A 134,577-nucleotide genomic window follows, 5' to 3' on the forward strand; every position below is an offset into this window, starting at 1 on the left:
GGGGAGGCTTCCTCTGCTTCAGAAGTGTGCTGTGTAACGGGTCAGTAAATGCAGCAACTCTAAGGCCCTTTTGGGAGCAGGAGCAGATGCCCTTGTTCCAGGAGAGAGCCTCAAGCACTAACTGGAGGACTATGCTTCCTCTTCCTGGCACTGTGGGTGTCATCTTCGCATCTCTTCCCTGTGAAATGAGGAGAACCTCTCCGGCCTTTCTTGGCATAGCTTGTGCCCCAGTAGACCAGCCAGGACAGATTGTATCACGTCGATTCTGGCTTGGGACATGGGAAGGGATAATTGCCTCTCTCAACAACTTGTTTTGCATATGCCTGTGTGGGCTCGACTCCTTCAGTTGAAGAAGGGGAGCGAAGCTGAGTCTCCTGGTCCCTCGGCAAACCCGCAGAGTACAACACCTTTCTGCAAAAGAAGGCAGCATTCCTTCTTCCTCAAGCCTTTTTCTTTTACTAAATAGGTCCAGCAAGGTCCTTCAAAAACAGACCTGCTGAGAGCTGAGAATCACAACGATCTCTGTCCTCAGCTATCTCATCAGCAAATAACAACCAAGCTTTCCTTCCCATCTGGGGCAAGATCCCACCTGCAGTGTGGGTTGCCCAGATGCCAGAGAGCTCCAAGAGGGAGCAAGTGAGGTTGCCCCTCCTCCAGTGACCGCCATGTGCCTGGACTATTGATGTAGGGACATACAACTTTTAGTTGTTTGCATCATTTGGAAGGAAAGGCCCTGGGCATTTGGCATTTGGCTGCCTCCTTGTGTCTTGAGTATCCTTGGAAAACTTATTTCAGTAGGGCAGTGGGTGAAGTGCCTGGGACACACCTGCTCCAGGAGATAGGTGATACTTTGGAGACCAGGGAGCAGCTTGGAGAGAAGAGTGTCAACAGCCTAAGTTACTCCTTTCTTCTTCCTTGTGGCTGAGTCTGCTCTTCACATAGTCACAGAACTTAAAGTCCCAGCAGGTCTTGACTGGCCAACATGTCAGGCAGAAGGGCACCCTTGTATCAGGCATACTGTCCCCCTTGGGGATGCTGCAGTGCCCTGCAGTCAGCATCCATTGCACCTCTGAGGAGCCATGCTCCCACCACTGCTGGAAGCAAACAGCCAGAAGCTGCTATTCTGCTGTGTTTTTCACAGCGCTCTGTGTTTTGCTGGTGCTTCCCATGTTTTGTGCAAAATGTCCCAGTATTGCTCAAGGTAGTAATGCATTTCTTTGCCCAGTACCTTTGCATTTCTTTGCATTTCTTAGCCGCAGAAATGACACCTAAACTGTGTGTTAGCCTATGTAAAGCTGTTCTTCCCATTCCAAAGCATTTCAGCTGTTATGTTCAGTATGACGCAAGTTCAACTCTGTTCCGGATTCTCTCTCCCCCTGCTGCATGTATGTATGGATACTGCCTGAGTGCCACCTTTCCTTACTCACAGATCCCAAATATCAAGTCAAGTCTCAATATCAAGTGAGAGTGGAAGGCAAAACAACTTAAGAAACTGCTTCTTTTCTGAGTTACACCTCTGTAAATCCAGAGCAATTCCAGGGGAATCAACCTGAACTGGCATCAGCAAATTTGCTCTTAGTTTGCACACAGAATGTTTGTCATAGTTGTTATTATTAAAGGCTGTCTTTATATTCCAGGTCTATTTTTAAAACAAAGGCAATGAAGTTTGGGCATCCAGTTCTATATATGGACACTCCAAATGGCATTGAAATGCCTCATGCATGTGTTTGGCTGAGTGTTGATTTGAGTGTCCAAATATGGACCTCAGAATGGGATATCTCACTTGGATAAGCATCCTTGCAAATCTGGCTCGCAGCACTTATTTGAACAAAGCAAATTTATTTCTATCATTTAGCACAGAAAAAGCATGAATTGTTTTCATTTTGAGGGACATCCTTATTCACGGAATTGGGCCACTCAAAAAACTGTCATGTGTGGTAGTTCTGAAAAAAATAAAGCTCTCAAAATCATCTAAGACAACAGGGGAGGAAATTAATGCAGAGTGCTTGCAGTAGGCAGACCCCCTTTTATCACAAGGGCAAAATTCTCGCTGACAGCAAGAATTCAGTGCTAGCAGAAGGACCCATGCAGCCGGATCACAGCAAACTCCCCCTCTGCCCTGGCACTGTGAAGAGATGCACGCATGGCCAGCTGCTCTAAGACCCGAGGCAAAACTGCCTCTCTCTGCTGATGGAGACAATGTCTGCATCCCAAAACCACATATGAGCAAGAGCTGGAGCCATGGCTGTTGCACACAGGAACCTTCCCCTGTATCTCCCAGTGCACAGGATTTTCTTTGTCTCGCTCTTTGATGGCGAGTTCTCCAGGAAAGAGCTTGGCTTGGCTATTAGGTCTTAAGTGCTTAATAAATAATGTCAGCAGCAAGCGAGCACCGTTCTGCAAGTGTTTGCTGGGTTCCTGCTAATTGCAAAGGACCTTTACATCCTTTGTGTAATTCCATTCATTTTGTTGGCATCATTCAAGGGATGGATTTGGCCTCAGAAATAAAGCAGGTTTCTCTTGAATAATGTATTGTACCATTTGGTCTGCATTTTCCTCAAGGTTTATGTATACTTGGATATTTCTCCCCATACATGCAGCTGGAGATATTTTTTCAATGGCAAACAATGAACTGATTCAGCTGTCCAAAGCAGTTGTTCACATTCTGAATTTTGGGGTAAGATGTTAAGAAAATACAAGGTGAGCAAATTCTAAGGAAAGCTAAGGTAAATTTGTGATCACTGGAAACATGTGAAGCCAGCTCTAGCCTAGATCACTTTCTCTACCTCTGCTGTACTGATGATTTTTGACAAGCTGATTCCATTTCTAGAAAAGAAAACCAGTTCACCAGGGAGAAAGATTTCTCTAAAGAGTCTGTTGTTTTTCAGAAGAGTGAAAATGTGTGCTAACAATTCTGGACCACTGACAAAAGCAAAATCAATACACACGGCCTTCGTTTTACAGCCAAGTTCAGATGAATAAATAGAGATGTAGCAAGCTGTTTACCAGGGAGACAAGCTTTACTCTACGTGCCCTTCCAAGCAGGCATGCTTAGGCTGTTGTTGTTTGCCTTACATGGCTGGTTAATGAAATCAGTCAAATGGTTCCAGAGCTCACCGGACATTTCCAAGCCCTCCATCAGCAGCGCTGGCTGTGCTGGCCAAGAGCTGGAAAGCAAACACTATTGTGTGAGATAGCCGTGGCAGAGGTCTGAGGGCACTTGGGAGGAGTTTGGTCCTTTGAAAACCTCTGATTCCAGGGGGAGTTAATGCACAGAAAAGCCCCATCCTCACAAAAGGCAGGCAGAATACTCTCTGTACACTGCCCCAGAGGCAGCATGAGAAAACTGCGTGCACAGATCCTCTTGAAATCAATGAAACGGCAGCCACTGCATCTATCCAGGGATCTTCTCCAAGATCAGGACCTAACTCTGCACTGTGCTAAGTGCAGGGTTTTTTCTCCCCATGCCTTAAACACTGCAGAAACTGAGAAGTATCATGGGAGGCACGAAGATGGAAGGGACATAGATACAGCTTTCAAGAACAACTTACACGTATTTTTCCGTGGCTTCAGACTCAGGGGTCTTTTTGTCTGTGACCAGGCAGGTAAAGGAATGAATAACTGCATGCACAAAGAGGGAACAAAAATAAAAAAAAAAAACAACAGCACGTTTAAGTGCATTTTTTTTTCTTGGAGATTTATTTTGTTTTAATAAATCTGACACCAGTCAGGGAGAGAGAAAAGCGTTGCAAGACCAAAAGGAAAGCAGAGCACGCTGAGGGTGCTTCAGATTCTTGCTCTGTTGAAGATGTTTCATCAAAATGTCTTTGAGCTCTCTCCCTAGACTCAGGAGTTGTTGGAATCCCCCCACCCACCCCTTTTTTTTTTTTTGTTGGTTTTTTTTTTGTTTGTTTCTTTGTTTTTTTTTAAAAAGCGAGCTTACTCGCCCGGTGTGATTTCCAAGCTTTCACAGCTCTAATAAATAAGGAGCACCTGTAAAACAGTAGCTTGACTTAAGTGAATCTGTACAAAGGAAAATATAGAAATACAGTATATACATAGTGCTCATAGTGCACCATCACTACAAGGCTCTGGTTCAACTGACTCTGCTGCCCTGCTCCCATCACTGCTGACACAAAGACTATGATCCTGCAAACTGCTCCTCTCTTCCCCTCAGCAGCCTTATAGAAAAGGTGTACTCTGAACACTCAAGAGTGAACAATTGCTTTATTTGAGTTAGTAAACAGTTACACTGAATCACAAGGTGATCTGAATTTTTTTTTAAGTTTTTTTCTTTCTTTTTGATTTTTTGTGGGGTTTTTACTGGTTTTTGTATTTTTTTTTCTTTTCTTTTTTTTTTTTTTATTTGTCAGAATGGGATACTCCACAACTCTCTTACCAATTCAGTGCCAGTATAACATGCTCTAGTGTACTTTTGGACTCTTGGCTACAACTGTACAAGTGCACACAAGTAAATTCTACCCTGTTATCCTCCACCCACTGATTGAGGATCAAATTGCACATTTCTCTTAACCATGACAGGAGAAAGCAAACAGTGAAACAGAATCATGGGGGATCTTTCTCACTTTACCCTTGTTTTCATTGGTTTGTCCATACCATTCTAATTATCATGAAAGGGCTATGCATATGGAGAGATTGTCTCACTGCCTTCCTGGATCACTGAAAACCATCAGGGTTGAAATTTCATCCAAGTCTTTCGTGACGCCCAGCAAATATTCCCCTCAGATTATTTTACACCTTGAGGGAATTTTGGTCTTTAGTTCAACACTCTTGCTCTGTTCCCAAATGGGGCGCTATTTAGGGGAATTTAAAGAGAAAGCTGAGAAGAATAAACATTTACTGAGTTCTCTTGGCATTCAGTCTCTGAAAAACCACAGTATAAACTATTCATGCTGCTTCTTACATCTGTCAAATCAAAAATTAAAAGCCATAAAAGTGTAACACTGAAAATATGGCATTAGAAAGGATAAAGGTGGCCTTTGTAAAAATAACAAGGAAAGTATATTAGCCAATAAAATATTCTAACTCTTCATTTAAAAGTGCATCATGGGTAGGACAGAGATGACTCTGAAGTGTTGCTACTCCAGTATTACCCCTTTCCCCCATCAAAACTTGAATAGGTCCAAAACCATACAATGCAAATCACGATTCTTAGTGTAGCAGCAAAACCACAGCAGTTTTTCAAAGGAAAAAAAAAAATTAAAAAAAAAATCCGTATCATTGTCCAGTCTCAAATATCTGAACTTCGAAGTCAGTGAGGGTAAAGTACCTATGTTGGTCCGTGTGGTTTTTGAAACCCGGGTGAAAAATCCCCCCTAGCAAGAAACCAAGAGGAAAAAGCGTTCCGAGAGAAGAGGGGTGGTCGCAGGAATGCTGAGCACACTGTGTGGATCGATGATGTGCTGTCTTCTGGGTCAAAGGCACCCGTGGGACCAAGACTTCCTTGGAGGGGCTTCATGACAGGAAGCTGCTTTCTCTGCTGGACTTTCAGCCAGAGGGGTGGTGAGCGGACCAGCTGGTGTCATTCGGTGGAGTGACGTGGCTTGCTCTGCTCCCTTTCTCCATGCAAGGTACCCTGTCAGCGAGCGCTCCTGCAAAGCAGACAAGCAGAGGGGGTCAGGGTGAGCAGCAGGAGGCTCATTGCAGGCAGGCTGGGCACTGCCTGAGCTCACGTCCCACCCAGCCTCACGCTGGGCAGGCAGCCAGGCCGAGGCACAAGCCCACTGCTCCGGCCTCGCCTGCCCCTCATGTCTCAAGGGCCTTTGGGACACACAGCCTCCAAGGTTGCTGGAGAGGAAGATGGAGGAATTCCTGTGATAAAAAGCTGGAAACTGATATAATTATAGTTCATTCTCAACAACACCCTGGCAGTCATAAGCTCCTGAGTCTTAGTGTTTCTAGGTGCTACTGGGAGATACACCATTGCCTCGTGTGCTTCTACTTCCCTTGTCTGCTGGCCATGTAAGCTACCCAGCAGGGATTGTCCCTTCTGTCACCCTACACAGGGAGCTTCAGACTTCATCTCTTTGGATGGGATCTGCTGTCCCCCGCAGATCTGGACTGAAACTCTGTAGTACTTATCAGCCTTAGTTTTGGTTCTGGGGCACATTTTCCTTCTCAGTCTGCTCTATGATCTCCCCTTCACATTGGCTCCTCTGCAATCCCTCTCAACAATGTGCCTGTATCCCCTTGCCAAACTTCCACTCTTCTTAAAGCAGAGACTGGAAGGCACATGGAATATGTCGACCAGCATAAACTTTCATGGCATGGAGACCATGATATCTAGGTTAAGGAGTAATGTTTGTGCTTTCAGGCAATGTGCCCAGTGAGATGAGCCTCTTTGTGTGTACAGAGAGCTGTGAACAAGAACTAGACTGAGAATTGGGATGTATCCACCCACTAAGGTGAAGTACACGACTGCTTTCCGTCACATTTTTTGGCTTGGAGCCTTGGTGTAAAAAGGGAAGCAGAGAAAATTAAACCTGTAATGTCTGTATGAAGCCTCATGCTGCTCTCCCCATACATCAACGGAAATGGATTTCCATCCCGAACCAGTTTCATGGTACATGGTACAGCACAGACCAATGAGGGATTTGTGAGGGAAGGCATAAAGAAGCTCAGTGGCTCTTGATGCTTTCTGCATGGAGCAGTCATTTAGCTGTGTAAGTTCTGTCTATTTTCCCCTGGTGCAGATGGACTCAGTGTAACAGGGTGTGCAGAACAGGGAGAAGGACCTTCCCTGTTGACTGGCTCATACGGCAGTAATCACGTTTGATGAATGCATCTTTGTAGCAATCAAGTTACAAAATAAAAATCCCTATCAGGCATAGCATGCAAAGTTCTATAAAGAAATGAGAACACACTAGTCATCACTATTTCAGAGTTCAATGCTATGCACCTCGTGCCAGCACTACCGTGCATGACCAGCACAATAAAGTCAGCTATTTATATCTACCCCAAAAAAACCCAAATTACTTTTAAGGAGAGCAACATATGCTCTTCACCCTAGCTGAACCTGACTTCAACACACATCAAATATTGCTGATCAGATAGAAATATTGCATCAACCACAAAAGAATTTTCATCAGGGTAAAGCCATGGAGTTGAGCTTATGTGAGTTGTGCTGAGGTAAGCACACTGGGTTTTGCTTGCTTTCCAAAGTCAAGTAGGGCTGGACTGATCCTGGGTTGGAAGACCACCTAGAAGTTAGAGGCAGGCTGTAGTTCAAACCCAGGAAGCAGCATGGAAAAGTTGAGGGAAAGAGAACAAGTAAAAAGGCTCATTTCTGTCCTACTGTTAACGTAGGGGGGAAGGAGAATAACTCAACTGGATGATGACCCAGCTCAAGCAGGTGGCTTGGAGGTTCATCTGTGTGGGCTCAGATAGTGATGCAGTGCTTCCATGCAACAGGTGAGGGCTGCACTGGTGCCCTGCATGGCTCTTAGTCAAAACCTGAGCTACCGGCAACTGCGGCACAGGCTGCACCCACCCACACAGAGCTTCTTCTTTGGCTGAAGCCTGATGTGAGGATTTAAATCCTCGCTCAGAGAAGCATAGAATTAGAGCATGGCAGGTCAATTTGGCAGTTCAGGAAAAGCCTTCCCACTCTTTGCTCCCTCTCTGCAGTTACCCAGCTCTTTCCAGGGGCTGTTGCAGAGCTACAGCCCTTTGTCCTGTGATGGGAAGCTTGGTCCAGCTTGGTAGAGGCAAATGCTGGAAGTGTTCCTCACTTCCCTGCCCCTCCATGCTGAGGAGCTGGGGGGCTCAGACGTGGGGACATGTCCTTCTTCTGCTCCCCCACACCCAGGCACTGATCCCTGTGTATCTGCTCCCAGCACTACCCCAGCAGCCAAGCATGGCAGCATGCTCCTGATGGCCACCAGAAATAGCTGCTTTTACACAGTGTCCTCCCCAGTCATGTCCTGCTCCCTCAGAGGGGCCGTGTCATTGACATGGCTTTGGACTCATACACACATCCAGACACACACAGAGTTTTTTCTATGGTTGCTTCTCTGTCATTCCATGCCCCATTGAACATTTCTGTCTCCAGATTCACATCTTATTGTTCAGGAAAAATTAGACACTGGGTGGGGAAGGCTGAAACAACTGTTGATGTGGACTGGCATGGCAGAGTTTCCATAATTTCGCACAGCACTTAATTCACCCAAACAATGAACGCTGATGTGCTAAAAGAGGCCTGGTTCATCTGGGACATGCATGGCCCTAGAGTAAAGGCACTGAAATTATTTTCTCAGGGAAACTGCTCTGAAGATAAACCACAAGAGTGCAGCTAAAGTCAGCATGGAAGCAAGCTCAGCCCTGGAAACACTCAAGAATCATCTGTTACTTGTAATAGTTCTGTAATTTTCTATTTTTTTTTTTAACAATTCTTAAAGCAGTTCAAGCTTCTTCATTAAAACCTTCCCCTTTGAATACTCTACGATTTATCTTTCCATGAGCTAATGGAAGGGATGCCACATCGCAAAAGACTGAGAGGACTTTAAGCACAAATGGGAAAACAAGCTGAGTCCTTAAGCACCAACTCTGGATTTCAAAGATAGTGATTTCCTTCTGCTCTGACCTTGTAAGCTGAAGATCCTCCTCAGCTTTGGGTCACCTGTGGAACTCAGGCTCCCCCTTCTACTGAAACATGAGCTGCAATCTGAGCAAACATTGTGACTTTAGGGAATGCACTGGGGAAGAGCCCTGGGATTTGCCTTTTATGCCTAGGCAGAAGAAGTGGTAAGGATACCTCCAACGCTATGAATTGTTGCGCCATTTTCTCCAGGCTGTTACTGACAGGGGGGTCCCTGGTTTATATTTTCTGAGGTATGTAGGTGGATCATGCAAAGAGGAAAATGCCATCACAGTTCTAGACTTCTAATCTCTACATTGGAAGTGTATGGCAGACCACAGAGCCTGCCAGGGCCAGTCCTGATTTATACTGCGGTAATTTGGTATATCTCCACAATAACAAGGCAGCCCAGTCTCCGCGGTTAGTGCAGCACCAGTGTGTTTGCCAGCCTTGTAAGTATTGTGCTTTGCCCCACCAGTGGGCAGATGTGGCAGAAGATATGATTTTCCTCTGAAAAAAAACCAGCCAAATTTTCAGTGAATTGCCCCGTTCTAAGATGGGATTAAGGTGAAATTTTGCAAGGTATTTTTAAAAAAATAACAAAAAAGCAACACCCCTCCTTCCCCCACCAAAGACCAAACCAAAAAACCAAACCGAACCAAACAAAAAACCACTGCAAACTGAAAAACTGAAATAGAAGGGAAACCAAAATCCAGACAGTTTCTACTCTCCTATCCTGAAAACAGGCAACCACTGTGATGTGATAACCCTTCTTTAAACCTCCAATTCTGACTGAATCAGATTAGTAACTCCAACTTGTGTTTCAGCAGTCTCCTGTGGGCCTAAACCACTATTCCAAGGTGCTTCTCAATTTTCTTATTCAACCTGATCTCTCCAGTAAAACCAGTTAATTAGCCAGAGAAAGGCAGTTTAACTGTTGATAGTGTATGGAGGATGGGTGTCTAGCTGAGCCACAGCCTGTACCTCCCTGGGAAAGTCCTCCTCACCTGGGCTACACCTGGGCCTGGCTTTTCAACCTGAAATGCTATTGTGGGCCACAAATACATAAATAATTGCTACAAAAATTGTAACAATTACAATAACAAAACTTTCTGAAGCAGCAATCAACCTTCTTAGTGAAAAGTTTCAGCATCCTGTATCAGGAAGCAATCAATATTTTCCCATTTTCCCATGAACAACTCCACTGTCCATAACCATCCAGAGCTGCATGCCTGGCAGTGTCCCCACAGGGTTTCTCCCTGGTTTTCATAGCTCTTGTTCTGGTTCTTTTCAGGCCTAAGCAAGAGCAGATGCAGACTCATCCAAAAGCAAGGGGGCATGCCCAGGTGGCAAAAAATGTCATGTGGATTATCTTGTGGGAGAAAGAAGAGGAAAAACTCATCCAGAACACAAAAGGAGCAAGTGGGTGAGACCTGGCATAGACCTCAGTGCAGTGCCAGGCACCTTAGGCCATCTTCCTTATCCTCAACACTGAACTGGGCACTGAAAAATCTGCATGGGGCAATAGATTTTCTCTATTTCTCACCCCAAGAAGACAGGAACAATGTATTTACCACCAAGATAACCATTTCAGCAATAATTGGTAAACTGCTTCAAATAAAACTGAACTGGATTTTTAACTGATCTTTGAAATTTAGGGTCAGAATTTTCAGTGACTTCATCATGTATCTTTTCTACTTGTGTTCAAGATTCCCTCAACTGGAGAATTCCTGTGGGAAAAGGCTTTTTTTTTTCTCTCCTCTTTTTGGATAAAGAACTTAGAAGAGGCAGCACAAGTGGTTCATGAAACCTTATAAATATCTGGAGCATAAGCAGGCGACACGAAGTTTTACATTTAACCACGTGGGCTCCAAATAAGAGGCTGAAAATTGCTTTAACCATAGGTTTCAATATCAATCACCTGATGATGGGATGCAGATCTTTCCAGAGAGGTCAGAACTCCATAGTTATTTCACTCAACACTACCCAATCCCAAAACCCCCTATTTCTTAATTTTTTTTTTTTTTAATATCTGCTTTTATAGAGGATGATTAAATCACACAGCATGAAAGTCCAAAACTGGGACTGGAAGATGGAGCACAGCAGGGAGTATGGGTGTCCTCTCAGCAAACACAGTTCAGCCTCTTTGCCTTCAGATAATTTGTTATTGAAGGTTGGCTTGAATTTAAGGCAGCAATGTTTCAGAAACACTTGGAAAAGCAAGCCAGCTGCAGGGCGGATATCATTACAAATTGAGACACATGTTGTACAGGAATACCATTCTTTTCAAATACCAAAGTTGTGTCTGGGGAAGTAAAGCCATGCAAAGGAGTCGGAGGCAGATCTGTAACGTGCCGAGGGCCTTCAGCTTGCATTAGAGGCACCAAGAGCTGAGAGCATACAGTACTGAGCAGGATCAAGCCCAGATATTAAATCAGCTGTAATTTTCATGGTAGAAGCAAACATTAAATAGTTGAGGGTTCTGCAGAATGTTAGAGGTTACTTTGATTCACGGCTCTCACGAGATGATCACACACGTTTCCAAAGACAACTTTCAGTCCTGCAAGTGCACTGCAGCTCATCAAAATAATGTAAATAAGGTCATGATTAGTAGGTCTCAGCTGAGAGGCTTTGACTGGTGGAGGCACACAGAAACATGCTTACATTTATGGGACTCAGCAGGTAATCTGGAAACAAAAATTACTTCAGAAAGTCTGGCTTGTCACTGTCTGATTTCCTCCTGACTTCTCTTCAAAGAGTTTTGTTTCTAGTTTGCTTCAATCTTCCACTGTGTTCTTAAACAATAATTTAATTTTATTTTACAATATATGGCTCACTGCTTGAGTATGTCCAACTTTTTCACAACCACAGTCCTCAAAAGTGTTTTGCTCCTTTCTCTCCCACTTTCAGGTATTGCTCATAGTACTGTTAAATAGTTTATAAGCTCCTCACAGTTGTTCAGAGCTCACTGCTCCGCACTCAAGTTGGCCACAGCGTTTCAGGGTCAAGCTTCACAAAGGCTGTGAGGTGCTTAGCTCCTCATCAGATTACAGTGGCAATCAGACACATACCATCCAGCATCTTGGCCCCTGCATGTCAAGGCAATCGATGTCTTGATGATGTTTTTACAAGTGTTTTTACAAGAGTCTGTTTTACTATGGTCTTTGTTGTTAGGGACTCTGTATTTAATTATGAGTTGTGCTTTCCTCCCCACCCCCATAAAATTTCCCTGCACTACTGACTTCAGTAGCTCAACAGCACAAGGACAGGCTGATGAAGAGCTCGAGTCTCCCCATAGGGCTGTTTCACACTTAACACTTTCAGTGCAGCCAAACCTGCTTTGAACCAACTTAAATAAGGAGAACATTTTAGACCTTATATGTATAAAAGTACCTGATCAGTCTCTAAAGCCTGGCAAAGAATTATGAGCAACTCATTGTTTCAATATGAATGTTGGTTGTACCAACTTAGGGAATGGCATGGTGCTTATTTCAGTTCAAATGATATTAATTTCATACGACAATTAAAATTATCAACAGCAAGTAAGCACCAAAATTCTCTCTGAAATCAGTGGTCTGAGGACCTGGGAGCTGTCAGGTAGACTACAGTCTGTAGGTGTCATAGGCTCTTCAGATTTCTGTTGGTCTGTCAACTGAGCTATGCTTTTCTTTGCTGTCAAATTCTGGCCACGTGTTTTGTTTGCCAACAGCCCTAGATGCTTATTACCTTTACAAATCAGACCAGGTGTAGTTGTTTTCTAAATGGAGTTCAAGAATCAGATTTCATATTTGAAACATGTGCCCTAGGAGGTTTTATAGAAAAGCAGGAGGAGCCCATCAGAAATCAGCACTTGCTCCTTTGATTCAAAGAGTGTGCAGTGATCTATGGCAGTGTACCACGAGCCTGCTATTTACTGCCACTGAGACGGAAGTTAGCACTCCCACACCCCGGCAGCAAGATGTGGGAGCTGAAAGCTACCCTGGAAGTATGTCATTTTATACTTCACTATTTTGAGAACCTTTTTTTTTTTCTTTCTTTTTTTTTTTCTTTTTTTTTTTTTCCCCTGGGAAATCCTTTTTCTGATTTTATATACCTGAGAAGGTATACATGCAATTTTGAAACATAAGATCACACTGCTAGAGTCAGGCAGCTCTCAAGGGTAAAGCTTCAGTTCCCAGCAAATGTGTTTAAGGCTTTGTGTGTTAAAAGTCTCTCCTCTCCCCCTTTGGACAAATGGAAAATTTCTGTAGGCTCATAAGAAGCCAGGTGAAGGAAAACTTCTGAAGCAGAAGAGTAGGTGTTAAATGTATGAGTCCAATTACTCTGCTGATTTAAATTAGTTTGGCATCAGTGGAACTATATTCAGTTAAATTAGCTAAGGCTCTGGCCCGTACTACCGTGTCAACAAAGATGGCTAGCATAGAAATGTGTTCAAATATAGAAAAACTGTTTTCAAGTATATCTTTGAGGTCAAATTTTTCCCTCATCATAGCAAGCTGGGCAGAGTTAAGAAAGTCGTTGGTAGACAGACACCACAGTGACAAGGGAGAGATAAAACCTCTTAGGCTAAAAAAAAGGAGGAGGTTAATAGCTACGCCCCTTGCCCCAGGAATCCAGACCAGAGCAGGAAATTTTGTGCTGGACCATTATGGGCAGAGGAGCTCAAAGCAGGATATATATTACTTCTGCTCCGAACTGAGTGTTCTGCATGCCATATATTTTTAAAAGTACAATGCATGGACTAGACAGCTGAAGGTTTGGGCCTTTCATAGAGCAGAGGCTGACCCTGGGACATCCAGGTTGGCTCTGTAGGTAGCCATACACCTACTATTTCCATTACTTCTGGAAGAAATTCTGCTGTCACAAGCAGAAAAACTCCTTCCTTTCCTGACCCCTCTGTCCCCAGCACAGGATTCTCTACACATACACACATATGCACCCACAGAAGCTAGTTGTGAGTTTAGCATGTGCCACTTCATTTTCTCATTTAGTTTAACATAACTATCATGTTAAGTCCAAGCAGAACTCAGTGTTTTCATTTCTTTGCTTTAGGAAACATTGACATCAAAGCTAGTGGGTTAAAACTGATCCCGCCAGGGCATAAAGCATGTAAGCAGGCAACACTAACACTGCTAATTTTAGAAACTCACATTGCTCAAACTCGAAAATATAACGCTCAACAGAATATTCTTCCCAGCTTCATTCCTTTATCATAGCAGGACTTTGGCACTGAGACATCTTTTGATAGTCTTTCAAATTGCATCAAGCTAGAACAGCTTGACAGTCCACATCCTGATGGAGAAACTAAACTTTAACATCAAGGATTATGCTGCTGATTAGCACTTCCAATAATCAAGTAATTGGTACATTAAATAATCCAGAGACTGGCAACTTGCCTGAAAAGGTCACGCTTGCACTGATTCCTTTTTAGAGAATCCGTGTTGCTGCTACATGAATTCAATCTGTCTGTCCAGAACTCTAGCGTAAAAATATTTGGCTAATTTCCTTCTTGACACACAATTTGATGGGAAATAAAATCCAGGAAAAGTTGCACATTAGGGCAATATGTTCAGATTTTCCAATTCGGGTAGGTGAGAAGCAAGAGAGAAAAAGACAACTGGCTGGACTTATTTTCTCCCAGTTAAGTGTGGCCAGGGCTATCAATACAAACCTCCAAAGGACCAAATCAATATATTTGTTAGTGCAGCTTCTATCCTCTTTGTAATTTACTAGAATTTCTATGAGGCTGGAGTCTATCTTAAGGTATCCCCCCCACAGCTGGATTGCAGAAGGAGAAGGGTTTTATCTCCCTGTTTCCTGAGGCTGGGCAGGAGAAAGTAACCCATGGGCATGGCAGAGGTCAGGGCTGCGGTGCAAGAGGCTACACTGACGCTCTCCTCCCACTGTTGCCCCCTCTGCATAGACAGACAGACTCTGAGCCCTGCTCAGTCCCCACAGGCAGGGAGGGAAGAAATCTAAGGCAGAGCCCTTTTGTTCCCCCCAGAGTGGCTATGACCAGCAATGCTGAAATAGCGAAAGAAGGGCTCTGCATGAAACCACAAAGTCCTCACCTCAAATCAATCATCAGAACCGCACAAATCACTTGTGCGTGCCTTGAGACGCTCAAAACCCACCCGCGTTTCATTGAGGTACCCACTGGAATGAGATGGTTACCATGCTGTTTACGTCTGCAGAGTATTTGGAGTATCCTCTTTCCCTTGGAGCACATAAGGACCCTGGTCTCCCAGATCTTCTACTTTTCTTTTTCCAGAGGAACGAGGGGATGAACACAGACAAATAGCCCCCACCATGCCGTGCTATGCCACTGCACAAGCCCCATAGTTATGGCAGACACCTAGGCTAGGCTTCCTAACTTAGAGCATCTATGTGGACATCTATGTCTGTGACAGCCACCCTAAGTTTCCCTCACTGCAGGCAGAAATAGGCACTCCTAGGGCACAATTCATCTGAGCTGTCTTAGTTGTTGACTCTGAGATGAGCTCAGCTGTCTCTTTCAAGTGCCTGCTTCTCTAGGTTGATTTTAAAGAGAGTTTAGACAATTATCTCAGCTTCATCTTTTTTACAGATGTCTATATTGGGTCAGATTAATCTTGCCTGGCAACCTGAAAACTTTCCTGTAAGACAACCCTTACACTGAGGCAAAGAAATACATAAAACTCAGGATGAAAGGGAAAATGGTTATTCCTGAGGATAATCACAGTGGCAATTATTGACATTTAGAGAACACAAAGGGCTGAGGACAGTAACTGAATGATAACGAATCCTTGTCTTTCCAATGCAGATTGTTCCATTTGCCCACTTTCTCTCTCAAATGCTACCCATGAAGTCATGTCATGAATAATCACGTCAACAGGCAAAAATACACAACTCGGTGAAGCCAGAACTTTCTGAGGGTTTAAGCTCTGGCTTTGAACGATACTAAACTCCTCTTGGGACTGGGACCTTGAAGAGGTTGCATTGCTGCAGCCCAGATGGTCCAGGCAAGCAGAAATGGATGCAAAGAACCAGCCTGTCTTTGACTACAGAGTAAGCACATAAATGTGCAAGTCTTCTAGCATTGTTTTGAAATAAGCAGCTATGAGGAGCTTCAACGAGGTGGGAAAGGAAGGGTGAAAAACCATGGCTTTCCTAAAATTTAATAAAAAGGATACATCCAAATAGTGGCCTTCTCGCTAGATCAAATCACTACCCCTAGGTAGAAGCATGCAAACATTTATGAAGGGAATCTTTCAAGCTCCAAAGGTAACACCGGGGTTTGCAACAAAGATATTGCTGCTGAGGGACATACATTCCATACCTCAGGGGTGAGTTGGGGCATCCCCACTAATAGGACCTACGACTGTGTAAAGATCTTTATTTTTCATTTGACTTCCGAGTTACTGCATATGCTGATTACTAGTATAAGAATGTGATAGTTGTCCTCTCTTCTTATTAGTGTATCTTTTAAATGTGTAAACACACCGCTGAGAGCAAAGAATAATGGTTGTGTTCCACCGAAGAAAGTAAATAAATGCTGTTGGTGATCAAGAGAAGTAATGTTTCCAGCCCTGCAACCAGCACAGGGAATGAAGTGTTTACAGCTGAGGAGGGAGTCCTGACTATACTATATATCTTTGATGGTGCAATTAGCCACACTGATAGAGCAGGGAGATACTGCAATGGCCCAGATTACACAGCCTGCTGCTGCTGCTGCTATCTGTGGCTGTAGGTGCCAAACACCACTGCAGTCACTACTTGTGCTACCAGGGACAGGGATTTACTGGAGGCTACAGAATTTTCCACGGATTGTAATGAAATCTGGCATGTCACCAAGCCACATCCGGCAAACCATCAGTATTTTACTGCTGAACAGATTTCTTGCAACACCCACCATTTCCCCTTTTCCTGAAAGAACTTCTCCGTGCTTGTGCATCTAAATAAATTCCATTACATTAGTTTTGTTAAGGAATATATTCAGTGCAGGTAGCTCAGTGTGCAGCTGCAGTGCCAGCTGCAGGTTGAGCTCTGGGGGGGCAGGGAGGGCAAGCCTGAGCACCAGGGAAGAGGATAGGAATGGGCACTGATTCTTTCCATAATAAAGGACACAGGGTGACCAGACACTCACTCCCAACAACCACCAGACTTTCCTGTGCTTAGACTGTGAGGGTATAAAAGGTAAAAAAGCCCAGGGGTTCCTTTGTTCTGGATCCCTACTCAAAGGCATGAGCTAGAGCTGTTGTTTTGTTATTTATTTATTGCACCACGATGAAATTATTTTAAGGATTAGTATTTCTGAGAACTCTGCTATGGAAAACCAGGGGTTGAGCCAGTGAGGAAATCTGGTCTGATTGTGTGGGTGTGAGGTGTGTAGCTCTGGAGGGGCTTCTGTCCCAGTCAGGTGTGACCAGAGTGACTGCCAGGGCTGTTCTTGGATGGTCAGACAGGGAAGATTTGTTAGACAGTTTCTCACTCACAGGTTTGAAGCATCAGACACACACTAAACTAAGAGTTTTACAAAGATGCTATGCTATCAGAGGGATTCAGTAGGCTGGAAATTGGAAATGAAGGATGAGAGGTTTCTGCATCTGGAGCACTGTCCCTGGGCAAGGCATGAAGATTGGTGGAGTTACCCATATCTCTGCCTTGCTTTACAGCACTGCCAGGAGCCACAAACATTTACCAAGCACAGGACTGGGACAAATCCCAGCTGCTTTTCTGAGATGGGAGACTTGCACCAAAGGCAGTTACCTCAGGTAAGGCAGTAAAGCCCCACGACAGAGGTTTTGCTGCAACAAGCTAAAATGGGCAGGTCCCAAACAGCAGGCAGTCCCCAAGCACCAATACATGGGAAAGGAAAGCTCATGGAGAGGAGTTCAGTCTCTAGAGAACAGCTCAGTGGAAAGCCAGGGTGTGGTCTGGAGGCAGACCAAAGTAAGGTGGTTGGAGGCAACCATTTGCTAAGTCCATTGGCTCTGAGCTAGCAGGAAGCTGCTAGGTCATCTGGCTCCATGCGATGCTGCAGGGCAATTTCAGTCATCGTGAAGGCTTGAGTTGCTGTGTAACTCAGCTGGAATAAGTAAGCACATTAATGGCCCAGACCTGTACCATATTCTAGGCAGAAAACCACTGACTTTGACATACACAGCACAACAACTTCACAGCCAGAACCATCACGATATGTTCTGTGAGCAAAAGTATAATGAGGCTGCTGATGAATGGAGCACTGACAAGTACATACGCAATACAACAACAAAAAACAATGCTAAAACACAAATACCAATAGTTTTCTGAAAGTGCTCATAAATTGGAATTCATATCTTTCTGTTTCATACAGGCCACATCCACATGAGTTTGACCTCATACCTGAAAATACTGAATTCTATTCACACAGAAGGCAGTAGTGATTACACAAACCTTTACTTATTCTGATTTCGAATTCGGAGACACCTCCTTTTCAATGGTGGCTCCAGATCCTCTGGCCCTGTGCTGAGTATTGGCGTTGAGATAATGCACGGCGCAATAGCAGTCTTTTCTGCTGGTTTTGGCACAGGCTGGATCACGCAACCTGTCTTGGGCAGCATCCTCAAAGCATATGCGTGGTCCTCGTCTGCTGGATTGTTAAGGTTGGGGTCCTGTTTGTCTCCCCCAGCCAGGGGCTCTTCCCCAGTCTTCTTGCCAGCCTCTCCCTCAAGGTGGCAGTTTGACGCACAGTTGTTCTCCTTCACGGACTCCAGCTCGCTCACTGCCAGCTCCTCTGGGGGCTGGGGCTTTTTCGGCTCCTGGGGCGGCTCTGGGTTCTTGGAACCCTCTGTGCTCTTTGTGCCATTCACAATGACGTTGCACACCGCTGCGCCAGCTTCCAGTCCTGGCGTGCCAGAGGCCAAGGAGACGGGACAGCAGTGAGCTCCGTCACTGCACGGTAATGTTTTTGAGTCAACTGGGCTGCAGTTGTCCCTGCAGTCACTGCAGTTCCTTTTGTCTGAGCTACCAAAAGCCAAATTTACAACACTGTTAGGTTCACGTTCCACTTTCACTTGGGCATGTAGGGCCCTGTGGATGACATTGTGCAGCCTAGACCGGTGGCCTACTGTTAGGTCTATCACACCATCCTGTGGACCCTGCAGCACACTGGGGAAACCAAATTTACTGTTCACTGGACTACTAGGTCTGACAGTCAAATCAACAACTTCATTTTTACTGTGCTCCTGAAGCACTTTAGCTTGATTAAGGGACTGGCCTGAGCAGCTCGGTGATGAGTCAGAGGATTTGGATGATCCTTGCTTTGACTCTCGAGGGGATGAAGAGCTATTGGTTGGCTTTGCCCCAGGCGTCTCGCTGGAGGTACTCGGAATGAAGCTTTCGCCGTTGCTGGAGAAGCCATTGGGGGGTTTGGAGTCGTTGATGTGAGGGATGGGGATGGGAATGGGGATGGGAACGGGCAACGGGACAATGACAGGATATGGCACTAGTAGAGTTGGGGGTGGCACCAGTGGGGCAAGGGATGGCAATCCAAAGTTCATCATCTGTGGCATAGGCATAGGGCCATTTGGCATCATGCTGACAGGGGGGAAGGGGAGACTGGGCAAAGGAGCTCCGGGAGGGGGAGGCGGCAACAAGCCCGGAGGATTCCCAGGCATGGTAGGAGTTGTGGGGGGATGGATATGGGGGGAAAGCATTGGCCTGTGCATGGGGCTAGACGTGGGACCCATATTTCTGGGACCACCTGGTGGAGGACCGATTCCAGGAATCATTGGATTTGACAGAGGGCTGTTAGGATTTGAGGCATGGTGAGGTGGCCCACGAATAAATGGCGGACGGATTTGCTGCATAATTTGCTGTTCCATGAATATGGGCAGAGGAACTGGCCCACGGTTTGTCATCACCATGGGAGGACTGCGAGGTGGGACACCAATTGGAGGCACAATGCTAGCAGGTGGCTGGACAGAAACCGGTGGAATATTTGGATTCTCACTGATGGGAATAGGTTTGGGAACTGGCGTGGGGATTTTAGTGACAGAGCAGTTGGCAGTGTCAGACGGAGAGGCAGTGGTAGACGCTGATGGTCCAGGGCCTTGAATTTGGCCAGCTGCAGACGCTGGGGATGGGGCTTTTCTCCGAGCATCTGCTAGCGGTATATTCCAAGAATCTGGAGTCAGCAGCTGCACCCCAGTGCCTTCTGCTTTATTTTCGACTGGAGGATGTAATGTACTGCACAGTCCAGCTGGAAGATTGGCCTGTGTCTCTTTGTAGAAAATGTCCATTTTGTACTGATTGAGACATTTTGCACTGCAGAACTGAAGCCTTCTTTCCCCGTCCCCAAAATCCAGATACTCTTTTGTGTGTCTTATGTGCTTACACCAGTCACATACCTACAACACAGTAATAAAATCAAATCAGGTAAGAAAATCAATCTTCTCTTCATAGTGTTATTTTAAAAGTAATTTTTCAGTTGCTAAATACATTATCTTTCTAACAGGAAAAAAAGAAGTTACATTTGAGAAAGTGGCACCTTTTTTTTTTCCTCCAACATATTAATGAATTGATGCCACTCCCTTTTTAGGCTCCTATGATCTCAGTTCTACCTTGTACGATACATTATACATCTTAAACCCATAGCACAGAGAAGAATCCTCAGCTGTCATAAACTGTTGTAACACACATATGTAAGTATGCAAAGTCATATGAGTATGGCTGTGATTACTCCTTGGTGGTAATCTAAGCACGCCTGTGCTATCTGAGATACCATACTACACAAGGAGTGTGAGAACCGGAAAAAGACTCAGAGAATTGCTGGAAATGAATGCAAACCATTTTCTGCTAAACTGCAGCACACAGTAACATTTAGTATTCTACTAAGGGTATCAAATAATAAGTTGGAAAGAGTGTGATATTTCAAAATGGCATCACAAAGCAAAAAGCATCATTGATTCTTTGCCCTTCATTCCAAGGAGAAACTTGGAAAAAGTCAGGATATTTGTGTAAGGCTCAAATAGTCCCAATTTGTGATGTTTCAGCAAGCTGGAATTATTTTCTGAGCTGTTTGCCCGCTTTTGTGTACAAGTCACTTTGAGTAAAACTTCTTGGCAAGCAAGGACCTGTTTAGCAACTTCTCAAATACTACAGCAAAAAGTTTGCATTGCAGGCTCAATTTTGTTTTGTTTCTCTGCTTTCCATTTAATCCTTTTTTATGTTGCTATTGGTGTGGTGAAGGCACAGCCAATTTTTTTAAAAAAATAAGGCTGCAGAACTAATTAAGCTGTGAAAGGTTTTCCCAGTTGTAAACCACTAGAAACCAAAGTTCAAAAAATAGTCATTCTAGGCTTCAGAATGCATTACTTCAGAGAAATTATTGTGATTTCATTAACACATTAATTTTGCAACACCAACAGCTCTCACAGATGGTGAAGACATGATCTACAATTCAAATATGACTCTTGTTTGCACAAATGCCTTTCCTTCATATGGCATTTTAAACAAGAATTAATATGAGTAATCTTGCCATAGCTATAAACAGATAAACAGATGTCAGATTTTTCAGTGCCTCACTTTTCTGACAGAATTTTACACACACAAACCCCCCCCCCCCCCCCTTTTTGGTCATTTACATTAGTTCTCAAAATACTCCACTGACAGTGATTTTTGGGGCTTTCTATCAGCATCTTGAGTCTATGACCATGTCATAGTATATCCCGGTATTGCTTGTTCTGCCTTTTCCAAATGGCCTGTATTAGCTTGTTTTGAAATTACTCTATCTTTTGTACAAAGGAAGAAAATACACTAAAAACCCCAAAGACTATGATTGTGAAAAGACTGCATTAAAAGGATAATTAATTTTAATAACTATTGGCCATATAAACAATTCAAAACAACATATGCTGGGCATCTGATTACCCATCTCATTTAACTCTCAGCTTTCCTTTAATATAAACAGTGGCGACATTCTTGAGTTTTCAGTAATATATCTTTAATGTATAGAGACACACACACACACAGACAGTATGGTATGGCTATTAGCCCATTTAACTCCTCGACCTTTTGGCTATCCTGTCAGGTTGCTGTTTGTTTCCCTCTTGCTCCCCTCCCCATTCACACACAAATGCACACACTCCCTCTCTTTTATCCCAATATTTAAATCAAGCTAAATAATTAATTGACAAGTAGCAACTCCTAAGTCAACCCTGAAGTTTGGGAATGCAGGACCCAGATTTTTTAGCTTGGGCACACAGACACTGTGCCCCATGAGATAAAGCAGAGGGGGTGCTGGTGCTGCTCGGTGCATGCAGCATCAGCCAGGGTGTATTTCCAGCATGGTGCTCCATTGCAAGAAAGGAAATTTCCCGGTGCAAGCAAGTCCAGCCCTGCATTGAACACACAGTGACAATGTCACACCCTAAAACATGTGGACAAAAAGGCTGTCAAACGCACAGAACTGTTGAGATAAATGCCTGCACTGCCATGGTGTATGCATCCCCCCAAAAGTGGGGCAGATGGGAAAGCAGGAGTGTAGCAAGCAGGGCAGAGGGGACAATCCCACTTCCAACAGCTCCTGGATTTTATCAGGTATCAGCTCTCCGTCTGTTCCCCACAGGAAGGCGCAGTGGCCATCACAGACAGCCCTGGAGCTTGTGCTGCAAATAGTGCAAACACACAGCAGTGGGCACTGAACCATCCCACATATTTGGCATGGGTATGGGTTTTGCCACCCACCTGGCAAGTCAGCACACATGATGGAACCATCCTCTAATCAGTCTCCTGGAATTTTCTGGCTTGCCACTGTTTTCAAAGCAGACAAAAGGGGAATTTATGAGCCTACACCAGGAGGTAATAGGACACTACTTAACTCAGTGGAGCTGCTGAATTTACCTTAAAGTCATTTCTGAGCAAGAGCTCACTGCTGTAGCCACAAAATGCTATCTATTTTGCATGTATGGAATCAGCATGTACTCAACCACACTCCTCCTGCTGCTTGCAGAGTATGCTCTTGCCCCAAGGGCTGGCACAGATGCAGAGGGTCTCCACATGTACCCCAGGAGCTGTACAAAGAGGCACTAGGAGCCCCCAAACAACTCCTGAGGCAGGCTGGGTCAGGATAAAGCCCACCCTGGCCCATCACCATCTATTTGCAGTGGAAAGACAAGGAGGAGAGTGGCCTCAGAGGTGACTGCAGTAAAAAATGGAGCAGGACTTCAGGTGCAGCTGCAGTGAAGACTTGCCTTTCCTTTGGGACAAAGAAGTAAACCACCTTGTAAGACCGCTGCCAAAGAAGTGCCTGAGAAATATGAGAGAGTAAACCCAGTCTCCTTATCTTTCTAGGAAGAGCCTCATCTATGACCTTAATTAAAGGGACTGAAAGAGAAATACTGCCCCACAAAAAATTGTGGCATCTTTTCTAATAATTTAATTTTATTAGTTAGCATTTGAAAAATTCACTGAAACACTTCACTGTATTATTGCTGTATTGATTTGTTTATCTCCAGTGGGCTCCTGTGTCTCTCCTGGCTAAACAAATATTTTCTCTTCCTTGGTAAAATATTTAGAAATCCTGCTTACAAATTCTCTACTGATTTCTCCAGTTTTCAATAACTCACTAAGGAACAAGAAACTCTGAAACATGCTTGCCTCACTCACATATTGATCACAGACCCTTCTGTATATTTTATCACTAGATAAAATTAATTAAAGCCAGAGAAATTAAAGGCAGCAAATCTGTTTCTCTGAATACCATGCATAGACCAAATATTCAATAAATATCTCATTGATTTCATGCAATATCTCAAGGTGCTGAAGCTACAACATCAATGAAAAATGTCCATCTGCTACGTTCACGTATTTCATAATTTTCTTTTGGGTTTTTTTTCTCTCATTCTTTTTTTTTTATTTACATAAGCAATCAGTCTGTGCTGCTTAGTTAAGATAAAAGGTATAAAAATGTGGGACTCATATGCAGGTAATATGACACCTCACAATACCATACTAAAAGGCAGAAAAAGTCTCTACAACAACGAGGAAATTATTGGAGGAGAAAAAAATGTCACTTAAGAATTAATGAATCAAGTCTGTCTTAGAGAATTGATCATTTAAGATGAGGTCAATGAATTTATGATACAAATGGCTATATCACTGGAGGTAATAAAATGGAGCAATATCATTCATTTTACATTTAACTAATGACATTCTCAGAGTAATTACAGATTTCTTCTAAAAGCCTACTCTGATTAGTTCAGATGTGATAGGTGAAACATATATATCTCTCCATTCAATAAAATAACATTTTCTTATCTGTAGAACATACAACCGATGTCTTATTTTTATAAGTGCTTGCATTCTGTACAGAACATCACTGTTCTTCACAACCAGCTCAGAATTTCTCTGCTCGTGTATTCCCTTTCCTTCCCTTTTTCTGCCTCATCCCTTCCCCTTCATTGCACAACCAAGAGAAGAGCTAAACTGTTGCAGAGTGCTTGTTAACATTGCACACTGGATTTGGTAGCGCTTACGTGTGAGTATCGCCCTGGGCTTCAGTGGGATTAGTCACAAGCATTAATGCTGTAGGACCACATTTGGAGGGCCTGACCCAGCACTAGTGAAAAACAATGAAGAGACTCCTCTTTAATGCAATCCATTGGCTTTGGGTCTGTTGCTTAACACTGGACCCTGCTCACCCAGGAGTCATCAAGAGCTTTATTCCCAACCTCAACAACAGTAGAGGCACAGGCAGGGATTTTGGAAGGAACTGCAGAAGAAATATCTGGGAAGAAAATAAATGCTGTGAGACTGAGTTGCAGACATTTCCTAACAAACATAGGGAAAGCCACCATTTTGTACATTTCTACCAACAGGACGTTGGACCAGTAGTGGTGACACTGACAATGAGCATGAACATTTCCAAGACAGAGGGTCAAAACTTGCAAGGTGCTAACAGATCCCCGATGCACCTTCATATTCCTTGGAAAACACTTCTAGGACTGCTCTGGGGCAAGCACAACTCACACCATGAATGCCAGAACATGAATCCTGAATGACAGAAAGATCAGTAATAAGATAATGGCCTATCTCGTTCAGCTGGAACACAACAACCCTCAAGAAGATTAAATTTACCTAACTGGGGCATATCCAAGGCTAAACAACAGAATGAACATTCCTTCAGTACATTTAATGTATTTATATTTTGGTGGCGGGTTGCCAGTGTGCTACTTATAAGCTCAATGACTTGGTATCATTTATCCGCTTTCCTGTGAAACACACAGCAATCTACACCAGGAGACAACTCAGAAGACACTGCATCAGCAGAAACACAACTCGTGCCCGATACGGGAACACCGAGGAAGCCAGGACTGAGGGATCTTGTAACGCTCATGTGTCTCTAACACAAAGAGCGGGAATAAAGCCATTCCTGTTGGCATCCATATCTTTATTTTGATAGAAACATCCAAAGTGGAGTCCAGACGTGGCTACGAGGCTGCCTCGCAGGCACAACACAGGATCCTGCTGTGCCCAAAAGGGCTGCACTTGGACTTTAGGTACCAGGTAATTAATACTTAAATCAACTGGCTGTCAAATGCAGGCACAAAGTTCACACATCAGTGCAGTCCACCACTACCCTTTGAAGAATAATCTAGTATCAGACACTACTTCATTAAGAAATACACTTGGCAAAACCTGTTTGCAGAGGTATTTGCATCAGCCCTAGAGAAACCAGGAATAAGTAGCAATGGAAAAAACCCTGCTGTGATGAAAGAGACCCTGTGCCTCTTACACAATGCTTTGGACGACTTTCAGCTCCATGATAAAGCTTAGCGAGAGGACAGAAAGTGGTCACTAGGGCAAAGACATGCCATTTTCAGCTTCTCCAGAACCAGAGGGTGACTGACTAAGCTCCTCTCCTTGCTCAGGACAACGTCACTGGGCTACATCTTGCACTAGGGGGGGCTGAATCACATCTGAGGACCAGGCTTTTATCAAAGATGCTGAACAGATGCTGAAGACTATCAGAGACTCACTTCTTGGCATAAAATCCATGTATTCGACTTTGCTGAGTAGTTCCTGCTTCCTTTTCTCACTGTGGTATCCAAGTGCTGTCTCTTTATATACGTTCAGGCATATGTTCTGACTTCACAAACACCACTGCACATTTCCTATATCCTGTTCTGGCCCTGGTTGCCTTTCCTTTTAGCCCAGACTGGTCCTGGAAGGGTCTGGGAAGTTCCCTGAAGTTTCCAGTACTGCAACCCAGCCAGGATGTGCGATGTACGGAGGTAGAGGCCCCCACCCAATCCCAAAAGCCACAAGGTGAGGATACAATGCCTCTCCCCTGCACATCCTCCTGCTTTTCAGCCCAGTGAGAACCCAACACACCAGCCATATGTTTTTCAGCAAGGGTTCAAGTTTTTTGAAGTCTGCAAAACACTGGACACAGCAAAAATCTAGAAATTAGGAAGTGGCTAGAAACACACATACAGAGGTTTCCAGTATACAGCCAAATGAGTCACAACTAGTGTTCTAACACACAGTTCAGTCACACCCTTTGCTGAACACCCAGCAGCCTCTGCAGCATGGACACCAAGGCACCTTGAGGCACAGGCCCCCTTGCAAGGCTGTGAGCACTCCCAGCAGGACACTAGGGGAAAATTCAGACAATCAGAAGGAAAGAAACCTAGATGTGTGTGTCCTACAGGACTATGTACCTAACTGTCCCTAAAGGAGTGTGAAACCTCTCCTCTGCTGTCTTCAACAGCTCCCCAAACTTATTGGGCAATGTGGCCATCTGCACCCTCCCTTCTTTTCTCCATTTATCCATCAACAAGGCTTCTCTTCAGAGCAGGTCACCTAAAAGGTAATCCCCCTCACAGATCCCACCTGCAATGCTAATCCTGCACACAGCCCCATTTCCGCGGACTGTTGCCTGATTAAGAACAGAGCTGTTCTTGTGTTCTTGTTCTTGTGACAAGAGCTGTACCTCAAGCATCAATATATCCAACACTTGTAAGCACAGGGAAGCTGTGGCCACAGTGGAGCTCTGGGTCACACTGAGACCTCCTGCAAACTTCAGTTTGGGTCTGTATCAATCTTCACCTCCTCTCCTGCTCACCTTCTGAGGGTAACCCGCCGCGGAACAGCCCCTCGGGAGCCAAGCCCCCACCCAGCTCTGAGGGCACAGCTCAGTTCTTAGCACACACACCGATTGTTTGACACAAAGATTGTTCCAAGGCATTAAAGTCCTCTTTTAGCATTTCCTGACTCAGAAAAAGACAAATATGAAGAAGAGCAAGGTAGGCACACTGCCATGCCACTTGAGAAGGTGGGCAGGTGAAGGTCTACAGAAGGACATGGCCATGCTCAGAAGAATGGGGTCAGAGTGAGGAAGAGGGGAGTAATGTGTTCTGCCCAGAGATGATGGAAAATGACAAATCCTTTGAGAGGTAAGCAATAATCAGCATAATATCCTAATGCTGTTGTGCTTTTTTCACAGCTAATTGAGTTATCACAAAAGGTATTCAGCTGCCAGCACCCAGCGCCAAGAGATAGAGTGGGTGCAGCCTTGCCAGAAGCTGCTGTCGCTCACTAGCGTGTCCCACATTTCTCTACTTGATCCTCCTCCAAAACGCCCACGTTCAGGTTTCCTCCTGAGATGGACTGGGCAGCCTGGGGCACAGCCAGTGCCTGAGCAGGGTGTGCAGGGTCCACCATGTCCAGCACTGCAGCCACTGTGTGCTGGCCCATGGGGCTGAGCCCTCTGTCTCGGGGTCCCCCGCAGGCATGCAGGCTCTCCCTGAAGGGGGAGGGCAGTTCACAGTGTCTGCTTTGAAGACAACTATGACTAAGTCTTTGCCTCAGCTGTCATGACTGGGAATTGATGCTCTTTAGCTACCAAATGTCAAACAATACTGTAACAGGCATAATCCTAAGTGTGGCTCTAAGCAGTTATCCAGGCTCGATCACCATTTTTGATGTCTTATTGTAAAACATTCAGCATGTTTATTGTGGCAAGATTTTTCTATCCAAGATGGCTTGTGATAATTTTTTTATACTGATTGTTCCATTTGAATGGAGTGATTATTATAAAAAACAAAAAGAATCATTCCAGCTGAAACCTGCTGCGAAGGAACCCTGAGGCAGGCTCCAACACACTGTGAATGTGGTTACAATATAGCTCATAGCGATGCTAGGTGTGAAGGAAAACAGATTTTTACAATGTTTGGAGCTTTGTGTAAAAACAGTTGACAAAACAGAACACTGCAGTTGCCTACAACTTAAAACTGTCCTGTGACAAGTTTCTCTCTGTTAAAAAGATACCAAAGCTTGCCTGCCTGATTGTTTTTTCTTTCCCTGATGTTCCCCTCCTAAACATGTTGTCCTTTCAAAAATCTTTACCAGTTTTCTGAGTGAATACTGACTTTATGTCATTTAAATGCAAGACTCACTCTATCTCCATTTTTCATCCTAATTATGCAAAAGTCTAAGCTACATGAAGCATAAGGAGAAAATAGAGTTATTTTGTTAATATGGTTAATGGCTAATGATAAATTGATTCCATTTTTTGAATCATTGCAGTTGTCATCTGTGGTATTTAAAACATAGGGCTTTTCAGAGCCCTTGGGTTCCTTTGTGTTGGGGGCTTTTTAATGTTCCCAAACAAAAAGAATGAATGTGAGTTATGCTAATGCCCGGTGGAAATCCAGGTGGGTCTCGTTTCATCAGAGTGGCTACATATTTGATTTTATATATAAACAGCTGAGCTCTGTGTTTTCACCTTCAGTCTGAGGCTTTGAAACCACGGAAGGAACTTGGGATCTAAAACCACTGGTGAAACCCAAAATACGGTGGGTGAAACTTTCAGGGAAAATGAATGTAGTGTGAGGTGGGGTTTGCCAAGTGGGAAGTTCTTCTCCCCAGAAATGTTCCTGGCTAAAATAACACAGAATGGGACAATAACTGCATTTAAATCTAAAATCTTTAATGTAAGGCTACAGGGGTACTATACAGGAGCTGGTTAAAGGGCATGTCTGAATGGCTGTTTCAGTACTGGCTAAGTCCACCACTGCAGCAGTGACAGAAGTTCTAAATAAAATTAATGTGATGCATAAGATAAATGGAGAGCAGGAGAGCTGGGGGTTAAATGCCCTCAGTAGGTCAGACAGTCTGTCTCACCAAGACTCATATTTCAGAAACATCTAAAGAACACCTCAGTCTGAATGCCCTTTCCAAAAGGGCATGCCATGGGTTTCCCATGCCTGGGAAACCTCATCCCACACCAAGTGCATTGGCCTTTGAGCAAGCAAGAGTCTGTGGGGCAGAGCAAACCACAGCTCAAGCCATCAAGTCCTGCACTCAGATCCTGAACTCTCATCAAGCCTCATCACACAGAAAGGCCAAGAAAGAGTTCTTCTTCCAGACTTTACCTAGTCTTACCATTCAACTGTACCTGTAGCCATCTTCCTTGTGAACATAATTTGAGGGATTTGTGGAATCAACTTAGTGTCTCCACCATGCTCCTCATGGCCCTTAGCTCATGGGTGGCAGCATGAGAAGCCAGCTTGGCAGAGCAGTGCTGCAAACATCTGCTGCTCAGTCAAGCAGTCTTATTTGGATTATGTAGGCATTGGTCTCCTTGATGTTCAAGACTTGATTTCCAGGCCAGCACTTCTCATGATGTGCATTCCCAAATACCCGTGCTCCTGAGATGATGGTGGGAAACAACTCAGCAGTCAGAAACAAGAACAACATCGAGTAGGTGAAGCTGGGAGTCTTGGTGAACTACAACCTGTGCCTTTCCACAAAAGGAGCTTTTGTTTTCAGATCCTTAAGCTGTTAGGGCCCCAGGAGGAGCTTCACTTCTTCCTAAACATGACACAAATGAACTTCATCAAACTGCTGTCGCCAAAGTTGTGCCAAGTAGCAGCAGTGGGGAAGCATTGCAAACACCTTGAGAACAGGACAAGAAATGTTGGCTTTAAATATTCAGGACGTCACAAGAAAGAAATCATCTGCAAAAACATTTTTAGATCTTAGAAACACTTCCTCACAATGTCCAGGCCCTGTTGTCTCTTTGGGGTAGCAGAGGAAGGTCGCACTAGGAAATACCCTCCTTCCTCTTCCTCAGAGAGTGGAAATGCATTTCTTTCTACAGGAGAACATTCACCTCCATGTCCCTGGAGAACTTTCTTTATAATCTACATTCCCACATGTTCAGCTACAGGAGGCAGGAGAGCAGCTTCTCCATCCTTGGGATGGCCAAGCTGCAGAGTCCCACCAGGCTGACAACAGGGCCAGCACTTCTGTCATGCCAGGAGCTCCTCACTCCTACACAGGGGCTGCTCCCTTCGAACATTGGACTAGACATCCATCCCAGAAGGTTTCTTTTGCAGTGCAGCTGCCAACAAGTGCAGTGAGAAAGAGAGCCTGTATGCACTAGGTGTTGCAGCATTCCCTGCATCCAGCCCCAGCAATTGGGAAAAGAAAGGGAGCAACTGACACTGCAAATTCTTCTATCATACTTTTTTGAGAAATATAGATGCTGTTAAGCAAAGAAAAGCTAAAGAGTAAAAATGAAAGGGGCACTTTACTAGGCTCAATCAGTATCTCACTGATTGACCAAAATCCTTCCAAAAGAGAAATATGCACCCATAGGAATCCCATGTGACCAAATCTACAGATGACTTCAGAAGCCAGATGAAAATTTACATTGTCTATTTAATTCACTTTTTTATTCAGTATCTGAATAAACATGTCCACTCCTCTTGTTTTCTGATCAAAACTTTATTCTGATAATATGGCAGACATTGTGAGGTGGAAAATTATCCATCTGGCTAGAATTTATATCTAGTAGTATCTTATACATATTTTTTCCCAGTGTATTTTCTTTTTAATATTCAAGAGAATATAAAAATAACAATAAACCCCCTCTGTTACTACTCCAGTTGCTCATAGATTGGTTGACAGAACTATAAGTGTAATAATGAGGAGGTTTGAGGGGCAGGGTAATGTTTTTTGCTAACATATGATGCTTTTAGCCTAAGGCATTGCTGGAGGTCTATACTACTTCACCTGAAACCAAAATCACCACTGAACAGTCATTAAATCACTCAGAGTTAAATATAATATTACTGGTCTAGAGAATAGTACTGTAATCCAGATTTGAAATTTCATTAGTCCACAGAATGGGAAGCAGGAATGCAATCTGAAACCTTGGGAAATCTTTATTTATCTGTAATGAAGGGTTCTAAGTGCAATTTCTCCCTCACACCTATTGCCATTTTACAGTGGCATAACTCTCTCTGACTGGTGCTCTGTTTCTTCTGATATATGTCTGTACAAGCAAGAAGCTTATAGAATTCAAGTCTCTGGGTACTTTGAAATATTTATATATATTTATATATATATATATGTGTGTGTGTGTGTGTGTGTGTGTGTGTGTGCTTGTTTTCCCCCTATCTATATAGCTCAGGGATCTTCAATTTTTATTATTACATGGTAATCTTTATCATGCAATAATTTTTGCAGGCCAGGACCCACTATACAAGGTGCTGTAGCATATACATAACCATAGCACGGGCTGCAGCAAAACTGGCTGGGTCTCATAGTCTACCTGACACAGATTGACTGCAAGTTTCCCCACCTTCCCCAATCATATAAAAATCCTGGAGGGACTGCATCAGCCGCTGACTTGAAAAAATAACGTTAGGGAAAGATTGACTTGATTAGGGAAAGATTGACTTGACCATTAGTAAAAATGGATGAAAAAACCCCACAAAACTTCCCAAGAGAGGCATTGCTGGGTTTTAGGCTACAGAACTCTGAAGGGAGTCAAAGCTGTTTGAGATTTGAATGCGTGTGATTCACACTTTGAGAACTGCTGGTTTCACTGCTGGTAATGGTACACACCACCCTGCATCCCAGAGTATGTTCAGTTTAAAAAGCAGCTCTCTCTCTGGAAACCACATCTGATTAGAACAGCCCTGGGCCAGATCCAAAATCTGCCTGGATCAGGGAAACATGTGTCACATCAGTTTCAGCACAGGACTGAGACATGTCACATCTCTTGCAGATTGGGCACGGAGAGTGGAATTCATTTTCCTATTTCCTCTGGAGTTGGGGGCTGGAGAAGATGAAGCCAAGTAAGGGAAATTGCTCTGCCGCACACAGAGGAAACATTCTGAGTCCTCTACTTTCTCTTGCTGCAAGGCACTGATCCTGGCTGAAACCCAGAGCCCATTGGTACAGACCCAGCTCCCCTTCCCCCTCCTAATTAGCACGAAATCACCAGTGGAGAGAGGCTTATTCTGAGCAACCGTTAGAATTACTCTTGGTCACTCCCATATGGAGCAAGGAAGACTGAAATAATAGCCAGGGAATAGAAGAGGCAGGGACTGTAACAGTCTGCACATCCTTCAAACAGAGAGGAGAGAGGAGAGAGGAATAAAAATATTACTCTGTTTCTGGTAGGTAGGATTTACTATGAATATTATGGTCCCTAGCTATCTGAAACCATGGTTTTTCAGGATTTTAACCTTGAAAATAATAAATGAGGAGTTACAAAGGTCTAAAACTGCAGCCTAGAGCCAAACATATGGTGAACTAATGTGTGTGAAAACTTCCTTGTCGTCTTCTTCTGCTAATGCCTCTCTTGTTTTGCTAAGAACATTCCTGCAGAGAAGCCAGGCTTCCTTTGACAGGAGCCAATGTCTGTTAGGGTGATGGGCAGCAACCAATTTTACTTATATGCAACACCTGAGGGAGGGAGGGCCAGGCCTTTACACACCCTACTTGCCCACTGTGATGCTTTTCTCAGGCCCAAAACATTTCTTGGTTCTCAAGAAATGAAAAATGTGTCTTCTTCCTTGCTGATTGATACCTCTTTCTTTCTTTATAACTAAGGCATTCCTATTCAGATGAAAAGGTCTTACTTATCCCTCTGTTTAGAAAGTGTTTAGCACTAGAACATACCTGACACTAAGGTATTTACATAATCAAATCTATTCTTAGTAATCCTGGGATCAATCTGGGATAACTCCACTGAAGCCAGTGTTGTTTTTTTCAATTTGAATCATGTAACTGAGAGTTGAATTTGGCACAAAGGATTAATTTCTCACCATGGAGGGTACATTACAGCAGAAGGCATCAGACTCACTGTTCAGTAAAGAACATAATCACAGAGGACCCTTTAGCAATGCATTGTGTTACTGTAGATGGCACTCCTTCCTTGCTTGGGTGCACGATGCACACTGCGACTGCACAGATTCTATTATGTAAATGCATCATGCCAAAGCCTTTCATACTTACAAGACCATGCAGATGATTTTCTCCTTGCATGACATGCACGACAAAGCAGCCCATGTGGAAGCAGCACACCAGGACAAAAGAAATCAATTTATTTAAACCATCACCCACAAAGCTCTCAAGAATGCTTTGCCCCTTAGATTCCTCCTCAAAGAGAACCAACTCTGTCTTGCTTTCTCCAGCCTTTTTCCTCCCCCAGGTCTTTCCACAAAACTACTTCTCACAACAATCTCACAGGGTAGAGCACCACTCAAAATATTCTTCATCAGACCAGCTGAGATCTGGCTGGCAAATGAAAACCTGCAGCCATCACATACAAAGACTCCTAACTGTGCATTTGTTCAATGCAACCAAAGTGTTTGTTTTTCTTTGAAGAGCTTTCCTTCGCATTTATTTTAACACACATCCTGGGTCAAGTGCTCCTCATCCAGTGACTTAGAGCAGTAGGAGAAGGAAGGTTGCATAGCTACGGCACTGAGATAGGACTTGCCAGGTTGGCATTAGTCATTCTCTGCAAAGACAGAACTGCTGAGTAACTTTGGACAAGGAGAAGGGCAGGCAGTGAGATGATCCAAAGAGCACCAAATGATCAAATTTTAGATATTAACTTTGATTGCCCAGCCCAGGTCTGTGAATAGAGGCAGGCATCTCAGAAGGGTGGATGACAGCAGGAACCCAACTAAGGCTTTGAACTGGTTCCAGCAGAACTCTCTGTCCATCCATTGTCAGAGGAATGAAGCGAGTCTCTAAAGCTGGGAAGCTTCTAGGTTCTTTATTTCCAGTATGTATCTCAGATCCTTCTCTTACAACTGTGAGAAGGCTTTCCCAGATCTGACTAACCTACTTGGAGCATGAGGGTTTTGAAATGGGAATCAGGTCCTCTCACACGTATATGTGATGTCCAGTACAGTCACTCACAAAGAGCCAGTGCCTTGATCCACCACCATCAAACAACCAAAGTGCAGGATCCCTGTGGGGCTCTTTCTACCCTCTGGGATCAGAAATCCAGCGGGCCTTTGCTCACACTCAGACTTTAGGATTTGGTTCTCTGTGGCTTGGTACAATTGCACACTCGTACACATCCTGTTATATGGAATGGCTTACCGCAGGATGCAACACAGTAGCAGGGAAAGGAAGATGGAGTTAAGGATAGTGTATTTACTATTAGACATGACTGAGAATATTGCCTGTTCTTCACACATACCAGGCCCATTTATCACCTTGTGCCATAGGAGGGGATGTGACTAAGAGGTGGGGACATGCCAGTTAACCTCAGGCACTTGTCCAAGCACAGCAAGAGATCTGAGGTATGCACGAGGGTTGAAATTCCATTACAGGTTTTAAATAATTAAACACTACATGTTTGGAAGCTCATTCATTCCTATTACTTTTTAAATAATTAATCTGTATTTACATCTAGTGAACTTCACGGAACTGTACACATAACAAATTTGAGTCAAGTTGCAGAAGAGAGATTGTTCCTGTCTGACAGCATTACAAATGTTTTTGTTGTATACAGTAACTTCAGCTATTAGGGATCAGTCAAAAACCAAATCCAACCTACATGCTGTACACCACTGGGGTTCTTTATCAAATTATTCACAAGTAATCAAAACACTAAGAGAAACTGTAAATCCCCAGAGGAAAAAACATGCTTCTTACATCTTAGAATAGTAAAAATGGATTCAAGCTGGAAGACAGTGAAATGGAAAACTGCATATATTTTTCCTATTGAACATAATCATTATGTTCAAGATAATGCTGTCAGTTCCATGTAACCTGTCGTACAGTCTGATTAAAAAATACTAATCTCAAAGCCTAGAATAACACATGTAACAGAGTGACAGACTCTAGAACAGAAAGAAAAAATCTTTATCTAGAGTCCTTGTCTTCCTCAATACATTATTTCCTTCTATTTGCTTCTAGTTCAAGCTGAACAAGACATTAAATACCCAGCAGGTTTCACCTAACTGGAACTACATGTGATGCACCAAAATGCATAACCAACACTGTTGAAACCTTCAAAACAATAAAACACTGAAATAGGTGCTTGAAACCATAGCTCTGCTGTGGGAAATGAATTTGTAGCGATGGCATTAGGATTACATGTTCATTATACGTGTGATTTCCAGCTCCAGTTAGCCTCTATTTGCAAGTAAGCAGATATATATGAATTCACTCATGCAATTCCAGCTGCTATTCCTAGAAATTCAGCCCAAAACTAAGTTATTTCCTTTTCAAATAGAATTACTACTAATAGAAATGCTGCTGGCCAAACAGTTCCTTCAATTAGAATAAGTGGAACAAAGCTGCCTTCAAACTGAGATCTCTGTTACACCTGCACAGTTATTCTGGAAGTTAATTAGATTGCACAGGGGTAAATATGGACTTAATGTGCTCTTCAGAGGCCTCATAATGGCAGAAGACATATTAGGGAGAGAAGAAAGAAACCAACTTGACTTTCAAATCCCAGGCTGGCTTTGCAATGAAGGGAGCAAAAACATCTGTACTGTAGGTGAAGCAGCCATGCATTAGAGAACACGGAAAGCCAGTGTCACCTTGGAGAGGAAAGGTTTGCTTAAAAATACCTTGCCACATTCTTATTTAGTAATTGTTATTAAAAAATAAAAAAACCAATGCAAGGACACCTAAATCAAGGGCAGGCATTGGATCCAATAATGACAAGTCTCTTGTTTGCTCCTTTGACCTGTGCAGCTCTAATTCAGAGTCCTGAGGACAGAAGCTGCACATTTCTGAATGGCAGAAGACAAACAGGGCTGCAGAAGAAGGGACCACGAGGTCAGGTTTCAGTGAAAGCCAGGCTTGCATGCCAGGCACGGAGATCAAGGAGCAACTAACTCAAAGCACAGGAAGAATCAGTGCTTCAGATGTCAGCTGTTTCAAGGATTACAAGTCCCCCTGTTTCTAGTGTCAAGGTAATAATCAGAGCAGCGGATGCGCAAGGCTCCTCACAGCGAGAGCTGAATGTGCAGCCCTCGATCTGGATTCAGTTTGGGGGATTTTGCTTCATTTTTAGACAAAGCCAACAGCGCCAAGTATTCATATTTCAAGGCTGTTTTAAGGATCAAAACCCATCTTACTTAATAAAAAGATGAGCAAGATTCAAAGCTGAAAATTATATGGGAGCTTCACATACAGTAGGTGGAGAAGCAGGATTCTGCAACTTTCTGTCAGGGGTATTCATTTAAAGATTGGTGCTAACAACAGCTTCTTAAAAATGTTGTTGTGTGTGTCCCTTCCTGTCCCCCCCCCCACCATATTCATGTTTTCACATAAATCCTGATTTTGGCATATTACTTTATTGTGGAGACATGTTCTGTGTACTGGATGGCTTATGCAAATTAGCCAAATGTCCTATAAATTAGTCTTGAAATGCCTGGGATAATGAGCTGCTTGCATGGTGAGCAGAGCACAGTATTCAAAGAAGGACTTTACAGGTTGGGAGAGTAGGAAAACATGATGAATATGTCCAGACTGCACAGCAAGGCGGGATGCCTCCCTGGCACTGTGCTGTTCACCTCAAAATGCAAGGCTGAATGACTGGAACTGAAAAATGTAATACTAGGAGGTAACCAAAAATTGAAACACACCCACATCCCCCCCCCCCCCCCCCCCAAGTTATTATCTGGTAGGCAGGTGTGACCCCAGCTACTGAAGCCCATGCTTGCAGATCTTCTTAGTTGACTTGGCCAACATATTTAAACTGTTTGCAGGCTAGGTTTTCTTCCCTGCCTAGTTTGGATTCTCACTGAAGGCCTTTCAACACGTTATGTGTGTGAACTGTATTGTACGCGTGCTTTCTTCTGGAGATATGTATCTGTCTACCAAAAGTCATACCTCCCTTGTGTTCCTTGCCTGAGATGGAGAGAGTGCTTCAAAACTACACTCCCAGCTGTATTTTAAAAACAGATGTTTTATGTCACTTGCTGCTATCTTGTGAAGTGTAGATTTAAGAGAAAGCTTTGCGCACAAAAGGCTGGTTCTCTGCTCCTGACTCAGGTGGTGCTCTCTGAGGCATGTGAGGTAAATGGCAATAAATCAGATGACAAATCCAAAATACGCCACTTGCTTTTGGTGTGTGTTTAATTGGCATTACATATTGAATTTGTTTGTGGGCACTTTCATTTGCAACATCACAATAATTAAATGATATTAGCATTCAGAGGGAGGTGTATGAGAGAAAGTGTTGTTAGGATTACTTGGTAACAATTAGAGCCTTAAGGATGCCTTTAGCTTGCATTCCTTTATTTTATTATTGTCACAGAGCGAAACGGGGGATGGTAAAGGGAAAGAGGCTAGACAACAGGAAGGAAAACCAGAGATGCGTTTTACAAATGGAGTGCTCACCTTGCCTCCCTCCCTCTCCTTCTGGTTCTCCTAAGGCCCCATGTTTTCTGCTAAGGATCCAGTGGAGCAAACCCTCAAAGGGAGCTATTTTATCCCTTTGTCCTGCAACAACCACTGGGCAGTCCCGAGCACCCGGCTTTGGAAACATCTCTTTTCACTATTTGGAGAGAGCACAGGAAGCTCCTCAAAGCACACAAGACTGCAGTAACAAATCTGGCTCTCTGCTGTCAGTGCTGTTGGGATATGGCGAGAGGCCGGGCCAGCTGCTTGGTGCTTTGTGCTAACTGTGGCTAACCCTGATTCGGTGGCGCTTTATCCCCTCTGACAATTGTGCAGACAAAAGGGATGAGGTAAAGGCAAAGCAAGCAGGAGGAATTCATCGTCGCAATTCCACATGAGCTTCAGAAGTGCAATTATGTCCATTTTATGAATGGAAGCAGAGACAAAGAGAGATAAAGTGACTTGGCCAGGGTCACAGGGAATAGCTGGAACAGAGCCGAGGAAAGAACAGGCATCTCATTAAGGACTGATCTAATACCATGCACTGGGGCAATCTTCCTTGCAAAAAACTCAGGGTTTGCATTCAGAGACCCACCTAGTTTGGCCATACTGAGAAATCACGCTGTGAGCTGTGGCAGGTAACTGACAGGGTTTTAGATGGCAAAGCTCACATTTAGAAACATCTGGACCTTACAGTATTTAGGGAAGGGGACTTTCCACAGCTAACAGCACTTACAAGCCAAAGACTACAGGAACAAGTGGGGGCTTAAAAAAAGTTACATGATTTATCATGGAACTGAGGAAGAAGATAGTTAAATTGAGAGAAACAAAATAAAATAATGGAGAAAAAGAGATATGCAGAAGAGGAAGGGAGCATAAGAAAAAATTGCAAGTAGCCAGAAACCAAAAAGAGAGGTCAAAAATAATCTTAAATGGAAAAATAGCAGGTATACTTAGGCGAAAACAGCTCAGCTGACATGGACAATCACTGCCTCACTGCACTTTCAATAAAAATGTACCAGCTTGCATGAACCTTGGGCAGAGGAGCTGCTTGTGCTGGAGACAGTCACAGGAGGAGGAGCTGCCCAGGAGACGGAGTCCCAGTGCAAGGGTCCCAAGGTGGGTGAGGGGCAGCAGCCATGCCCACCAATGAGCTCCACCTGCTCCCTGCTCAGCATCTGCAGCGAGTGTAACATCAGCACTAGCTGTTTCAATAATGTTTTAAACCTTCCTGCCCTCCTTTTCATAGCTCCAACATGTAGATTCAAATCCCTGGACATTCACAAGCAATTATTTTCTAACAATGCTAGAAGAAAAGCTTCCACCTCTACAGCTTCAAAAACCCCTGCCCAGACACGCTCTGTGGTTGACCTTTTGCAAGACCTAAATATATACGAGATACCTAAATAAGATAATTGGCCAAGTATAATGCTGGTGTGAGCTGGAGGTCTTATACCAGAGGTGACAGAGGCCCCCTCTAAGCAGCAGAGAAACTGCAGGAACTCCATCCTTGCAGGTTTGCCCCCTGCATTCAAAAGCTTCTCTGATGCTTATTCCTCTCCTGATTTTGTGCGATTTTATTCATGTGCATCCTGGTGTTAGGTTTCACAGTGGATGTACTTAGCTGTACAAAGTGTGCCAAGCGAGCTTACCAGAATGGCAGTGTTGTGCAGGAGATGGTACTTTTGCAAGGGCAGCCCCAAATTTCTATTTCCCACTTCTGCATGAGAACAGCCTATCATGCCATAAAAGATATAAATGTTTTGTGGCCTTGCAGATAAGCTAGACAGATGATCCATCATCATGGCTCTGCATCACCACCATGGGGAAGGGATAAGGAATGAAAGCTGATGGCTTCTGCACAACAAACAAACAAGCCCAGAGACAGTGTTTGCTCATTTCAATGTGCAAAGCTGACTTGTTTAAATATGAATATGTTGCTTATAGACAAATTTTAGTGACAGCAGCCCCGTGGCATCTATCACTGTTTGCACTTCTGCTAAAAATAGTTGCGCTGTCTTTGGATTTGTTTAGAAGCCACATCTGCAGGTAGTTCTCACTCCTTCCACCACATCTCTACCTGTTACCATTTCCTCCACCCTCCAGGGTATATCGCGCTTAGGAAGGGGCTAACCACACAAGGTTCACGTGGTGTCACAAACACCTGAAATCACCTCTGTGCCCTCACCAAAAGGCTGTGCCCTTTTCTCTCTCTTCTCTCAGTTGTTCTCTTTCTCTGTCATGCTTACAGGCAAGGGGCACCAGGCACAGCTTCAAAATGCCCCCAGTGCCTTCACTAAAGAGTGAGGTTGTCTAAAAGGTAGCACAAACTATGGAGACAGCAGACTGGTTTCTCCCAGACCAGATCACGATAATCATTGCTTCCGCATTTACAGAAAAGTGAGTGATTTTTCTCTTCCCCCTGTGTCAGCCTACAGCACAATACAGATGCACTTTAGAATCAAAGCACCTTCTGGAGGAAGTAACAGAACCTTTCCATTTCTAGGTTTTTCACTGTATATATATTCAGATGAAGCACACTGTGTATATATATTCAGATGAAGCACCTGTCTCAAATTCAGGGTGATCTGCCTTAAGTCAGGCTCCTCCTAGAACTCATTTGGGTACTGTGTTTACACCTATGAAAAGGAGCAAGTCCCACCCAGGAAACAAAGAGCAGTGAGAGAACATAAAACACGAAGTCTAAACACTACTCGTTTCCTCCAAGAGCCATAATCCAAGCACTCTCCAAACCCCTCTGTTAAGACAGAGCTACATGGAGTTACTGAAGGTTCAGCAAGGTCTGGGCTATTTTTGACTTGCCCTCTTTGCAGTTTTCAATCCCTGAGAGCACTGGGAGGCCCCCATGCCCACAGCAACCCATCCCTCTGCCATGAGTATCTGCCTTCATCCAGATGGATTTTGGTGCAGGACCAGGGCTTTGCACATCAGGGATGTGGTACCTCCTCGTGTGTCAGTGCACCATGATATCCATGTGCCGTCACTCGGCCACTCAGAAAGGCACTCTGAAATTAAAAAGTGTGCTCCCCACACCACACACAATTTTGCCAGCTGGGTACCTAGGAACTTACAAAACAGCCAGCAAGGACCATGAATTGTAGCTTCTATTACTCCACAAACCTTCAAAAAGGCATTTCACCTTCTGCACACAACTTACCTGCACTAGTGGCAATCCTCAGCATTTTACAGCTGAACTATTTTCTCTGCTGTGTTAATCAGATTTATTTCCAGCAGGTTTTTCTAATAGCACAGGGAGGAAATTGGGCCAAACTCCTCTACACAGGGGCTTCTCCCAAAACTCACAGTGACACAGTTGAACTGGAGGCAAAGAGTGGTGGGATTATAGTAAATTCCATGGAGACAAGCACAGCCTGCTTTCCAAATACATGAGCACGGTACTGCAGCTCTCCCAAGCAGGCTGCCGTGGTCATCTCAGTTTGCACCAGCAGTTCAGAGATACCAGAGGAACGCATCTCACCAGGGGGGCATCAGAGAGAAACGCCATCACACAGAGGTCACTGCAGCTGTCTGGTGACTTAGGGCAACTGAGATTTCAGCAAGATCCCAACAGGAAGATTTTGATAACCAATATGGACCAATATCTCCATTTCTGCAAGGAGTACAAGCTTTTCCTTTCACAGACCACAGTGATCTTGAACTAATCTCATCTGAACTTTGGACAGCTTGCACTCGTCTAGTCCTTGGCCGTGCCTTTCTGCTGAGGAGAGTTTCAGCCCTTGTTTGTGCTGGAGGAAAAAGGGAACTAAAGCTGAACTGCTGGACTACGCAAGCACATGAGCTATAACCCCTCATTAAATGTGCATGATGCGGTGACAAAGAAGGAACACAGTGCAGAGGCAATTGCCAGAGCCCTGTGGCAATCCAGCAAGTATGCCCACAGGGGAGAGCAGTGCTTGCTCAACAAAGTCCCCTGCAATCTCTTGGAAAGGAAGAAATAGGATATGCATAAGATAAAACTGAACACATTTTCCTGGTCCTGTGCAACCCTTGTGTCTGTAAGGGTACGCCTGTCCCTGCTGAGGACCCCATTCCTCCCTGGGCACATGCTCTGGGAAAAGCCCTTCAGGTGCAAGCACACCTGAGAATCTCACCTGCTTGCTTTGCTCGTGGCACCAGATGCTTCCAGTTTAAGGAAGAGGCTGGATCCTGAAGGATCTAGTGATTTTCCATGAAATACCATCCCAGAGATTTATTAATACAAAGTGCAAAATAACTGATAAGAGAAGCATTTACCATTTCTATTTATGGAGTTAATCTCTTAGCTCTTTAATATTTCAGTTTCCAGCATCCTTTGACCCTTACGGCTTGGTAAAACAATATACCAGCACAATGCCCCTATAGCTATCTTCCAGCATTACACAGTCCTATGTTTGGGACAGATTCTCATCTACTTTGAGACTCCTTTACACCACTCTGGCAGCTGAAAAGGGCCACCTAAGTACATTTCATGTGCACCGACTTTTGAGGCTTCTTTCTATTGTCAGACTGATGAAAAGGCATCCCTAGCTTGGGCTAGAACCTGGTCCTTTGCTTAATGTTTTGAACAAATGAAGCTGCTGCTTGATTGCCAAAGACAGAGAGAGAGAGAGAGAGAGAGAGAGGGGCAGTAGCCAGGTGAACACCAAATGCTTCTACCCTTGGCAGTCAGGAATCTGTGTTGTTATGAAGCAGAAATGTATTTGTTACTGATGTGTTACTGATGTGTTACATTTGTTAATGATGTGTTACCTTCCCAACCACTAAAAAACTCTCAGAAAATGACTGCTTCGCATCATGACTGAGGAGGCATTAATTTCAGTGTCATGTGCAGCAATGTTCATTTGGGACAGGCCACAGGTGGTCAATTATTTCTCTGCCTGTCTAGAAGAAGTACGTTCATTCCTCATAATAAAATGTATTAGTACAATATAGAGTTTATAGCTCAATTAGGAAAGTGACACACAAAGAGTTACAGCTTCTTTTGGACAATACAGCTAAAAACAAATTTTTAAAACTGAGTGAAATACTACCCCACTCCCCACCAGACACACAGAAAATACACAGCTGCACAGCTGGAGAGGCAACTGACAGGTATTTTAAGTTCAATATTTAAGCGGCCTGTACAATTGAATATTGTACTGTACATTAAAGCTCTAGACTATAACTGTGTTCCTTTCTCTGTTTAAAACATTTTTAGCTGATTATTCAGGCACTGGTTAAAAAAAAAAAAAAAGGCACAAATTTGGTCCCAAGCATAAAAAAAGCTGTGCATTTAGCAGAATTGTGCACATGCACACTTTGATCATTTTGTGGGACCCACTCACAGCTCTCCTAACTTCAGTTCCTATGTCTGGGCAGTCAAATTGTTTTTAAATACCTGTAAGTAAATCTTGGAGCCTGTTTTCTCCTGCATCAGATAATAATTTATAATAAATGAAATTTGCAAATACCAAGGATGCGGTTGTTCACTACTTGGAATATAACACAACATCAAACAAGAGATAACATTTTGCACTTATAACATTTTAAACTCAATTTGCATGCAAAGGCAATTAAATAACAGCATCCCCATTTCAAAGCTGAGACTTGACATCTAAACCTAAAGTTAGCAGATACCTAACTTCAAGCATACAAGCAGTACCTCTGAATGGCTCTGCCTGCAAGCTTGACCTTAGACACATGCAGGAATATGCAGTTCAGCCAATGACTGTGGTATCTAAAATGCAGATGTCATATGGAAGGTATTTATCTAGTTAATGAGCAGATAACAGGCACATCTAAACATTGGTTTAACCAATCCTAAATCAACACCTAAATATTTTGAGTAAATCCCACTCTACAAGTGCTTGCCTTCCTCTCTTAACCACAGGACCTAGAGAGAGAGTCCAGCCTGGATGCCAAATACTGAGATGCCACAGCCAGCCATGTGAATGGAACCATGTCCTAATCCAAACGGTGCTGTGGAACTGGGAAGAAACTGGTGAAAACCAGAGTGAAATGTAGATCCAGCTGAAGCTGAGACTGAAACATCCACCACCTTAACTGTGAATGCAACTAAGAACAACATCTGATCACCTGAATCCCACAGGATTATCCTGTTATCCTGAAAGACATCAAGCACAAGGAGATGTGCATGGTTTTCAAACAGGGAGGCAACCTTGGGTGAGATGAAGATTTCACAGAAATTGTTAGGGCTATACTGGTGAAAGGTGTACAGCATAGGAATATTTCAGAGTACTCCACGCAAAAAGCTGTGCTCAAACTACTGATGTGCTTTTATCTGCATGTACACCTACCTGAAAGACCCCAGTCTGCAAATGAAAGCAAGAACAAGCAAACTTCTTGTAGGGAAACAGACACCTCTTCCCAGGGTGAGAGACAACAGCACATCAAAATTACATTGTGCAAGACAACATTTATAAAAATGCTGATAGATATCATCTCCCGTTTGACTTATGGAGCCATCAAAAGCTTACTTCCACGGAGCATTTCTGGACCCTTTAGTAGACTGAATCACCAATTTAGAATCTGTCAGACTCCATTATGCAGATTAAGAGTCTCTCCTTGGTTTCATTTGTTATGCATTAATAAGAGAGCACTGGTGCCTGTATCCTCTCGCACAACCAAAGCCTTTCTGCCATTACATAGTAAATTTTGTTCTTTCTCGCATTCGGGAAAAAACCCAACACAACAGCAACACGGCTTAGTTGCTATGCAAAGACTTAAGAGCCACTGCATAGGGATCAGTTCCAGAGTTTGGTTTGATTTGAACCAAGACAGGCAAATTATGCCTGGATGTGATCTGAGGAGACCTTCCTGCTTGCCTGTTTCTCTTGTCGACAGGTGTAGCATTGCCCAGAATGAGCCTGGGATCCCCACAACCCTTTACAACCCTAATGCACATTTACTGCCTTCCAGCCTGGTGCCTGGTACAGTTAAAATTCTGAGTACCAACAGACAGATTTATTATGAATGCTGGTAGGGATCTTTTTTCTCTCTCATTGACTAGATGTGACTCAAAAAGTTAATGGTAATTGCTCTCATCTTCATTTAGCAACCAGAGAGAGAGAGAGAAATGGGAGCAATTTGCAGATATGAGAACAGGTCATTACAGGTGTGTTATATTAGTGTATTCATGAGCCCCCTGGGACAGCCATGCTGTGATATCCAATAACTTTTTTAATGTGTAATTACACACCATTGGACTATAATTGATTAATTGAAAAGAGAATGTAGGCAGATGCTAGGCCAAGGCTGCTGCTGCTTGTTAAATGAATATGTCCTTGCTTCTTTATAATAAGTTAAGTGAACTACTCAGAAGCAATTAAGTGAGAACTGAAATTCATTAGATTTTATGTAATTGTTGGTATTAACTTCTATAATAAAATGCAGGATTTATATTTTGGGTTTTTCTTCCCATCCCAAAAGCAATATAATGTATGTCACTGCTGAGATGTAAAAAGAGTGACTGCCACAGACAGTGAGCTGTGAGATATGTGCTCCTAGCATTCAGATCTTCTTCAGATAACTGTGTGGCACTAATCTTGCTTCTTGGGATGGCATTCCTGGAAGCTCTGGCACAGTCCCAGGGATTCCCAATGAGATGGAGTCAGACACTTAATATCCCAGAGCACCCCCAAATCTCCCGGCAGTCTACTTGAATGGTGGCCAAGCTCTTCTCAACCCTCCTTCCCATTGGCTGGATCTTAACTCTGAGAAATAAAGAGTACAGTTTCCTGATTTTCAAAACCCTACTCTCTTACTGCAGTATGTTGGCTCTCCAAGGGATCAAAGCCTTCAAACACTTTTCAATGGGGAAGACAACACATGCAGCAGGATGAGACATTAAGCCAACTGCACTGTCACAAAAAGTTAGTTGTTAATGTAGGCACCTGCTCAGACCTGATAAAACCCATTCTAATTAACACCTTGCATGACAGAGAACCGGGGTCAGAGGTGAAAAATACCTGAGCCCCTGGTCATCAAAGCCAGTTTTATGGCCTGACCCTGTGCTGCAAGTATGGTGGTGGTGAGATGTGTTACAAGGGATGGCTCCCCCCAGCAGCTACTATGGTATTCCACAGGCCCTACTGAGTGATCTGCATCTCCTGCAGAGACCCCAAGAAGAAAATACTTACAGCTTTGGGTGATGACTTGGGAAATTTTATTTCCAATTTATATGGAAGGAATCCCAGTGAAATTTAATTTATCACACTTCGCTTCCTTTGGAACAAGATATATCTTTATTCTTTAACATTCTATAAAAACTATCTGAATTTTATTTCACAGAATCACAGAAGAAGATGATTTGGAAGAGCCCCACAAGGAACACCAAGTCCAACTCAGGTCCTGCACAGGACCATTCCAGAAAACACAGAGAGTGCTGTCCAAATGGTTCTCGAACTCTGTCATCTGTCAGGCTTGGTGCTGTGACAACTTCCCTGGAGAACCTGTTCCAGTGCCAAACCACTCTCTAGGTGAAGAACCTTCCTGATATCCAACCTAAACCTCTCCTGGCACAACTTCAGGCCATTCCCTCAGGTCCTGTCGCTGGGCACCACCGAGAAGAGATCAGTGCCTGCCCCTCCTTTTCCCCCCACAAAGATGTTGCAGACTGCAATAAGGTCTCCCCTCAGTCTCCTCCAGGCTGAACAAACCAAATGACCTCAGCTGCTCCTCACACAGCTTCCTCTCAAGACACTTCACCATCTTTGTTGTTCTCCTTTGGACACTCTCCAATAGCTTAATATCTTTCTTATATTGTGATGTCCAAAACTGCCCCCAGGACTCGAGGTGAGGCTGCACCAAAGCAGAGCAGAGGGGGACAATCCCCTCCTTTGCCTGGCTGGCCATGCTGTGCCTGACACAGGTTATGAATGCCAGTTTCCTAAAGCTAAGCCACAATTCTCAACTGGCTTTCTTTCCAAGACACATGAATCTCCTTTTTTTTTCTTTTATTTTTTTACAGATTTATAGAGATTTGGGTGGGAGAACGGCTGACAATTTTTTCCAGGCTTTTTTACTTTGAAATTTATTGAAATCATTAAGAAGTAGTCTGCTAATAAACTAATGCATTTTCATCTAGTAGTTTCTTAACTTTTTACATGTTTAAATTTATGGTAAATAAAAAAGATTGTGGGTTATTTTTTAACATTAAAGAAAAATCAATTTTTCAGTGACAACATGTTTAATATGAAAATTATAACTTCAGTAAACATATCAAATAAGGAAAGTAAAGAGTAAAACTAGAGTAATACAACACAGTATTGCAGTAAGGAGAAATTAAGGTTAGAGAAATTATTCAGAGGTCATCAGTAAGTGCAGATTTATTAATGAAAATTTTAATGCTTGTCCTGGGAAGGAAGATGACAGATTTGCAGCTGTAATGGGATTTTAATTGTTTTCCTTTTTTTCTTCTCTTTCAAAATAATAATAACAGCGATGTTAAAAATTTAAAAACATGCCTCCTTTTGAGGAAAGGCAGGGTTGTGCTCAGAAAGTGTCAAATGCCACATCCTAAAATAATGTTCCTGCACTGGGATGAAGGAAAATGCTAAATTAGAGGCAAAGTTGATTCCTATATGTAACTGGGTGCAGTGGGAAAGGGGATGTGACTCACTCTTGGCTCCAGGAGGCGAAGCACTCACTGCCTGTAGCCATGGTCTTTCCCAAATCTGTCCCATTCCCACTGCCTCTCTTCCCATGCTGCCCACCCCTCTCACTGTCACACCTTTTAGTCCATCTCTTTAGGGCCCTGAATCATCCTTCTTAATTCGAATCATCCTCCTTAATTCGAATCATCCTCCTTAACTCAGTTCACTGGATTATGTAGAGTTCCTGATGGTACCAGCCTGCTTGGAGAGGAAGCCGCATCCCTGGCCATGGGGGAGATTTTTTCCCTTTGTTCCCTTCCTTCCCTTCCTTCTTCCCTTTCCTCATGCTCCTGTGAATCTTATACCTTGTATTTTATGTGTTGCTGGGAACTGGCAGAGCCTTGCCCTCCTTGACACTCTCAAGGTGACTGGTGCTCCCCTGTCCACCCCTGCGGGAGGTGAGGGGATCCCTCACCCTCCTTAGTGCTGTAGGTTGTGGTCACTCCCTCACCCTAGGTGTAAAAGGAGTGAGGTTTGGATCTTATTTCCAGCAGAAAGTCTGCCACCTCAGACTTGCCAAGACAGGGCTTTGTTTTCTATTAGCTCCTACAACAGGCCTCTGATGCCAGCCTTCAGCTTAGATATTATTAATAATGATTGTGTTTTCTACACTTCAAATTAGCTGTTAGCTGGCCTATTGTAGTTTTTGGTCAGACAGGAGGAAGATGTCTCAAAGCAGTCATTCATCTTTTTTTGTTTACAGAACATAAGGTGTCATTCAGAACCCACCTCAAATGAACAGGAGGGATCCTATTGATTTCACTGGGCTTTGGATCAGAGGTTGTGGGGTCTTAAGCATGGTTTGAGTTAAGAAATAAAAGTTTAATACTTTAGTAGCATTGTAGTGCAGGATAGCAGAAAGGGAGCAGAAGGCCTGAAAGACCAAGACTTCCATTCAAGACCCCCTAGAAGGTCTCCTGCAGCCCAGGAAACCCCCGAGGTCCAGTCCATGCTGTCATAATGTGAGGATGGCTTCAATTCCATTGTGGGATAGAAAAACGTATCATTAAAAGGCAGGGTCAAGAAGGACACAGCCTATGTGCTGGGCAAGACAGTGGCTGCATTTGTTCTAAACCAGTAAATAGATCTGTGCAGGCAGGCACAGAGATTATCATTTCCTGGGGACAGCGTGTCGCAGGGTGGCTGGCAGGCTGCAGCTCTATGTTTGGTCCTGTGCTATCCCCACGAGATGCCAATCGCGGCACAGATGCCGAGGCACCCAGTGCTCCGTGGTGCCTACCTGTGCTGGCAGGCAGCAGGCAGGGAGGGCCAGCTGGAGCTGGGCGTCAGGGCTGTCTCTCCCCAGGGCTGCAAATAGGACCGTGCTCTGAGTGCTGCCTTTTTTCAGTGCATTTACACAGCGCTCATGGACTTCAACGGGAACATGCATATAACTCGAGCACCACTTAGCCCTTCATTCAGTCTGGCAGCAATCCAGGACAAAAAAACCATCCAGAATAATTTTTCCTGGTTTGTTGCCCTTACTTGAAAAGAAGCAGAGTGCAAGGTTTTCAGTGGGGTTTTGGGGAGTTTCGTTTCAAAATATTCTGCCATTGCTCATGGACAATTTAGTTTTTGAAAATGAAACACTACAGGCGATTAATCTACCATATGACCTAAGAGTCACTGTTACTTCAGTCACAAGAAAGGTTGAATTTCATGTGGCCAAGATTACTGAGGTTTTAAGAGCATCAGTATCAACTGACTGCTACAATTGCTTTTCTCCATATTTTTGTTCCAGGGCCATAACCACCACTCGGACAGCTCTTTGTGCTTGATCCAAAATCCCTGAAACCAACAGTGGGCTCTCCAATGGCTGTTATGGGGTTTTGCAGAGTCATCTGCTTGAATCACTGCGTATGCCACAGTGCAACTGATGCAGTAGTACCAGCTGCCCTCAGACTGTGATGGCAAACTGAGCAAGCAACGGACAAAATCCATCAGAAAACCACCAAAAAAGTGCACCAGCAGTGAGACAAACATCGATTGATGCTGAAACAGCATTTAAACACGGCTGTGGAAGTTTTAAACTTTCATCAGGCTCAGTAGCTCTACCATCTGGAACTCCACAAAGTGTCACAGATCTCTTTCTCCTCTCCTCTCCTGCTTCTCCAAGGGGGCAGAATCGCCTCCTGACCACAGGATTATACCTGACAGGCTAGGTGTGGCCCTGCACCCCTCAGAGCTGCTGGGCAGTGCTCCTGCTCCAGCTTGCAGGCTGAAAGCTCTGCACATCCCCAGTCTGCGGCCAGAATGAAGGAAGTGCTCTCCCTCTCCCTCTGCTGCTTTGCACCCGAGAGGGTGAAGGAAAAGCCTGGAAAAGCACAAGGGGAAGTGCACTTCCTCTCTCTCCACTTTGCTAGGAATAAGGAGACAGCAGGTGAGACAAAAAGGGTGGAAAGGCAAGAGACAGAAGGAGAAAAGCTATTTCTCCCTAATTCAGTCCTTTTTTGAAAGCACTGTTATTTTAAATGGATTGAGAGGTACTTTCTTCTATTGCTGAGGCACTAACAGGGAGCAGTTTTGCTTGACACTAGGGCAGAGTGAGCAGGTCAGGCACCTTAAAAAAATTTAAGCCTCACTTTCTGAAGCCAAAACTCTCATGGCCTTCAAAGGATACCAATATGCATATTTACATTTAACTCATCTACAACAGCAAAACCTATTGGCCTCATCTGATCACAAATACTCTCAGTACTTTTTCATGTCAGTCTAGTAGGAATAAAATCTTTCCCACATTTCAGTGCCATAATTCTGAAGTCAACCTGCCTGCATCCCCGCTGCCCTGTCTGGGTGCCCCACATGTGCCATTTGTCCTGACTCTGCCTCTAGTGCAGGAACAGCAGAGCATGACTTCAAGCAAAGCATTAGCTGTAGCTCTGGCTCACCACAGCTTTGCCGTGGCCTCCCCAGTAGCCTTTTGCTCATAAGAGAGCATTTTGCATTTCATGTTTCCATTGTAGATGCGTTTTCAGAGTTTTCTCTTGCCTCTTTTTGTCAGTGATTAAAGATAACTGGCCATAGGTGAGTTCGCATTAAATCCAATAGCAAGCATGTTTTATTTTGCATCTTTTACATAATAGCTTCCAAGCACCAGGACTCATAATTCATCTCGTACTGAATTCACAAATTTATCCTCTCAGAGCAGAACTACTAGGAACAGACTTTTTGATTTCAAAGATGAAAAGATCCTGATTTTACTGCAGGAAAAGCATGGATTCAACTGGGTGTAGGACTAGAATTTTTTTTTTTTTTCAGGATATTTATGTTTTGTTTGGTTATTTGTTTGCTTTACATATAATCCCATAGCAGTGGGTGGTACTCACATCATCTCCATAAACAAATGATCTGGAAAGCAACCTGATGTTTAATTTCCTTAACCCATCAAACCCTCCTTACCCCATACAGCAGCATGCCAGTCTGAAACCTTGACTCAATATTCTGAGTAAATGGGGGGAGGAAGGACAAACGGCTGGTTTTTCTTTCCCACTTTTGTTAAAAGGCAACCAAGCATGACTCTTCCTACCCTGACTAACCTGGGTAGGTGCCAGATGGATTTTTCCTTTCTCTAGGCAATGGCTCAGGAATTTCATTCGGCTAGAGCTGGGGCTGTGGGCTTCTTGCTGGCCTTTTCACTCCAGCCACCCCTTTCTCGGCAGTTAATCCCATCTTTCTCCCCACATCCACTATTAGCTGGACTGTACTGTTTCTTGACAATCAGCTTACAGCAGGGACTAAATTCTGCCTTTTCCTTCTGGAAACAAAGAGATGTGCCTGAAAGAAAAGCTTCCAGCCACTCATGGAATAAGAAATTAAAATCCTGAGGCACTGCCTATGGGAGAAGAATGGATGGCTGGCCAAGACAGCATGCTGACCTGGCTCTTTAAAAATAGATTTCTTTCATGTAGCTCCCAATATTTATCAAGGATAGCTAAATTTTAGACAACACGATTCTCAAAAACATTGTAAAGTCCACAAGGAAAATCTTATGTGCTCATTGATTAGAGTATCTTAACCACTTTGGTTTTTGTGCCCCACACAAATCTCAGGACACAACACATATGGATTTAGCTTGGAAAATGAGTACCCTGTTCCAATCCCATAACTGTAAAATGGCTTTCTATACTAACCAAAATATTTAATTGCCACTGCTCTTCTTAATAAGCAGAACTACTGAACACACTTCAGGGGTTTCCTCTGCCTAAATTATACCTTTCTTCCTTCTATTTCCTATCAAACTTGCCCACATTCAAAAAAAGACGAAAAACAAAGAGAAAAGCTGAGTTGCACCTCATTAAATTATCTCCTCTTGTGGCATGTAAGCAATGAAGAAAGCATACAATTTGTAATACTCCATGTTACTTTTGTAATACTCTATGTTACCATGCTTTAAAATCTCTCCAGGTATTGAAGAGTTAAAGCTTGCTGTTTGTGCCTGTGACCTGGGATGTTAAGATTCAGCCAGTGTAGCCTGGCTCCGGTGGGAGAGCCCCGAGCCCCGGCATGCAGACCCAGCAGCAGCAACCCAGCCCTGGATTCTGGCTGGCAGCACTCTCCCAGCATGAGCATTTCCCAAACAGAGGAGCCTGTCCTTGCCGAAACGAACCTCACTGGAAAATGGCAGCTAAACCCTAAAGCAAAGAAAGCATTTTTGAGCTGAAGCCTTCAATTTCACCTGACAGACTATTACTCTATTTACTGTGAATTGCCCTCAGAAAACTCCAAGGATTCCCTCATTCTCAGAAGCATAAACAAGTTTCAGTTTCTCTTTTATTTAAAAAAAAAAAATCTCATCTTTTCACTCAGCAGGCATCTGACTTGTGCTGTTAGATTCTGAGTAAGTTTTCACCATTCTGAAAACACTTTTTTAGAGGATTAGCGGTCCCCACTCCTTTCTTTCATTTTTTTTTTTTTTGGTTGGGTTTTTTTTTTGTTTGTTTGTTGGGTTTTTGTGGGGGTTTGTTTGTTTGTTTTTGTTTTTTTTTTCTCTCCTCTCTCAAGGAATACTGACTAGCCTTTAGGAGAAAGAAGGTTTCTTGATGGCCAGTTCTGGTGAAATTAGCTTTTGAAATTTGAGCACATTTTAATATAGCATTGTTTCCATAAAGTAAAATGCAGAAGGAATAACACTACCCCTCTGTGAAATACATAGAATCTTAAACAAATAACACTAGTTCCCCCACCACCCACACCTAGGCTCAACATCATATTTTCACTGAAAGTTCCTAAAATACATCTTTAAAGATAGCAGAGGTACACATTCATTATTTGCCTGCTATTTTTTCCACATACAAATTGAGTACAGATTACAACCCTGCCAATTTTGTTTCCAATAGCATAGGAAAAATAAAACTATAACAAATTGCTTTTATTACTTCCTTAAACAAGAATTGAAACTTGTCCAAAAACGCACATGAAAGACTAACTTTGATGACTTGAGCTTTTGCCAGACACAGTGGTGATACAATAAAGCAAAAAACTTAAATGCATATTAATAGAGGAATAAGCAACTGGGCATTAAAAGAAGCTCGGTTTTAATAGCACGAAGTGGGTTAATTGGTTAATTGATGGCTTGAACTAAATATAAAGCAGATTTTCAATGGAAACATTACATGACTTATATCATGTTGTCTCTATTACTAAGTTTCTCCAGCACCAAGAAGCCCTACTGACTTTGGGAGCATCTTGGTGTGCTGGGATGGCTCGTCAGGCCTGATTAGCAGCACAGTAATTAAGCATGGCCTTGAAGAAAGAGCTTCATTTATTTGGCACAGGAATTATGAGTACACCAGGGAACCGCTTTTTGTGTTTGTCTAGTTTCCTCTCCTTAGGATGTAACACTGCTATCCCTGAAACCACCAGGAACTTTGCAAAGGCTTTAAGAGGAACCAAGACCAGATCTCACGGGTCACTTTGCTTTAGGCTGGGGAGAATTATACCGGTAACAAACAGAGAGCCTTCTAAGTGACACCTGTGGCTGTAAAAAGCATTTTCTTTACCCAACCAAGGGTTGGCTCAGCACAGGGGACACTTGTGGGGTAGGAGAGTGCCGGCCCACTAGTGCAGGTGTGGCCAAGATGCTCTGTGCTCTGGCCAGTGTGGGAAGCAGGGACTGGCCACCAGCCCTGGCCCTGCTGCTTCCTGCTGTGGGCTTCTCTGGCCAGCTGACTGAACCTGGAGGCCAACTTTGGCACTGAGTTATCGGCTCATCAGCTCGACTTTCACTGCCTGTTGCACCTGGGGCACCAAGAGCAGCCCTTGGCCTTGCATCCTGGGAGAGCAGGCATGGGCTTTATTTATGGGCAGATAAAACACAGCTTGCTCCTCCACTGCCACCCGCCTCTTCTCTGGTTACAAGAAGAAAAAAAAGAAATGTTGTTTCAAAGTAAAACCCGTGTACTGACTCTCCATAAACACATTTAGCCAAATGATTTCACTTAAGTGCAGATGAGAAGAAAGGCGAATGCAAGGGAGAGACCTGCCGACGTACCTAAACCTCCCTTTTCAAAAGCCATGCATGAATATCTTTTAAATGTATGACAATTCATCCTCTGTTTACTTTATGCAAACAGAAAAACTCATGGTGGAGCACTCATTTTCGCAAGCTAATCAAGAACATTAGGTCCCAACAGATTCATTTAATAGAAATATAATAGGCATTCCTGCTTGCTTTTAATCTCGTCTAGCTGCAAATGCTAAAATGAACAGCGAATTAACCCTGCCTTGGAACAGAGATTCTTTCACAGCTGATATCATCTCTCTTATGGCTTGTAAACACTCCAGGCTCCCTGTATGTGCTTTCCTGGCTTTCGCTCTTTCCCCACAGCAGAGGAGAGGAATGGAGAGGACAGGAGCGGAGAGGAAAGGATGTTTTGGATTGCATGCAGCTATGAAGGGGGGGAATAGGCAAGCTCTGATGGGAGGACTGCCTGTTAGCAGAACAAAATGCAGCACCGCCACCCAAAAACAAGGCACAGCTCAAAGGTGGATGGGAGAGTGAGTTTTGGGGTGCTTTGGGGGAAAAGGGGGGGGCGGGGGGGGGATTTCCGTGCATCACCAGCCACTCCCTGCATGGCTTTCCCTGATTTACCAGTGCAAGACAAGGTAGTAAGACAAGGCCATTCACGTGCTGACATTAAATATATGATATTTTTCAAGCAATTTGAGATCTTAAACTGTTCACGGATAGCAGAACTAGCATTAGAACGCTAAAACAGTAAAAAAAAAAAACTATCATATTTCATAATGTATGTCATAATGAACAAAAGCCTTTAAAAAAAACGGTTTTCACTGTGCTAAAGTAACAATCTAGACTTGTTGTAAGTATGTTATTCTTACAAGTAGTTCGCAGTTATTCTTGAAGGCAAGTCTTGGAGTTTCCTTAGCATAGTGCTGCTGGGGAAAATTTTCAGCATGTCCATCTTCATCTCTAGCCTGAAGGGAAATATAATGGCCTATTTAGGGACTTACAAATAATGGAAGGAAAAAAATAGCTAAAAGAATAACAGCTCAGATCATTAAAACAGACGGGAATCCCAAAATACAACATTATTTAAAAGTTTCTTTAAATAGTCAGTACACCTTTTAGATATGAGAACTTGGGATGCTGTTTTCTTACATAGCTTAGATTGAACATGCAAATTCAATGTGGAGTAATAATTAGAACAACAAAAGACAAAACCAAAATGAAATATTTGAGCTGGAAACTGAGTAACTCAGGGTTTCAATTTACTCCATCGCATTTTTCAGGATTACATTACATATGTACTCATTTAAACTTTTTGACATGCTTAAGCGATCCCTTGATAATGTACTTGTATTTTCAGTTTAACAGTAAGGCCAAAATAAAAAAAAAAAAAAGTTTTCATACTCATAATTTACATGTAATACTACAACAAATGAATGGATTTCCCCTCCATGCTTAAGTGAAGCTTTGAAAGGAGCAATCATCTAGCGAGAACAATGATTCTTCAGTCAAATGCGGTCAAAATATTTAATGACAAAGATGCATTAAAAGTTACTGGTTATTTTTCGTAACTGCACTGTTAATTAAGAAAGCTGAAGTTTAAATGGAGACATTACCAGAGCCCATTAGCAATCCTGCTTGCATATAGTATTTTTCCCTTCTCATCTCAAGCATTTTCTGCTTTTGAGTTAAAGCAAAAGGGAGAAGCAGGTGAAAGGAGGAGTGTCAGCAATACGCTCATTACACTGTTCATTTGAGTGACACTTGCACTCCGTTCCGCTCCATCTCATCTGATTCCTGACTGTTCGCTCTCTCCCTCTCACAGCCTCCCAAAATTCACAGCTGAGCTGTCTCCCTCACATATGGCTTGCATATAATTATGCACATTCCATTTTACACTGCATTAAAATGATGAGCTCCTGGCTCCCTGCCAACCTATTTAAATCAGCCCCAGCCCAAAGAAGCTGCGGAGAGGCGGAGGGCAAGAAGCAGGGTGACCAGATCGGGGGCGAGGGGCGCGGGCAGGGGCAACGGGGCGAGGAGCAGGCAGCCCTCCTGCCCATCCCTGCTGCTGCCCCATGTGTGTTTCTGGGGCAGGGATGTCCAGGGATGCCCAGGTGCAATGGGGGCACACCTCTGTGCCTGTGGCAGCGCTGGCATATTGCTCGCCCCTCGCACAGCGAGAACGGCCTGTCGTCACATGTCACACGCCCGGCGCTCAGGCTTTTCAGCGTTGGCATTTATGAAAGATATTTACACCTTGCAGGCTCTGCGACTTGTTTGTCTTCAAACAGGCCTCTGCCTCTCCCCGAGGAGACGGGTCGGGAAAGAGGAGACGTGGGCTAACAGCACTGTCGATTTTTAGGAAAACATGCAGGGTCTGCACCTCAGCGAAAGCCCCGTGACTCCAGCAGGCTTTGACTCAGGCCTCTGCTTGTCAGCCATGGGGCATGAACACAGTCTGCCCAACAGAAAATACCATTTTTAACAGTGCAAAATTTGTCCAAAGGTGTATTTTGGGAAGTACCTAAAACTGATGATTATTACAAGAACTGGGAAGTAGGAAAAAAGTTTATTCTGTATGTTTCCTAGCAGTTTATAGGTATTTTCTTTCAATGCCCTCAATACTTGTGGGGTGAAAAATGTTTAAAATTTTGCTTTAAAACCACAAGAGGGAGGATTCCTGAGCATCTGAAGACACTTGACAAAAGTTTAAATGTATTCTCCTAATTATTAGTTTGAAACTGAAAGCTCTCTTACACAATAAATCAACCTCCATGCTGCGTAGAATACAAAGTTCAAATCTGACTGGGTTTTCTTAAAAAAAAACACCTCAAAATTCTCATTTTGAAAACAAACTTTGTCCTTTCCTTTTCTCCTGGAAGGAATATGGGCAACTCACTGAAGCTCTTTCCAGGTCATCTAGAAGACAACTGGGGGATGAATGCCCTAAAAATCCCTTGCACAAATAGAAACAGACCTGAGAGCTCGGGAAAACAGACGCCAATGGGATGCTCAGCGATGGACAGCTAGGGAGATACTGGTGGGGCACAGGCATTGTGTGGGGCTCTGAACACTGTTGGTGCCCCCAACACCCCTGAAATTGTATCTTGGCACCATGCAATACATTGTGCATATGACGGCTGGCACATTGTAACCTGCCAGTGACCCTCTGGAGTGTTATCTTGGTGCACACACACACACCTTGTAAAATGAAATGGATATCAGGGTGTTTGTAGTGCATCTGTCAAAATATAGAGACAAACCCTACCGACCTTGACCCGCTTACCAAAATCGCCTGTTACACCAATATTATTCACCCCTGCTGATGGCAACATGCTCCAGCTCCTACTGCTCTAAACCTTGCTTTATTTAATTTTGGATGTCACTAAAATTTCCTAGTCTCAAAACCTGTTTTGCTACATACTGGCATAATTTGCTCAGGCAGCAGAAATACACCTAATTTAGCTAGCTGGTTCCATTGTGAAAAACATCTCTTCTGGGCAGTCAGGACTAATTCCCCAGAATTTTTCCAGTAATTCATTAGTACCATCTTCCAGTTGTAAATAATTTGCAGAAGGAAACACTCTTACAATGTTCAGCACTGTTCTAAGCATATTTAAAAAGTGGCTCAGAATCTATCTTGCAATGGTAATATTGTGATGCATCTGTGCCTACACTGACCCACTCTCAATCACTGCTGCACACTTTCTGGCTGCCTCGGTTCTCCAGCAGCTCACTCACAGCAAGCTGGCATCTACCGCTTTGCCATCAGGCCTGGCTGCCATGGGATGCTATTGTTCAAAAGAAAACAACTGCAAAAAAATCCAAGCCAAATCTGTGATCACTGATTTTTTTTAAAAAAAATGCTTTAATACTGCTAAAATCATTATAGGAATGCTTTAATCCAAAAAATGTATGTACTAACTCCTAGATGTGATTGATTGCGTACATGTAATATATGGGACAACTGCTCTCACAGCACATTTTGTTCCAGGACAAAAAAAGGCATCAGCTTGTGCTCTGAGGCCTGGAACCATGGTTAGCACTGATAGTTTTATCAGTGCAAAACTGCTGCAACTTCACTGTGGCAGTTCCTCTCCTGGGACTTACTGAATCTTTAATTCAATACCCTCTACTGGCAGGGAGCTGCCTTCCCATCAGCTGCATGGGATCCGAGGGGGAAACTGGCCCATCGCCAGCCCCGGGGGACACCAGGCTGGACACCTGACAAGACCAGTGGCACACACACACACACACACATACATACCACCCCACCTACTACTGCCAAAGTAGAGCACACTGCCCAAGGAGGACTGTTGGTTGGCAAAGATGATCTAGTGAGGAAACTGCAGTTGACTTGGTGGGGGTGGTTTGGCTGTAAGGTCAGCCTGATGATGGGTTGTGTGGGAAATCATGGCATTTAATTGCAGGTTAGATATCAGGAAGCCCTTCTTAATGACAGGTACAGCAAATCACTGGAGCAGATTGCCTAAGGAGACTGTCAATGCCCCATCACTGGAGTTTTTTAAGAGCAGATTAGGCAAACATCTGCCAGGAATGACACGCATGGAGTAGCTCCTGATTGTGGGGAAGCTGGACAGATGAGAGCATCTCCTTTCCTAGGTCCCTGTTTTCTCTGCTTTCTACTGCTGAGCTTTGAAAGAAAATGGCAGGAGGCTAAGGAAAAAAAAAAAAAATAAAAAAAAAAAAAACCCAAACCAGAAAACAGGATCTGAAAGGATCTCTCTGAAAATAGCACAGCATTTGATGTTCAGAGATATGTGTACTCATTAATAAGTGCATGATGACAACTATCTTTGGCTACAGAAACTGTGCTATTTGTTCGTAAGCCAGCCAGCCTATATTTGTGAAAGATGCCAATAGTTTGGAAACAGACTATATATTCAGTCAAGATTCCTTTTTTTAACATAATGGAGGAAGAACAATCTACAGCAGAATTTCCTCCTCTCCAAAGAGAGTGGATATTTGTTTCTCCTTATTCTCAGAGAAAAATTATCTTGATCCAGAGGATTTCTTAGCTTCAGTGTAAGTCTTTTTATGCAGCTTTAGCCTTGGGAGAGGAAATCTGTGCTTACATTTTAATATTAAGGGCAGGATCTTATGATAGTACAAGTCACAAGGCAGGTTGAACCAAATAATTTATAAAGATGGAACTTGTTAATGCAAAGTTTCCACTAAAATGGGACAATGCATTTGCAACAAAATCCTACTGGCTTAGTCCACAAAACTCTAATGCCACTTAACCAAAAACACCTAGCATTAAGAGCAACAGTCACTTGAGTAAGGCAGAGTGACAGAATATTAGTCTGCTTACTCAGGATAAAATTGCCATCTAATTTTCATAAATGTCCTTTGAAACAGATGAAACACAGGAATGTTACCCCCCAGATATGTTAAAGGCAGCAGGCATTAGCTGAATGTCTCTGGTAGGACAGAGAATAAGCTGCAAGGAGCTGAATAGCGTTGCTATAGAAGTGCAGATAATTGCGTCAAGGCTTCTGTCCCGTGGCGTTGAACGGAGGAAATTCACATCACCCTTAATACTATTGTCTCCAGGGGTTGGCTGCAGATGGGAACTGAAAGCTCTGTTTCCGTTTCCACCACAAAGGTTATCTCTCCTTTCACTGAAACTCGAAGGAAATCCTCGGGGAGACCCTAATCCTTGAAATTCTAGTTCCTGTGCATTTCTGTTGTCCCAGATAATCAATTATCATGCTCTCTACATTCACTGTACCAGCAATAGTAAAAATAGTACTAAACTTCCACCTGCTGGGTATATTTTTCCCAGAAATATGAACATGTTTCCTGTGGGCTGGGTGGTGGGAGAGCCCAACATCAGGGCCCTGGGTGGTGGTGCTGTGCTGGGAATGGAACAGGGCCAGGGAAGATGGTCCAGAGAGGATGTTTCCCGGCTCAGCAACCACACAGTTACAGGAATGTGCAAGCCCTCAGCTCAGAGAAAGTCTTCCCTCAAGAAAAGCTCCCACTAATGTTCGATGAGAGGTTTGCTCTTCACAAGGATTTCAAGATTTTCCTGAATCACAGCGTGATGGAATAAGCGGTATTTATTTGCTTGTTGCCTCTCTCAGCTGCACTCTATTCACTAATCTCTACAGTTGTAATATTTCACCACTCCAAACCTCTAAAATCTTCTCAAGATTTTCAAAAAAGTCCCAGGTATTTTGAAAACATGTCAAAACAAGGTTTCATAAAATCTCCCAAGAGTCAGATCAGTGAAAAGAAACAACCTAAAATCACACTGGTTGTTTATCAAGTTGTTATCATTTACATCGCACAAAAATTGAGGTTATCTCCTTAACCTGACCTCCTGTGACCAGTACAGGTTAAAGGTGACCACCCTACCCAACATTTTCCAGCCTGGGGTCTCTTTACCAGCAGTGACTCTCTGCACACTTGGTGGTGGTCATGGAGGACTTGCAGGTCATGTGCTACTGAGTCCCCTTGTTTCCAGCTGTTAAAATGCATTTAAAGACAGCTAAAAATACATTAAATACTTTCCTAATGTTATTTTTCCATGTAAGCAACTGCTGTAGTCACCACAGGAATGTTATTTGATCGCCAAGGGGAGGGGAAGTGGTCTGCGAGACAATCTGTCTACTGGAGGTGATCTACAAAGTTGAAAAGAAATTGGAAATATGCCCTCTTGTAACTTCTTTATTAAGTATTCAAAGGAAAACCAGAAGGGCTTTTCCTGACTTGCTGCCTCCTCTTTTCTCCCCCAGACATGCCACACGAACACATGTACCAAAACATACATGTACATCTCCACCCATCCCTTAAGTTAGGAACTAAGACCTTGTTTATGCTGGAAGAAGGCACCAGTGGGTAGAAACCAGCAGAACAACATCACCGTGACAAGCCAAACCCTGGGACTGCACGTGCAGCTCTTCCCAGGTCTTGAGAAGAGGGCATACCACAGCAGACAAGTTTTGTTGCCATTTTGTTGCCTGGGGTCTCTCCATAGACTCCCCTGAAATCTCTACCGGGCACTGAGCTGCTCCTGGCTCCTATATATCACAGCACAGACTCCACAACTGTGGAGACCCTTTCCCAGAGGGAAGTTATATGGTCCCCAAGAAGGATCAAAGATGTCCCTGCAAAATCCCTAAGCAGAACCTGAGGTTCAATCCCCTGCAGGTATCCTCAGCAAGACAAGGGTCCCTGTTGTTGTCACAGCTCTTGCTCACAGCTGCTTTTGCCTTACTGTGACATGTTCAGTACAGACAGTGATGAATCTAGACCCAAATTCCAGCCTTTCTTCAAATTTTAGTTGCCATTTCAAAAGCAAATACAAAACCTGAATGCGAAACCACTAATGGCAGACTGGATTAGAAAAACATCTTGAGTCCTCATGTTTAGGAGAAGGTTTGGTGTGGAAGCAACTTCAGAAGCCAGTTATCTGGCCAGTGTGATTAAGCCCTGAGAAAATATCTAATTCTGAATATCCTGCAAACTTCTCCACTGTGGTGACAGACGAAATACTCCCTGACTTCAAAAATAAATAGTCACCAGGTCAAACCTGCTATTCTAACCAAACACGGCCCACACCACCCCATCATCCCTTTCTAAATACATGTAAAATCTCCTGACAAACAGGCAGTTTTGCTGAGAAAAGCCAACCCAGAAAAAATGCATTACAACAAAGAAGGAGAAGGTGCCAAACTGCAGAATGATAGGGCAGTGTTTCTGAAATTATCCTTGTCAAAGCAACTGAGGACTGTCACGTTCATTTTCTTGCATAACTGAAGCACTCTAAAAAATCCAAACAAATGTGCCTGCAAATCTGAAAAACAGTTATTTAAGGATATTTTCTTTTTTTTTTCTTTCTTTTTTTTTTTTTTTTTTAATGCTTGTCTTCCACAGGCTATGGCTCTCAATGGTCCAGCTTTATGTATTAAATTTTTCACTGAGGATTTCATGGTATAAAATTCACCATGGTTTATGTTTAAAATGCAAGCTGCAAACTCTATTATAATGTAAGGAATATTATAAGTGGATCAAAAGGAAATACTAATAACAGTACTTCTCTGGTGCCTGCTAAAGTAATAACTTCTATCCTACTGCACTTAAAATTTACACCAAAAAATGGGTTCAGCTTTCTGGATTCTATAAAACTTTCCCTCGCCTTCCCCCGGTTTTGTTTCATATACTTTGTAGGAAAACCCTGATTTCCTGCTGGACTTCTCACCCTTCCAGGCAAAATCAGGATTTTCTTTTTATACAGTTTGCAATGCTGTGCATTTATGGTCCCTTCTACCAGGGTCATAAAATACCTAGAAAAAATTGGTGACCACTTTCAGACCCCCAGTACATCCAGAAAGAGCAACTGAATTAAAACCAGCAGTGTCTACTGCCCTGGATTTCTTTTTTGATTTTTGTAGGAAGAGGAGTAGAAGGTTTGAGATGTAAAGTGACTCCAGCACACAAGAAAGCCAAGGTGGTACAGCTTCAATCCAGTTGCTCAAGCAGGAAACTGCCTAATGCTCTCAAGTGAAAACTCTGCATTAAACCCCATATTCCCACTGCACTCCAGACTTAGGGACTTTTCCTTTCTCCATCGGCCAATAGCCGGGCAGTTTCTGCAGCACTCCCACCTTCCACAGGACTGTGTTACCCTTTCTCTGACAGTTCATGGCATGGTGATATGTGAGAAGTGTTCAGGCGGCAGCCTCAAAAGATAATTTTTCAAACTGCACAAACCTTTAATCATATCATACATTTTTTACAACCACTTCCAAATTGCCAAAGAATAAATATAATAACAAACATATAACGTTGAAATAATTTGAAATAAACTTTGTTTATTGCTCTTTTGAATATTTTTTCAACAAGTCAATGCTGTGTGGGATCCTCATAAACGTGAGCCTATCCTGCTAATCTCCCTCCTGATTCACAACAGGCCTGATCCAGAGACACTAATGGACCGTGCCTGACAGTTATTGCAACAGATTCAATACCCAGCCTAAAATACGGCCAGGAAAGAAATGAAAATATACTACAGACTTGCCAGTAGCTTCCATTTTTGTAACGGGTAGCTCACACCAGCATAGTCAATAAGCTTTCCCTCTCTCTTCACATTCCCTGATTATTATCATTTACGAGATAAAATCAATTTCCAAAGTATTCTGTGTGTTTCACTGTCAGATAGTTCAAGTATCCCTTGTCACTGCTGCCATTTCTACAAGGGTTCTCCTGTCCAGGTGACAGATTTGGGCGCAGGGGAAGCACACATTTCCTGCTAGAGAAGCAGGGAGACAAAACACAACACCAAGGAGGAAAAACAAAACAAGACAAAAACCCAAAACAAACACCAGGAAAAAAACACAACCCGTCAGATGTTAGTAAGGGTTACCTAAGGCTCACAGACCAAACAGATAGCTGTCCCTAGTGAATTTGTTTCAATGCATTTGCGTGTTTCAAGCTTTTGCATAGTAAATACCAGAGCAACAATGCGGATTTTCTCTGATTGCGGTGTCACATATATGATTAATCATCTTGACTCAGAGCATATTTTTTTTAAAGCAATTGCAGGCTGGTTTAATGAACTCCTCTCCCACTGGCTTTTATAGACTACTCATGATCAACATACCATTAAGATAAACCTCGTGTCCCATCCCTCCCCCCTCTGACAGCTTGCCTTATTTGCCTCACAACAGTCAATATCCAATTAAGAGGCAAAGGATTTGATCGATACAGAAGGTAACAATAAGACTTAAACAGCTGGTGAATTCTACATGTTCTCTTTATCTTCAATTCCCATCTTCGTGGTATATAAACAGTTCTGAGCTTTGAATAAATGCAGAGAAGCAAAAACAATGGCCAGGTCTGGCTGGTAAAGCTTTCCCTCAAATGGGCTGTGTCTGCAAGCTACTGCACAGCCATAAATGCCTGTCTGGGGCCACTACAAGACAGGCAGGATCCTATTCTCTGTATTTTCTGTGGCCTTTTGAAGAGTGAAAATAGAAATCTCTTCCTGGTCTGGTTACAAGCCACATGTCACTTGGGTCATTCACACACGAAAATGAAGGGGCCGTAATAATATTAAAGCAATCATTTATGAGCTGGGCCAAGGGATGACTGGTCTGGAGAGGAGGGCAAAACGCAACAGGAACAGAATGTAGGCAGGAGAACAGACAAGTAGAGGGCGAAAAGAAATGAGGGAAAGCTTTGATACAAATCACATATTCTACAACCTTAGTATCATCTCCCAGTCTTTCTGCCAGTGATGAATGGCTGCAATAAAAGGTGGGAAAGCAGCACTTACAAGCAGGAAAAAAAACAAAACCTGCCTGGTGGTGAGGACCATTCATTTTAATTCCCAGCAGCCCAGGTAGAGGTCAGGGACTGAGGTCACAATATTGCCACTGCCTTTGGGTCTAACACCAGGTACAGCACTTCTTCCTTGTCTCCTGCCACCTTTTGTTGAGGTTTTTATTCAAAGTTTTACTTTCAAAGACGTTCCACAGAGTACTAGGCTGATATAATCCAAACGATGTACCCCTCATTTTCCAGGATTCCCACTCTATTTTAAATAAGAAGTCATGACCATGTGGGATGCCATGCTCTCACTGACAAATGGGACCTAACCCAAACACCTTTGAGCTTGCTCCCAACACTGGCAGAAAGTTATTTCCAAATCACAGTGGCATGCTAGTGTACTCTACTGCCCACTGCAAACCTCTGTAATTTGGGGGGACTCCAATAACATATATCATGTCTAAAACCAGGAAACTGTCTGTTCAAACTCATAAGAAAACTCAGAGCACAGAAATCTTCTCTGGCAATGGGAGGCAACAGACTACGATTTATCTTCCCAACTTGCCTTGGGATTTGAGAAGCCCCATTCTGAGTTCTCCTTTCTGTCACAATAACATGAAATGTGCTGAGAAACACCTGTCCTTCCAGCTCTGTTCACTACCATCCTCCATGGGGAGCCGTTGCAAGTAGATCTTTGGCGAGGTTTCTGAATCTAAAGTAATCCACTTCTAACTGGTCCCAGCAGTTTACCTCAGGCCCCAAGTTTTATCAGACTATACCTTTTTTTCAACTCTGTGCATTGCTATTATAGAAAAAAATTATACTATCTTAACTCTTAAAGATAGACTTAAAAAATGGGGATGCTTCCACTCAAAAAAGGAACAGAAAGAAACATATTTTTCTGTCTTTTGCATTCACTCAAATGGCTCTGCCCCTGACTCACCTGGCCCCTTACCACACAGCATAAATCTGCATGTTTTGCCATGTAATCCTGATTTTGATGGTTGGACTTGATGATCAGTTTTGGCAGTTGGACTTGAGGACATTAAAGGTCTTTTCCAACCTTAATGATTCTATGATTCTCTTTTCTCACTCTCAGCTCCTGTCTTGAAAAGCATCCCTTAGGGCTTCACCAGACTCTGCAAACTCCCAGTTAGCACTGATGTCTCGTCAGGCATATGTACGAGAATTTACATGCCACCCCTACTATTTCATAGTGGCACTGTCAGCTTTTCAAGACTTCCATGTGTTTATTTCAGGCTCTTATGCGTTTGCCCCTTAGATAGCTCCTACTTGCCAATATATATTGCAAAAGCTTAGGCAATAATCTTGCTTACAACCCTGACCTTCTTTAATGTTTCCTCAATATTCTGTGGACTATTCAGTGTCACCTCAAATGTGGCACCCATTGTGTTGCTGGGCTTGCCGAAGTCCAGCTGTTGGCCTATGCAATAGGTCTGCTGCCACAGGTCTGTCCCATTTTCCTCAAAAATGGAGGTACTGCCTCAACAGGGAAGAAAAAAGATGCAGATAGGACACTTCTCTGCAAAACTGGTACCACAGCTGAAGAGCTGGGAGCTGCCAAAATCACACACCCACACCATGAGTGCCCCTGAGTCCTACATTCAAGGGTTGGACTTTAAGCAGCCTGGTAGCCTTTGCAGTATTTGGAGAGCAAAGAACGCCTGATGTTTCTCCACTCCCAGGCTGTAAATTGAACGCTTGCCTCTTCTGTCTCCAGCACAGAGACTTATCTATCTCAGTTGAAAGGCTGTTCCTGTCTAAAAAGAGTTTGGAGAAACCTGCGGAGATGTGGCCTTTGGTCTATCATCCACTGTGCACAGCCCTACAAGTTCCCCATGGCTTGACTGAGATATAGAGTCTCTGTCTTGGTCACAGTGTATATTGGAGTAGGAGGCAGCAAGGCTTGGAGGAAACTGGTGCTCTAATTATTACCACTACATGGAAGTACAAATGCATCAAGCAAAGAACCAGCTCTAAATAAACACTTTAAGCACACTCTTACACTACTAAATATTGCTGCTATCTGAAAAACTTCACATAATTTTCTATTCCCTAATTTATTCCATCAAAATTCAAGACCCAAATCTCTTGCCTGCATCCAGACCACTTTGCATTGGCTTTGTAAAGCATGGGAATAGTCTCGACCTCTGTTGTTCTTAGTGCACTTTTTCCATCTGCGCCTACAGATACTCTAAAATGAAGAAAGCATCTACTTGCCCCTCACACAATCATGAGTTAAGTTAAGCTTAGGCAAAGGCCAGAGCTAGAAAGATAACCACTGGAGTAGTGACAGATGTTCAGCCTAATATAAGATTGAGGCCAGTAGACAGGAAAATCCGTCTGTTTTCAAGCACTACTAGCAGGAAGAGGACTGTGGTGGTAGCCATCACCTTTTCATTAGCAACAGTCTGGTCAGAGAGAAAAGAAGCCGAGGAATTGTCTTTTCATATTCAGAGTGTGAGTTCCAGGAACAGAATTACCATTTAAATTACTTACATCTAACTATGTAATTAATGTTCGTGTCAATTTATTACTGGCATCTTCACCATCGATGCTGTGAAATGCAACTTAGTGACTTTTTTGTGAGGAACGAGCTGGAACAATCATTTGTCTCCCTTCCATTGTTTATATATTAATCATTAAATTGTTACTAATATTATTAATCTCATTATCCTAATTACATATGTTCTGTCTTTTTAGAGTAGCATTCCTTCCAGAATTAGACTGTTTCACACATCTCCATTGTTCCTCTCTCTCAGTTAAGAAACTTGATGGGGAATCACTGGCATCGAAGGAAGGTGAAATGAGTATTGAGCAGAAGAAGCCACAACATCAGCTGCTTAGCAGGAAGAGTAAATCTATGAGTGCTCTTTAACAACCGGCACACTTCACAGCATACACTGGCAGAACATTCCACACGGCGGGAGGTGAGGCTTAAAAAAATTGGTGCTCTGTAAGCCTTTAAAAGCAGCCTGGGTCTCTTTCTGGAAGTCTAGGTCATGTGCCTGGCACTGCCTCATATGGTGTCTCTCTTCCGCCATTTGTTTATTTGCTTCTGGCAGTTTTGGCAGTGAGGTATCGGAGTGAAATGCACACCACTCCATACATATGGTGGGAAGAATCTAGTGCATCAGTTGAATGCATACTGTACTGTATACACATTCTGTTTTATCTCTGAGCACAGCTGTGCTGTAAAAGCTTACAAAATGTGAAGCCTTCTGTGCAGCAAAAACATCGACAGGAGAAGCTGGCCTGTAACTTATTAGGTTGTGACACAAGCCAAAAAAAGACGGAGTTACAGCTGACAACTCCTGGCATCATGATGAAAAGCACAGTGGCTCAAGTTAGAGAGGGAGTGTCAGCCCTAACTTCATGTTTTGGACTCACTGCCATGGGTCACAAATAGCATCTCTGGTTTGTTCTAGGACAATGATTCCCTATCCCAGTGCACAGCTTCCAGCTAGTGACTGAAGCAAACAGGCAAATCATACCCCTGGTGCCCCACTGTGCTTGCAGGCAGCCTGTGCTAGGAAGGGATTCAAGGAAGGGGTGGGCAGGAGCCAAAAAGCAATTGTGCCTCTCTTCCCCACCCAGCACAGCAGCCTTCAAGCTGGGATCAGTCCTGCATTCCCTACTCCCCCTGCAAATCGGGCTGAAGGTAGTGGAAACACATGGTAGGAAACTCAGGTGCTGGTTGAACCAGATGTCTGGTTGGGTTTTTTTTCACCACAACCTTGAAACAGGGACTCTCTATCTAAATCTGAGTAAGAATGGCCACTCTGTGTCAAATCTAAGGTACCTCAGCTCAGGCTTGTCTCTAGCAGCAACCAGTATCACTCTCTTGAGGAGAATCTGAGGAGCAAAGGGCTACCAGTCCTTCCAGAGGTACAGACCTGCCCTGAGGGCAGTGGGAATGGGCTTGTAAAAGGTTTGATAAGTGGGTTTGGCCTGTGTGTCCATGGTTCCTGGATTTTTTTACATTTATCTCTGTGAAGTGCTGAGTTAGGTGAGATCGTAGTACATCTCCTTCCCTACCTACTGACGGTCTCCATATGTGCATGTATGTGTAGGCAGAGGAAGTGTGGTGAGTAAGCAAAACAGAGAAGGGAAATGCAGGTGAGATGGCATTTTTAGGACGCAGAGGAACTGCCCTGGTAAGAAAGCTATGACTGGAGACACCACACTTGCATCCTAATCCCATAGGAAGGAATTCCTTACACTGGAACTGGCTAGACTTCTCTCGGTTGACCGTGTTTCTTCCCACAGATGCTGTGAGGGCTCCCCAGCTAGAGGAAAAAAATCCCTCCTGTCCAGGCTCTCCACTGCCTGAGGTGATAGCGACCCTCAAGATGGGCCTCTGGCTCCAGCAGCTTCCTTGACTGACACAGATTGTGGAGAGCACCTTATGGTGGGAGAGCACACTGGCATTCCGCAGGCATTCACCAGGGGAATCACGCCCTTTTCTGCTCCTCACAGAAACTTATTTTTCTCAGGCAGGACCTCACCTGTTTCCAAGGGAAAAGGGGAGCTTAACCCTCCTGTCAACAGGAGCTGAGGCAGAAAGTCATCCCACAAGGAAGCTTTCATCTAGCTGCTACCACATCCCTCAGTTGTGAGGAGACTTCCTTCCTCTAAAACAGTCATGATGGCACCTCCAAACTCAGCTGTCCCTGGGGGGCTGCCCAGATGTCATTGCAGGAGTCCTGCAGCCGGGCACTGGCCCTGCAAGGGATGGAATACAAGCCCCAGCCAGGTTTAGCCTGTCTCCCTCGTCTCGTGGGGCTTGGCTTTTACATTGCACTGTGTCCATTGCCTTCTTCCCTAGCCCCGGGGGGTGACAACCTGGCTACTCCATAGCAAAGGGGAAGGGGGACATGACTGTCACACTTTGGGGGGAAGGCAGACAAGAAAGAGCAATTTAAGGCCCAGTTAGACATTTTGTCACCTCTACTATCAAATATATGAAAATAAAAGAGAAGCAAGGGAAGGGAAAGATAACAAGTTCTTGCCTCGAGCTCTAATTGGTGCTGATGTTAGTTCATTTTCAACAATTGACATTAATTGCACCTCCACACTGGGTAAACTTTCTTTTTCAAAAGTTATTTTAAATACATGGCAGACTGCTCCTTAAAACCTGGCCATGGTCTGCACTAGAGGAAATAGTATCAGTGAAAGGCAATCAGAGTTTTGGAATAGCTCTTACATAATATATTCAATAACAAGGACTTACCCACTTTTAAAAAAAGAGAGAGAGCCAATGGATGTGACAGTAGTCTATGTAGCATGCTACATTTTCATGATACAAAAAAAAAAAAACTCCCTTATTTTTTGTTACCCAAACAAAAGTAGCCATCCATTAACTATCCACTGCCTCTCACAATGTAAAAAGCTAGAAGTTCAATAAATGTGCAAAAAATTTTTTTAAAAAAATAACTCTTTGCAGAACAAGTCACCAAGCTGGGTGGTGTGCAGGTCAAAGCCATGCACTCTTCCGGGAGGAGTGTAATGCCTTTTGGAAGGACACACTCATCAGCACAAGCACTCCCACACAAGAGTAGTTCCAAGGAACCAGGAGACACGGCCTTGATGCAAGGAGCCATGAGTTTGGCCTGCAGGGTGACCTCAGCCAGAGTTTTCAGACACTCAGGCCTTCCTGCAGTCAAACCCTAGGAACTGATTTTGGAAATGGGAACTCCGGATCTGTTTTCAAACCTTGAAAGTAACACATGGAAATTATTTGGAGCTATCATTTCTGCCTCCAAAAAAGGGTAACTAAATTGTTTCTGAGGCTGGTGAGAGACTTCAGAGATGGGAGCTGAATTTAACTTTTACAGTAAAGACAGCTACACTTTGGCTGAGAAGTGGAAGGATAAAACACAGGCATGTGTCTCCTGATGGTACTGGACACAGACTAGCTTTTCTTCTTGTACATGCTCTAGGAAAGATTTGTCATTGAAGGGCTTTTGAAAGCCAGCAGGTCACAGCTTTTCTGGCCGTCCAGCTGTCCGTTCACACCACGAAAAAAATTCTAGGAATCTACTTCTGTTGTGAGGAAGTTCAGCACTCCTGAAATTCAACAACTTTGAATATCCTGACTCGAGCCAAAATGAGACAACTAGATTTGAAACACATAATTATCCACAGGAAAACATGCACATATAATGAGTACAACAGAAATAAATTTCACTCTGACTTCCAGTTTTCTTTTCTTCAGTTTTACCTGCATTTCTGAGTTCAATTACATGGTCATCCAGGAAATCAGCTTAGATTGCACTCCTAGCACATGAAGCAACCAGAAATGCCATCACTATTGTGATGGCTTTCAGCAGGGGTTTAAATCTTTCTCTCTCAATCTAAGGAATGCGGTGTTGCTCGGAGGAATTCAGACAGTTAAAAATGAGCATCCTGGAAAACACCACTTCTGGAATGACAGCTTGCTAGAATATTACCAACTAGTCAGAGACTTTCCCTAAAACATATGAACAGGAAGGGAAAGGGCAGTTGGAGATACTAGGAAATTAATTTGTAATTTGTCTAGACCCTCAGCAGGATCTTTAACACATGATTCACTAAAAATGGGATTAAAAAAAGAAAAAACAAACTACCCTTGGACACATTTTTTATAAACTTTAATACTACAATTTTACTAGTTGTAAAGGACTTTCAAAATGATCTTCAATAGCTCCATCAGTTTCTATACCCAAATCCACAGTCTCTAGCTACTGTCAGTTGCTTGCTAACAGGTGGAATGTGGCAACATTTACGTAGTTGTGGGACATGGAAAGTAGAATGTAATAACAGAAAAGAAGAAAAACCCAAGATATGCTATTCCTTTTTAGGTGGTTCTGAGGAAAAGATACAATGGCCTCACTATGTGCATAAATGCATGTATGAACAAGAATCTCTAGGCTTAGTTCCATCACTCACAGGAAGTAATTAGAAACTTTAAAGTTAATTAACATCCTAAACATCCTATAACTACAATTGTTGTGAAGCTGCCACAACAGTTGCTTCACAAAAGGGTGGAGCTGCCATACGTAGCTGTGGCTGGTCAAATGCTGCAAGAGCTCACAGAAGCCTGTGTGGCTTTTATTTCCTCTTTCTATCATGTTTCATCCCTCTTGGTCACCAGGTGCTTGTTGCTGTAGACAGATCACTGCAGGAAACAGAAGTTCTACAGAAAAGGAGTTTCCAAACCACCATTGTTGGATCAACTAGATCAGATGAACTTGCCTTTTTTTTTTTCTTTTTCCACATCTTTGCTCATGCCTACACACACCAGGAAAACCTGTGTTATTATAGATGGACTTAAATGTAAAACAGACTAATAGGAGACCCATATCTAGGCTGTGACAGGGAACAGACCTGGAATACTCACAATAAAATTGACAGGCTTGATGGCTGAATGGATTTAAGCAACAGCTGGAATCTGATGAGTCTAAAATCACAAGTAAGCTGATCAGGAGAATAAATCTTTCATGGATTACATTCAATTAAGTGCTCTCACATTATCGAGAGGCATCTAGACATCCATGCACAACATATACTAAAACTATCTGGGTTCCGGATTCACCCACTGAGGCTGAAAGCACAGAAATCTGGAGTTTGTCTGCCAGGCTGGGTATTGGATACTGGCAATTAATGTGAAAAACTGACCAACACTTTTGTAAACTCCAAACATCCCTCCAAGGGTTTCCCCTCTCCATATGTGAAGAGGGATTGTCTTTAAATTGAAAGAGGGTAGGTTTATACTGGATTAGGAAGGAATTCTTCACTATGAGAGTGATGAGACACTGGCACAGGTTTCCCAGAGAAGCTATGGATGCCCCATCCCTGTAAGTGTTCAAGGCCAGGTTGGAGTTGGACCCTGAGCAACCTGGTCTAGTGGGAGGTGCCCCTGCCTACGGCATAGGAGCTGGAACTGAATGTTCTAGAAACGTCTTTCCAAAACAAACCATACTACAATTCTCTGATTACAAAGCACCGAGCTTCTTTATGTTTGTTACATGGAACATGCAGGAGATGGGCTGATTTCTGAAAGCTGCCAAACAATAAGAAAAGCAGCAAATTTTTATGCCAGCTACTTTTAGCCACAGAGCAGAAAGTGGCAGAGCCAAGCCTATCATGCACTCAAAGGCTTTCATTCCACAGGCTCCCAGGGCGCAGAAGCTGTGGGGTTCTCAGCAAATCCGAAAGAGTTTTCATGGTTGGAGATGAAGTCTCCGCAGTAAAACGTCATGAAACAGTAAAGGCAGAGAGGAAAAGAACTGAACTGAAGCAAAACAAACCAACAACTGACTAGAAAGACAGCATGCCTCTTGGGAAAAGTGTTTAATTGTGACAGATTTTATGATGCTAATATTTTTCATTCTTTCCTTTCATTTATTTCTCATTTTTCATTAGAGGAAAGTTTTAAGAGGAACTGATTTCTTGCTGAAATTTCCCATACTGTATGTCACAACAGTAATTAAGGCATGACAGAAGGAGATCATGGTGTGGTTCTGGATTTATACAACAATGTTGGAGTCAAGAGCCCATGCCATTCCCTCTAACAAAGCCACTTGGGCTTGGATTTTCAGAAGATCTGGTCTAAGTCAAGCAAACATGGTCCACTTTTTTTTTCAGGAAATCAGTTGCTTAATTTTGTCCTGTGCTTTCAGAAATTTCAGGCTCGGCAAAAGGAGCAAAGGAAACGCTTTCCCTCATTCCAGAGCTGTGATGATGACAGGTTACAAATGCACAGCTGAACCAGGGTGGCCCAGATATGGTGTCCCTGTGGGGTGGCTCCCTTTGTGGGTGCTCTGTGGAGGAAGGGGCTTATGTGATGCAGGACCACCCACCTGGCTTTCATGTGCCTTTGTGGGTGTTTTTCCTCTCGTGATGAGAGCGTGCACCTCTCTGACTTCAACAGCTGTCCATTGGAAAGGAAAGCAAAGTGGCAGAAGCCCACCTTTGCTTGATATGTAGCCCTTTGTTGGTGGGAGAGGCTCCTCCCTGTGAAACTGTCCAGGCTGCAAATTCACTGCAGATCTTCTGCTATGAGCTGGCCAGTTCACAATTACCGTAAACACTTTGACCCCTACTGTGTCTTGAGTATCCATCAGGCAGCGACTGTTGTCTCAGACCAGTTCCGAAAGACTCCCCCTTTGACAGTTACTACATCAGATACACTCGGCTTTGTTTTCCATTATAGCAGGGGCTCTCTGAGGCCAGACAGGGTCGTGCTTTGCTGTCTGTCTTATAAAATCAACCTGTAACCCAAAAATTAAGCTGTGTTCTTTCAGAGATTTTACACTCTGGTTATAAAAAATCTCCGTGTCAGGCTTTCTTGCCCATTACCCTGATGATTCTTACTGAGGTGGGAAGGCATCTGGTCATTCTCCAGGCGCACTGACAGGGACAAGATCCATCTGGGTCAACACAGGAAGCACACAGAGCATGCAAAATTTCTTTGTTAAACAAGAAGATGCTGTTTTTCTTAATAACCACTTTCTTAACTACAATCTCATTTTAAGCAGAGCTCACTGGCCTCTATTCTTCAAGGAATAAGAGTAGTGTGATAAAATCAGCACCAGGAAGGACAGAGGATTAGAAACTGGGGTCAGGGAACAAGGATTTAGGAAGTTGAGAAGGTGTCCCTAAATCTCAGAATATGCTCACTTTCCCCAAACAAAAATCTACTATTTGGGTCTTGAAATCTGAGACTCATAATAGGAACATGAGCTCCGTCAAACCAGCCGGGTTTTCTGCAACTCTGACAAGGAATTTGGTGCAACAGCTCATGAAAACAGGTGGTGAGTGTTGTCCAGTTCAGACTAGGAAGTAGTGTACTACTGTAAAATTCCCATCTTCCCACCCCTGGATTTAAGAATTCCGTGTCAAAAAAATTTGGTCAGCTCAGCAAAGAGACTGAACTATCTTGTAAAAAAGCCTTGTCTTTTTAGTTGCAATAGCTGTGAAACACACAATGCATCTTTAAGATTTTACAGTGCTGGTAATATAAAAGAACTGAAATATTTGCCATTATCTTATCAAAATATCAGGCCTGCAACTTATAGGAATATTTTATGAATGGTAAGCCAGAAAGATTTGGTTTTTCTTTCTTTCTTGGGTCACATTCACAGCAATGCAAGAGCAAAGAATAAGCCCTTCTCTCTTTTGCGGAATTGATTTGCTTCATTAAAAGCCAAAACCCTCTTTCTCTTGCCAGCTGAAATAGCTGCCTTTGTATCCTTAAGTGAAATCATTAAGAAACATGTCAGACAGAGAGAGAGATGTGTTTTTCCCAGGTATTTCTAAAGCCATTGAGTACTACAAGTCAGAGCTATGAAATTATACTGCACGACTCCAAGCATTTGTTTCTCTTCCCAAACAGAGCATCATTGTTCTTATTTAAAGAAATAATCCTCACAAAGCCGAAATAATTATTCAGCCCAAACAGCCCATAGCAAGTGAAACAGTCTTTAGACAGCTGTCATGGCTCAGTCTTCCGGAAGCTTTGATTTTAATGAAACTCATTAAGGAAAGAAATTAACAGAAATTAACAGGAAAATATCATAATTTGTCTTGTTTCAGAAAGCTTGAATGGAGACAAAAGGTTCTTTAATATGACACGTAATGTGACCAGTCACAACTCTCTGTGTTGCTGAGTCTCGCAGGCTGTGTAAGTCCGAAGCTGCTTATGCTGCAGCTCCACAGCTTGCTGCAGTGAAATAAAAACAGTAAATGAGAATACCCTGTCTTTGGGCACTAAGGAGCCTGTCTCCTAAGCCTCTGTGCACTGTGTGCCCGTAGAAGCATGCAGGAATGTTCAAGGTAATGAAGATGCTACCTGTAAATATCTTAGGACAATGAAAGATGAAGGGTAATAAACTCTCTTGAGAAGGAAACAATTTTACAGATAGTTGATGACTACTGTTTCTTTTAGCAATACTCTTCAAAGGAGGGGAAAAAAACCTCACTTATCTTTTCAGATACATATTAGGTATCTAAGTAATCTCTGATTTCCCATTCAGAAGCACAAAAGGGAACATTCCATCATGGCTTTTAATCTGAGTGGAATTGACAGAGAAGCATGCGGTGTTGTAAGCAGCTCAGAGAGGCAGCAATAATAACATTGACACATCTTGCTTTAGTGTCCTCAGCCTCCCCTCTGGCTCTCACTGGCACGCTCTCCCTTAACTCAGCCTACATCTGAGGTCTACATTAACACTGCTGCCTCATCCCAGGAGAGAGCCACACACACCCATCCACAACGGGGGACTGGCATCTGCTCAGTGGCTGGACTAAAATTCTGCCCTTCTGCAACCGAGTTTTACCTTTGGCTTTCAAAGGAGTCAGGATTTAGACTGGAGAAGTTGTGAAAAGGACAGCCATGGTGCTTGGGACCAGAGGGAAGCAAAAGGGGCAGCTGGGGAGCAAAAGGGGCATGACAATCCACAGACCACATTCATAAAATAAAATGTTCCCTTGAGGCACTCTTTGTCCAGTTGCTTTTCTGCAGAAAACAATAACACCCCTAAGAATCTGTTGAAAGGACATATATAAAAGTGTTACCTACTTGGCTTTTGCGCCTTGCCACCTGCAGTGGCAGTCAGCTCCTGAGGCAGAGCCATGTTGTGCTGCCTTCATACTATTAGTCTACTGGCAATACCAGGGCAATAACAGGTACACAGTTACAACTTCTAGCACAAGGAATTTGTATAAATATAAGCTAAAAGACAAGGCAGTGCTTCCAGGGTGGGGAAAAAGCCTTAGTTATATGGAATTTAGATAGGGTTTTCCTGTGACTTCCTGTGGAATTCACAGTAGGTGTCAGTGGCATGTAGGAAACGCTGGGGTCCATGAGGGCAGATACAGAGAGCAGGTATGACAGACAGGGAAAGTCAATGCAGTAATCAGAAGCTGCTGGCAGGAAGGAGACAAGGATGGGCACAGGAAATTAGGACTAATGGAAATGCTACTGAGAGAAGTAAAAAGTGTTAGGCCTTCAGACAAAGCAATTCTTGAGAAACAGACAACAGCAGAATGACCCCCTCTCCAGTTCACATAAAGCCTCAATGATAATAAAAGCCACAACAGATACGGAAACTGGGTCTTGTCCAAATGGCCTCAGAACAAGGTGAATATGTCTAAACTGGAATCACCTAGTCCTTCCTTTATCGCAGCTGACTAGGAATCTGTTCCCAGCTTTTAGTTAGATAGTTCTCACCTGACATTTGTCCAAAATTTTATGCTGTTTCTAATCAAGAACACCAGCAACATCCTTCATACTAACACGCTTAAAGCAATGGTCCACTTGTGAATACAGCTGTTCAAAAAAAAAACAAAACCAAAACCCCTTACTCTATTGAAATCACTCGAGACAAACTGATTAGAATGACCAGAATTCAACCCCACAATTCTATACACAATCTGGGAAAGTTGGTGAACTTTTACTTATTCCTTTAAACTTTCTGAACTTCAAGGAGTTGAGGAGAGCTATTGAAATATATCAAAAGACAAAGTACCTCCTTACAGTCTCTCAGACTATTTTTCATATGCTTTTATCTTGTAACACTACGATGACAGACTACAATTAAATTAAACAAACCCTCTTGCATTGTAGGGAAATGCCTGGATGACCTCCAGGAGGTTATTTCTGCCCTAACTAGTTCTATGTCAGAGCCATTTTAGGAATACAAATGAGTGGAGAGATTAGAAATAGATGAATTCTGGATATTGGACTGCTGTGGGTTCACCAGCTCTTTCTGAACTAGCAGCAGTGATTTCTTACAAAGAGGAATCCCCCAAATTTAACCTCCTATCACCTAGATTACCTTCTTCCTGACTGAGGGAGCACTGAATTTCTCTTTCATTGGCACTCCTTCTCATGCAATGCATTAGACTATTTACTTAGGCTCTGAAGAGTACCTTACGTGTCCTCTACCACACAAAAAAACTCATACATAAATAATTCAGGAGTACATGCTTTATCCATTCCTCCTGTTTAAAAACATGTAAGCCGAATGCTTATCACTTATTGCCACTCAGCTCAAGCTTTCTACTGGCTTCAGCCTGCCTTCAAACTAAAGGCTAAAGATGACCTGACTTTCCCAGATGTGGATGTCTGGCTTACAGCTTCCTGGAAAATGAGGAGTTTATAACATCTAGGAAAATCAAATTGTTATGATACAGCTCTTTATTCTTTGTTTTGCTTATTGTGGTAAGCAGAAAATATTTCACCAAAATTCTTTCGCTATCTTGATTTGCTCTCATTTATTTTCACATGTAATTCACTGCGTGTTTGGATCATTCATTCACAAGAGTTATTTCAAAATTCCTTCCATTTATCAAGCTTCCTTTTATATCCTCCATTTTTCTTATTTCAAGGAGGCACAATATAATTTTTTTCACCATTTTTACAAAGGAAGCCTGGAATCCTGCTAATCCTGCCCGATACCTCCACAGTCAAAACACTGTGTCCTTCAGCCTCCAGTGCTTCTGTTTTTTCTGCAATCCCTACCTCTAATCTGTCTGCTCCTGGAGTGACCATTCCAGCAGCAGTGACTGTACCTCAGAAGGGTCCCTATGAACTGCTCCATCTCCTGGTTCGGGAAGAGGTAGGCACAACCCTCCCAAATGCAGCTATGGCACAGACATGTACTGACCCACTTCAGTCCCTGCTCTCTCTTTTATGAACCCCACTTCAAGGACAACTGGGAGAGGGGCCCATATTTCCATCACTACTCACTCCTCCAAAATACTCAGATAAGGAGGCTTGTCTGTCCCCTGAGAAAAGCCAGAAACCATACCAAGAAAATTGTATCAAGAACATAGAGCTCCTGCACATCAAAGAAAACCCCTTCCCTTCCTATTTATATTGGAGTCTTCAAAACAGCCACCTCAGCCTTTGCTGTCACTTCAGCTGTTACAGAAGAGCCTGTTCTCTGCTTTCAGACATGTGTATTTTATGTAGCATGACAAGAAAACACAGTCAAAACTTTTCCTCACTCTAGTGTCAAAAAATTTTTTTTTGTTCTGTATTATAAAGGAAGTAAAGCTTTGAGAACTTCGCAGGCAGGTTTGTTGAAACAGTACTTTAAATACAGAGCAGAAAGCTTTCTTATCATGATTCTTTTCATAAGTTTATTTATGGGACATTTTTTTAATTCCCGAAACAAGAGCACATGGCTGCTGCACCAACAATCTTTCGACCATACTTGCCTCTAGTTAACCTTAGTTTTATGGAAACATAATTAAACCAATTTCTATGGGACTACTAAGTGTAAAACAGGGTGATCCCATGGAGAATTTCTTTCCCAGTGTTCCTATTGTCACTCATTGCAAAAATAGCAAGATCAAACACAGTGAGAGAGTCAACTTTTCCACAGGTATTGTACACACTGCAGCAGCCCATGATGTGAAGTAAATGATGACAAGTGAAACACAAGAAAAATGGAAACACTCAGAGCACTGGTGTCACTCAGGCCTGGTAATTTGTGTGTGTGGATGCATGTGTCCTGGATGCAGGGGATGTTGGCCAGCTGGGGATAATGTCTATAAAACCACAGACCCACAACACACCTGGCACAAGGCTCGTTCCACCTCAGGAAATGCGCTAGGACTAAGTGAAGGCTCACTATTGCCACTGATGTTACTCTGGTAGACAGAGATCTCATCTCACAACCAGGCCCTATCTTGTATTGGAGCATCTGTGCCTGAGCCCTGCCAAACATGTACATCCTTCCTGACAGGCTACTCAGAGCCAGTTAAGCCTGGCAAATGTGTTTGTGCACAGCACTTTAGCAATACAGCACACGCAAAACCTGCTAGTTTTCTTCCATAATATTTGCAAATTCCGTAACAGTTGATTATTTATACATTAACCCACAGACTTCATTTCTTCCATCTTATACCCACCCATTGTAGATGTAGTGTTGTTGCCACTTGCTCTGTTAGGCAAGAATTAATGCATCAGAGCCGTGTAATTTATGCATGCTATTTTGTCAAGTCTGTTTGTATGGAATCTGCTTTGGAGAGGCAAGCTGCTCTCTACTCTGGGGCCAGAAATAGTATTAATTTTTCTTTTTTTTTGGTGCTGTGGATCAAGGTAACTTCAGAGCAGTCTCACCAGCAAATCTCTGATGAGATGGAAATTGCAATGTTCTGTGTTTTATGCTGCTTCAGGTAGAGATGATTTGTGTGCCTGCAGAACTAAGACACTGACATAATAGAAGAAAACCCTAGCTGACATGGATATTCAGGGGATGCCATCATCAGGGCAGCAAAACGACCAAGGACAAAGCACTGATTTACTAAGTTGGAATATGACTGTGCACTTCTAGGTTTCAAAAACGAGGGAGGAAACCAAACTGCCTGCCTTTCCCAGGAAGCAGTATTACAAGGCAGACAGCTTGTTCCACTTAAATGCGCCCCACTGCAGTAACAGTATTACTTGTGAAATGAAGACACAACATACAGTCTTTTCTTAGTGCTTTACAATTCTCAGGTCAAGTGCTAATACATATTACAGAGCTCTCCCTGGCAAGTATTGTTAGAGCTGTCATTAAAGACCTCCAAAAGTCTTAGCTGTGCAATTGAAAATGTTTCCAAATCCTCTTATCCCAAACATAACAAATCTTGCTGTTGTTAAATCTGATGTTTTGTAAATTCGATACTACTTGGCTTATTGAGGGGGCTGGAGAATTTTTTTTGTGCAATAACACAGATCTCCAGAAAATGAATAAAGCGTCGCTGCAGCAAGGGAATAAGACAGATCTTTGGGAAGGGATTTATGGAGACCCGTGAAAAAGAAAAAAATCAAAGACCACCTACAGTACAGTATGAAGATGATTCTAGGATTAAAAGGCACAATAATGCTACCCAATTACATCTCCGCCTGGGTCATGTGCTATGCATAGCAGAAAGAAGCAAGATGGCAGATACCCTGGGTTATTTTAATTAATTTAATCATGTGACTAATTGGTCTCTGCTGGGTTTCTGTGGTAACTGCTTCCTAAGTGCTGATGGGCAATTGTGTTAAATGTAGCTTGGAAACTGCACGTAGGGTGCAGTGCCTTCTAGGGAGCAAAGGGAATTGTACAGCTGTGTGGGGAAGGTGCTCCTGCTGGGGCACTGATTATCTCCGTGCAGAATGTCTACAGCTGTACTGTCCTCTTTGCTCGTCTGCTTCCCGAAGGAACACGCAGAAAACGTGCTAGACTTTCTCCCTCCTGGGCGTGAAAGTAGATTTTGTGTAGGAATATGTGAGGGCACATGTATGCGGCGGAGCACGCGCGATTTGGAAACAAAGGGAAAGCAGCCAGAGCGCCGTGCGTGTAAAACTGAAATGACTCCTGCATGCTCAGTGTGAGGCCCTGCAAACCAGAATGTCTCCTTAGTGCTGACTGTGTTCGAGGGTAAATCCATTACCAAGCCCTGACACAAACAACGTGTGAAACCGGGTGGGTTTGTTGTGTTTTTTTTTTTCCCAACTGCTCCTGCTTCTCTTGTATTATTCATGAAATCCCTAAATCCACACGGGTCATAATTAGCATGGAGTACTGCAAAATGGCACAGAGCTGCCTTCAAAATTGGCAAACATGAAAATGACTTGTAAAAGTCATTCTTTGCTTCACGGGTTGAATTTCGGATCACCACGAGCAAGAAGTTGTCATCCTGTTGGATCCAAACTTACGCCCATGTCTCCTCACATGATTAATGTAACAGCAAGTATGGAAAGATGATTAATAATAGCAACCTACATTCCAGCAATCACAATTGCACATAAGAAATGACTGTTTAATAGGGTGGTAAGTTAAACCCCATTAAGGGCACAGAGAAAAAACAACTTAGAATCTCCTCTCCTCGGTACCTTTCAGTGAAAAAAGGTAAGCTAAGAAAATATCCTTAAGACAATACAAGACATGCTGCAAATACAGAACACAACAGGGAACAGAAAATGCCATACCTTATCCTAACCTCACCAGTGAAAATGCAGAAAGAGGATAGGAAACGTAGGAAGACATAGCCAGAGAGAGGTTAAAAGTTTGGTAGCTGTATTGTGAAGGCTAGAAAGGTTCCATTTAATAAAGCAAGGGAAAGGATAAGGCAGAATGGTGAAGGTGGAAAAACGTGCATTACCTCCATGCCCTGGGCTACTGGAGGATAAAGAGCTATCCAGCCTAACCGCGGCAGACCTGAGCTTTATTTTATTTAATATAAATTAGGTTAAATTTAAAATACCTTATACAGCTTTATCAGCAAAAAGTTATAGCTGTAGAGCTCAAATATCAAATTCCTCATTTTTCCTGTTCTAATGCCATCACTGGCTTGAAGTTTGTGATTCAGTTCTCATCCTACTGACATCAGTGGAAATATTGCCCCTGACACTCACAAGACCAGAATAGTTCCTTTGTTTTGAAACTGGTGGTCAGTATGCTATTGCATATTCTGTTCTGCAATTTGTTTTGAGTAATTCACGCCTAAGTTCAGGGCTGAAGAAATTAAAAGCTCAAAATAACCCCATTTGCTGTAAGCTATCTTTAGGAAACCAATTTTAGGAAACTACTTACAAACTAGGTGGTATGCTGTGTAATATCTGTATTGTGTTCTTCGGAAAAGTTAGGCATAGGGAAGCTGCTGCACCTTACATTTTAGGCTGAAATGTCCAGATATAATGAATTAGAGCTCTGCATGACCCTTCTTTAAAAACAGCCTTTATTGTGTGAGATTGAACATAACCTCACATACTGCTTTAGTCTTTTTATAAGAAATCTTTTACACTTTCCATATTTTCAACAACAGCAAATACTAGAAAATATTGACATTTTCAAAATATTCCAAAAGAGCAGTGTGGTGACCCTGACAACTGCATTATGAAGGCTGAAAATTTTTAAGAGAGACTTGAGAATAACTGAAAGCGAGACAAAACATTTTCATTTGAGTGATATTAACAAAAAAAAAATTCCTCAGTAAGACTATACCAAACCTATTGCTCCCGCAGACCCAGTAAGGACTAAATGGAGCTGTTACAACTTCTACATTGGGCCAAAAGTACTTCTGATCCAATTAGCCCCATTTATTTTAATAAAGCTTACACCAGCTATTATTTGCCCAACCAAATGGGACACGTTAATTTGGATCTGGATTATGTCACAGAGCCCTTCGTGCTTGCTATGCCAGCAGTGCAACCACTCTGATTAGGAAGATGGGTCTTGCCATAGTGATCAGCCCATTTGTTCATCTCATCTGGCAAATTGCAGCTGACAATAGCCAATACCTGAAGGAAGGAATGAAAAATATCCTATAATCTACACAGTTATAGGATGCATCTGGGGCTGACACAGAGGGAGACATCCCTCATGAATGAGATCTGGTTTCTATTGCTCTTTCACTTGGTTTAGCTATACACTTTGCTAATAATAATCAGTTTTATCAACCCTCTGCCACTACAAGATTTAATTTCACCACCAGTTCAACTGCTACTCCAAACAGAGCAGTCCTGTTTATTTCAGTGGCTTGTTGCTCAGGTCTTTAACTATTTGTAACAGTTGAGTCTAAAAATGGGCGGTGTAATTTTGGGAAGTAATAACTCCTGCTGAATCCAAGCATGCTATCCTTTCATTTCTGCAGGAGACAGAAAATACACAGAGGATGGTGCACACATTCTCCCTGCCAGTGCCAGCCACAGTGTTTACTAGTGTTTGCTTTTCCCAGCTTAGTCAGTCCCAAGCAAACCGGCTGCTTTCAAGCCCCAGTTACAAGTGTTAACACCTCAAAGTATTATACATGAAAATTGCAAAAGATAAACCTCTGGTCCAGCCCTCTCCTCCTTCTTCACAGGCATAACATTTTTGTATTCCCTAAAGAATCTTTGATTCGTCTCATCACTGAACTCTGCATATCCAAACTCTCTCCAAATCTTGCCACTCCTTGCTCTATGCACATTACAGCAACCACCTAACTATCCTCCTCAATACTCCACCCCTTCAGACTCTTGCCCATTTAACTACCATTATATCTGCATCATCCAACTTATTGCCCTTCTTCTGTCCTCAGCTGCTTCACTCATTCCCCTAAGATTTTTTTTTCAGGTTGGTTTTTTTTTGCCCCCCTAGACATACTATCTTGCTTTTGTAAAATACAAGTTGGGTTTTTTCATTGTTTCTAATTCCTCCAGACAACTATTTTCTGTCCTGCCTGGTATCTGTAACTCCTAGTTCAGTATCAGCTGCAGAGTTTGTGAACTTGTTCTCTGTTCTCTCCTGGAGATCATTAATGAAATATGAAACAAGACCAACCTCACGAAAGTCCCCCTGGCACTTCTCTATCCACAACCTGATATGCTGCTCTTTATCACCACCCTTTACTTTATTCCTTGAGACTGTTTTCAGGCCACTTGACAGTGTTCATATCCAAAGTAATTTGAATTAATCTGAGGGTAAGATTTCATGAGATGCCATTTCAAGTGCTTTACTAAATTTCAAATCCATTAGAACTTCTAATTTGCCTCCCTCAGCTGATTTCTGTGCGTGTGTACGTACTAGCCGTGTTCGCTTGGCAAAACCTCTGCACTCGTCTGCTACTGCTTGCCCATACAGTATGACTGCAGAAAATGGGAATGTGCTTGAGTGGGTTTCTGCATTGAGTATCTGCCTTTTGTTGGAAAATCCAATTTTTTTCTAAAGAACAATTAGTTTTTCTCAAGCAAATTGAATTTAAAAATTGTGTAGCACATATAAAAACATTCCTCAGCATTACAAAGTAATTTTTCTTCTGGCAGGAAACCAGAGTCCTTTTCAATGAAATCAGTTTCTTATTTAAATATCCAGCTTCCTATGAAAACGTGGATGTATGCTGCCATACAAAAATGCATTCACTGTTTTCATGGAGGCCATCAAACTATCCATAGACATCAAATAACACATCAAAACCAACTAATCCTATCCAGAAAACATGATCTTGAGTCCAAATAACTACCTAAATATCTCTGTCTAAAAGCTGTTATATATAAAAATTATATCCCAGCTGTTCTTTACACCAGCAGTGTTACTACCAGCCAGATCATGCCTAACTGAAATTACTTTATTCTGCTATTAAGCAAATGAAATAAAAATTATTTAGGAACTCTCATTTCCTGTGCTCAAGAAGAAAGTAACCTTCTTATGCGTCCTTTTCTTTTTCTGTTTTTGTTTTGGTTTTTTTTAAGCACCATACAAAAGACTTCCAAATTTTCAGGAACAGTTGCTGGTTTTAATGATATATTGCAGATCCTTGTCAATATCTCTGCTGCTTCACACTTTTATTTCCTTAGGAACACTCGGCTAAGTACCATCTGCTCCTGGTGATTTACTGCTCTCAAGTTGCTGAAGTTGTTCGGTAACTTGGTCCTAAGAGACTTCAATTTCTGTTATAAGGCCACACTCTGATTTCCTGTGGATAGTGTCCTTGGGACAAGAATTTCTTCATCATCCTCTGTGGTGAAGATGGACACAGGAAATTTAATTTAGTTTCTCTGCTGTTCCACTTTTTCAGAAGAGGTCAGAGCCATGGCAGGATGGCCTACAGGCACAGGGGATTTACAGGAGGCTTTTTGGTTTCTACAGAGCCACTTTTTCTATACCTACACTGCCTGGAGGTTACCTGCACCTATCAGATTATTTCTGCACTTCACCTCAGGAACCCTTAGCTATAATTGATTCATTGTGTTTTCGAATTTTTTTAAGGAAATGTTTTGTCTTAAAAAGACAAAATTTCTGCTACATGTATGCCTCGGACCCTGGTGGCATTTCCATCATTTAACAACCACACTTCCAATTTGGAAAGAAACTTTTTTTTCCTCTCTTGCTGTGTGAAAAACCACAGAAACAATAGGAAAACAGACCAGATGCAAAATAATTGAATTGCATGTACACAATGTACAGGGCAAATATGCACAGGCTCTGATCTAAAGCTCATTAAAAGCAATGGGATGTCACCCACTGATGCCAACGGAATCTGGACCAGGCCCAAAGAAAGTAGACAAAAAAGCAGAGGGATTTTTTGTCTCATCTTTCAGTTACGCTAATCATAGGTGTTGTTTGTAACAGCAGTAGGTAACAAATTTTCCAGTAAAAGTGTGATTTTTAAGTTGACAGTGTCCCTTTAAGCTTATGCACTTCTTCACTTAACTATGCCAGATTTACTCTCCCCTTTCTACTTTTCCTTGCTCAGAGGTATACATACCATCTGTGCATCTAATATGGTGTTCTTAAATAGCCTCCAGAGAGATTTAATGCTTCTTTTCCCCCCGTTTTTAAACTTTCTCTTGTTTAACCCTTTTTTTTGGTATTTTAGAACTTCCTCTTTCACAGCTCCTGGTCCTTCTCCTTTAGGAAGAAGTTACCACCTTCACACACTGAAGTTAGGAGTACAGCTACTCCTGACTACAGTTCTTTTAATGCTTGTATATTAGTCAAAATTCAGGGAGTTGCCTTATCAAGGCAGTGATATTGATAAATTGCTTCTGCAAAAGGAGGCATGAGACAGAACCATTCAACAATAGCCAAAGTCGACCATTATTTTATTACTACACAATGAAATAATTCAAACCTTTCTCTCCACAAATATTTAAATGTCAGTGCCCTGGTTTAATCCCTAGATTAATCTTTTAAGACTTTTATTTAGTTCTAGAAGCACTCTTCCACCTAATTTTAAGTAGCACCGTGCACCATAACTGTGAAAGCCTGAGGGCTAAATTAAATATAGTAAGAGTTATTGAGACTGAGTTGTGTGATTTCTAACTCAACAGGTTTCCCTTTTCATTTGAGACTCCGAATTTCAGGGGAAAGAAGGGCCACAGGCATCCAGGACACTGCAGTGCTGCATCCCTCCACGTGGTAAGAGGAAAATTACTGCACTTGGCCAGTCTAATGGAGAAGCTGAGTCCTCGGTGCTTTCCCATTCTCCCCAGGAAAGCTGCACCAGGCTACCATGTCCCACTAAAGACCCTTTCCTCACAGAGCCCAGAGAATGGCTGGAGAGATGCTCTGCTCTGCTTCTGAAATAAATGGACAGCAACAGAGCCACATCTCCCCCTCACCCTGTGCATGCCAGCCAAAGGACTGGCTCCTGCCGGAGCATCTCCAGAAGCCCCTCTGTGTGACAGAGGCAGGGTCAGGCCTCCTGCCTCTTAGGCTGGAGAGTAAATAAACGAAAACCATCTGAAGACACATGCTCACCACCTCCAAACCCATCAAATGGCTGTTTCTAAATATTACTAAACAGATGAGTACATTTATTTTAGATACAAAATCGCATCAAGTCTGACAACTCACAACGTATGTTTACTTTCAACTTAAATTCAAATTGGTGAGTTGAAAATGCTTGGGGTTTTGACAGAGCACAGCCAGTCACTGAATTTATCTGATCACCAAGTGATCAAATATTATTGGAGAAACTATTTTCTACTGGAAAGACATTTTACATTTTCAGACTCTTCCTCTATAAAAACCCACCTCATTCTTCCATCAAGTTTAACACTTTCACAGTGAGTATGGTCTGATTTATGGCAAGAAACTTACTTCAACTAACAATCCCCAGTAGTACATTTTCCTGTTCATCCAGCAGATTATAAGTTATATTCATTTGGCCTCTCCTAGCCTCATTTAAACTCACAAGGCCAGACTCAAGGTTAATGGGTGTAAGGGTTTCTTCAGTCTTCCCATAAACCAGCAGACACTTGCAAACAAACCTAAAAGGGATGAAACTTTCCTGGCTAGAAGGGGCCAAAAAGACAGACAACGTGATTTACTCCCTTGGTCTAACTCAGTCTCATCCTTGAATTTACTGCAAGATTTCTATGGCTGATGGAGAGGAAAGCCACCACACTGGGAGTGTAACAGAGTGATTGAATACAGACTGTCAGCTGACACGAAATGTCGCAACACCACTGAACTGCTGCCTCACCTGCACAAATTACTTTGCCACTTGCGAAATGTGACAGCAATGTCATCTCCTGAGACACTTTAGGACTAGAAATTACCTTCTACCTTCAGCTGGGCCTCTCAGGTTTTTTTACTTCTGCCCACTGTGCTACCCTGCCTGGGTGGAATTTTGCCCCATTAAACCATGCCATTAATTCCAATTTCTGTATTCCACATGGCCTTTCAGAAGTGTGTACGAATGGCGTTGCTCACAATATTGTTCCTAATCCAAACATATTTTTGAAAACCATATTTGCTTAATTTTTGTTTTCAAATAAAAATATATAGAGTGAAAAAAATATTCAACCCCTTTTTCAATATTTCCCCAAGTTAATGAGCTGACTGATAAATGAACAGATGCCATTAAGGCAATAATTTATTCAAATGTCATGATATTTTTGAACAAACATTTAATATGCATTTCTTTATTTGCCCAGCTCATATTAGTATTAATGATTGATGTGTTCATTAGGAAAGGGAAGAATGGCACCAAATACAGTCTGTGCAAATTAGATTCACTTTGGAGATCTACCCTAAGCTTTTGCTCATTCTGTGTCGAGCATGTGAAAACAAGACTGGAAAGTGCCTAATTTCATACAAAGCCAAGGTGAATCTAAGGCAACCTGAGCTGAGACATGAAACAAAGGACAGCAATTTTTTTTGAGCAATTGGCTAGCTCACATAGGTTGGAACCAAAGGGGTTCAGAGGTAAAGTAAGCACTGGTGTGTATTATATCTGCTCATTTCCTGAATGCATCATTGTTATTCATTGAAACTCTTTAATCAAAAATCCTTTGGTGATGTAAAAATGTCGTGGATGCAGACCATTAAGCCTATCTTGCTATCTAACTTTTTAAAGGAGCAAAATGTCTGTTTATCCTCTAGTGTCCTGCTCTCCCTTCCAAAAATTCATGATTTAAGACCTCAGTAAAGCTCTTTAGCAACCTCCAGAAAAAAGGCTCTGGCCATATTTCTCGCTCAGTCACTCTGCAGGTAGCAACTTCTTTCATTTCTCCAATACCAAGTGTCAGAACATCTATTTAAATCCAAATCATTGCCCTAAACTGCATTCACCCAGTGTGCAAAAAAACTTAAAAGCATTTCCAGTCAAATCCTAACACAATTAGTGGTTTTTGTTGTACCATCTGTATGTAAACAAAACCAGCTTCTGGGAAAAAGGAAAAGTGCAACCGTTGAAGCTGTCCAAAACTGATGTAAGGACACCTCGCATAAACTGGTAGCTTTGTTTGAATCAAATGCTTGCCCCCCAGGAGGCAGCTGTAATTAGCATATTCATCTTGATATAACCAAAGCAGCCAGAATGCAACACGACTGATGTAATGCGACACGGTGGTTAAAATTAAAAGTGAACACGCCTTTTAATTGGATTGGATACCTGCTAGTAATTCGGACAATGGGAATTTGATTCAAATTTATAGTATTAAATGGCAGCAGATGGACATTAAAATGTCCATTGAGTTTGCAAACTGACAAGCACGCTGGGTTTGCCAGATCCCTTCATTAAGTCACTGGTGGCATCAGTCAGGTGCTGCTGCCCATTTCATTGTTAGCAATGGCAATACATTTTGCTTTGCTGTGGGTAAGCAGCGAGATATTCTGACTGATGGCCTCAGTCGGTTAATTTGGAATTTCATTTGCCTCTCTAATCACGAAAAATCCCAGCTCTGGTTTAGGGACGCAGTTCTATGAGATCTCTGGGGTTAGCATCCTGTAAATAACAGGGCCAGCTGATGACAGCAAGACAATTTTGCCAATCTCCTTTCTTACCAATGCCACCCATTTCTTTCACAGCTCAGGAATTTTTTAATATTTCAGTCTCTGTTCCAGATTCTTGGTCACTATCTGCAGCCTTCAACCCGCCACAAACTTTATAAACATCTTCTGGATGAGGTTATTTTCCTTATCCCTCCTTCTCCACCCAGTTCCTCAAAGAAGTTTGCAATTGTGCCCTACACTCGAGCTGCTTCCCCTGCAGACTCAGCGTCTCATCTGCATTCACTCATCAGCGCTCATTTATAGCTCAACAAAGCAATCACAGCTATGGAGATGTTTGTTGTCTTTTCCTCCTCTACCTTCAAGCATTTGCAAGAAACCTTTTTAATTGGCTGCTGTGGCAAATGCACGCACGCATACACGCAGATGTGCACACACAAATACACGCACGCACGCTCTACGCAAACCCACAGCAGCAGAAGCTACTTTGTGAACCATTTATTAAATTCTGCTTTTCTCTACAGTTCCACAGAACCAAATATGGACAACTGCATGCAAAGATGGTGGGACACCTGGTCTGCACTGACCTTTCTGAACACCTGATTAATGCAAGTTATATCTCTAGGAGAAATAGATTTTGTATTCAAAGCCTCATGTGTTTCAACTATGGAAAGGGAGTCTAAAGGAACAGCTAAGCTTCTTTCTTTTGGTTTTTTTTTGGTTTGTTTTTGGTTTTGTTTTTGGTTTTTTTTTGTCCGGGCATTATTTGCATCAAGTTGCTTTAAGCAATTTTCCAAATTTCAATGAATAATGATCACTTTACAAATTAAATTTTGTAGATGCATAAGAAAGAGATGAAAGTAGCTTTTTTTTGCCATTACTCATTGACTTAACAGTGAGATTGTTAAATATCTCTCATGCACTGTTAGGCTGCACAATTAGGCTTGAAATCAAGAGAACTTTGTCTGACAATCCTCAGTAATAATTCTGGGGAATGATAGCTGCTGTTTACTCCCAGTTTATAATACATGTTTGTATATAAATGTCCATAATACCACTTTGTGATAGATATTAATTAACAAAAAAATTATGCAGGCAAGAGTGCTAAAGCTATATGATATTGCATGGTCTTTATCATCTTCAAATATAGCTTGAAAATGTGAGGAGTTGTCTAATGCAACAGAACTCAGAACTAAATGAATGTGTATGGCTTCTTACAGCTCCATTTGACAGCTCACATTCATTTTTGCCACACAGATGAAATAAAGGACCCTAAACCACACTCCCTGTCTGCACTACTAACGCGTAGTGTTCCCCATCACTATACTTTACAGGGAGAAAAGGGTCATCCTTGTTTACATCTTCATGGTGCTAAAGAGTAGCTTACTTTTACTTTTTGATTTATGCCTTTTTCTTTATTAGTATGAATGAAATTGAACTGCATTGTAAACAAAAACATCTATCTCTCTTCCTAATTGGGAGGCAGTGCAAAGCAGGGACAAGGTCAAGTATAAAATACTGCCTGAGAACCTGGCAGCCACTACGTCTCCAAAGTCTTAGTCAAATCAAGTAAATTATTCTTTAATATATCTGTGAACAGAGTTTATAACCTCTGTGAAGTCAGTCCTAGTCCTGCGCTTGGCTATTTGCTCATAATAAATTTGTTTTGTGACCCATTGAGTCAAACGACTTAATTTCAAAATTAATCTTTTCAAGCCTCAGATTCACTGGATCCAATTATGAATCCAACTGTTCCCTTTAAATTTCATATTCTGAAACTTGGTGGTCTAGTGCTTTTTGCCCTTATGTGACTCTTAGGTACTCAACTTTGTATTAGTTGGCCTACAAAATTAAATCTAAAAGGGAGCATCCAAATCTTATATCTTTGATTACTACCATTAGTCTCAAATGCTCGCTTTTGCAGCAATGGTTCCATTTACAGTATTATTATACACAACAGCTTCTCATTACACAGCATTCACTATGTGTATTTGACTGGGCAAACTGGACAAAACAGGAGTAGGAATGCAGATCTGGGTTATTTTTGTTTGGGGGTGGCAGTGGTGGTATTTTTAGGTTTCTTTCTAAATTGGATCTTGTCTAAATACTTTGGATTTTGCTTAATGGGGTAAAAGCCTCAATTTTTTGTTCATTTATCTCTGGTAATTTAGACAAACTTATTCTGTTGGGAGAGCCTTTATAATTTCAAAACATTTATATTTCTATTTTTGCAAGGCATGACTGCTGGTTGATATAATTTTAAATGGTCATGACTTCAAAATACCTGGAGCAAAATTTGCATTTCTTATAAGAAAAGCAACTTAAGGTTGCACCAGTCTTTTTCCTTACAAACTTCCCATTCCAGGCATGAAGCTCCCTGGCGAACCCTGGCTATGCATGGATGCAGAGGATACAGGGGCCCAGCTTCTGAAGCAAAAATAGACACGACTCCAGCTGGACAAAAGGCAGGAAAGCCTGATGGGCACCTCTGATTTAACTCCCTGGGTTCAAAGCTCCCAAGGCCAGGAAGGTACCAGCTTATTGCAGTGTGTTGCTGCTCTTGCTAAACCTACCGCAGGAAAGGGCTGGGAAGGAGTTAGAAGTTGGGAACTTCTAACTGAAGTTGACCTGGGGCTTTGTGGAGCCCCTTCAGGGCACTTCAGTGTGGGCTCATGTCAAGCCTTCTCCCAGTTGGGAATCTCTGGCATGCAGCACTGTAGTGTGCATTTGCCCTGTGTACAGGAAAAGATTTTTCAAAGAGGATTCTGAACACAGCAATTGTCATTCAGGGATGGATAATTCACAGCATTACTTAGTGCTGTTTTGAGGCATTAGTGATGACTAATTCTTTACTGCTTAAACAGTCCTATCATCTGAGGCAAGCACTTATTACAGCACTTCTTATCTAGGGGAGGGAGGGAAGACTGCTTAACGTGATCCATTAGGAAACTCAAGCTTTAAATAAAGTGACCACAAAGTCCTATCAGCTCCCAGAAATGCAGCAGCTGTACATATTTAATGTAATACAACACTATATTGTGGCAGAGATCCACTGTTTAAAACATGCATAAGGCAGGTGAAACGTGACTGTTTTGCTCCTCTGTTTGAAAAATGAGAAAGTGTAGAGTGGCATAACTCCTTAAAAGACATAAATAAGCATTAGAGTCATGGAGAAGACAGGTATGCTGTTGGAATAGCAGTAACAGAGCAAAGGTCAGCAGTTAAATCTGAAACTATTGCATCCTGGTTCTTTAGATCTTATTCCTCAAGACTCCACTCTGTTACTAACAGGTGAAGGGCAAAACCAGAAGCGTGAGGGTCTGCTGAGTTCTACTGTGTTTGTCTTAATTTAACAGCAACACTTCCTAAATATTCTGTCCCCACATCATCTAATGCCATAAACATACACACAAGGGGCAGCTACAGATTTCCTCTGCTCAGTCAGATCCTGTGAAATTCCAGGTTCCACAGGTCCAAAAAGAAATTTTAACTCACTGGCTTAGCTTTGAAGCAGAGCCAATCAACATGATAATGTCTTCTCACCATGTTTTGCCAAGTCCTCCCACATGACATTTTGCTAGTTTGAAACCTCTTTAGTGAATAATAGGACATTTTACTGGGATATGCTGGTATATGAAAATACTAGGAACATGTATTGTGGTTACATATGTATATATATGTGTGTGTGTGTGTATACACACACATACAAATAATGAATACAGAGAGCTTTCTGGATGGAAATATTCAGCATCTTCCAGAAGAAGTTAACAGAGGTGTAGGAAAGGGAACCAAGGAGAATGTGAAGCTCTAATTCATCCTTTCTCATAATACAAGGGCAAGGAGGCCTCCAATAAAGCACAAGGGTAATAAATAGTAAGTCAGGTAAAAGGGAACTTTTTCATATACTGCCTCATTGATTGAATTCATGGTCATAAACTATTACTGAATTCTAGTACTAATGGGCTACTAGAAGGCTGAAGTACACCTCTGCATTATGTCAGCAGGTGTTTATTTTCATTTAGCAGGGATCTAAATCTCTTATTTCAGGATCTAAGCTGTAGGTGAGAAAGAATACACCAAGTTCTTTCATCTGCCTCTCCAAGGTTTCCCAAATTATCTGGTACTCATCAGTTCTGGACACACAGGACCACCTAACCAGGATCACTGACAATGCCTCCATTACTAGGAAGTATCTTACCCATGTAAATTTGTGACTGGAAGTCACAGGAGCATCAGCTGACAGAGATCTGTATCCCATCAGCGCAGAGTGTCTGGACTGTGCCTTGCACATTGTAAGGCACACTGAACTGCGTGTGATAGAAGTGCACGTGCACACACATCCATGCAAATTTATTCTCAAATCAGGAGCAGCTAAGGAGCATGTATTTCCCTCCTCTATGCTTTTTTCTAGACAAAAAGAATGTAAACAACACTCTTCACAGAATACTCATGTGATTTACTCGCTTGTCTGCTCCAGTAGACACTATGAACTTGATTCTCCAAGACTGCCACTAAAATTCCACTACACTGGTTTTTGCAACCTAATTCTTCAGGCTTTTTTTTTTTTTTTTTTTTTTTTTTTTTTTGGCAGGATGATGTGACCCAAATTTATAAAGGAGGTTAATTTGCTATAACACTGCATCTTGAATCTAGAATCCATACATACTTATTTGTTATTATGAAAGATGTTAAAGACCAGATTTAGAGACCTGAAGTGAGTTTGAACTTGACAGGCTTGGAATGTTCTGAAGCATGAGGGTAAATGGTGTCATTTAGGAAACCAAAATGTGAAGAGTTTTGTGAATGAAAAACACTTCTAAGACAATAAAGTTACCCAAAGGCTCACACTGTTAAGCACCAAAAGGACACAGTTACTTTTTTAACAACCAAAAATTTGAGGTGTATCTTCTCGATTTTTCTTTAAATGGCATGCTACAAATTCTGCTGCAGGAAAACAGCTGCTGAAGTAACCTAGAGGGCATTTTCAGGCACTGTGCTTCAGTGATTACAGCAATTTTTTGTAGACATTCAATATTAGGATTGCTTTCTAATTTTAGACGGAGTTAAATTTAAATTGAGTAGGAGGGGCTTTAACGCTACTCTTGATGTTCTAACATTGCTTACCCCAACCCAAAAACTGTATAGTGTCTGAATTTGGTAGCAATGATAAGTTATGAAAAATTATACACTTTTAAAGAATGAAACTAGAGGTCACTAGCAGCAGTGAAAAGAAGTCCAGTATTGTGATGGGACTGAGACTTAGGCCCTAAAAGCATTTACCCACTGGCCATGATCCCAATGCCATGGGACTTGGTGGCACTGTCATACGCAACCTTTCTCTATTTCTTTGATACTTCCTCTTAGTTGTGCATGTGTAGGAAGGACCCTGAGACTCTAAGGCCTTATGAGTCTTTAGAGTCTTGTGTTAATGCTTACTAGTATTTAAACTCCCTGACTCTCACAAAACCCAAGTATCAAGCTGAGAGAAACTGAAAGAAAGAAGGTTAGTAAAGGGCTGACAGTCCAACAGACAATACAGATGGAAAGTGGTAGGACTAGGTGAAACAGAGAAAACAAAAGAAAAGAGTTTCTATTAGATGCTGAATGAGACCCAGGCTGGGCCTGATTAAAGCCATGTCTATGTAGGTTACATCTTTCCTTATTTCTCTTACCTTGTTTCTCTTGAAATATGCTCTTCGGCAAGCTGCAAAGCACTTCTCGCTGCAGAAGCATTTCACTTCACTTCCCATACTCAGGGAATAGCGCTTGATTCCAACTTTCTGGCACCAGGCACACATTATTTGTACATTTGACACATCATCTTCTACAACAAAAATATAAGAACAATGTTTACATGAGATGCAAACACCTTCCTCAGACAACTGCACACTTACTCTTAGATACAAGCAGCACCAGCTCATCTTATTTCTAAGTCCCTCACTGTCAGAGAGCAGAACTGTGCCTGCCTGTGATCACCAGCTTCATCCTCCGGCAGCCAGTGACCTGTGCCAGCCAGACTCAGCAGACTGGCAAAGCTTCTAAAATGGCTGGAAAAGATGAGTAACTTCAAAAATTGTGCACTGCTGAAAATGTCTGGAAATCTCGAGAACTTTTTAGCACACAAAAGAGCGCACAACTCTTTATTAAACAAGTAACCAAGGCTGAAGGTTTAGTGGGTATTGCTGCTTTGTTCTTGTTACTTACAGTCTGCTGTAGTGAGTCCCTGAGATGATCTGCTCAGCAAGCTGGAGACAAAACACAGCCAGAGAGTGCTGCACCAAGGCAGGTCTCTAACACAAGTCCTCTTCTAAATAAGAAGGAACATAAAACACCCCTTTTCTGTATTATTTTGAAATTACTAGCATACAAAACAGGGAATTTTTGTGTGAATTCAGCAGTCACAGAAACATAGACTTGAGCAAGGCAGAAGTTGCAAAATCTGTGGCAAAATCTGCCAGGTTACTTTTCAGTTATTATAACTCATCGGTCAAATTTTAATTCAGGCAGAGTTCCTAAGCCTCTTTCAAGCTCTTCTCTAACATGTGTTACAAATGTGGCATGTGTGCCTTCTGCCATGTAAAAAATACCCTAGAGCTTATTTACTAATGTGCAGTAATATCCTTATGTGGTCATCATTCCCACCTCAGCTTCACAGACAACAGCAGTGAATAGTTAAGCTTTCTAAACAGATCAAGTCAATAAGTTAGTAGGAATCTTTCTGACTTAAAACTCAGGATTCTTCAGTTCTTATGTCCAGTTTATGATACTGAATGACCTTTCAGTTACAGACAGCAGCCATTGTCTAACTTCTGGGAAGAAATATCCCTGGAGACTGATTGTTAAAGCAGTTCCTGGTCCATGAGCTGTGGAGAATTCATAGCTTAGAGATTTTGTCATGCAGCCATCCTATTTCCCTATAAAGGATTTGTTTTTGAAGCTACGCTGTCATCGTTCTGTAAAATTATTGGCAAACTAATTTTTAGCAGAGTGATTTGGCTCCTTTCCCTGACTATCATTACTCAGAACTACGTGCTGCATTTTACTCACCTTATTGGAATAAATATTGCCAGTTTAATAACTTTTTTCCTTCCACAAATTGTGTTATGATTTACAGCTACAAATAAAATTCTACTATGTAAAATAATGACCTTTTAGTTTTAATCAGACTGTCTACCTTTAAATCTATATTTAAGGCCAAGTTATAGCACAGATTTGTGTTTAATGTATTGTATCAATTACCCTTTAGAGTGGGATTTGCCAGTATTAAAAGCGTCTGAACTGAACACGAAGGGAAATCAAAACAATTTGGCCAAAATTATCACTAGCCATCTCTAGGGTCAAAAAGCTGGCCCTGAGCTGTAACATCAGTCAGGCACGCAGGCATGCAGGGTGCTGCTGTGGTGGCTTTGCATGGGGTCATAGCTCCTTTCTCTGGTCTCGTCCAGGATGCCAACTACTCCAGCACAGCCCAAGAGCTCTTTCCCCCATTCTTATCCTGAGCCATTTGAAGTACTTATCTTTTCCAAAGGCACCCTGATTCAGCTGCTTTTGCACCATAATAAACCAATTCCTTACAGACTGAACCTGCCCCTTTGAATGTACCAGGACAACAGGAGATCCTCTGAATCAAAGGCACCAGACAGCAGACTCTTGTTTCAGATAACAGTAACATATATTCTCCTACTGATAAGAAGCATTTTATCTCTGGAAAAGAGAAGATCTACCAATGATACCTTTCTGATAGCCTTCATTTCTGGTGAGAGGAACTCTCATAAATGAAAAAAAGAATATTACAGAGCTGAAAGAGAGTTCATTGACAAAGTAGGTGTTGAAGTAGCTCTTTTTGAAGCAGGTTAGCTTGTCTGGAGAACAGTTTTTAAGGGGAAATACAGAGATGTACCACTGGGATTCTCAGGGGCTTTCATGAGTGATTTGATAGGGGGAACACCTCAGCTGTCATTCAATACCTCTTTACTAATTCACATGAAATGTGTCCCATAGATGATGAGAAAGACCCACACAATTGTTCATTTCTAATTACACAGGTTCCCAGCAGCAGCTGTTTACATGGGAAAGCCATGTCATTCACCTCTCTGCACTTTTCTGCAGGTGATTATGCAGGACAGCCAGGTTCAGTCCACCTCCTTTTACCAAAAAGCCTCTAAGATACAGCCTGGCAAGGGGAGGAAAGGAGAGGGAGAGGGACCCTTCTGTGTCAAGCTGCTGTCTTGCCATGCCCTGCCCAGCAGAACTTCACTGCCATCTCACAGAGAATCCTTTGAAGCAGCATGGCTTCACTTATGGTCCATGGAGCTGATGGTCAAAAAAAATAGCAGAGAATGGTCTGCAAACTACTATCTCCAGCCACTGTATGCACTTCCAGGAAGTGATATGTGATATCCAGGAGGCATCATCAATATTAGTCAAAACGGTCATCATTTTGAAAGAAGGAAGGGGGAAAGGGAAAGAAATAGTCTAGCTACACACAAAGAACTCAAACCATTTCTCTATTCTACTCCTTTCTCACTCTAGTCATCAAACAATGTAATCCTTTTCATTTCATGGTAACAACAATAATAGAACTAGAATAGCAGCAATAATAGAACTAATCAATCTAATAGACTCAGGAACACTGCTACAAAAGGATTAACTGAGTATGGCCACGTGAAGCAGCCAGGAAATAGAAGTACTTCAGAAGGGGGTTCAGAGTACACACTTCCTGGGACAGGACACTAATACATCGCTTTTCAAGTCATCTTTGCTCCCTTCAGGTGTACATTTGCCCAAGTCAATTTTTGATGCAACTCTTAACTTTTTGTAATGCAGTTCATCAAGTGAAATACAAAACATCCGGTATCACATTTCTATGGACCATCAACCGGGTCCAGCCCAGCGGGAGGAAAAACTTGATCTAAAATCAAATCCTTTCTTTCAGCTACAAGTGATGCTAAGAATAGCAGAGAAAGGAAGCCATGCTTGGTACCTGGGAGAGTACAGAGCTGTGCCCTATGGGTGTGGATGACAGCTGGGGACAATGATAAAGGTCCAAACCTGACTGTGCGCTTTCCTTCTTCATACAGGTTCTGGTAGAGATCTAAACAGGCCTTGTGAAAAGAACTAACAGGCATGTTTTGTTACACTGTAACAAAAAGCGACCAACTATCAGGACTGCAACATCGGCAGAAAGTATTACTTCATGTATTTCTACCAGCAGTGAGAGGCAGAAATGTGGCCTCAAAACATTAAGACTGTGTGAAATAAGAAAAGACAGAGTCTTGGGATTTAAGTGCTGTCATCTGCTAAATACAAGTTGGAATAATCTGAAACCAGAAATTCATATCTTGCATTCCGTTCAAGATAAAATTCCTCTCACTTTTCCACAGACCTTTGTTTTTCAAGGCCAAATTCTCTGAAAATCACTTTACCAGATTCCTGCCCTGCTTTCAGGAAAATGTATCAAATTCCTAGAAGAACTTACTGCTAAGAGATCACAGGGAAGCAGGAAATTTCAAATCCAGTAGTTTAAGACTGGTTATCTGTCTTCAGTCTTTATTCTAATCTTTTCCTGATTAGAACTGCACTAAGAAAGCTTCTCCACAATAACTATATCAGTTTATTACATCGGCAATGGTCTCCTTTGCTCATAGTCAGACTTTTGCTGGTAGTCTAGCTTAGCATATCTGCTTAAAGTAACATGAGCTCATCCTGACACCATGCCTACATCCATCATGTGAGCTCCCACTGGAGCAGCTCTTCTGATGAAGATCATTCACCATCACTTTTAGGACTCATATAGCTATGCTGACACATGTTTGTAAAGTACAAAAATATCATTTCCAAGTCCTGGCACAGATAATTTTGAAGTGAAAGAAAATACTTCTTAATAACTGCTTTTTTTTTCCCCCTCCATCTGGGCCTGGACCTTAACGACCTGCTTTTGCAAAGTGTTTAGCATGTTCTCAGATCTGTCACACTTATGACAGGTAGCATGGGCACTATTACAGGTGAGACCAGGAGGAGATGGGACTGACACAACAGAATAGTAACAGGACGGCATTCATATTGCTGTCCTCTGTAATTAGATCAGGTAATAGATAAATTCTTTCTACATCCTGCACAAGATCTAAATTTCCAGCGTCTGCTTTTCTGAGTTCTCAACTCTTCACAGAGAGACATATTGTGGGAGTTACAATATTGTGTTTTTCTGCCTCTGGGTTGTGTCATTACAGGTGGAAGAAGTACTCCCTGCACCCTCCACACAGATACTGCTCAGTTATATCTCCTTGTGGTTTTTATCCTGTGTATTTTTCATAATGAACAATGCAACAAACACAGAGTGTTTGCAGTGTTAAATCATGTTCCCAAAGGGAGTAGTTTGTATAACAAGATAAAATTATCACATTATAATAACTAAATATGCATCAGTCTAAAGCATGCTTCAATTAATCATCAAAAGTTTGCACCGCCTCTTTAGGTCTTAATTAAGCAGAATGTTTGGAATTTTTTTTTCCTTTCAAACCCGTGTGAAGGAGCTGCAGAAAATTGTTCCTCTTAAACCCAGTGAGCAGCAGTTTACACTAATCGATCTTATATGGAGCCATAATTTAAAGAGGTGGGGGGAAGTGAAGGAAGGCAATGAGTACAATGGAGTAAATCCATTATGAACAGCCCTGTCTCCTTATCTAAGCAAATCAGCATGATCTATGGTGTTTAGTGCAATGTTCCTAAAATCCCTACAATTCTGGAGTTAAATCCTGACCAGTTTACTAAGCTTTAGGTTGCAACACTCTACTAATACTGTTTTGAACTGAGATGTATTTTCAATTTTAACTCCATCTTCAAAAAGTTGGGTGAAAATAAATGCAGCTACAGCTCTAATCCTGCATATTACAATGAATCAAGGGCAGGTACTTCAAAACCTTACTTTCCATATTTCCTTGCAAGAAATTCAGCAGGAGAGACTCAATTCTTCCAGCAGGAAGATAAAATCTCTCCTGAAGGTGCCCAACCACAGTACTGCTGCGCAGAAGGAAGACCAGGAGGACAGAGCGTTTGGGATTGAGATCTCAAGTACAGCACCTGGCCTGAGTAAGCCTTTGTGAAACCTGTACCTTGACTGTGGCTGTATTCATAATCTGAAACAAAACTATTTTGGCATCCCATCCCTCCTCCATGTCTCCTGACCAACCAACTCATCTCTGGCATGAGTTTCCTTCCATCACACTATCAGTAGCCATGTCTCTCCCTTACTACTTTCATCCACTTTCCTCTCATTTTCTCTGTGCTGCATCCCACCCCCTCACACAGGCAGTCTGGATCGCAGGTTTCTTGGGTAGGGAGCTATAATAGCCCTTTGACTCTGAGCTGGGAACTGCGCTCAATCCACTGGCATATATTTATATCTTCAAATATTTTAGCTACTTTCACTATTACTTTCGAATAAAAAGCTGCAAAACTTCCTTCTTAAAGACTTTAGGTCTTGACTTGAGCATCTGCAGCAATAACAGTAAGGGCTCACTGTTTCCACTGGGACCTGCCAGGATATCAGAATTGGATAATTCCGAGTTACCCGCCTGCTGCTCCTGAAATCCCAGAATGCCACTGAAGAAAACGAAGTAGCATGTATTCAGATTTTTCATCCCCAAGTAATTCCAGAGGTTGTTGATCCCAAGCAAGGCAGAAGCACCATTAGAGTCAATTTTCTTACACCCTGAAATGCTTTATCAAATTAATCTCAAACTAAAAAGGGTGAAGAAATAAAACTCTTGAGACATTGCTGTAGATCCCCTTGTGATATCACCTTAAGCACTGATCCTCTAAACAGACGGGGTAGGTGACAAACTTAAGGTTAAAAAGTACCTTAAAAAAGTAACTACCAGAGGAAGATTATAGGGCTGACAATAGAAAGCTTGCCGCAGCCATCGCTATGGAAATATCAGAGCCTCTACAATGCATTTCCTTTTAAGGACCAGTCTCTTTAAGTTCACTACTCTGCCAATAAAGCAAAATGTCCCTGCCCCTTTGGAAAAAATCATTTTGAGGAACCAGGCCTGCCTATGTTTCCTATGGACGAGCTGAGGCACATTCTTATGCGTAGTTCAGTAGGGACTGAATGCACAACACAAAAGCTGGCATTTAGGCAGGTTTTAAACATGCAAACAAAAAAAACACCTATTTCAGCTAACAGAGAGGGAACTCCCTGTGTACTTTGAATATATGCTGTTAAAGTGCATACATGGACTTTATGATTTTCTTTTTAGCACAAAGGAAACACTTGGGCTTCCACAGAGAGCAAAAGACATCAACAGTGGGCTAAATGGGGCAGGCATCCTGGTAACCACTGGCATTTAAAACCCCAGGCAGTAATAATCCTACAATCAGTGTAAATCCGATGATGTTTCAAACCGAAAACAAGAGAAATAATTTGAAGAGTAGTGACTATAGGATTTGTTGCAATGGTCTTTATCAGAGGGTAAAATCTACAGTTAGAGAAAGTTAGAGAAATTGTAACGCTGTTCAGCAACCAGAAGATATTTGTGAAATACTGAAGAGGGATCCAGAGCACAGTAAAAGGAAAGTCTCCTCCATATACAGACTTAACTAGATCTGATAATGTGGTCTTTACTTAAGGAAAACTGCCACTCGGTTCTACCTGGAATCAAACTTCTTGCTACTATAGTCATAGATCCAATTCCTCACTGAATTTTGACAGATAATCTTGGAATTCCTTGTTACTGTCCTGCTAAATACGATTTAAAACACCGTTTATACTTTCAGATTCCTCCAATGCAATTTAAATATTGAGAGAGGTTACAACAGGCTGTTCCAGGATGTTTGTAGGACAGGAACTCAGCTTATTCCCACATGTTGCACAAAGTTACTCATCTACACTTGTATTTACAAAATCTCTATAAACTTTAATTCTAAAGCAATGCTAAACCACAACAGAAGACCACTAATTTCTTTCTATAAAATAACTAAATACTTACTTTAGTATTTGAATCTGGTATTTCTTTGCCAGCCTAAGTCACAGGCTGATTTTATAAGTCAGCACTGGAAATGCTTCTAAGACATTTTGCCTCATCAGATACCATTCCTCCAGCCCAGTCCTCCTCCACCTTCACAAGTTTCTGATAACTTCTGGTACAACTCCAGTCATTATAATTTGGAACCTAACATTATGTCAAGACACACATCTGTGGGTTGTAGGATTTATATCACCTTTTCCTTCTCCAAATGTATTCGGTATCTTGTGAAAACCTTGGGAGGGAGCATTCTTTTTCCCTTGTACGCTTTTCCTCTGTGGGAAGCTCAGTCAACTGCATGACATCATGCTTTCTGCCTCTCCTTCTACTGTGCCCCTTGGAAGTGACCTCCCCTCGCAGCACAACATCGCAGGGAGCCGGTTCTTGTTTGGGATGCTCAGAGCAGCCGGCGCACTCCGTGCATCACTTGTACACAGAAGGAGGCAGGAAAGGGAAGGATTTTGTCGACCCTCATGCTCAAAGGACAGACCAACCGGCAGCTGTACCCCCCTACCAAGGCCATGGGGATCACAAGATAAAATAAATCAAAGAGCACTCAAAGAAATGAGAAAACTGAGACACCATAGCCTCCAGCAGGTGCCAGGGGAATGAGGCAGCTTGTTCTCACCCACATTGAAAGAATTTTTTGCATTCTTCTTTGACTACTCTTGATTTCAGCCTTCCTTCATCCCAGTAACAAGAGTTGTCCAAACTTGCCTGAGCAAAAGGGCAGAGTCACCCTAAGTGCCCTCTCAAATTTACTTTATCATTAAAGGCTGCAGAACAACAGAAGATTTGCACGCTACATACTAAGGCCATATACCCTGCACAACTCTGGTGAGATTCTTAGTTCTGGGTCATTCCAGGCTATTGCATTTCCGTTCCTCTCTATTTCTATGTGACTTTTAAGTTGGAAAAAATGACTAACCAAACAAACAAATAAAAAACCCCACCAGCCTTCTTTACATTGCTGCGCAGAAAATAAGAACCTTCTAACACCAAGCAGAACTAATCTTAGGATCGCTTTGTTGCAATAGGCTGTACTCAAAACTAACCCTGAAGAACACTCAGAATCTCCTACCAGATCTAAATGTAGTTACCAGCATGCTGGGCAAGATGGACTCTTACCAGCCACATGGAGACTCTTACAGCAGCTCACTGGAGGCTGCATTGACTACTCATATGCTTCCAGATGCAGGATAGATGGCTGATGTTGACTTAAAAAGTCACGTTTGATTTGGCACTGCTCCAGTGTGGTCTATCTGCCTGGTGCTGCAGATCAGGGGAGTGCTTTTGCAGATAGCCTCCACATCTGAGTAACTTGCATTCTCCTGGTGGAGGCTTTCCATGACTGGATTTAGCATCCTCCACTGCTGAGTCTGTAGACACTCAGTGCACCACAAAGGGCCCATGCATTTAACTCAGCCTTTTTAGGGTTTAATTATGAGGTACAGCAAAGACAGAGTGGCTTTATTGGAGCTGTTTATATTTGGTTGGTAGCACCCTAACGTTTTCCAGAATCATGTAAGCAAGCTGGAACCTAACATTTCATTTGACTAAAACAGAAATCGGAACAGCTTGAAAATAAAATTTTAGTCAGACTGCTCAAAATTATTTGGTTTTCAGGTTTAAAAAAACAAACAAACAATAAAAAACCTCACCAAAACAAAAAACACTTTACTACAAAATAGGCATGAAGGGGGGGAAAGGTAATTTTGTTAACTCCTCAAGGTTTTAACCTGGTCATACAAAACACGAATGCAAACAGGATACTTCTTCAAAGCTCTCCAGCATGCTCAAGGAAAACCTAGTCCCCTGAAATCTTCAATGACAGCTTCCTAGACAGTTTAGGATCAGCAGTCCTTCCTCCTCTTTTTCAAACTGATAGCTGTTTCTGATAAAGAATCATATTTGCCTTCCTAGAAATCCTGTTTCCCATGGCTTCCAGACTGTGTCGTTTCTACCTCTGCAATTGCTATGTCAGTGCACATTGCTGAGTATCCTTGTTTCTCCTCAGGTTTGTGAGCATCCCTCATGCTCTTCTCTCCTTCCTCTTACCTCTATTGAATCTTATCAGCAAAATTATTCAACTAATAATTCAATGGATCTGCTTGTCCTCCTCAGACCATTACATTCCTGTCCAAATGAATACCTTAGCCTGTCTCTCTGACACCTCTTTACTCATGCTGACCCTTCTGTTCAAGATCAATACAGCAAGAATTAAAGTCTTAATAATTTCACCCTGAGTGCTCACTCCATATTATTTGCTCAATAAGGATGGACTGCACCATCTTTCCTGTCCTTCAGATTCATGATTTAGGTATCATTTTCACCTGTGGGCACTCCCTTTTGAGCTACACTGAAGTCTTGTAGATTTTTCTCCAGTACAATGTCTAAAAGCTTTCCTCAACCATTCACAAACTCTGGACTAATTCTTAGCCTCCCAGTCACTACAGTGCATTCCTACCTGGTGCTCTCTCTGGCCTGTAATGTAACTTTGCCCTCTACGTGTCCACACAAAACATGCAGCAAAGATCGCTTTTTCTGCCCAGCATTTTAACCTTGAAACCTTCCCTTGGCCTCTCTCTGCCTTTCTGTCCTGTCCCCTTCTTTATTTATCCACTCAAACTCGGATAAATGCTTTGATGCCTGTGGCAGGTCAGTCATAGCCTGTCTGTCTCCCATGCTGAAAATGTTGGCCTTCACCTTATTAATTAATGAAGTGAATCTAATCATTTGCCTGCTCAAGTCAAAGAAGCACCTTTGTGTTGCTTCCAAAGTCATCCCCTATGCTTGTGAGGGACTCCAAAAAAACATCCCCAGAGTTACCCTTGTCTGGCTTTGTATCACTCTGAAGTTTTCTGCTTTGATGTCGTGCCCACAAAGCAGTGTCAAAGTGCAGTGCCAAGACCACTGCCTCGCACACTGGCTCCCCTGGTGCCTTTGTACTCCCTTTCCTACCAGTTGTTTCTTGCCAGGCTCTTCAGGATGATCATGGCTAGGGCACCTACGCCCTAAGATAAAACAAAACCATTGCTACCCATGCTTATTGAAAATCCCACAAAGGTGGTGATTCTCCTCCCCCTCCAATCCTCCCAAGCTTTGGTCTCTAAAGAAAAGGTGAGATAAATAGGTTCATCTCCTCACAAGTCATGGTAATCTAGTGCTCATTACCAACCATGGGATAAAGTCAGAGGAGGCAGAAATTATGCATTCATATCTCCTGTGCAGGTACAACAATGACATTAATTGTTAATGAATTAATTAAAACCTAAAGGTGGAAAACACTTATGAAAAGCTCTCTATACACGTTACCCTTAGAGGTACATTTGAACACAGGATCATATGTTGTAGGTGGACAGGCAAAGAACAGAAGGCAGTTGACTTGGCCAAGATTCCCTTGTGTCCACTTAACTACTGTTGCAGTAATTTGTTTTTCTACTTCATAGTTCAATCTCCTCCTGCTTATTTGGTGTCATAAAAATCCAGCAACTGTGGCAATTTGCACAATGCATGCTATAGCCTTGTGTTCACATACCACAAATTCAGCATTCTGGATTCATTTGTGACTCAGATTGGAGGAGAAAATAGCTTGGGATGGCACAAGCCCTTGATTAAAGCTTTAGGGCCAAATCAACAACAGCTGAGGATCCAGCCCATATGGCCTGAGATCTTTAGCTGGGTAAAGGCTGCAGGAATGAGCCCAAATAGCTTTGGTAATTAGCAAATATCATATAAAATAGATTAAAAGTCTTTGGCAAGGAGCATGTATTGAGTAACATTTGAAAATTATTCATAGCATATTATATACTTCTTTAGAGATAAAACTCGATGGCATAACAATAATTTAGGAGGGGCAACTGTAGTCTATTACACACCCAACAACAGACAAACACTTTCTTGGATCAATCAGTATTTTACAGTAACATTCAGACAGTATTACGAAGGGCAGAAGTGACCACCCAACACCTGGGACCTGAACCTACAAGTAGTTCTGCCTCTGCAGAAGCACCCTGGCACCTGCTGGCATCTCTTCAGCTGTGTGTGTGGAGAGCTGATGTTCCTGGGTAGGAGTAGCATGTCACCCTGTATTCCTCAGTGCCTTGGTCACTCGAGAACAACCACACCACCACCCAGGGATGCCCACAGAAGCAGGTCTCAGCCTGCTTCTATCTGGATTCGCCAATTTTCACACCGTGTGGAGCAGTAAACAATAACACAGCAATTAATCACCCTGGTGCAGCCATAAGAGCTCCTTTCAGATTACAGTAAGCAGCATGCAGAGGGGAATAAATCATTTTTCATGCAAACTCTGAGGAATGGCATGTTTGAAAACCACTCCTGATAAAAATCTAATGAAAATGTAAAACATCTCAGTGCAGTCTCCTGGGTAGAGTCAAGATCATATTAAACCCTTGAGAGACAGCGGTCAGGGATTTCAAAGGGAATCAAGAGACAGTTTTCCTAATATGAGCTTGTTAACCTGATATAAAGACATGATACTGATTTGATGGCTTTGTCTCTTTCACTGTTTCCTTCATGCAGCCTATTTTTAATTTAATAATCTTCCATTAATTTAATTAAAGGTTTTATTCACCAGAACAAAATCTTTATTTTTTAGTCCTAAAAGCAAATGCTGTTGAAGCGCTGAGAGCACAATCCAGCATGAGGAGCGTCACAAACCATGCAAGTTTGTTGTCAGTGCATTTGCAGGAGTTTTTCAAGAATACTGAAGTGATTAAAGCCACTCTCCCACTCATTTTTGAAGTACCCTGTACTGGATTTCAATCATTTTGAAATCAGCCCTCTTGCTAAGACACTGTGATCCAGTGATCTCAGGACGTTGTCAATAACAGTAACCATTTTTACATGTTCATTAGGATTTACCTGCTGGTGGCTTTATGAAAGGTGGTGGAATTAAAGGGACAATAATAGGTACATTCCCATGATCCTTCGACCCTGCTGGTGAGTCTGATAGTCCGTTTCCTGTGGCAAGCCCTGGGTAGCCTGGGTTTATATTGTACGGTGAAATAACACTGTCCTCAGGTAATTTTGGTTTTGGCAAAGAATTTTCTGTAAAACACAAAGAACACATTGTACAGTATGACACATAAATTTCTTAAATAGCCCTACATACTTTCACCAATCTCTTCATTAAATTACTTACCCTAATACAAGAATAGTGCACAAAACCTCCAGGTATTTTCCCTTTCAAAGAAATTGATACTTTCCAGTAATCTACAGAAGAGCTCCATCTTTTCGAAATCAAACCCACACTTTCTCTTTGCAAAAGGTAAAAGGTGGGATTATTTTGTCGTGAATAGCCTTAGTATGCCTGATTTAGTCAACGGCATCCTATTCTTGTAATTAATTTCTACTGTTTGCATGGTGAACACACTCAGTGTGCTGTGACTTCACCAGTCCAAGGAGCATGAACTGAGGAATAAAAGAATTCTTGTTCTCCATAAATAATATGAGTAGTAATAATTTAAAGAAAGGAATTTAAAGAAAGGAACAAAGTATTGAAATCACAGCAAAGTGTGCATAAAATGATGACAGTTATTATTCTAATTCTTTAATCCCAAATCACCACGGGATTCTTATTTGTAGGAATTTCTCTAATATATCTCAGCCATGGGACTCCCTCTTCTCCCATCTCTCAGAACAATAAATGTGCTTTTTCCCCTCCCAAAAACTGCATACACCAAAAATTTCTACCTGTCACAGGCATTCGATATCTATGGTACATAAAACATATGATTTGTATCATGTGCCTATAAAAAAAGCATGCCACAAATTTCATCAAGCATAGACTGGAGCCAGTAATCACTCAGTAAAAGACATATTTATTAAAACAGAAATAAATTAAGTGCATTACTACATGGGCACAAGCTTCTTCAAAGGTAGATTAATGACATTCTGTTTTCAATGAAAAATAAATATTGATCACCAACATTGTTATAGAGCTAACAAGCTGCAAACATTCAATTTTAACATCATTAGGTTGTTCCACCCTATCTTTAATTTTTTCCCCCTTTTTCTAGCCATCTGTGCCTCAGCACTGGTCTCCCTGGTGTCAGGACTCACTGAATACAGTGCTGCTGTCGGCTATCATAAAGAAAACCCAAACACTGCTGTCCATGAACACAGTAAAAGGTAGCACTCCAAGTGCATAAAAGCTGCTGGAATTTCCTCTCTTAACCTCACCTTGGAGGAACTCCTGTTGGATAAGTCAAGACGCAGCAATTTTCTACTCTTCTCCTTACTCTGATTACAAGCCCCTATCCACTCCCTGAGAATGAGGAGTCAGAAGGCAAAAACTGAATGACTGAACAAACCAACAGGATCTCACAAAGATTCAGCAATGTCTCAAACAAATTCCATCCATGGAAAATATCTACCACAGTGCAGAAGACAGTATAGTACAAACATGGATGAAAAGCCTTTTGTAAACATTCACACTTGCTCCTGCATGTGTAAATATTCCAGTTTAAAATCTTACAATATTTTAAAAAGTTGTAGGCCGACCGGACTTAGTATGGAGAGCAAAAGGGTCCCTTAAGGCCACCCTGCTAAAAAAGTACTCCCTCCTTTCTCCATTTGTGAGTAGTTTATTGATACCACAGGCACATGGCTTTCAACTGACACACAAAAGGCATTATTTGTGAAGATATATATCAATGTATAACAACATATCAATACACCAACAGCAAATTTGTTAAGTGACTTTCCTCACAGCCTATTGGCTTCCCTGTAACACAAGGTAATCTCAGACATTTTTATGTGGAGCAACCAAGACACAAGCAGCAGAACATGCTTCGCAATCAACACCAACCAGACAGGTTGAGCTATTAATCCTTCTTTACATGAACACAGAAACATGAAGTCTCGTTACCTTTGAGAACAGAAATGTGCTGGCGGCTTTCCCCATCTGCTGAATAGTTCCTGAATTCAATATCTTCTCCATCTTTCAGTTCTACCTTATCATAACCATACCAGCCAAGGAGCTCATTCATAGTGTTTTCAGCAAAGTTCTGAAAGAGAAAAATTACCTACTTATTTATGTAATCAATATCCATTTGGAAGGAAGGGAGGACTGCATAAATCGAACCATATCTGTGCTACATGAGGAAGTGTCAGGTTTGGCCCACCTCCTCAAAGACTAATGTTCATTTCATAACTCAAGTGCATAAAGTGAAATGCATTTAAATCTCCGACTGGCACGTGTAATTATGACAAAGACTCATATGTCTGTAATTTAAAGAAAATGAAAAGGAGAGTTATTTATGACTTTTGCTCTGACATTCAATGTCAGAAATATTTTAACATACATTCCTCACACAAACTTGTCTGTGTTGCCATAAAATATTTAAGACTGCAGCAAGAGAATAACAGAAAACCAGGATTTTTTCTTTCAACCAGCAGTTAATCAATCTTACTGCGTTACAGTCTTTTCAGCTGGAGCAGGTCACTGACACAATTACAGTTCCTTGAGGTGCCCATGAACCAAATCAAATAAAATCAAAGCAGACTTTTTTCTCAGTTATAAGCCCTTCCATAGTTGAAACACTTAAGGATTCTTCACAGTGAAAGCATTCTACCATCATTTTTCACACAAACATTTCTTATAGTTCTTCAAGAAAACCTTTCTCAATTTTCAAACCAGTATTTATTTTCAAACCAATTTCCAAGCGGCTGAGTGGTTACATTTTATGTTTGTATGGAAATGCAAAGTATGGAACATGACTGTCATAACCCTCAATTTCTATTAAAAATATGTCCTCTAGGTCATGAGGCAAAAATATTTCTGTAGAAAATGCTCATTACTGGGCCAGGAGATTGAGTGGAGTAAGTTAAGAAATCTGCAGCCAGGCAACAAAGCTTTCTGAAACCAAATAGTGCAACAGAGCTCTACAGCTTATGGATTTAGGAAACTACCAAAGGAAACCAGCTAATGAATTATTGCGATGGCAAAGATCAGTTTAAAGTAGTACGACAACTATAAGTTGAAACAAAAAAGCCACACACACAGCCTTTCTATTTGGTTTCTGCAATTTTTTTTATTAACACTCTTCTAAAACAAATTCCAAACTTCATATTCCTCCAAAATCTTACTTCTAAAATAATGCTTCTGATAAGCATTGTCTCCCAAGACTTTGGCAAAGGAATAAGGAGAATACAACACCAATTCAAGACAAATGGTAAATGTCAAATTTGCAGGTTGCCAGATTTTGTCTAGTAACTGCTCTAGCTTAATTTTTGAGTGGGATAAAGTCTAATGACAGAACACAGCAAATCTCCAGTCATTTAAACAAATAAATAAAATTAATCAGATGATAATTACTTTTGAATTCAAAGCTACAGCAGGCTCTGTGCCCCAGAACCTCAGAGTGCTGCACTACTCCTGGCTCATTCATCACACCAGATTACATAGGTGTTCCTGTCACTCAAGGAGCACTGTAAAGCAGCTATAAGCTATAAACACAAGCAATTTGTACTCTTCCAAGAGTATCATCTGTGCAATTACGCTACAAACGCATTTTAGGAAAAGAAAACCCAAAACAAAACCCCAGAGCAGACCCCCAGAGCATCCATTTCCTTTTGGGTTTTCCCGTTCGCATTTTCACCTTACCACTGCTGGAAGTCACAATTCTGTGGCTGTCCTGTGCAGCCTCAAATTGCTGGAAAATATTCCATCATCCCATCTCTGCTTCTAGATTCAGCATTATAAGTATGATATCTGAATTATGCCACTACAACAGTTTTCAATGAGTACTATGCAGTGTAAATGTGGCTAACAACTACCTAAGTCATTCGAATGATGCAGTGTTGTGTTTTAATTACTAGCAAAATGAAAAAAAATTCTAAAGGTTGTTTTTCTTTTTTTTTTTTGTTTGGGTTTTTTTTTTTTTTAGCTTTTTAGAAAACTTTTCTCTTAGCCTTGAAGAGTCCCAATGCACTAACTCTGTCTGCAACCCACGTGAAGCCAATAACAAAGTGACCTGGATGTGGGGAGTCAAATCTCACTATTGTAGCTCACCCAAAATGACCTGAAAGGGCCTGTGAAGGCCCAAAGGCAAGGTCTGCCAGCTTCCCTTGCTTTGCTAAATTTCAGCTATGGGGACACAGCCCTAGAGACCAATCTAGCAAGGTAGAGACCAACTGACAAAGTCTTACCAATTTAAACCCCATGCAACCAAATTAATTGAGTAGCTCTAAATTTGTCTCCTGTGGATGCTTTGTGTTTTATTTGCGCTGCTGATCAACTCAGACAGTGAATAATTTCTAACTGCTTGTCAAGGAATACATAAGCAAGGTTGCACATATGTTTGTTTTTTCCTGAGAATTCATGTATCTGTGCCTTCAAAATGTAGTCAAAATGATGGTTGTGTTTGTAATGGCACCAAATTTAACTACCTTTCACGTCTCATTTGAACTACCCATGATAAGTGATGCACCAAAATGAACATTCATACTGACAAAAAATACACTGGATTTCAAAATCACTCATCATAGAGATCTGACTTTTATAAAATAGTAAATCAATGGGGTCTTTTCTACTAACTTCAATGAGAGTGCAATGAGGTTGCATGCTGTCAATAAGAAAAGTAAGCACCTTTTTAACACTAATTTCCCAAAAAGAGTGGCTTGGATTAAAAACAAAACAGAACAAAAACCCAAGCCATTCTCCTCCATAATTCATCTTACCTACTACAATGCTGCAAGTCACCCTAAATACCATTCTCTCAGTGACTAACAGCCAGAGCTCCATTACACCACACTTTATGCACAGCAAACGGAAAGCATGACCCCATCCTCAGCAAGCTGTCAAACCTAAGAAATATTTTTTTCCACACTGACTCTCTTGCAGAGATGGGTATCCGAAGAACAACATCACCTTCCCTCAGACTCCTGACTGCAACACCCATTCGCAGAGATGTCTGACGCCCTGACAGTTGAGATCATGCCGAAGCCCCTGCCCTGAAGCTGACCAGTATTAATTCATTGTTTTCATGTATTTTCCCTTCTTCCATTTCACTGATAGACACAATACACATGGATTCAAGACATGGTAACAAGATTGGATTTGTAAAGACCAGTGTGGTGGCAATGGTCAAAACACAAATGATGAGATGAGATAATTTTTCTCTGTATGAATGCGGGGGAGGGGGGAAAGAAGAAAAAAATAAGAGTGACAAAGACCAGTTCTTGGTGAAGCTAAGAAAAGGAAGAAATCATATTAATACACAACCTGTACATGCAGAGCTGAACGTCACTGAAAGACATAGAAGTTTCAAAGGCTTAGTGAAAGGAAGGGTGACAATTATAACACTGAGGCTTGAGAAAAGCAGGAATGTGGACTCAACATTGAAGCAGGAAAGCAGAAGCAGAAGTGATGACAGGAGCCAGAGGAATTGCAAGATAATAGACCTGCCAAAGACCAGGGAGAAGATATGAAGGTAGGTGTGGATGACCAGATGGAGGATGTGCAAGGAGCTGCAATTCAAAGCTTTGGCAGGAACAGGACAGCAGAGGCATTAAGGTAGTCCGTGCCTTCTTTCAGACTCATTCCCCAAAAAGATGTGGAGTGTCTGCAGGATGGGGCTGCCACCCCAACCCCACAGCTGTGCCAAAGGGCTGGGATGATGTGAAAGACAAGCGCAGAGAGAAAACCTTGCTCATAATCAGTAAAATCTCAGTCCAGCAATCACAGTGCTAAGCTGGGACCCTTACACTCACTCAGCCCAAAGGGAGCCCCCCTGCAGGGACCCACAGATTTCACTGCAAATGTACAGCATGGAGCCTAACTTCAGCCAGGTGTGGAGGCAATGTTCAGTCCCCTGTGCAAAAACAGTGACCGAGCCCTGGTGCCACCCACAGTGCGGGTCAGCATCAGAGCTGAGAAGAAAACCACAGAAATCCTGTCCCATGTCCTTCGCTGCTCATTCTGCCACGCTGTGCACCAATCAGACAAGCTTTCAAGACCACAGTGGAAACACCAGTCCCCTCTGCAGCTGCCAGTGCACGAGGGCAGTTGGTTAACATCCCACAGGAGCCAAACCTCCCGCTCTTCTCTGGCTGACAGAGCACCATCACAGCTGCTGACTGCCCGAGCAGTCACTACGGCTGCGGCACAACCAGCCCATGCCTGCCAAAGAAACCAGCCCAAAAACGCTCCAGTGGCCCCAGTCACACATCACAGTCAAAGCCCTTCCTTCCCAATATATGGTAATTCAGCTTTTGCCCACTGCTAAGTCCCAAACCACTTATGACCACTGTGGGGCAATGCGTAATTGGCGCGTTTTAACTGGATGATTTCTCTATTCTTGTGCTACACAGAAACATCTTCCCTCCTGAAAGAGCCAGGATAACTAACTGTTATGCTCCTTGGTATTTCTATTTGAATTTGCTCCCTATTCCCCTGAAAGACGAAGAAGAGTGTGTTGACTTGCTAGACTGCGGTTTCCCTCCTTTCTGAGTCTGACTTATATGCTAGGCAGTAAAAACATAATCACATTTATTCCCACTTTAGGATTCATTTCATCGTAACAGTACACCTACAGTTTGATTTTTTACATTACAATGCATCATTTCCCCAAATCTTTGCTAATTAATACATTCTCAAGCTATGCAATGCATCTCTTTCCATCTTAGATCTCTTGACTTTACTTCTCGATGAACCTCATTCACAGGAGGCAAGGCCTGGCTTCACCGAATGAGGCCTGGCAAACACGGAGGCAGGAAACACAGGGGAGAATGAGTCTGTCAGACTCATTTTCTTCTAGGTTTTACTGCTGAATGTTTATTTCAGATCTGGGAGGAAGCATAGTGGCTCCATTCCATTTCCTTGCCTGCATAACCCGCTCAGTGCAGAGCCCCACAGATTCACTTTTCACTTTCACTGCAGCAAGGAAATAAAAATGTTTCTAGAGGCACTACACAAACTTGGATCTTTTTTTCCAGCCCTCACATTCTTTGCTTGTTTATGCTGTCGCCATACTGAACTCTATGATTAGACCTTTACACTACCAGAAAGCAAAATTCCATGATGCTTTACTTTCCTTTGTCCTCCCATGTACGTTTGGTTCTGTATAACCCACTTTGTTTGGGGAAAGTGCCCTGGCAGGTGAGGCTCCCTGTGCAGACAATGCAACCCCTTTGCAGCCATCCCACAAAACTTCCATGCATACTCCACAGAAAAACCTTGGTCTCCTGAAGTAATACAATTGATAAAGTCTGTCTGCTTTTCCACTTTCCCAAAGATATTTTTTGCTTTTCAGGAGAGAAGGGAGGAGTTTCCTTGGAATCTTCCGAGTGCTCTGAGCAAACTGGCTCACTCCAGGCACAGCGCTGCTACGCCTGCTTCACCAATTTCCTCCTTGTGACAGTAGTACTTTCAAATGCCAAACAGGGACTATTTAAACACTAAACGGAAAGACATTCTGATGAGTTTACTGTTAAATGATAACAGATGGGTCTGCCCTAAGCTTTAGGCAGCAGGAACAACGCCCAATTTTAGATACAAATTATTGAAAATGGTTATGGACACCAAACTCCTTGGGCACACGGAGCAGCCCTGTGAAATTACAACACAAATTAATTGCTTACCTTTCAACTGCTAGAGACACATGGATACATGGCCTCATCTGTGCAGAACTTTCAGTGCAATTCAGTACTGGATGTAACCTCCCTTCACAGCATTGCAGAGCACCTAGCTATTCCTTCTGAGCAGCACTGCTTCCTGGCAGCAGGATGGCAAGTGGAAATAAGCTGAGGGGAGTTGGATGGGGGATCCACCACCGCGCCTAGACAAGTGCTTTCATTGACTAAACTTTTACAAATATTTTGATCGTAAAATAGCAGTGGGTTCCCTGATGACAATAGGTTTGGATCTATGAGGTGTTCTCTTATTCACCAGCAAGTGAAAAATGGCACCAAAGTGAATTTTAGAATAACTATCTGCTTTTTTTCCAACGCACGAGGTGAATGCTACCTCTGGAAGAAAAACTGGAAAGTCTCCTAGAGGAGGAAGGAGGACAAAAGAAAAAACAACTAGAAAATATGAAAGAGTGGCTGTAAAGGTCACAGTGTAACAAAACGGTTCCTCATGAATATATTTTTCATTGAAACGTAATATCAGAAAACTGTGCAGAGTCATGTACTTTTTGCACACAACGTTGTATCAAATTAAAATTTGTTATAACCATCATGTACATTAGGATAGCGATAACAAAAACGTAACTCAATATCTGGCATAAGGAAAGAGTGAGCAACCTGAATATCCACCCAGTCATGTTAAAACCAAGCTGTGACACTACTGTTGGAAAACACTAAAGCAAGCAGTGAGGTGTTGTGATCCTTCTCAAGTAAATATCTGACTGTATCAAACAGCAAATCTCGAAGGAAGTCTCTGTGATGAGGTAATATTATTGCTCATTCATAGTGCCTTGAATTTACTGTACTTAAAATAGACACTTGTACCAATGGCCCTTTTACTATCTGAAGGGGGGAGAAAAAGAAATCACATATACGCCAGTCCTTTTTCTTTCTCCTAGCAAAGGGAGGCAATTTGATCCAACGTGGGCTGAAACCTGAGTAGGTCACTGTACACCATGATAAAATTCCCTAACCCCTGAGCCAAATTTCCCTGAGGGGGCCCTCCTACTTCTACTTTACTTTCCAAGCTGACTTTTCCATTCCGTCTCTCGTCTTTTCCTCCCCTTCATCTCTTTCATTTCCCCTACCTTAAAGCCTTGATATCTGATCTGCTGCTGATACTCAGGTTACAGTTTTTACAGCTTAGGCTGTCTATTGCTGTATACATTCCTTTCTTTCTGCTCTGCTGTGATTACTTACCAGGGCTTATTTTACACTGGTCCAGATGAAAGCAGTTCAGATGAAGGGAAACAGTCAGCCTGTTTGAACATTACAGATACAAACTTACACAAGGGCACATTGTGCTCCCTCTGTCATTTCACCGCAAACATTTTGCACACTGTAACCAATTTGTTACATTATTGTATTCTCCGGGTTTATTAAGAACAACTAGATGTCTCAATTCATCAGTAAAGAAAAAGGGTAAATGATCATCGCCACAGGATATTAACTTTCTCAACCAGTCAAAAATTCAAACTACTACTTTTTCCTCCCCCCTCTTTTTCCCTTCTTAGATGACAGCAGTCAACTGTCCTACTAAAAATGTATAGCATATATAGCATAGTTTATGCTGAAAGGTGGGCTATGGAAGGTTCTGCCATCAACTGTCTCACTCTCAACCAGAAATTACACGGGTCCAAAAATGTCCTTTCTACACACATTTAGTTTTTAAGTCAGCTGAAATTTTGAGGTTCCTAACGTTAAGCAGTTAGCTATGATTAAAACCGAGAAACCCTCTACATGAAGGTTAACGCCAGTGCTTAATACCAAAGCATTAGTTTAAAATTGTGTAATTTTTCTCCTTCACACAATGTTGTTTTTGTTTCTTCCTCACCCTTTCAGACAAACATCTGTTATACTGTAGAAGAACAACTATCTCCCAAACCGCTGAGTGTGCCTGCAGCCAAAGTAAACAAAACAAACCCAGAGGATCCAGCACAGTCAGCCTTTATATCCAGCCAGGATAACATTTCACATGTTTTGATTAAAATTAGCTAATTTGTAATTCTAGAACCTACGAAACTTAAAAGCTGCAATCCATATAGATCGCATTAGGCGATGCTCTGAGGGGCCAATGCCCTGTACTACAGACCTCTGCAGTCCTCAAAACTATGTGGGATTACAATGAGCAATGACTCTCCGGTGGCTGCACAGAGCCCTCTCCGAAAATAGGATGTGTCACATATCTCACAAAGAAAGATCCTGCTCCTCTGGACTTGAAGCTACTGCAGTTTGTTTCCAAAGAGATGCACCAACACATTATTTTGTTTCTGCCCCTAACACTACTCTCGTCCACATTTACACTTGAAGTGCACACAAAACCATGCACATGCTCATTACCCAGGCAGCAAGAACAAGAACGCCTGTCTTGGGCAGGAAAGGGCACCTAACCGAAATTAGTGGTGTGCAAAAGAGGGGAGAGGGGAGGGGACGGCGCGTTCCCGTTTAATTTTATATGGGGAGATCAATGTTCCAGAAAACAAAGATATTTTCACTAGGCATCATGCATATTTATACACTCGCCTATATAGCGTACATACTATGTGAACGAGTGACATTTTCCAGGCTGTCTTCCACTTACAATCAGCCTTTTAATAAATGACATATTCAAATTAAATCTCAGCAGCTTTATCGCGTGGCCAGACTAGGCTGTTTTAGTCACTTTATCTGCACATTTAACAACAGTAAGTTCAGCTGAAGTCTAGCAATACATTTGTAACAACTTTGGGGAATTAGAGACATCAAACAAACATGGAAAACAGGGGCAAAAAACAGGACCGGTCCAGCCTAGAACAGCGACCTAACGATAAAAGAATTCCAAAATAGCGGGTCTGTGCCATCGCAGCCATCCCAACATCTGGAGCGGCCGCCAGAGCACAGCTGGAGTGGCACCGGTTCCTATCAGGCAGGACAGCCCTCCGCGCGGTAAATACACTTCCATCAAAAGCAGCCCTCGGACAAGCCACCTTCCAGCGACACCTCTGCGCTGCCGTGAGCCGCGGAGCGAAGCGGTACAGCAGAGGAGGAGGCGAGAGGAAGGAGAGGAAAGGGGTCCCCGCACTGAAGTGCGAGACTGATGCACGGCTCAGACCACAACGTTTCACTTTGACAATTTAATTACACAGTTGCAGCTGGCTACCGAAAAAAGGACAGAAATACAGCGTTTAAAAGAGATCCCTTTCTTTCCTAACTTTAAGGGCTTCCCAGCTACCTGAGAGGGTGGCTATAGAAAGAAAGGAAAAAAAAAAAAAAAAAAGAAAAAAGAAAAAAGAAAAAAAAAAAAAAAGAAAGAAAAAATAGGCTCATCATTGGCACCCGAGGAGCTTAAAAGCCCAACGAGAGAGTTATTTTAAAAAAATAAATTAAGCTGGTCAATGAACAGGATTTCCAGCCTGTGAATTCGTCTCTGTTTGCAGCCCAGGAGGCGGAGTTGAGACACATTCAGTGCATCCTACAAAAAAAAAAAAATGACAAGAGATCCTTTCTTATTTCATCTCCATGCTCGGAGGCGGGGGGTGCGGGGGGGACCCCGCTCCCGTCCCCATCACAGGCACCTACCTTCATCTCCTCGTTGATCTCCCGTTTCACCGGGTGAGCCGGCTTCCTGCTCCTTTTATTTTCGGGAGGTCTCCCTTCTTTCTCCATTTCTGCCATTTTTTGCGCCTACTTGGTGGTGGTGGTGGTGGAGATGAAATGGCTGCTGGTGCTCTGGGGGGGCCGGGAGGGGCGCGGGGGGGCGGCGGCGGCGGCTCTCAGTGGTGGCAGGCGGCGCCGCGGAGGGCCCGGGGGGAGCGCGGCGGCGGCGGCGGCGGCGGGCGGGCGGGGGGCGCGGGCGGGCAGGGGCGCGGGTGCCCCGGCGAGTCAGCCATCTTCTGCCTCGCCGCCGGCCCGCATGGGAGCGGCGGGGCGGGCGGGCGGGAGGCAGCGCGGAGCGAGCCGGCCCCGCGCCTGCTGTGGCGCTGCTGGCGGGCTGCCGCGGAGGGGGCGGCGGAGGGAAGGGGGAGGCCGGCCCCGGACCGCCGGCGGGCGGGGCTTGCCGGCACCGAATCGGCCGCTGCTGCCCGCCATGGGAGCCGGGGAGGGGGGAGGCGCCGAGCACCGGGCGGAGCGGAGCGCAGCGGAGAGGAGGGGGCGGCGCGCACCCGCCCCCGCCCCCAGCCCGGGATGGGAGGGGGGGCCCGGTACCCCCCACGAGCAGCCGAGGGGTCCGCCCGGCCTGTGCCTCTCTGCCCGGCCGACCCGACCGCTCCCGTCCCGACCGCTCCCGTCCCGTCCGCTCCGGTCCCGTCCCGTCCCGTCCCCGCCGCTTTCAGCCGAGGCTCTTCCCCGATCACTCCTGTTTTTCCCTTTATCTGCGGCGGGGAGGTGCGGATGAATGGTTTGGTGGGACGCGCTTCGGCGAGGAGGTGCCGGATTACAGCACACACTGTGGGCGATACATTGATTATTCCTAGGCTCTGCTTTCCCGCTTTCCCTGGCAGTCCCTGATTACCCGGTACAACACATTACGGCACGGGGGTGTCCATTCTTCCGATAGTCAAAATTGTGATCGTACGAGAGGGTTTCTCATTACGACTGCGGTACACCTTAAAATGATACATTTTTTATAAAAACACCCAAACCCACAGTAAAAAGATAAACCGCGTTCCGTGTGGGCATGAGTAGGCTCCCCATAAAAATCTCTGTTTAGCCTGTCAAAGACAAGTTCGGTTTGCGTGCAACAATGCCTAATTTACATTCTCTGTTTCCGAAGATTTAAATCACTGGCACTTTTCAGCACGAAAAGTTGAGCACAACTTTGTTCGTTTCGTTACTAAAATGAGCCTTGCCCCGCCTGCCTGCCTGTCAGAGCGACTACAGACACGGAGCACATTTTCTCCCGTGACTCTGAGAATAAGAAGAAACGGGAATTTTGCACAGTCTCAGGTGTTAGAGCATTGAGCATCAAAAGATGAGCTCGCAATCAGACTGACCCCGTAAAATCCTAGAGCACATCCGCAGTGGTAAGGTCACGGCCGCTGCGAGGCGAAGGTGCTTGCCACTCCCCCCGCTGCCTGAAAGAATCAAGCAGACGTTGAGAAAAACCCAGCCCTGATCGTTGGTTTTTCGCAGAGCAGCAGGACCTCGCAGAGACCCTCGAGAAAGCTCTGCTGACAGCGGAGTTGCAGGAGTTCAGTCGCAGCAGTGCTCGTGCCGTGGGTTCGGTCCGTTCCGTGACCCACCAAGCAGGAAGGACGAGAAGAAACCAAGGTTTCTTTTTTTCTTCCTAGTAGTATTTTAAAATACAGTGATTTCTCAAACTTGTGGAAACTAACTTGTGACTACAGGTAACCTTCAAAGGACGGTGCTGAGTAGGGAGGTTTCCCTCCTCCTGTGCCCCACCACCACCAGCAACCTATGTTTTGCTTACCGTATTCTATTACAAGCAAATCAGTACAGTTGAGCTCTCGTTAAGTACAGGAGATATTCCCAGAATCTCAGTGTATTCTTTCACACAATAAGACAGAAAGCACAAGGGGAAGTTGCTTTTAAACACAATCTCACATGGCTCTTTGAAACCTTTGGCTGGAAAAAGCCAGCCAACCTCAGGTGACTATTCTGTTTTGAGCAGACACCACCTTGCTGATACATTAAGCCATTCTAATGAAAAAGACAAAACTAGTTCTTGTACTAGACGTATCGCTAGTTTCTCTGTAGAGCGGATGGAAAAGTTTTAAGGGAAACCTTAAAACTTCTGCCAAACAGAGTATTGCCTCAAATGGTTCTTGTTCAGCGAAACATCAGAGGACTACTTCTCAACACTTACTCTGTGTATTGTAATAAAGCACTGGCACTGTTTCATTAAGCACTGCATAAATTTAACAGGTTTGAGTTGACAATCTGACAAAAAGATTAATCTCAAACTCCCAGCATAAACAGAACTTCCTTTAATGTTGGAAGATACTTTGGAGAAGGCATTTGCAAGCCTAGGTGATGTGAATTGACTACAGCAGGTTACAGTGAGTAGACCAGAATGAATTTTCTTCAGGATCAAGTCTGTCATTCTGGTTTTCCTGACTAGCATTTGAAGGTTTGGCTGCAAATTGAAGCACTTCCCACCCCTCTTGCTACCAGTTCTGAATGCTGATTCTCACTTCTTGATCACCAAAAGTAACGGCATTCAGCTGGGGTTTTTCACAGTATCTTTCAGAATGCTTTTGAATGGAGATGTGAACTTATTTCTTCTGACAGTAGGCTCGTTTTCTCAGCTACTTCTGGTAAGCTCTTTAAAAAGAACCTCCAGTCCCCCAGTACCTTGTCAACCACCAGATGAAAGCCACAGTCTTAAAACATACCCTGTTTCTTTCAGTATTTAATGCAGGACTGGGACAGATGCAAAAGTTCTACCTCTCTGTGTCCTAATAATAATATCTCCATCTGACAGCAGGTTATTTCTGCAACTGTCACGATTCCTACTTTTCTAGAGCTGTTATTACCTTCATATATTGCATATTATTACACTGCATATTCTTGGGAAGTTGTTCTTCTAGTGACAGCATATGGAGGACCATCAACTGTCAACACAGAAGTTCATGCATTTAGAGTGCTCAGACGTTATCTGACACACATCGGAGGTACCGAAATAAGTTTTGGAAACCATCTAATTATTCCACTTGTTACTAAGGGGGAGGGAGTGACTATCAAAAAAGGATAGGTTTTACTGGTAACTCTGAATTCATAAGGGGAGGCAGAATATCAGAATCTATGGAAGCCACACATTTGTCAGCCATACAATGGCATCGATCTGAACATCTCCAAAAAGTTACGAGAAAATAAATCTGCTATTTACATTACAGGCACCCTAACATTAAACACATTTACTGAACTGTGGCAGCAGCACATATTTTTTGTATAAAATCCTGTATTTTTGGTAAAGAATTCTGGTTCTGTAGTTCTCAATATGGATTCTGCAAACATCTTAAACAGGTAAATAAAGTGACTGAATGGATCAATAGGACTGCTCAGATTTATTCTATGAGACAGAGATACCAGGGTATGTGGTATCAGTAAGCCGTTTGCAGCCAAAGATGAAACCCTGATCCTGTGTGAATCAGTGAAGATTTTACTCCTGAGTTTAATGAGACAAAATTCCTTGTGAAATTTCCAAGGTGATTTAAAGTCAATCTATTAGAGTGTGTGCTCTAACTACAGTGCAGTAGAGAAAGTCTCTCGCTGTCATGATTGTTCAAGGGTTTGAAGCTGGTTGGTTTTTTGGCTTTTAAAATTGGGAAGAAACTATGGGATTTCACCTTTCAGTGGTCTCTAAGTCATGGCAAGAACCTGAGCTTTTCCTTCCATTGCCCAAGTACATGCTCTACACCCAAGGCTCCATGTTTTTACCAAGCTCCATATTTTTGTTCTATCACAGATTTGTTTCCAGCTCTGAATTTGCACTTGGGTTTTTGCAAGTACAGTAATTTGGACTTCTGAAAAACAGGTATCGTTCATAAAATTACATGCACAAATGAGTTGCCTGAAATAAATCACCTCAGGTTTAATTTACATTCTATTGTTCACAGTCCTATTTATTAGTGTTTAAATGTTTTAAAAGGGGACCTATCCACATACAAAAGCTGCTTTTTAGGTAACGCAAAAGAAACACTTTGCTTCAAGTTCTTAATTTTGGCCTTCATTAATACAGAAGTCTTTTTAATATTACTAATGAGCTATTTCTTTTCGGTTTTCTCCTGCTGGGGAGGACGAGGTAAACAAGCAGGCCTGATTTTTCCAGCTGCTAAATATGTAAGCAGCACGACGGTTTCAAAGAGAAAGGCTTTAGAAGGCAACAGCAACAAGCGAACGGTGCTCTGGGGACACTCTGGGAACAACATGCCGGTTTTCAGAGGCAAAATCGGGACAAGCGGGGTCAGCCCCGGAGCCGCGGCGCTGCCCGGCGGGCGAAGGGGCCGCGGCCCCGCCGCCCCCGGCCCGAGGAGCGGCATCCCCGCCCGGCGGCTGCGGCGAGAGCTCCCCCTCCTGTCCCGCTCCTTCCCAGCACGGTGGGAAACGCATCATGGAGCCTCGGACACCGAAACGTGCTTAAGCACCAGCCTGCGTGCGATTATGCACGTATAAACCCACACGTCCACCCACACACACAGGGGGAAAGCTGAAGGTAAAAAGGGAGGCTGTTGTCTCTTTTATTTTCCCAAGTAACAGCCCCAGACGTCGCAGGCCAAAGTAAAGGTGAGGCTCGTAACTGGGTTCTCTTAATATTGCTGATAATTTACCGTATTATTCCCTGCTTGCCAAGGTGTTGTCAGCTCTCCATCAGGTTGCTTGGTAATGCCAGTCACCGTGGAAAACATATGTCTATGCAGTCTTTCACCTGTATCCGAGGGGAAGCCATAATAAACAGCAATTTAAATTCAGGTATTTGGTTTGCTGAAGTGTTTAATTAAACAAAGAAATTCATTATGTGAGTTCACAGAAAAGTTCCATTACGTTGATTTATTTTTTTTTTCATTTGACTTGAAGTGGAAATGTTCCTCTGACTTTTTCTGTGGCACGCTAAGATGATAGATTATTTATGCCATCAGAAGCAAATAAATGCAGTGAATAATTAAAATATTGGCTCCCAATATTTTTTTTAATGAGTAGACAGCCATTTTCATACACATGGAAAACATATATATGAGCTTCTCTCTTGCTTCAGTTCCACCCAAACCCCACTTCCACTTCAGTGATGTTTTTTCACCCATACCTTGGAGAAGGGGTACATTCCACTCGTTCCTGAGCTTGGACAAGAGCCCACAGCATTACTCGCACACAGTAGTGTGTAGATTCCTTTCTGCTCTGGATACTAATCTCAATCCAGAGTTTCCTTAGACGATTAGAGGCTGTTCTGCAAAATGTCAAGAGGTAGCTTTTCCAAAGCAGACTCACTATGGCAGCTGAAATGGGAGTAGTGGCGGCTCTCCAAATACAAAGGTCTGGAAATGTTTGGAGATATTTTAATATTGATGAATATTTCCTCTTTTTTTTTTTTTTTTTTTTTTGTGCTGCTTTAGGGTATCAGTGTCAAATCTGTAGGAATTAATGGCAAGACAGTGCCTGAACACTGTTAATGCTTTTTGAAACTTTTGGCAAAAAGGGAGAAACTTTATTTAACTTATTAAATTACTAATAACAATTTCTCTTTTGGCCTGAATCCTTACATAATTTGATAAACAGAATGAAAAGTTAACTTGTTTCTATGATTCTTTGTTAAATGCTTCCAAGTCTTCTGTTAAAATGTCTTTTTGTTTCTTGTTTATTTTCTCATGTTCCTTACAACAAAAGTAAGCAAGAAGAAGTCTTTAGCATGAGAGAACACTCATGCTATTAAAAATCAATCAATATTAAACCTTTTTAAAAGGCAGAAACACATTAAAAAACAAATTAGTAAAAATATGTCCCGGACAACAGTATTGACTTTGGGGAAAAATCTTTATCATATGTCTGCTGCTACACTCTGTCTATCCACTTTGGTTACTTAGTGATGCTTCTGTGATGCTTTCATGTTGGATATAATGCCAAAAATCAGGTAAATAAAAATAAAGGACCTATGGACGAGCAAAAAACTTAGACACATTATACCAGACTTGAACTTGGCTGTGACAAACTATGGGTTTGTTAGCTGTAGCTAAGGTCTGTACCTGAGAATCAAATGAATCTTTTAAAAAGAGATTTTGTGAATCTTTTGAAGTTTCATTTGGTCCAAAATGGTGCTCTACTTGCTCTGTCACACAGGTGGGTAAGAGCATATACTAAGCCCTACTTTCTTGAGGGTTTCTTCGCTCATTGGGGCTGATACCCAAAATGTTGATTTCCAAAGGCTGCTTTGGAGAAGGTCTGAAGTACTGAGGCACCCTCCTAACTCTGTATGTGCTGTGCCCCTGTTTCCTACATGCATCAAAAGCAGGGAACTGTCAAAATCGAAAGCAAAACTGATGAGGGGTGGACACTTGTGCTCTCTGGAACAGTCCTTAGCTGCAAACCTCCCTCTGAGGTGAACTGAGAATATTTATAGCCAAGGCATATTTATTTCTTCACCTACCATTTCTTGACAATGACTGTTTCCTCCCCTTCCAATTATTTTACTTCTCCATACAGAAGGCAGGAGAGAGTCTTCTTGGATTTAGTTTAACAAATAGGCAAGTCTCCCAGATGCTACAATGGCAGGAGAAGAGGGGGAGAGATTGTGTGGGATTGGGATACAGCAGTTCTTTTTAACTTTACTCTTTTTTTTTTTATAGATTAATTTTGCTGATTCCTGAAAACACTGGTACAGTACTCTACATGAAGTTCTTCCTAAAAAGTATCCCTCCTCCTTTTGTCTTTCTGTGTAGAACAAAAGAATTTTTTACAACAATGATAGTGGTTTATACATTTTCTCATAATCCTGTATTTCCCTTGTAAGCTTTGTTGCATGATATAGTATGTCAGTTTAAGTAACATCTGTCAAGGGATGGAAAGCAATTGCAGGTTCTTTTCATTCATAAAGTCATTCTGAAGTTTCTTCATCCTTAATTTTCTTGTCATGCTTTCAAAAACATTACATCATTTTGTCCAAATTACCCCCTGCATTGCATATACAAGATACAGTGGGTTATTCATTTCTTTCCTGGACCCAAAGAAACATGTCAAGGTATCTACACTGATATATACTAAACGATTTAGATTTGGCAAAAGTTGGGCTTTGACATGTCATTATTTGATAATTACTCTTCTACTGCAATGCTTGTTTTCCTGCCAGCATCTCCCCAGAATCCTACATGACATGTGATTCAATCTCTTGATCTTCTCTGTTCTATTTACATTAATTTTACACATCCTAATATATAATGGCAATGCCTTCACATTGATGTGGTGAAAAGTCTGTCAAAAAATCCAAACATATCTTGGGCATGCACAACTGAGATATATTCAGGACTAGAATGGGGCACATATTTAGCACATCAAAGAATAGCTGGGATTGGAAAGGACCTCTGGAGACTGTACAGTCCAACCTCCCTGCTCAAAGCAGAGCAGGTTGGTTCTGTGTCCAGTCATGTCTTGAATAAGTATGAAGGCTCCATAGCATCTCTGGGCTGCCTCTTCCAGTGTTTGACCACATTCATAGTAAAAAAAAAAAAAAAAAAAAAAAAAAAAAAAAGCTTTCTCTTATGTTTACATGGAATTTGGTGTACTTCGATTTGTGCCCATGTGCCTTTTGACCTATTACTAAAAAAAGCCTGGTTCAGTCTTTTCCACTTGCCTCCCCTCATTCAGGTATTTATACATATTGATCATACCTTCCCTGGGCCTTCTCCTTGCTAAACAATTCCCAAATCTCTCAGCCTCTCAAACATCAGATGCTTCAGTCCCTTTATCATCTCCATGGCCTTCCACTGTCCTTGTTCCAGTGTGTCCATGTCTCTCTCTTATATTGTGGAGCTCAGATCTCGACCCAGCAGTCCAGGTGTGTCTCACCAAGCTGAGTAGAGAGGAAGGATCACATCCATCAACCTGCCAGCAGTGCTCTTCCCAATGCACCCCAGCCATCATTGCTGCAAGGCTGCACTGCTGGCTCATGTTCAGATTGTTGAATACCAAGGTCCCCAGGGCCTCCTCTGCAAAGCTGCTTTTTAGCTGCTTCCCCAGCTTTGTTACTACAAATATTGTTCTGATCTGCATGCAGGATTTTGCATTTCTTTGCTGAAATTCATGAGATTCTTGTCAGCCTTTTCTCCTGCATCTTATTAAATTTGTTTCGATTTATGATCTTTTAGGTAATTAGTAATACTATTAGCTGGAAATATTTTGTTTTCATGAACTGTGTGGCTTTTCCTAATTAAATCATGCATGTAACATTAATGATAATAATCTATGTCTCTTACCATAAGTAGATTTTGCTCAAAGGCAGTCCTGAGAATCCTTCTCTACACAGGCAGGATCTTTTGCCTTAAAACCTGAGCAGTGTTTGCATCCTTCTCCATCCAAGATTCTTGAAGTCAAGTGTGGTTATTGATTTCTTTTCACAGTGCTACTGGTTAAAGCAGAATTGACATGTTCTTAGCACTCGTTTTCAGGTCACCAGAGAGTGTAGATGGGACACAGTCACATACAACTTCCATCCCACCCAGATGACTCAGCAAAGGCTTGCCATGAGACTTCAGCTTTGGACAACTTCTGGGAGTAGAGGGTTGGGAACACCATGCTTATTTTCATTAGCATGCACTGAAATCCTGCTCACACACAGCAAACCCTGCCATGCTGGTGTTTATTCTGAGTATTACTAGAGGTCCCCAAGTGCACCATCATTCCTGCAAGCTCAGACAGCAGTGGCTTGCAAAGCCAAGGCTCTGTATAATTTCTTCCTCTTGGCCCTCAGAACAATGTGAGAAGTTGCCTGCTGCACACTGTGTGTCACAGCTGGTGTCCCTCGAGCCCTGGTGAGAGGAGTTGCAAACTGAGGTTCACTGGCTTTGCCCAAATTGTCAACACTAAAACCAGGTCCAAGGCCAACTCCAAAACCTTGCCACCCATATGTTTAGTTGGAGTCTTCTTGTCTGTTGCTAACTAATATTACAATTACCAGTTAGTATTACAGCTATGTCACAGATGAGAAATCATCAGGAGAGAGATAAAGTGACTAAACACATGTACTGGAAGAGACTCATGGCCTCAACTAGAACTCAGCTCTTATGTCTTGTAAGACAGTCCTGTCACCATTAGAACATGTAAGCTAACCTCCTCGAAAAAAAATGAAATGTGAGCCTCCCTTTGAACCAGCTTGACTTTGAGCTCCCTCATGGAACACCAACAACCTTTGAAAGAACACGGGGATGGCACGATTGACAGATTTTGCCTCAGCTGGCTGCAAATAAAGTTATTTGAAATAACTGCCAAAGCCGTAATTTATCAGACTTTTTCACAGATTCCACAAAAGCAAGGAAATTCAAAGTTGAAAGGCTTTCTCCAGGCAGCACATGCCAGGCATTTGTGCATGAATTGCAGGAGGGGAAACGATATGTTTCTTTTAGAGCTGTTGTTGCCATCACGGAAAGCGAACAAGCATCTGTGCTTTGGAAATCAGTGGATGGAAGGTGTTCCATGAAAGGCAGCATGTGGGAAAGCAGCTTAAAATGGTGAGAGTGTACAAAAGTAGCAGGAGTTCTGAATGCCACCAGGGAGAAGAAGTGGAACAAGGCTGACACATGGAAAGGTGGCGAGAAAGCAAAAAGAAATGCAAAGAGGAGTACACTGCAGGGAAAAAAAAACCCCACCCACTCTTGGCTAGAGAATAGGTCTGAACAAATTCCAAGGGAGGAACAGTGAAAGAGAAAAAAATTATAGGGTAGATGGAAAGTGTATCTATTAGATGATTGTGCAGGTGAAAATGTAAGTTGAAGTTTTGGTGTTTTACTGTGGAAACAGATACAAAGCTGAAAATCAGATGTTCCAGCCGGACTACTAATATAGCAAATCTGTACATTTATAGTAGGTGAAACCTGTAGGATGATTCTCCTCTGCAGTATTTGCCACCTATTCTGAAAAAAAAAAAAAAAAAAAAAAAGGGAAGATTTGCATTTAGTAATGTTTAATTAAAGAGTACTATTTACCCTAAATCACCATAAGTAAGGGTTGCACTACCAGTCCTAAGGCTCTTAATTTCACTCCAGGGCTGACGATTTCCTGTGTCACTACACTGTGAAGCTGAATCCAGAGTAACAATTTAATACTTGAGTGCCCAGAGTCAGGCAGATGCTTTGCATAAAAGTGTTCTCTTGTGCTTGTGGAATGCCTGCAGCTCCCCCGGAGACCTGGTGGGTGCTAAGCATCTCTGAAAATCAGGTCACTGTCACTCAAGAGCTCAGAAAGCAACTGAGGTGCCAAAGTTTAAGACTAAACTTACAAGTAAGTGACATCATTGCAGAAGATCTGTCTCTGAAGGACTGCTGTGCTTTCGGTCATTTGAATTTTGGTATGCGATAGACATGCATTTGTAAATTAGATGCCTTTATAGCTTGTAACACCCTCCAGAAATTAGGATAAAAGAAAGAGGGCATTAGAGAGGAAAGAAGGAAGATGAGGGGAATTAACAAAACAGAAATGGATGGAGATGTTGTTCAATATCATTTTAGACTAGTTTGGGCATGCCTCATTGGCTCTGAATGCAGATAGGAAACTTTAAATAAATTAAATGAAGTGGGGTTCTTCCACATAACACATAAAAAAGCTGGGAACACAGTGTCCACAGGATGTTTAGAGGGAAAAAGGTCCAAACAGCTTCAAAGAAGAGCTTGGAAAAGCCAGACTTGGAAGATCTGAGCAACCGCTCCATTTTCATTTATTAAACATGATAGACTTGACAGAGCATCTGGCTCAAGAAGTCTCCAAAGTGCAGTCAGGTGGGAGCTGGGTGGACATACCACAGAGCTTATTTCTCCGTATTTGTGTCATTTCTCATTCTAGTGCCTTAATAATTTCATTCTGGCTCTTATGGGAGACAGGCTGTACTACTTTAAATGTTCCCTTCATCTGACTCAATGCTCTCATATTCTATTTTTTCTAAGCATTAGTAGCTTATGTTTTCCCTTCTATAGGTCACTTAACCACGCTGGCCTAAGTCAATTGTTCTTCCTCTTGTCCTTCTGCAGCTGTACCCATGATTGCTGTGATGTCCAAATATGAACTATTTTAGAGTGTGTACTGAATAGGCAGGCAGGCATTTTAATTACAGGGATTAAAGGGAGAACAAATGCAAGTGAGTCGAGTGCTAGGTAAATATAAATACATCACCCCTTGAATCCTGAGAATCATCTCTCTTTGTCTCCAACAGATTGACATCATGATAAATTCAAAAGCAGAGGGAATAGTACTGGAAAATACCTATTTTTAACAGAAACATTTACCTAGAATGGGGTAAAGTATATATATAGCACAGTATATTATAGATGGATACTTTTTAATTTCCTCAAAGCCATTTAGTCAGTGCTACTTAAAATACATTATTTTGTTAATTTGTCCATTACCGAGATGGATTCAAATGGTTTTAACTTGAGTTTTCCAACTCAAATTGAAAAAACATTTTCTGTATCATCCATGTTCACTTTCATATATTGAGCTTGGTTGCCAGACTGGCATTACTCTCCACCTGGTAGCAAGACAGTGAGCAGGCACAGAGAAAAAGAAGTCCCCTGGAAAACTCTTTCCTCCTGTGCTCTGGGCTTTAAAGTTGATCAGTAAACAGCAAGCCAGTACTGACTTTCTGGTGCAGAGTGCTCGTGCTGTGCAGCTCTGCTCAGGGAGTGGGTAGTGGCTTTTTGGGAACTGGATCTTTCAGGTGTGTTTCAAAGGGGACTCATAAATAGAAAGGTACAGAAACCCGGGTGGAGGTAACAAAGACACCGGCGATTTCTACAAAGTTTACTTTAGAGGAAACGTGCAGCCAGCTTTAGCTTCCAGTCTAAGTAGTAAAAAGAGAAAGACAGAAAAAATGTGTCCAAACCCAGGATTACCAGCAGAAAAAAAAAAAAATAGAATTTTATCTACGTTTTGACTATGCATGTGAATAGCAAGCAGCAAAATATAAATAACACTTCATAAATCACATATATTTAATCCCTGAGAAGTAAGCATTTTAACTGAGAAATGTTTCCATTTATTTATCTAAGTCCACCTAAAATGTGCATCTTGTGTATGTCTGCCAGTTTCCTGGCCATGCTATGACTATAATCTCTGGTTTCTATCACTACCTGATAACTGTTTCATTATTTAGGTAGAGTTTTTCAAACTGTTTTTCACCTAACATAAAAACTCATTTTTTTCCTGCAGGACCCTCCCAAATCACATCATCTTCTCTGATCTTAAGGGATACTGGGATGGAATTAATTGAAAACAAAAATCTATAGAAAATCTAGAAATTTGTGGGGTGGGGAATTTAATAGAGGGTACAAAGGTAAGCCTTTGTTCAGCGTGGCTGTCACCTCCTCTTTGCTGCATTTCACTCTTGTCCAAACCATGAATTCCTCAGGCAGGCAACCATCTCCTTTGTTCTGGTTTTGAAATGTGTCTGGTTGGAGTTTTCTACTGCTACTGGTGTTCAATTAAATACAAATAATAAATAGTTAATGGTTTGCTGAGCTGCAGAGGTGGGGCTAATCAGCTGAGACTTCATGGAGTGGTTAATGATGGATTAGGAATGGGGGAACTGATAAAGCTGAATATTTAAAGACTGATATTGTACAGGATGATGGATGTTTTGTCTGCTTTGATTGCGTATGAGCAGAAACTAACAATGCGCTTATCTTTCTCCTCCTTCTATTGTAGATTACTCGGCTCAAAACGTTGCTGTTCTGAGTCTCTGTCCAAATTCCCCTGAGCGGAGCACTGCCCGTCAGAGGAGATGGCCTGAGAGGCTCTTACAATGGAAATTGGGTGGGGAGGTGAACGAACAGTGACTCTACGAGGGGGCGCGTTATCAGCAGCACTCTCGTCTACTCCTGTTCATACTCAGCTTGCTGAAATAGAGGGATTTCAATTGTTTTTGCTTTCTTTTGCAGTGCTGACTGATGAGCCAGTGAGAAGGCAGCTGCGTTCTGAGGGCATGTGTCACAGGGGGGGTTTGCCCCACTGCCTGTGCCATGCTGCTGAGACCCAGCGAGATCTTTGGCATCCTATCTGTGCCAAGAACCAATGAGACACTGTATCCCTGAGCCTGGTGGGCAGTGAGGAAAGAGTTACATACACCTTCTCTGCCAACGGATCCCTATGTATCACAGCTATGTTTATTTGTTTCCAAAAATATTTTGCCTTTCTTATCATTTATTAACCGGCAATATATCATGTTTTGATATTGGTATCACAGTAGGTAGAATTAGGCTTAAAAATTAGTACTTCTAAGTGTCAAATTCTGTCCAAGGGACGTGACTCCTACTGAAACCAACTGATGCTAAATGATGGTGTTTTTCCAGTGTCTAACCACAGGATCAATACAGCCTTCGCCATTGTCAGTAGTTCTGTCAGCTGTTGGAAGACAGGCAGCCGTGCAGACAAGACACAGACAAGGAGGTCAAGAGAAGTGGATTCTTTTCTCAGTTTGCCTTAGGGCTTTTGCAAAGCCTTGGCCAAATCACACAACCTCTCCGTTAAACCTCCTGACTTCCAAAATGGAAATGATCCTAAGTCTCTGCTTTCCCAGGATGCCATGGAGCAAATCAATTCTTGGGAGGAGGGAAAAGGAGGGGAATAGGTGTGTGTGGGAACAACAACTACATGGGTGCTTTGGAAGGAACAGACATATTTTTCTTTACTTTTATTTTTGTAAGCAGTCTTAGAGTGCACCTGAGATTTAGCATATTAAAAAATTAAGCAACATCTAGAAGATTTGTTTATGTAGACAGGTTATAGTTATTACAATATATTAACATTGCTAGTCTCATTCTCCTAGAGACGTTCTCCTATAGGCCTTGGATAAGGCCAGGGTAACTAAGAAAAATTGTAAGTTCAAATGCTCCCAATCAAATGAGAGTGCCTTTGCAATTGTTTTACTTTAGTTGGCAGTCAGGAAAATATTTCCTCGTTTCATGTGCTAGAAAAGAGATCCAGAGTTGGCATTAGTAGTGGCTTTGATGTATTCTCTGGTACATAGGTCCAGAGCATGCTGATGTAAACAGAAGTGTGTCCTGACCTGTCATCTTTGTTCTTCAACTTTGATATTGGCCCCGTCCAGTGGCTTCATTCTCCTCCTAGGGAGGCTTTTAAAAGTCAATTGATACAGAAAAAAAAAAAAAAAGAGTTTCAGTTTTCTTCTTTGCTTAAGACTCTAAAGAAATAGACATGTCTATTGTACAGTCACTGAAGCTCTTGAAATAGTGCGGGTTTTTCTCTCCAATCCTGCGGGGAAATGAGCAAAAAAAAAAAAAAAAAAAAGAAAAGCATGTGGTTTTGTCCACAACTTATGATGTGGTAAGTCCATCATACTTTTGCTTCTGATGGTTTGGGGGTTTTTGAGAAGAAAACTGAGAAGTTCTGTTTAAGATCCAGGCAGTGCAAACAGCAATGCCTATGGGGAAGTTAGTCCATCATTGCCTATTATAGGACGCTGGCTTTTGATGCCTGTAACTGTCAAATATCAGCTAATTTATAATGATTTTTTCCTGTGATTGGTGTGCCAGCCTGAAGCTGATTTTTAAAATAGTTCACTCACTTTGAAAAATTAGGTTAGCAAAAAAATACATTCTCCTTGTGTTAAAAAATATCGTTGGGTTGCATGACTGAGAAACTCACCATGCTCTAAACCTGAAATTTGGCAAAGGATTTGCCAAGGATTTGGAGGGTCCCACCCATAAACATGTTTGATAAGAAGAGCCTGTGATTAGGATGCAGGCTAGACAGACAAGAGGGTTATTGGAGGGTGAAATGAGAAGGCTGTGACAAGATTGAAAGAACAGTAGCCTGTAGGGATGGTGTGTGGGACTGAAGTAAAGAAGTGAGGAGACTGGGAGAAAGAAACTATGACCTCGGACCAGGAGTAAAAAATGAACTACTGAAGTAAGACTCTTAGGTTGCCAAGAGAGGGGAAAGGGATGAAGGCATTGGGCTGAGAGTGGGAGACAGAAAGTCCTTAGGCATTACAGTACAACCTTCTCAAAGAGTCTCTGTGGTCAAGAAAAAATAATTTTTAAAAAGCTGGAAAATGACTGACAACATATTTGCTTTATTCCTCTAGTGATTGCTGCTTTTAAAGAACATCAACCTACCGCTGGTGTATCCTGAGGAAGCCCTAGTGACAGTGTGCAGTGTCGTGGATATCAAGGGTCTTGCCCTAGTCTGAAACCATTTGGACTTAGAAGAATTCTACATAAAGAGTACAGATGCATTCAGTTTTTTAGAATAACATAAAGAACAGCAATTAAAAAAAAGTTAAAGTCTCACACGTTAGGAGATGGTAGGTTTACTGCCCATAGAACCCTAATTCTCCCCAGTTTATACTTATTATTTTAAGCAGACTTTAATTGTATAATCATGTTAAGTTTTTCACAGAACACTAACCACATTAAGTGCAAGAATGGATATGGCTCAGGAAACGAATCAAGGAACTTGTCACCGTTACAGGATGAGGTGCCTTGGTAGCTCCTCTTGAGTGCATCCCTCCGGCAATTTTCATTAACTTGGGCTTTCTGCACAGAAACATGCCACTGCATTCTGTCATTTCTAAACTGTGTTTATGAGCTGAAACTCCCCATTTAGCAACAGTTTGTTCTGTGACACCAGCTAACTAAACTGCCTCAGTGGCAGCTCCTTCAAAGCAAAGCTTTTATTCTCTGAGACAGGCAGCACAGAAAGCAAGGATTTGACACTGGAAACTTAACTCTTAAGTTACTTTTCCAGTTCTGACAGGTTTTCTCTATTCTACTTTTCCCCCCTCCATGCGGAGAGGCCGCTTATGAGATGCCACAGGCATGTCCATGTGTTGTTGACTCCACAGTCAAAGCCCTTCCTTAGGACAGTACCTTTTAGACTGCTGGAGTTGTCTCAGGTGTCAAAACAACAAACATGCTGTCGTTGTTTTTGAAAAAGAGATATGGGTGTTCCTTTTTAGCAGCTTCTCCCTTGCAACTGTAAGAGTTATATTGTGCTTTCCTGGACATCTTTCTTTGTGATGGGATTGTTTTCTATTTGCATCTTCTTTTACAGTATCCTTCAATGTAACTCTCTTTAATCATGTGGAATAATGCAAACAAAATAAAGTCACCTGTATCTTGTATTTCCAAAGAGAAGAAATGTAACACCCTCATTTTCAACATGAATGTAGTCAATAGGACAGACTTCTCCTCAAAACTTAGCCTCATTTGTTGGAACAAAGCCTTGAAAATATAGAAGGAATGGATGTCAGTGATTGTAAAAACAGAACAGATCATATTCTTGCTGAAGTATCTGTGGGTGTGAGGAAATCACTTAAACCCAATTTCTGAAGATGGCCAGTGTTTTTCTCCTCTGTTAATTCTGTTCTCTGAATTCACAGAAGTTTTGGGGGCAGGTACCTGCAAAGAGGCATCGGTGATGGCTGTGCTCAGAATTAAGGAAAGACTACATGATATACAGCAAGACCACATTGTAGAATTCTGGGATCCTGAAGTCTTCACTTGGGCACTCAAAATTAGCTGTCTCTTTTGATGTTCGCTGTTTGGTTGTCAGTACCTCCTCAGCTCAGAAGGAGGCAGTTCCTAACCCCCTCAGCTGGCTCACAGCAGAGCATCATACAATACAGCTACGGTCCAGGGCAAAGCATGCAGTAAAGAAGGGCTGGTGATGCCGTGCCCCGGACAACTCCGGGAAGAGGTAAAACAGAACGCCCGTACGCTGCAATTATAGATGTACAGGATCATCAGGGTTGGAAAAGACCGTCAAGGTCAGAACATCAGTCGCCAGTCCGAGCGTCAGACCAGCACTGTCGCCCCTAAACCACATCACCCAGCGCCAGATCCAGGTGCCTCCTGAA

At 42.5% G+C, this 134,577-nt stretch overlaps 1 protein-coding gene across 2 annotated transcripts; it reads right to left on the reverse strand.

Annotated features, from left to right (window-relative positions):
- Window positions 1-5,525: 5,525 nt before the first annotated feature.
- Window positions 5,526-117,921, reverse strand: SOBP (sine oculis binding protein homolog). 2 transcript variants are annotated; one of them, XM_066179461.1, is made up of 7 exons: window positions 117,627-117,921; window positions 108,307-108,445; window positions 106,299-106,484; window positions 94,059-94,210; window positions 54,253-54,348; window positions 18,011-19,965; window positions 5,526-5,612 (listed from the first exon to the last, which is right to left on the reverse strand). In XM_066179461.1, exons 1-6 carry the CDS (start codon window positions 117,720-117,722, stop codon window positions 18,013-18,015), a joined length of 2,622 nt encoding a protein of 873 aa, XP_066035558.1. In that variant the 5' UTR covers window positions 117,723-117,921; the 3' UTR covers window positions 5,526-5,612; window positions 18,011-18,012. The 2 variants fall into 2 exon arrangements, with proteins under 2 accessions (XP_066035558.1, XP_066035559.1); XM_066179462.1 differs by lacking the exon at window positions 54,253-54,348.
- Between the last annotated feature and the right edge of the window lie 16,656 nt (window positions 117,922-134,577).

Source organism: Chamaea fasciata, unplaced genomic scaffold, assembly GCF_029207755.1.
Source record: "Chamaea fasciata isolate MVZ Bird 193981 ecotype frontalis unplaced genomic scaffold, bChaFas1.0.hap1 SCAF_3, whole genome shotgun sequence".
In the NCBI taxonomy this organism is placed as follows: Eukaryota; Metazoa; Chordata; class Aves; order Passeriformes; family Sylviidae; genus Chamaea; species Chamaea fasciata.

Bases quoted from the DNA above. Each gene is read 5' to 3' on its own strand.
- SOBP (XM_066179461.1), bottom strand. From the start codon at position 117,722: ATGGCAGAAATGGAGAAAGAAGGGAGACCTCCCGAAAATAAAAGGAGC. The intron at 108,446-117,626 runs GTAGGTGCCTGT...TTTCTCTTTCAG, and splicing joins AGATCAACGAGGAGATGAAG to AACTTTGCTGAAAACACTAT. The intron at 94,211-106,298 runs GTAAATCCTAAT...TTTTTGTTGTAG, and splicing joins TTTCATAAAGCCACCAGCAG to AAGATGATGTGTCAAATGTA.